General features: G+C 38.9%; 2 protein-coding genes across 9 annotated transcripts in view; one reads left to right on the top strand and one right to left on the bottom strand.

Moving 5' to 3' along the window:
- Window positions 1-45,376: 45,376 nt before the first annotated feature.
- Window positions 45,377-121,548, top strand: ABCD3 (ATP binding cassette subfamily D member 3). 8 transcript variants are annotated; one of them, XM_070592595.1, is made up of 25 exons: window positions 45,546-45,934; window positions 64,541-64,744; window positions 72,051-72,087; window positions 78,507-78,709; window positions 79,111-79,209; window positions 81,652-81,740; window positions 86,496-86,565; window positions 87,934-88,031; window positions 88,392-88,515; window positions 90,737-90,793; window positions 93,328-93,470; window positions 96,140-96,209; window positions 98,534-98,603; window positions 98,692-98,789; window positions 98,899-98,990; window positions 100,808-100,899; window positions 100,984-101,056; window positions 101,183-101,246; window positions 106,882-106,959; window positions 107,065-107,130; window positions 107,228-107,317; window positions 107,775-107,894; window positions 113,761-113,865; window positions 117,220-117,276; window positions 119,510-121,548. In XM_070592595.1, exons 4-25 carry the CDS (start codon window positions 78,671-78,673, stop codon window positions 119,585-119,587), a joined length of 1,872 nt encoding a protein of 623 aa, XP_070448696.1. In that variant the 5' UTR covers window positions 45,546-45,934; window positions 64,541-64,744; window positions 72,051-72,087; window positions 78,507-78,670; the 3' UTR covers window positions 119,588-121,548. The 8 variants fall into 8 exon arrangements, 7 of the variants coding, with proteins under 7 accessions (XP_008522833.1, XP_070448699.1, XP_070448694.1 ...); XM_070592597.1 differs by lacking the exon at window positions 86,496-86,565 and adding an exon at window positions 84,823-84,892 and having other exon boundaries at window positions 45,826-45,934; XM_070592598.1 differs by lacking the exon at window positions 78,507-78,709 and having other exon boundaries at window positions 45,477-45,934.
- A 12,949-nt stretch (window positions 121,549-134,497) lies between these two features.
- Window positions 134,498-144,179, bottom strand: part of F3 (coagulation factor III, tissue factor) — an 11,369-nt gene continuing 1,687 nt past the window's right edge. The window contains exons 2-6 of the mRNA XM_008524614.2: window positions 143,802-143,913; window positions 139,577-139,767; window positions 137,561-137,739; window positions 136,858-137,017; window positions 134,498-135,490 (exon numbers count right to left, since the gene is read on the bottom strand). Coding sequence (XP_008522836.1) covers window positions 135,354-135,490; window positions 136,858-137,017; window positions 137,561-137,739; window positions 139,577-139,767; window positions 143,802-143,913 — 779 coding nt within the window. The 3' untranslated portion in view covers window positions 134,498-135,353. The remainder of the gene's footprint in view (window positions 135,491-136,857; window positions 137,018-137,560; window positions 137,740-139,576; window positions 139,768-143,801; window positions 143,914-144,179) is intronic.

Here is a 144,179-nt window from a genome sequence, read left to right as displayed (position 1 = left end):
AAACGGCACTGTTACCCTCACGTTACATGACACGAGAGCAGGAGAAGACAGTCATGATTAACAGATCAGGATTTACCTTTGCTTCCCTACCCTTTGTCCTGGGAAGTCCTTTCCCCTCTCCTCATTGAGAGTTCTTGCCTGCTGACCACACCTTCCCAGCTCATGATCAGGAGAGAACTCTGGACTTTGCACTGAGATGCTTCTGCACTTCATCTTCCCCGCCAACCCCACTGCCTCCCATCACCGCCGTCAATAATCTACCAGATACATTTCCAGAATTCTTTTAAAAAAATCATGAAAGGAACTAGGCAAGAGGTGAAAAGCATTCTAAGTCTGCAGGCAGAGGTTATCAGTGGGTGGCTCTGTTTGATTAAGTCAGGAGTGTACTATTGCTTAATTGTGGGGTGGCACGCCTTCAATGCTAAGCTGGTTGAAGATACAATAGGAATGCTGAGTCACTCATTTCCAGATTTTTCTGAACCAGAAGGTGTGTTATTGTGAATGAAATGGAGAGAAAAACTTCACATTTGAGAGATTCTAGAATGTTAAAGGGTCTCCTTTGATCCAAACATAGAGGAGTGGGGTTTTTTCCCCCTAAAATCTTTTATTATAAACATCTAAAGTTTCCTTTTAAAAAGTTCCTAAATGAAGAAGATGGTCCAAACTGATCTGAATTTAGAGCTCATAAATGATAGTCTCCTTCGTAACTCATCTGGGGCTTTGAAGATACAGGTCGGAGCCTTGAAAGGTCTCATTTTCAAATGGATAGCTAAAGAAGAGGATTTTCAGAGAGGGTTGAGATTTTTCTACGTGCGCACTAGGGAAGAAATTATCTATTTATTTTACATTTTAAAAATTCAAGCATTCTTTTCTCTAGAAAAAAATAAGAGAAAAATGATGCTGGAATAGGAAAAAAAGATGGAGGAACTACAATTATGAAAGGCTCATGTGTTCTGTTAAAATGCTTTGCTCTCTGAGAGTCCTCCTGGTTTCTTAACAGCATAGTTCAATGCCAAGGAGATGGTCAGGGCAATGTGCTTATCTTTTGGAATAAAGTACCAATCCCCATTTTCGATGACACGTATTTACTTAGTTATTCTTATAATAACATTATTTTTTGTATGGTGTACTATAGTATGGTATACTAGTATTCTTTTTTTCTGATTTTAAAAGCAACATACGTTTAATGTAGAAAATTAAAAAACATTTCTTCATTCAAACAATAAGTATTTTTGAGATCCTACATGTATGCATTAGGAATGCAATACCAAACAAAACAGACATAGTCTCTGTTCTCATGGAGTTTAGAACTGGATGGAAAGCACACAGAAGGAAAGTCATTCGTTTACTCATTCAACAAATATGTATTGAGCATCTCTTTTTATAGCCAAGTGAAAACTGCCTGTATTACCAGTCTTTAACTTCGCTGCTACATTTTGATAAGTAAGTAGGCAGACAGCAGGTAGGAAGATAGATAGACAATCTGATGGATAGATAGATAGACAGATAGAAAGATAAATAGATAGATAGATAGACAGACAGACAGACATAAAACTTCATCTTGAACACTTCCTGAATGAATGAATTGTTGAGTTACTATAAACTTCTCCATAAACTCAAAATGAAAATACATACCTACCACTTTTATTTTTCCCAAGTAATAGCTTAAGAACACATCTGTTGCGTAAGCAGGAAGCAGAGTAGCTTCCTCTGGAGGATGTTCTCTTGTTGAACAGTCCAAGAAGCCTGGTGCTTTCAAGGTTTAAAAAGGGCAGTCAGTGTCCCCTTCCTATGCTCTGAGTATTGCGGGATTTAGGGCACAGCATTTTTTTTTTTTTTTTTTGAGGAAGATTAGCCCTGAGCTAACTACTGCCAATCTCCCTCTTTTTGCTGAGGAAGACTGGCCCTGAGCTAACATCCATGCCCATCTTCCTCTATTTTATACGTGGGATGCCTACCACAGCGTGGCGTGCCAAGCGGTGCCATGTCCGCACCAGGGATCCGAACCTGAGAACCTCGGCCACCGAGAATTGGAATGTGTGAACTTAATTGCTGGGCCACCAGGCCGGCCTCAGGGCGCAGCATTTTAAGATTACACGGAGAGCCCCTTTTCTGGGGCATCAGCCAGCCCTAGAAGAGCTGGGTCAGACCTGAGCCCTCTTGCCTTCCTCTGGGTCCACCTAAAATGTTTTTCTCAACCCACAGTGAGAAATACATTTACTCAACTGAATAAACACACACACTTACGTACGTGAATTTGAAACAAAAGTTTGGCAAAAATTATCCTTACTACATGTGATCCATATTGATATAGTCTTTCTCTATTCTATTCTGTCATTTTATTTAAAAACATTCGTTGTGATCCATTAAGGGTTCAAGACCCACAGTTTGAGGAACACTGATCTAAACTTTGGTCAGCTTTTCTATTTAAACCTCAGAGTCAAGGAGGGTCTGGTTATGCCCCATTTCCTTGGATACTGGAGATGAAAGTGAACCCTTTTAAGGCAGCTACCTTCAGAGCCTCAGGGTCTGAGGAAGTCACTCTCAGTGACTTAAAGTGGCGCCTCCTTCAGCAGGGCCCTAGCCCTGCCCTTGCACGAGCAACTTGATGGCACTAACCCCTTCTCTTCCGGAAAGTGAGTCTACTTTCATTGAAAACAAATGATTTCCTGACATAACTCTTGCTGAAGAAGAGAAAAAATAACTTGAGATTTCTTCTGACCTCAACAAGGACAACAATTAAAAATCAGGTACTATTTTAAAAAATTATATAATATGTGAAATCAAAATAGCAGTTACTCTTGGGGCACAGTGACTGGACGGGAACAGGAAGACGGCTTCTTTTTCTTGACCTAGGTGCTGGTTTATGTGCATGTGTTCAGGCTATGAAAGTTCAGTGTATCCCGCTCAATCCCCAAAATAACTCTGTGAACCTGAAAGCCCGTCAAGAACTGAATGATAATTACATTGTGGAATATTCATACAATGGAATACCATACAGAAATATGAGAGAGCAATTTACAACTTACAATCACATAATAATGGATTTAAGGGAAATGTTGCTTCATGATCAAGGTGCTAGTTATACGGGTGTGTTCAGTTTGTGAAAATTCGTTACAGCTTAAAAAGTCGCCATAGCTCTATGAGAAAATAGTTATTACTATTTCCATTTGCAGATGGAAGGTCCAAGGTTCTGAGAGGCTGTTGACTTGGCCAAGGTTGCACATTCCTTAAGTGCTGGGATTGGATCCAGGCTGCCTGGCTCCAGGGCTCAGGTCGATAACCTTCTTTTTTGTTTTTTTTTTTTCTGAGGAAGATTAGCCCTGAGCTACCTCATCTTTTTGCTGAGGAAGACTGGCCCTGAGCTAACATCTGTGCCCATCTTTCTCTACTTTGTATGTGGGACGCCCGCCACAGCATGGCTTGATGAGCAGTGCGTAGGTCCACACCTGGGATCCGAATAGGCAAACCCTGGGCCTCCAAAGTAGAGCGTGTGAACTTAGCTGCTGCACCACCAGGCCAGCCCGATAACATTCTGATGAGTGGTATCTGCCTGGAAATCACGACTCTGCAGGCCTTGATAAAAGAGCTTGATACTAGGCCTTTCAAATAACCTATAACATTGTAACAGGTTTCCCTGCAGCTTTTGTGTGTGTGTGTGCATGAGTGTGTGTGTGCGCGTGTGTGTGTGTGTGTAGTGAGGAAGATTGGCCCTGAGCTAACATCTGTTGCCAATCTTCCTCTTTTTGCTTGAGGAAGATTGTCACTGAGCTAACACCTGTGCTAGTCTTCCTCTATTTTATGTGGGACACCACCACAGTGTGTCTTGACATGCGGTGCTAGGTCTGCGCCCGGGATCCAAACCCGCAAACCCTGTGACTGGGCCACCTCTCCTTGTGGCTTTTCTACTCACTCTTTAATGGCAATGTCTTACTTCTAATCATGGAGTCTAATGTGTAATAGTGAGATAGCAACCACACAGAAAGACTGTATTCTAAGTAGCCAACGTTTCATACAACATAAGAAAAAGAATTTATATTCATAAACCAGGATAATATGACACAAATCTAAAATACATAAAAATATAATGTGGGGTGCAAACTGATTTTTTTATTAATAGCCTTTATTTTTTACAGCAATTTTAGGTTATAGAAAATTGAAAATACAGAATTGGTATACCCCTTAGTACCCACCCCTGCCAGTTTCTTCTATTATTAATATCTTGCATTAGTGTGGTGCATTTATTACAACCGACGCACCAATATTGTTACATTATTATCACCTAGAGTCCGTGGTTTCTATTAGGGTTCACTCTTGGTGTTGTATATTCTATTCTATTGTCTATTTCTCCTTGCAGTTCTATCAGTTTTTGCTTCACATATTTTGTCGCTCTGACGTTTGTGCATGTGTTTATTTTAATTGACAGCTGTGAAGAGAGACTTAGTAAAAACAAGAACACAAACTTTGTCCCAGGGACACAGTCCCAGAACGGAGACTGTGCCAGGCACGTGGGAAGAACAAACAGTGAGAGTACAGAGGGCAAGTGCCTACTTCACTGGACAAACCATCACTCGTCCGACACCTCTCAACACTGCTGTTTTCTGAATGAAATCCCTGGAAGGAACCTCTCAGGAGCGAGTCTCCCAGTTCTCCAGTCTCATTTATCATAACAACTACCTTGCAATGGAGTCAGCCCCAAGGTTCTTAATAAGGGCTCTTTAAAAATTTATTTTTAAATGTGAACTGATTTACTTAACTCATTCGTAATTTAAAAAACAAACGAAAACTAATAAAGAAGTATCATTGTCATACGTTATGGAAAACTTTGCCCAGACCCCCACCCTCTACTTCCACATAAAGACATTATCACTTGCACTGAAAAAAGCGTAATCCTAAAGATGTGAACACCTTTCAAAAGGGCGGATTTCCTTCCTTTTCATGACAATGACACAATAAATGTCCTTAATACAAATGTGTATGTACAATGTGCCATCCTTGTGACTTTTTTGCTTTCTCATTTATTATGATATTCTTTAGGAAATGGGTTTAAACTGTGGATGGAGTATTTGTATTGAAGGAAGAAGAAAGTTCTGGAGAGTAGGAGTTGAAGGCCTTAGGTGTCTACCTTAGAACTTAGCTTTCTGGGTTTACTGTGGTTAGGGGGCCTGACTGGAACAAGAGGAACAGATCGCACGATACCGGACACCTCCTGTAAACAGCCCAGGTCCTCCTGACCCCTATTCCGGCTGTGCTGCCATGATCAACGTCTCTCAAGATTCAACCAGCTTTGCCAGGGCTTCTCTAATGCTGACATAGGGATACCCCTGGGGACCTGCTCCCCAAAGGGTAGTTAACTCTCCAAGTGGCAAAAAGAGGAGAGGAACCTATGGACAAAAGCTTCCCTTTTCCTTCCCTTGAGTGGATAGTTTTGAGGCATCTTTTGTGATTCTCAAAAGATTCTCAAAAGTAACTGTTTGCCCTTAGGGGTAACCAACTGTTGAGAAGGAAAATAACTTTCCTTCTACACTTCTGGTGTTCTTGGCTGAGACACCCACTGGAATAAAGAATAGATTAATGGGAGAAAAATAAAAGTTTAATAACATGTAAACTTGAGAGAAACCCAGGAAAGCAGAGTAACTCTCCAAAATGGAGGAGGCCCTCACCTTAAATACCAGCCTCAGCTGAAGACAAAAGAGGGTGTTGGAGGTGGGGAGAGTCAGGGCCTTTAAAGAGAAGGAAGGCAATTCTCAGGTACATGAAAAAGAGCAAATGTTTGGTAAATAAATGTTTGGTGTCACATAGAAACAGCGGGGCACAGAGGGGAGTGTAACAAACAGGCTTTGCTGGGTTCCTCCCTATCTACCACCTAGTTCATATTATGCTATGGTAAGAGCTTGCTTCCTGGAGCAGATTTTTTTAATTTACCCGAATTCCTTTAGGCAGTTAAGGGGTAGGTGACAAGAAAAACTTTCTGAGCCTTTTGTTTCTTAAAAATAATCAGCCTAAAATAACCCTTATGTTAGAAAGACACATTTTGGGGTGGCAAATTTTGTTCCTCTTCACAACCCATAGGGGTAATGCATTTTTGCACTGGTTTTCTCTCCATTCCTTTTTATTCTGATCCCTCATTCCATGCTCCCAGTTATCACGTTCAACTAACTGCACACAAGCTCTTGTCTCAGGCTCTACTACTGACTAAGATGACTATCTTTCACCTTCCAGCACTCCTCTTTAGACCCGCTATTGAGTGACTATTAGTTTGGTAGTGGTAATGATTGTTATGGGTCTTCTTTTATCAGTCTCGGCTATTTTTTCAAATTAAATCATCCTATTCTTAGCAAAGTTTCCAATAGATTACCATCCACAATCATCGTTCATTTTTATTGCATTTCTCTATATCGTGTTTCCTTTCTATACCTCTCAAACTGAAGCACCCCCTACTCAAATAGCATGTTTTATAAAAGAGTTCTGAGTAAGGGCTGATATGATGGGTTTATTCCTGCAAGGATAGTGAGGCATGGAAACCCATGAATATCTGAACTCTCTGGGCCCAGGAAATCAGAGTCCATGGGTTGTCTGAGGCCCACAGTGAGAGCAGAGGCCTTCAGGACCCACTATAGGGCTTCTCTGCCAGCCGCACTCAGCTATTCCCCACTAGTCTGCGCCTAATGGGATCCAGCTGTTTCTGAAACTAGCCTATTTCTCTGTTTCACCTATTTGCTCCTCTACTTAAAGTGTCTGCTTGCTGCTAGTTTCCATTTTATGATAATAACAAGGGCTTGTTCTGACTCCTCAAGGCCTGTACTCTTGTCTTTTCCCTTGTTGCCCTACATCATGGCAGCTCTGTGGGCTTCCTGTCATGTCCACTTCTGCTATGCTAAAAATCTTCTCTTCCTGTTTCCTAATCAGAAGGGAGGTGGGGGAGAGAGAGATTGAGAGAGACAGAGTACCATTCCATCTTTTTGTGCTGAGTCATGTCAGAAGCTGCTGGTCAGCCCATAAAGTCGCCCTCCTTAAGAAAGCTTAGAAAACCCAAAATGTTATATTTGTAATCCTCATTATGACCCCAAAGGATTCAGAAAATATACAATTATTATGGGCATCCTAAAGCATTTTTTATTGTGCTAAAACAGACTTAAAATTTACCATTTCAAATCCTTTTAAGCGGACAGTTCAGTGGCATTAAGTACATTCACATTATTGTGCAACGACCTATCCATCTTCAAAACTCTTTCATCACCCCAAACTGACACTCTGTACCCATGAAACAGTAAATCTCCATTGCCCCATCCCATAGCATTTTGCCTGCCTTTGCTGAGTTTATGTATTCTGACTTGCGTTAGCATTAGTCAGTCATTAACCTTCTTTTCACCTAACTGCTTGAGCGTTCTGCCCGACGGGACTAGAAGGTTAGCTAGCGAGTTCAGTTAAGCGACGCCAGCTGTGTAGGATTGGGGCCTGGGTTTCTCAGTAGGAGGGAAGACATCTAAGCTGAGTCATCATGCTCTGAAAAAGAAAAGGGAAATAAACAGGGATCTTTATTGTCAATAATAGGCATTATGATATCCATTTTTCAAATAGGGATACTGATGCCCAGAACATATAAATAATTGTTGGTGATCACGCCACCAGAGTGACTGAGTCCAAAACGGAGACTCGTTTCCCCTCTCCTCCAGGCAGGTTCTGCTTTTTGGTTCCATGCCATTTAGGAGACTGTACTTTCAAAGTTACGGTGACTACTTTGTGTTGGGCTCCAAGGGAGAGAGAAAAAGAAGACTGAGGTTTTGCTTTCAGGGAGCTCACAGATCTTAAAGCCTCAAAGTGCTGCTCACTAGTGGCTCTAGGCAAGTTCTTACCTCCAGGCTATCACCACCTACTCAGACCTAAGCAGGGTCATACGAGGAGGTAAAGGGTGAAAAGCTGGATTGTCTTTAGTCGGCGCTGATGAACGACTCAGTGAACTATACAGCGAGGAATCCACACTACGTTAAAAAGAAATAGCCCGTTTCTTCAAATAGCCAACTCCTCTAGGGCACTTAAAATGTCATTTGATTTAAAAACTTAAAGGTGCTACAGTTTTTTTGGAAAATGTATAATCAGTTTTCAAAACCCTTTTCATCCGCTGTACCAACGGTTGAGCGCAAGGAAGCAAGGTCCTGATGAAGCTGTGTCCTATCCAGCAGGCGGGCCACTGCTTCCCTTACTTTTCCAGCAGGTGTGTTTGCTTGGCACATGGTCTCCAGTGTGGAGGATGGCTGGCCCTGCATGCCCTTACATAATCCTTCCCTTCAAAGAAAATCCTGTTTCCACATTTTGGCTCTCGCAGCCCACGGTTTATATAAGTCATTCACTTCAGGCTGGCAAGACCCAGAGCCAGAACCAGAGCCGCCAGAAGAGCTCCTATCCCACTCTCACCTGTGGGGATCCTCTCCCCCTTACACACACAGAATTTAGTTACCTGTCTTCTCACTTACAAACATAAGGAGAGCAGAGCATGATGATTAAGACTTCAGGCTCTTTACTCAGGTGTCTAGATTCAAATTCGCCGCTTACTGGGCAAGTTCTTTGATCTATCTCAGTCTCAGTTTCTTCATCTGAAAATGGGGATAATAATAACCTCATAGGTTAAGTTAATTTTTATACAAGTGCTTGGAACAACCCAAATGTCCATCAACAGATGAATGGATAGGCAAAATGTCACAGAACAAACAATGAACATACTATTCAGCCTTAAAAAGGAATGAAGTTCTAATACATGCTCAGCGTGGATGAACCTTGAGACATTATGCTAAGTGAAATAAGCCAAACACAAAAGGCCAAATACTGTATGATTCCACTTGTACGGGGTACCTAGAATAGTCAAATACATAGAGACAGAAAGTAGAACAGAGGTTACCATGGGCTGGAGGAGGGAGAGAATGGGCAGTTAATGTTTATTGGATATAGAGTGTCAGTCTGGGATGACGAAAAGTTTCTGGAAATGGATGGATGGTTGCACACAATGTGAATGTGCTTAATGCCACTGAACTGTACACTTAAAAACAGTTAAAATGGTAAGTTGTATGACGTATATTATGCCATAAAAAAAGTAAAAAGTATATTACGCCACAATAAAAAAAATGTTTTTAAGTGAAGTGGGTCCTGCCACATAGCAAATTCTGTGTGCTGTGTGGTATCTCTTGCACTATTGCCAATGTTTTTCTTTAACTCTTGCATTTTTATTCAGCATTCAGTTTGATGTCCTCTCTCCTACTTCAGGGCAAGGGCTGTGTCATGCTTTGGCTCGTCCTTCACTGTATCTGCCTATGAACCATGCATCTTGTTAGACCCTGTAAATCATTGACTGATAGTACAGATTCCAATAACCTGTGTAAAATAATGCGGCCCATGCTTTTACTCCAGTAGAGTGGATCTCAACGTTTTTTCTGTGGGAGGCTGTTAGTATGGTGACTAACAGCTAAGATTTGGAGTCAGTCAGACCCTGATTTACGTTCCAGTTTTGCCATTTACTAGCCGTGTATTACTAGCCGTTTACCTTTGGGAAAGGTACTCTTTCTTCTCAGCTTCTGCTCACCTGTTATTAGGATTACTAATATGTTACTTTCTCATATTTTTGTGCTGGTAAAAATGAAATAACATGTTAAGAACATGGCCCTGGGGATGCAATAAATGATAGTTAATATACACATTTTTTATCCTAGCAATACTGCACCTTAACTTCATCACCCTGAGAGTTTCTGAAACTGGCCTTTTCCCTTAAAGCTGATGAAATCCCTGCTCTACTGTGGGTGTTTCTGCAATGAAAGACAATGTCTTGAGACCATAAGTGCTCAGGACGATTGTGGGCCTTACTCTGCTCCCCAGGTCCAGCAGTCTCAGATGCACCAGGACGATTCTAAAAGTGCAACAGAGTGAAAGTAGAGGCTTTCTCAACTCAGAGGTAGTTCGCACTCAATGCAGATGGCTGTTCTTGGATATGAATAGCTGCTCAGAGCCCTTAAGGGAAACGATACCGAGCAAAGTTAGAGCCAAAAGCCTGGTCTCTCTCCAAAACCCACAGTACAGTCATGCATAGCTTAAGGATGGGAATATTTTCTGAGAAATGCATCATTAGGTCATTTTGTCATTGTGTGGACATCACAGATTGTACTTACACAAACCTAGATGGTATAGCCTACTATACACCTAGGCTATACGGTACTAGTCTGATGGAACCATTGTTGTATGTGTGGTCTGTCACTGAATGAAATGTTGTTATTTGGCACATGACTGTAGCTAGAGAGATGGGAGCAGAGGGGCTATTGGTCTATCCAGCCTTAAAAGGCAGTAAATACGTGAAGACCAGGTACATTGCTCAGAGGCTGAACTTGGCTTAAAAAAAAAATGGTGGCCACCATGGTTGACTTTGAAGTCAGCCAGGAACAGGAAGCAGAGGGATAGCCACAGAGATGAACCACTGAGAGCCGAGTTTTTTCTGTAGCAGGAATCAGATCTCAGATCTGGGCAGATTAAATCTTTCTCTCCCTGAAATATCTCAAGGGGCTTATTCCGGAGTGGAGTTTTGGGACATTCTCCTAGCCCAGGGGAAGGCAAGTGGTCATACTTCGAGGGGAGTGTTGGAGAACAAAGGAGATTCTCTTGGAACTGGCATTCCAGGAAGTCTGGAAGTGATCTTGAGCAAATGAAATACAATTGTGAACTGGAATAAGACATTTGATTTAACAACACTTGAGCTGACTCCAGAATACAGAGCAGAGAGAGAAAAAGAAAGCTGAGAAGGGAAGGGAGCACACAAGTCAAGAAACCACACTTTAAGTGAAGTAACTAAGAAGAAGGAAGGCCAGAGAACTGTGAACATGCTCTTACACAGAGCTCTTCCACCTCTGCCACCTGTCAACATTCCTTTGAGGTCATGCACCTGATGGCACAAAGTTTTGTATCTCTGTTTGTATCAGGCACTGCCTCAAACATGGACAGATTCCATTTTCCTGCCCATGAAAAACATTTGTGACTAATCTTCCAAAGAATGTTACATTTTATAGCCCCTATGTCTAAGCTATGAATCTTCGATCAATCATAACCCACAACTTGAAAAATATCACCCTAATTCAACTTTAGGAAATGTTTATGTCACTAAGGACTTGTCTTGAAATTTTCATAAACAGTGGGGAAATATACAACACACGCACACACATGCACAGGGATACCAGTAGAATGTATAGTGTATAATCATAACTATGAAAAAAATATAGGAAAAAAACACTGGAAAGACATTCACTAAAATGTTTAGAGGTTATATTAATTTTCTTCTTCATATTTAATATATATTGTAGTTTTCAAACTTTTAGGTGTGAATAGGTTCCTTTCATAAACTCTTCTCTCTCTCACTGTAGGCGCCCCTTCTCCCTCCTAAGCAAAATGCCTCACTCTGGACCAGGGGGTGGGCCGAAGTCTTGTGAGACTGGCATTGGGTTCTATTACTTAAATGGTGGTCTCGAAGGCCATGGTAAACAATGAGCTCCTTAGAAGAAAGGTGTGATATCAATTCAGATGATCCTAAATTATATTTTAACTTCATAGTAGAAACAATAAAAGTCTAAGTTTCAAAAACACATTCTTACCCTTTCCAAGGCAAACACTAAATTATTGAAATAACTTAGGTTTTATTCTCTCTTCTATGTGATTAGCACTGGCAAGACTGTCAATTCAATTCAGCACATATTCATCACTTGCTATGTACAAGGCGGTTTGAAGGAACACAAAGCTAAGCTTTAATCTAGGGGAAGAGAAAGTACAAGTCCATAAACAACAATATCACAGGTCAGAATATGGTCAGTTCAGCAAAGACTGTCACAGTGCTCTAGGGTGCCTATAACACCTTGTTTACACTTTCTGAATCCTTTGGGGTCATTATGCAGATTACGGATGTAACTATTTGGGCTTTCTAAGCAGTCAATTGAATATTTGATCATTAGAGAAATTCATGGGAACAATTAAGATTTTCAATAAGCAACATTTCTTAAAGATTTTTGTATTTTTAATTTTTTTTTAATTTTTCTTTTTTCTCCCAAAGACCCCTGGTACATAATTGTGTATTTTTAGTTGTGGGTCCTTCTAGCTGTGGCATGTGGGATGCTGCCTCAGCATGGCTTGATGAACAGTGCCATGTCTGTGCCCAGGATTCAAACTGGTGAAATCTTGAGCCGCCAAAGCAGAGTGCACAAACTTAACCACTCAGCCACGGGGCTGGCCCCAGTAATGTTTCTTTTATTAGACTTAGTTTTCAGAGTTAAGCCTCTCAGAGAATCTGTAATGATTATTTTGAGCTGCTAAAAGAAGTGTAACTAATTCTTTGATTTCCTAACATTTTCTTTTCAGGAGATGTGCTCACATAACTTACTTGCCTTTGGTTCTATATTTGCAAACATTTTTTCTGTGTGAAACATCCTACTGAGTTATGCATGAACCTCCATTTCACAATTTAAGGAAAGTCTGATGACCTCTTCAATGTTTCTGTCAAGTCCCAGCTCAAAACAGCCTGCGCATGTCCCTGACACCACTGCTTACCTGTCATCTTGGGTGGGTCATTTCACTTTTCTGGGCATCTATGTAATAACAGGCCTTGAGTGGTTTAAGATAGTCCATGTCATCTATTACTTACTGCTGGTTTGGTGGAGGCTAGCAGTGATGGTGGGTGGCTTCACTGGGGGAATCAAATTTTTTAAAAAGACACTGAGAGTTAGCAATTTATGTTCCTACAAGTTCTTGGAGCCCATGCTCCACCCTACATGGCACCAGGCTATTCAATATCTTGCTGCTTCTCTCTCTACTCCTCCCATTCTCCTCCTTACCTCCATCCCTTTCCTTCTGGGTTCCCTGAAGAACTCCAAACTCTTCTATTATGAAGAACAATTCCATTTCTTGAGCCTTTTCAAACTCAGTTTTTGGTTTACCTTTGCGAAACCAAACCGATTAAGATACTTAACTCACAGGGAAAAAAATTCAAATATAGGACCAGTCATTCATAAAACATCGTTATAGGAGAAAAATAGCAACTTTTACTCTGCATGGATGAAAGCGTCACGCGGACATTGTCAAGGGTATGCAATATTCACTTTTTGTAAGTAATTCATGTTCTTATAAGGTATCTGCAAAATAATTTGTAACCAACTTATTCTGGATATATTCCAAATTTTCCTAAAGATGTTTTCTTTTTAAAAATAATTTTAATGGAAGAATTTATCACTAAAATTTCTCTTATTTGTGAAGTGTATGTGGGTGCATATATTTTTTACGAAATCTGCCCCAGATTGTCATGAGAAAAGAGTGTATGGAATGACTTTAACTAACTTTCCCTCTTACAGTTTATGATGTTCTTTTCAAAGTCGTGTCTATGTACACAACCAGAATTTGATTTCAGGTATTACTCAATCTACTTTTCCTTATTTGATGATCTGGGTTTCTCATTGAGTATTTATTCTCTTCCCACAGTTTCAATTGTATCCTCCACCTGAATCATGCATAAATATATACTTCCGTCTTGTCCCCTAAGGGTAGCATCTGCTGGCTGCCAGCTGAATATCTTCCCGAGATGTTCTACATGCGTCTCAAAAACAGACCATCCAGAGCAGGAGTCATCATTTGACCCCAGACATTCCCCACCTAGTGTTTCTGTTTTATTCTTTTCCTCTGTTCATTATCTTGAGTCATCACCATCCTCCTAGGGATTTGGGCTTGAAAGCTGTGTAATCTCCAAGTTCCTCCTTCTTTTAGTTCCACACTCAAAAATCTCTTCTCAAATCCTGTTGATTCCGTCTCCAAAATACCTTTTGAATTTACCATCACAGTGACTACCCTCATTCAGGCCTCATCCATAGGTCTCCGTCCACCTTGGTCTTCTGTCCCAGAGCCTCCTACACATGGCTGCTTAGGAAAATATTTCTATAGATTCAGTGATAAGGCTGTTCTCTTTGCAATCCTCAGATGGCTTCATGTCACACATGGAATAAAGTTCAAACTCAACCTCATATTCAAAGCTCTTTGAACCTTGACCTCAGTCTCGTTTCCAGACTTATCTTCAATCTATCAACAAATATTCGTTAAGTCTACTATGTGCCAGGTGCTATGCTGGGCCCTGAGGATACAAGGGTGAGCAACACCAGACCCAGTCCCTGGCCTCACTGCATTTCATCTGGGACATGCTTTCTCGCCCCCTTGAATTTCCAAACCACTCATCACTATCCAGATATGCTTTACGCTTTGCTCTCTCTAAGCTTGTCCTCTATCTGGAGTGCCTTTTCCTTCCCCATAGTCACCTGTCGAATTCTTCAAAAGGTCAGACCTAAATTTTGCTTCCTCCAAAATTTTTCCCAGGTTCCCCCAACCAGGATTAATTCATTTATACTCCACAGGCCCTTTCTACTTCTATTATAATTCATTATGGTACAGAGGAACGACCATGAACCTTGAAGCTAAAAAACACTGGGGTCAAGGCCTGTTTCTGCCACTTACTGACGTTGCAAACTGGAACAAATCACACAGTTCTTCAAAGGCTATTTCTCCACCTGTAAAATGGAGACAATAATATCTAGCTCACGTGGTTGCTATAGGTTAAGCAATACAGATAAAAATAATATGATGGCACACAACATGGTCTATCTTTTATATTATATGTTTGTAGAAATGGCTGATTATTCTATCTCTGTAGGAGTGTTAAAGGGAAATAGTCCATAATAAATTGAAACTTTTACCATGGTGATATCACTTTACCCATTTTTTGAGTTGAATATTGTTGTCATGTATTTAATCCTTTCTCTAAACTGGCTGTTGTATGTAATCTCAATCATCTCCATTCCCAGGTAATATGTATTATCCCTGTGTTTAATATTGTTTATTAGCAATCAGCATTTATTTCCATCCTCTTCTATGCTTTCCCCTGTATCAAAAGGACTGGAAGCTTAAGAAGTACATTTCTGGATGCAATTTAAATTACAACAATAAGATAAACTCAAGATATGTGGAAAAGGGAGGGAAAGTTGAAGGCCTTCTTCCAAAAGAAGTGGAGGTAGACATGGTGGCTTTGGCAGATGTGAGTTTTTGCAGGTATGTCCAGACTCCATGTTCTACCAGTAGTGCCTAGCCTTGAGGCTCTTCTTTCCACTAGCTCCAAATAGAGAAAATTTGGAGAAGCGCTCTCCTTGGCCAATGTCCCATGTTCATCCCTTAACCAACTACTGTGCCAGGGAAACAAAGCTCCCTAAGAATATGGCAACTCTCATTTGGATCATGTAGCCACAGATGATAGCGGTATACTTCCCCAAAGTAAGTGGAGTAACACAGACAAGGCCACTGAGAAGTTATCTTAGCCTAAGCTTCCCAAAAAGCAGTTTTGTGTGAAGGTAGCTTATTTAGAAGTTATCCTAAGGCACAGGAGTGAGGGTCTGGAGGAGTAAAACAGGAAAGGGGGAAAAAAAAATCCCATGATGCATTATTGACTTGGTAACCACTATGGGTAGCTGGTGCTCAATCCTGCCAGCATGTATTATTTACTTTGACATGTTAACTTGGCTGAGGGAAGCAACAGTTTCAAGTTTCTTACCGTATGGCTCTGACTGCACAGGTTTGGGAACAAATGGGAGAGTTCTGCCAGCTACTAACTATACATATCCCAACTGCACGCCCAAAAACCAGGGAAATCACCACAGGGTAGACCCCACAGATCCACTGAACCCACTGTGAGACATACTTGAGCTCGAACTCCATTTATCACCTGGCTTCCCAATGGCCCCGTTTTAACTGAAGGATAATGAAGGTACTTTAGGTCCCCTGAGTCAGTATCAACACAGAGCCATGGGCTCCTATATCAAGAGTTGTCAGAAAGTCTGAGGATTCCCTTTGTGCCAGTCCATATTCATCCTGATAAAACAGTCTTAGATGCCTTTAGAGAAGGATCATGGGAACATCTATCATATCTACTTGCAGTTGCATTGCTTTGTCTTTCCTCAAGGGGATCCACCTCTCCTTCAATGAGTGGGCTTTGGGTCTGGGAAATGACGCATTCGGAAACTGGGTGAGGGACTGTTTTTCTCTGAAGTAAAAATTGATGAAGGTTTCTGTTCACCAGCTCTTGATTTTCTGGTTATTGTATAAGTCAAATAACATTCTTGTTGGCTTTCCATCTATCTCACCCCTAGGAACACATGATTTATTAGTTATTACTACAGATTCCTGAGGGTCAAGGCATACTGAATACTACTGTAGCCTCACTGCCCATTATCCTAACAGATAAGTGCTGCCATTGGCCACTGTCGTTTCAGAATCCTATCACTCCCTTGACATTAGGAATCTCAATTTCCTGACAACATTCAGTCAACCCCAGACTATACAAGACAGGTATCACAGAGCTTCTCAAATTGACTGGTGCCCATTAGCAATACTTGCCTCATTGTTTTGGTGAAAGAAGTGTCCTCTGAGTTCTGCTGGGGAACATTGTCAAGTGCCAGCTTCTCTGATCACAAATAATAAATTTATTCTAACATTTTCACCTCTTTGAATCTTCAGACCCTTTCCTCTGTACTATGCCAAGGCAGTTCCAGCATCTCCACCTCATTTATAGTGGGCTATCATAGTGCTCAAGCTTCAAAAAGCCATCTCAGCAGCATGTCAGATAGGCTTTGGTGCTAGGCTCCTGGTGTCTTTGCCAGAACATTGAGCCCCAAGTCGTGGGGGAGTGCTCCCATGTCAATAAACTATACCCCACCCAGCTTTATAATCCCACTCCCACCACCATCCCTGACGAAGTATCCTCAAGATCCTCAGGCATTTGTGTTCCCTAGATTCCCGAAATATTCATATTAACGAGGTCCTGCTATTTCTTTGGCATGTAAGCTACTTTCCTGCAGAATGAACTGTATTTCTGCTCTGGGGCTATGCTGATATCTTACCATAGTTATGGGTCTGAAGGCAATGAGGGAAGTCATGTCAGATCTTGAAGAAGAAAACCATAACCTTGAGAGGAACCTGCTCAGGTGTGATCTTTCAAATGTCTCCAGACAAGAGGAGGTTGCTCTCTTCTACAAAGGTCAAGAGCTGGTGAACAAAAGGCTGATGTCAGTTACCACGATGGAAAAAAGGAGTCCACCTCATTTACTGTAGATCTGTGAGATGCTAGTTCTGCTCTAATGGATGACATTGGCATGGACATCCTCTACACCTGGTAAGGCTTATGCCTTGTGGGAAACTAATAAAAGAATATGAAATCTCAGCATAAGAACAAAGTAAATATATATAATCAGGCTTATTAAATACTCCACAAAAAAGAAGCTACCAAACTGATAGGGGTAAAACATACCTTGGAGCCAAGTTGACGCTGGTCATATTTTATTCAGACCTGGTGTAGCCTGCAGTCAGGACACAACACAGGGAGTCAAGGAGAAGGCCCTGAGCAAGCAGAGGAGCTTGGATGAACTTTTTAGACTTTGGTTAAAGAAAAAAAAGACCCTTTAGGGGCCAGCCCAGTGGCGCAGCGGTTAAGTGCACACATTCTGCTTCGGCGACCCAGGGTTCGCGGGTTCGGAACCCGGGTGAGGACATGGCACCACTTGGCAAGCCATGCTGCGGCAGGAGTCCTACATATAAAGTAGAGGAAGATGGGCACTGATGTTAGCTCAGGGCCAGTCTTCCTCAGCAAAAAGAGGAGGATTGGCAGCAGATGTTAGCTCAGGGCTAATCTTCCTCAAAAAAATAAAAAAAGACTCTTGGCAGATGACCTTCCGTTCTTTTCTTGAAATTATAGTCAAAGTTGTCTTGTCTTCACTTCAGCACCTCTAGAAGTGATCCCCCCGAATAAGCCCTCCAATCTATGGAAACTCCAAACCGTGTGGAGGAGGCAGTGTGATTGTGGCTGTCTACGTATGTAAACAGGTGAGCAGCTATGAATAAAATTAGTGAATTCAGAATTCTGTGTCTATGGTGATTTGTTTGAAGTCTTCTTACTCAAAATCTAGCTTAAGGAAGAAAAATACCATTTGTATTTTAATTGAAAGCATTCAGTAGTGAGGAATTTGCTGAATTTTCCCCAAGACATTCTTTTCAATAATTTAGTTGTACTGTAAGCAGTTTAAGAAAAGCTATTTGGACATGCTGTTTTAGGAACATTTATACCCTCTACAGAAAAGAATCCAGTATTGTGACACCATCGTAAGCATTTCTCTGATAAGAGGGAATCGATTCCTTACTGTACGACACTGGAGTAGGGCTTACCCAGGGAGTTAAATTCTTTGTTTGGAGTAGGAATGAGGTGAAATAAGCTTTAAGTTAAGAAATTTGGAACAAAGAGGGGAGTCAAGGCAGTATCTGGGACAAAGATGGATCTAGGAAACAAAATAAAGATCTAAATGTTAACACATACTAAGGGAGCGATCTTGCCTATAGGAAAGAGAGATCTTCAAGGGCAGCAGTCTGACTGGGCCAGAACTGCCAGAAATGCTTAACCTGGTTTTTAATACAAAGTAAATATTGTCTTCTCCCTTAGTGAAAGCAAATTAATAAGAGATCAATTACGGTGTCTAATCACTGACATCTGCAAGGGGCGAAGGGTTTAGGGATAACAATCAGCCTGATAATCTTGCATGTTTTGTAATGTGTTTTATATCCATTTCTCATTGTTCACATATGTACAACTCATTTCCAAACTGATCTGTAAGTCTCTCAAAGGCGAGGGCCAAAGTACTAATTTTTCAGCAAACAACACAAGGCCTATCATAGTGTCTTACAAAAAAGTCAATGAGCAAATATATTCCATAATTCAGAACACTGTAACACTGTTCTAGTTTTGCTTTTAGATTAAAATTGATCTTGTTGCTAAGAAATTTAACAGATACTCTGCATTGAAATAAATTTGCTTATGTAGTGCCTTGACCTGGGAGCAGACAAACCATGGTATTCTCTTACTTATTAGGTAGGGTAAATTCAACCTCTACAAGACCATCTTAAGTGAAAGAAGAGAAGAATACTATTCACCCTGGAGGATTATTATAACCATTCAGTCAGGTGAATTCTGATTTAAAAACATTTATTAAATACCTGTTATGTACTAGGATTATCATGCTGAGCTCTGGGGATAGAATGAAGGGAATATTTTGTAAGACAGTTCACATTCCATAGCACAGGGATTTCAGAACCTTATACCTCACACGGCCTAAAGAATTTTAGAACTCAGAGGGAATGAAGATATCATCTTGATCAATATCTTCACTTCTCAGATGAGTAAACAAGGCCGAGAGAGTTTAAATGAATTCGCCAAAATCACCAACAGGTTAGCTGTAGAGTCAGATTTACAGTCTAGGTCTTCTTGTTCCTGGTACTCTGTTCCCCTGCATCCTGACACAGTATGTCCTCTCCTTGTGGGTAATGCACGGATGCTTTGCTGGAAATAAAGACAGAACTTGAGAACAGCATTTCCTCCACAGTCCTGCCTATTCTCAAATGGAACAGCATTTTATTACTGCCCACAACTTATCTAGTTCACATTTAAAAATAAAAATGTTGTGGAATTTTTTTTTTTCACTGAGGAAAATTTGCCCTGAGCTAACATCCGCTGCCAATCTTCCTCTTTTTTGCATGTGAGCCACCACCACAGCATGGCCACTGACAGATGTGTGGTGAAGGTCTGTGCCCAAGAACTGAACTGGGCCAACAAAATGGAGCATGCAGAACTTAACCGCGAGGCCACCGGGGCTGGCTCTTCAAAAAAGTTGTGGAATTTTAGGGGCCAGCCTGGTGGTGCAGAGATTAAGTGCACGTGTTCCACTTTGGCAGCCCGGCCTTCGCCAGTTCGGATCCCAGGTGTGGACATGGCACCGCTTAGCACACCATGCTGTGGTAGGCGTCCTACATATAAAAAAGTAGAGGAAGATGGGCATGGATGTTAGCTCAGGACCAGTCTTCCTCAGCAAAAAGAGGAGGATGGCAGCAGTTGGCTCAGGGCTGATCTTCCTCAAGAAAAAAAAAAACAAAAAAAAAGTTGTGGAATTTTAGAATTCATCAATATACAGCCACTCTAACATTTTGTCTATTTCTTTAGCCCCTGATCACAAATGCACCCATCAACATAGATGCAATTTTATGAATTGATCTTTTCATTAATAAATCGTAAACATCTTCTCTATGTTGCTACAGTCTCATAAATATACTTTAAACAATTAAGTTTATTGGTAGTTTCCATTATAAAAGACGACAGTTACTCTGGAAAATTTATAATTCAGAAAAGGCTAAAATTAGAGGAAAATACAGCACCTATTATTTCATCACATATAAATTTAACCACTACCTGTTTTTTGGAGTTTTTATTATAATATTTAATGACAGTAATTTTTTATCTTGACAGAAATATATTCTTTATTATAACATATTTAGGTAACCGTGTTGGCATTTCTGGAGGAGGGAGGGGCTTGAATGGGTTGGTAGAATTAGTTTCAGGTTGTTTAGTGCTGTTCAACAATATTTCTGTTTCTCCTTTGAAGCATATGGCAGAATTGTATTTCTCTACCCTCTTGAAGTCAACCAAGGCTTTTATCAATAGGATATGAGTGGAAATGGCATGTGTTAGTTGAAGGTGGGAGCTTCTAAAAGCCAGTGCACAATTTGCTAAGTTTTCTTCCTCCTGCCATGGTGACCTGCAAAGTACCAGATGGTGGAAGTTCTATCAGCTCGAGTCCTTGTGCAAGGATGATGCAGAAACACGCCCACAGCAGGGCAACAAGAAACATACAACAGGAGCAAGAAATTGTATTTGCTGTTTTAAGACAGTGAGATTTTATTACTGCAGCGTAACCCTAGTCTATACATTCTGACATTTGCTTTAATTTTTGAAGCATTCTATCTGTCTCACATTGAAATGACTGCTGGTGATAGGGTGATCTGACTTTGACATCCGCCACTCCACTGGTCACCAGAGGTCATGTGATTGTACTTTCGGTCTGTTCCTGTTCCATATATCTCCTTCCCAAAGACAAGAGTTCAGTGGGAGAGGATAATCTTCTCAGATAGAAGAGGACCACTTTTTATTTATTTATTTATTTATTTATTTATTTATTTACTTTTGAGGAAGATTGGCCCTGAGCTAACATCCGTGCCCATCTTCCTCTGTGTTATCTGTGGGATGCCTGCCACAGCACGGCTTGATTAGCAGTGAATAGGTCTGCTCCTGGGATTCAAACTGGCAAACCCTGGGCCGCCAGAGCAGAGCTGTGAACCTAACCATTGTGCCACCAGGTGGGCACCGAAAAGGATTACTTTTTAATCAAAGTGATAAAAATAACTGCACTCTCTCCTAAAATCTGAAAACAAAGCAAATTGGGTTTTTATAAAGAGATTTGTGTCCTTAACAAGAAAACAGTGTGTTTGGAAAAGTCCTATTATAGATGGTTATAATTCCTTGATTAAAGAACTCAAAGAATAGGCTGCGTAGCACAATCTCTGGCATGTAACAGATATTCAATATACACAAATTCAGAAAGAGAAAAGAGTAAAGTGGAAGAGGAAGAAAAGATAGGGAGAGGGAGAAGGAGGAAGATGAGAAGGAGGCTGAAGACAGACATATACATATATATATATATATATTCAACCTGAATAAGATAATTTTCAAAAAGAAGGGTATGCCCATGTTGGCATTATCTTAATCAATCAAGAGGTTCTTTATAGCAGCTATGTCTCACAGAGAGACTTCCAATACCACTGGGTCTAAAAAGTCACAAGGCCCAAGTGGCAAAGCAACTTGCCTTGCAGCCCAAACCTAATACAGAGCCTTTTCTTGCTCTGGACGCCACTCAAAACCGGATGCCTTATGTGCTACTTGCTCAAAGAGTCAGAGAATTGTGCTCAAATATGGTATAGGTTGCCTCCAAAATCCAGAGAGGTCTTTTCTTTGTGATGGGAGATGCCAGGTATAGCAATGTGTTTGTAACTTTTAGAGGGGATATTTTAACATGCCTCAGACCACTGTACCCATCGAAACTCACTGGTGTGCCAGACCCCTGAAGTCTCTCAGAATTTGTCTTCCATCATTTAGTGTACATATTAAGGCATTTAGGGTTCTTGCTTCTTCCTGCTCACCAGGTACAATTAGCATAATGTAACCAATGTAATGGACCATTGTGATAATCTGTGAGATATTAAGATCAAAATTTTCCCTCTGGGTTCTGTTATGACAGCAACAGGAGAGCTCCTATAGCCCTGAAATAAGACAATGATAGTGTTCTATGCTCCCTGCCACATAAAGGTAAACTGCTTCTGCTGACCTTTGCTAATAGGAACTGAATAAAGCATCTTCTAGGTCAGTATCTGCAAACTAGAGGCCAGACTACAAATGACATCATCACCTAATTAGGCTTGCAAAAATCTACATTCATCTTCCAAGACCTATTTGGCTTTTGCCACCAGCCAATGGACAAGTTAAACGGGAAAGTGAAGCAAATTAGCAGGTTTTTATGCAGGGGGAGTCTGGTTCTCTGGGAGCAGGGGGAAGGTAACGCTTCTGCTGGCAAGGACGGTTTAGGGGATACGAGGATTCAAAGTTCTCAGCCCCATCTCCTCTGCTCAAATGTCCTGACCATGTCTTAGTTTCCTACTCCTTTCCTATCGATGCCTTAACTTAGCACAAGAGACTTAATGGTGTTGTGCATTTAACTGATGCTGCAACTCTGCAACCTTTACAGTCAGGCTCTGTGTTTAATTCTCAGTCACACCTGCCCTGAGCATCTTAGACCTAAGGGAGTCCTTTAAAAATGTGGTAGATACTTTCCAATTATCCATCCATGCCCTGAGTTGGGCATTCAGTGCTCTAAATTTGCCCTTTTTTCTAGATATGCTCTTCCGGGTTATCAGACATGGCCATCCCAAGCCACACAATCTTTGTACCTACCATTGTTGCCATAGCCACTAAGTGTCAAGGCCACTTGACCTTCTAGTGCCCTGCTTTTAACCTTCTTTCCATTCCACGCCATTAGTAATCGTGTCCCAATATTCCCCCTTGCAAGATGGTTATCCATGTGGTCTGTTTCCTGGAGCTATCCCATTCTCCTTTAATAGTTCTATCAGTCAGGAACCTGCCAGGAAAGAGATGGAACCCTCAAAAGGGGTGATTAAAGAAATTTTAATGAACTCAGTATTTACAAAGGTGACAAGATATAGGGAAATCCATAAGAGATGGTGGAGTACCATAGGGCTAGCAATAGCAGGCACCATCGCCACCTCTAAACTAGAAAGGGCAAGTAGAGAGAGGGATTATGAAACCAGTGAGAGCTGTAGTCACAGGAGAGGGCTTCCCAGCAGGAACGTGGCCTTTGGTACAGGAATACATAATGTGCCACCCAGCAAAGAAGCAATCTAGGGAATAAATCCATCAGCCTTTCTTTGTCTTCCCATTTCCAGTCTCATGCCAGTGCTCCCCACTGGCTAAACCCAACTGGAAACCTGGTGAACGCTATTGATGAAGGTTAGGATCTTGGGGCACAGAGCAGAGTGTGAAAAGAAGGCAAATGGATCTGAAAGAACAAGTAAAGACTCTGCCCCCTAATCAACCCTCTTTCTTCCGCATTAGTATCCACGATTATTCTTTTGTTTCCAGATGAAAAACTCATTTCCCCAAAATAGGGTACACATGCAAAGTCCGATCAGCTAGTATAGCATCCTTGGGTGTTATCAATTCAGTCATATTCTCACCTGAAATCTAAGATGTTAGCCACCACCAATGCTCTTCATACAAGACTGCAGATCTTTTAAAAAGAAGAAAGAGAAACAATTAACCTAAAACATTGCTGGTATTGTCTAAAATGGACAGTATCTAGCACAGCACAGTCCTCTGACACGTTAGTATCTATGTGACTCATAACTGGAGGGCTCTGAGGCAACTGGAGTTCTCTGGAGGAAAATGGTTATCAGATGGAGATGGGGCCAAGACAGAATTAAGTACCAGGATAGCAGGGGCAGAGGGACAAACCAGGAGTTTCTGAGCTGGGTTGTCTTCAATATCAGAGCCCAATTCCAGAGATGTCAGTCCTGACAAGCATGCTCTAGCCCATCTTTAGAGGAAAGAAGGATCCGGACCCAGGGAAAGGACCTAGTAAAAAGTAGGTGATGGGGTGGTTAGAACTCCAACCTGTTAGAGTTAGGCAGGCTTTCAAGACTAGGTACTAATTCTGTCCAGTAACAGGACAGAAGGTTGAGTAGATTAGCCTCTTCCAGCAGAGATTAGATAGACAGGGAGCAGCCCGATGCTCATGTGGCACCCTGTTAATCAACAAATATTGAGCTTTATTATGTGCCAGGCATTGTCCTGAAAACTGGAGATATGGTGTTCAAAGAAGAAAAAAATTCTTGTCTTTATGGAGCTTATGTAGAAGTGAGGAAGGCAGAGTTCAGATAAATTCATTCAAATGGTTAATTAACTATTATAGTAAAACGTGCTGTGGAGGAGAACCGTAGCGTGATATCAGGGCACACCATGGGGACCCAACCTAATCTAGGGTCAGGAAGACTTCTCACGGTCATTAGCCTGTAAGGGTGAGAGGAGCAAACCACTTCCAGACACCTCTCCTCTATGGGGAAAGAGCTCCCAGCCTTGCCTCTGCCAAGCTCCAGGCCTGCACAGAACAGAGCCTGACGGAAGGCTGGCCCTGGAAGAGTCTAGAGGAGACAGAAGCTGCTTCTGGAGGTGTGTGTGCTAATGTGGGGGCTCCAATTCCATTTCCTCTGTAAGTCTAAGATTTCTCTGTGTGTGTGAGAGAGAGAGAGAACACTTTTATGTCTCTGTCTCCATCGCTATTTCCTTTTTGCTCCAATGTTGGGTCTTCAAACTTGGAAACCAAGCCCAGCAAACACTCAAACTGATTCTCAGGTAGCTGAGGCAAATGCTGAATTCTCTCGTTATTCCTGCCTATCCCTTCTTTCTCTTCTTGGCACCTGTGTCTGCACAGCTTTTGATTCTTTCTGCGTTGTGATTAAGAGCTCCAACTCTGAGGTCATATAAACCTAGGTTCTAATTCTGGCCTCCCCAGTTACTAACTGTGTGACCTTGGGCAGGTTCCTTAATGTCCCTTAGCTTCAAGTTCTCCAATTACGAAGGGAGGGTATTAATAGTAGCTACCTCACAGGGCTAGTGTGATAATAAAATGAGATATGCCACGAGAAGGAAGCTCTAGTAATTATTCAGTTTTTCCCTTTTCATCCCTCGGACCTGACAACACAAATCTCACCCCTGAACTTTAACCCCCATCCTCCACCAGGACACTGACTGCAGCTACTCCTAGGTGCTTCTCACTCAGGGCTGCCTCACAGAAACACCTCATCCAGCCTCGTTCTCTAGGGCGCCATGAGAGGGTTGGCCATGAAGTCGGTGCCCACCCCAGGGTATCGGGCAGCTCCTCCTCATCTCCTAACCTCTCGCCTTTCCCTCTCATTCCATACACTGTTCCTAATGTGGATAGAAGGTTTTTTTTTTCATATTTATGGAACAATTTTATGTAAACTCTTCTTAATTTTAAAGTCACCTGAATATAATGTTACACATTTCAGTCTGCAAAAAACTCTGACAACCACAATGGTTTGTACTAATGCTAACGTTTTTCTCTGGTTCTATGGGCCTGGATAGGAACGAAACAGTTCCCCAGCCTGGGACGAGATGATCTCTTGCAGTTCTTTTAGAGATATGAAAACCAAGCTAACGACAAAATAATGAGTTCTGGTCTTACACAATGTGCAAGGCGTGTGTCCAGGCTCTGTTGATAAGTCTGAGGGGTTTGGGGCTGGCATTTCAAGAAAAAAAGAGTACAGTGGTCTATATTTCTTTCTATTTAATCTTTTGTAGGATTTATTTATTTACGCTAGTTTCTTGATTTCTGGATTCGCCAATAAGGCTCCTGATTAGACACACATATTCTTCATTTCGACACTGAATGTATTTTATCATAACGTTTTTCCAACCTTTTTATTTTGGAACAATTTAGATCTACAGATAAGTTACGAAGATAGTACAATGATAAGTTACAAAGATAATACAGAGAATTCTTTTATACGTTTTGCCCAGCTTCCCCTAACGTTGTTATACTCTTCATGACATTTATCAAACCTAAGAAATCAACACTGGTACCGCGTTGTTAACTAGATTACAAAGTTTATCTGAATTTCTGGATTTCACCATTATTCCCACGTATCCTCTTGTTCTGCTCCAGGATTCAGTGGGTACCCCATTGCATTTAGTCATCACATCTCTCTAGTCTCTTCCAATCTGTGATGGTTTCTCAGTCTTTCCTTATGTTTTGTGAACTTGACGCTTGAAGAGCACTGACCAGATATTTTGTAGAATATCCCTCAATTTGGGTTTGTCTGATGTTTTCTCATGGTTAGACTGGAAGTATGGGCTTTTTAGAATACCACCGAGATGAAGTGCCCTTCTCATTGCAACATATCAGGGATACAGGATATCAACATGTACTAATCAACTTACTACCAGTGATGTTAACCTTGATCACTTGGTTAAGGTGGTGTCTGCCAGGTTTTTTCACCGTAAAATTACTATTTTTTCCCTTTTCATGTTCTATTCATTAGAAGTGAGTTACTAAATCCAGTTAACACTCAAGGACTGGGGAAAATGCCTGACGCCTCCTGGAGGGAGCAGTACTGAAGAATTTGTGGACATATCTTAAAACCACCAAAGCTTTAATAAATATTTGGGGGAGCTACTTTGAGGTTATGCAACTATTCTGTTTCTTTTTAAAGTTTCACCCACTAATTTTAGCATTCATCCCTGAATCTTGCCCACAATTATCACTGTGGTGTTAGAATAGGGATTTTCTATTGCCCTCATTTCTTTTACATTTATAATTTGGAATTAAGGAATTTTTCTTTAAGGAAGAGTTTTTCCTTCTTCCCCATTTATTTATTCGTTGTCATTTGTTTATATTGGTATGGACTAATAGACATTTATTTTATTCTTTGAGTTATAATCCAATACTATTGTTATTAATTTTCTTGATCAAATTTTTCCAGGGTTGGCTCAATAAAAGCTCTTTCTATTTCTCTATCTATCTATCAATCAACATCGGTTTATACTGATACCTTTGACTCATCCAACACCACCCAGTTCATTCTAGCCTTCCCTCCTTTGCTTATTTGTAACTTACTGTCTCTGACATAAAGAAACATGACTTCCATTATCCACAATTTATTTACTTATTTATTCAACCTTAGTGTACCTGTCAAGCAGCATCAGAATTGCTAACCTGTACTCTTGTGTGGAACACAGTTACCAACTAGAATACTTGTGTTTTTCTATAGTTCTTATGTCTTTAATCTTATAGTTTTCAGCAAAAACACTGTTTTCCAAAATTACTTAGGTCAGCTCCTTCCCCACACCTCCCATGTAGTTATGTCATACATTTTTCATACAGTTAGATTCATTTGTCATAGTCTTTCCGCATTTGGTCTTGGGATCCCCCAACATTCTGATTTATTTTTTAAAATTCACACACTGTAAAGTTTACTCTTTGTGGTACACAGTTTAGTGGGTTTTACCGATTGCATGAGTCATGAATTCACAAATTCATCCCCATAATACCATACAGAACAGCTCCATCACCATAAAATTGTGCAGCTCCTTTGTAGAGAATTCCTTCCCCTCACCTAACACCTTATCATAATGTTTTTAGTAATAAACATTTTCAAGCAATAAAGGATATTAGCAATCAATTTGTCCAAAATTTTTCCATTTTATAATTTTTGATATTTTTTAAATTTATAGAAGTAATACATACACAGTTTTGTTAAATGGTAGAAAAATGTATAATATGAAAAGCAATTCTCCCTCAGTTGTTTGCATGCATGAAGATGTAAGGTCTTATCTACCTCTATGGGTCTTTTTCTCTCCACTGGTATGCTCTTGTCTGGCCCAGTCTTGGGCCTTTATATCTAGAAGTCTCTCCCAGTAGTTAATGGTTCCAAGCCCCATTCTCAGAAGTAACCAGCACTGATTTTTTTATTTCACATATGAGAAAGTCGAGAATCAGAGATTACTCACACAATTATTTATGGTAAAACTTGAGATGAAACTCAGACTCAAGACTCCCAGCCCATTAGTCTTCCTGCCTCCTGGTGTTTTTGTCCAAAGGCATGTACTCAGATCAATCTGCAACCCAAATATGGATGACTTTGAAATGAATAACTTGTCAAACACCCATGAGGTGGTAAGTAGACATTCTGACCTCAGCTGCTGCAGCTGTAAATAAAGGGCCATTCATGTGTTGGGGCAGGGTCTCAATCCCGATGATTTTTCTTTTCCATGTTATGCCCTGGAAGCCTATAGAAAACCTTTCCACTCTGGCTGCAGCAGGGGTTTAGTAGGGATTTGTAGAGAAGCTTTCACACAGAAGGCCTCAGCAAAGATTTTCTTATGGAAGTCCCTGTTTTGAAACATTTGAGCAGTAGCGATTAGAAGCACAGCATTCCAGAACAATAAAAGCATCATTAAGAAAATCTGTGCCCTTAAAACTGAACTTTGAGGAACTGAAGAGAATGAGAAACTCCAGATTTCAGATACTAGCTGTGACAAAAAGAAGCAACCCCCCAACTGGATCAGTGTGACACTCTGAAGCAAAAGAGATCAAAGAGAGAATGTACGGAGCCAGCCTGACTCGAGAGGAAGAGCTGCCACAGGAACCGAATAGGACATCCTCCTATCGCCTCCTGGCTGAAGGGCTCACCAGCATCGAGACGAGAGGAGCTGCTCCAACTCTAAAACTATACCATGAGCATAGCTGTGAGTACTAGAGATACAGCACAGATAGTTACAGTCATTATTTCCATTGCACGATTTAGTTTTTCTGAACGAATTTTCTTATCACTTGAATAAAATGAACTCCTTCATGTACTGTTAAAGATAGATGCCCAGGGGCCAGCTTGTGGCCAAGTGATTAAAGTTCCATGCATTCCATTTCAGCAGCCTGGGGTTCATGGGTTTGCAGCCGGGGTGCAGACCTGCTCCACTCATCAGCCATGCTGTGGTGGCATCCCACATACAAAATAGAGGAAGATTGGCACAGATGTTAGCTCAGGGCTAACCTTCTTGACACACACACACACACACACACGAAAGATAGATGCCTTAACTGGTTGGAACATGCTAACATGTATAGTTGCAGCCCTGGGTGGAGCCCGGCACGGGCAGACGGGGACGACACACCCACTACAGAATGGTGCCCAAACAGGCCCGACTCCTTGCATGTATAAAACAAAAATCCCAAGCAGCAAAATGTAGAAATCTTTCCAAGTGTAGCAAAATATGCATCTTTCTGGGTCACAAACTGGTTAGATATGTTTTGAAATTAACTGGATGTCCCATTGGACATTCTCAAATACTCTAAAGCTTCTTTAGGGAAGGTTAAGATAAATTATTTCCCTTCCATGTTTTCAGATACCCTAGGTCTTCTTAAGACAAATTATTTCCCTTTCACATGTTTAGATACCCCAGGTCTTTCTCAGGACATAATAGTCTTAACACTGGAACAAATTCCAGGGCTGTTTAAGTGAATGCAACTTCTCTTTCAACCTGAATTTACCTTAAAAGATCTCCCTTAAAAAGTAATTAGCTTGTTTGTTTGTTTATTCTTTCATTCATTTAGTTGGAGTTATAACTTATATACTATAAAAGGCACAGATCTTAAGTGTTCAATTTGATGAGCTGTGATGTTGGTAAATACCCATGAAACCACCACCCCAAACAAAATATAGAACATTTTCACCACTCCAGAAAATTCCCTCATGCTATCTTCCAGTTGATTTTACCCCACTTCCAAATGCAACCACTTTCTGACTTCTATCATAAATTTATTTTCCCTATTCTTGTACTTCATATTCATTGAATCAAGTAGTATGTTTGTGTTTGTATCTTTTTTCATTCAATGTTCCTGAGATTCATTCATGTTGCTATACCTATCAGTAGTTCTTCCTTTTTCTTGCTGAGTAATGTTCCATCATATGAATGTACCACAATCTGTTTACTCATTCTCTTCTTGATGGAAGCTGAGGATTTCCAGCTTTAGGCTGTTAGGGATAAGGCTGCTATGGACATTCTTGAATTAGTCTATAATTTTTCCCTTTTTAAAAAACTTCTTATTTTGAAATAATTTCAAACTTATGGAAAGTCTCAAAAATTAAAATGGCACAAAAACACTAATATACCCTTTATCTAGATTTAGCTATTATAAACATTTAACCTTTGCTTTATCATTTGTACGTGTGCTCTTTCTTTTTGTATATGTGTGTGTGTGTTTTCCCTGAACCATATGAAGACCCTTTACTCCAAAATTATGTCCCTTTACTCCTAAAGAGTTCAGGATATATTTCCTTAGAATATAGATATTCTTTAATATAATCACAGTATAGTTATCTATCCCAGTGAATTTAACATTGATATAATACTCTAATCTACCAATCATATTCCAATTTTGTCATTGACTCAATTCTTGACCCAATAATGTCCTTAATGAAATCTCCTACTCCCCCCCAACAGAAAATTCAGTTTAGGTTCATCCTTTATCTTTTAATTGCCACCTGTCTTTAGCCTCCCTATTTGGTCTGAAGTCTTCCTTTGTCTATACGACATTGGCACTTTTGACAAATACAGTACACCTCTCTTTTAAAAAAAAATGCTCCTTGTATTAGATTGTCCTGATATTTCCTCATGATTAGAGTCACATTATGTATTCTAGACCAAAGTACTGCATAGAAGATGTTGTGTCCTTCTCAGGGTAGCACATTTAGAGGTCTGAGATGTACATCTCTCTCACACTGGTGATGTTAGTTTGGATTGCCCAGTAAAGATGTTGTCAACTTATTCACTGTAAAATTACTGTTTTTCCTCTGTTGTAACTAATAGGTAGTCCATGGGGAAATAATTTAGGATTGTGAAAATATCTTGCTCCTTATCAAAATTTCCTCCTATATTTGGCATCCATTGATGATTCTTGCCTGATTGAATCTTTACTATGATTGTTGCAAAATGATAATTTCCCAACTTGTGAATTCCTCCCATTTACCAGTTGGCTCCCAGCATTCAACTGTAATCAAGAGCCCTTTCCTCTGCACTATTATTTATTTGTTATAGGTATGGACTCATTAATTTCTATTTCTTCAATAGCTTATAATTCATTACTGTCCTTATTTTGATGCATCAATTATTCAAGATTTGGCCAAGAGGAGTCTCTTCAAGATGGTTCTGTGTTCTTGTGACATGTCCACATCATTTTTTTAAATTGCTTCTTTATTTTCTGGCATAACTAGATATTCCAGGCTCATGTTATACCTACCCTGCTCCATCCCTGGAATTAGCCATTTCTTTGAGGAGCCCTTGTTCATCTTAGTGAAGAATACTAAAGAACTTAGTACTATACCTTAAAGAACTTAAAGAATATTAAAGGTATTAAAGAGCAAGATTAGGTACTAGGTGTGATCGTTGTTATCAGAATATGTTTGCTTCTTGGCTCTTTCAGTGGACAGAATTAAGAAATATAAGAGCCAGTCCTGATGGCCTAGTAGTTAAAGTTCGGTGTGCTCCACTTTGGCTGCCTGGGTTCAGTTCCTGGATGCAGAACCATACCACCCATCTGTCAGTAGCCATGAAGTGGTCACAGCTCATGTAGAAGAACTAGAAAGACTTACAACTAGAATCTACAACTCTGTACTGGGGCTTTAGAGGGACAAAAAAAAAAAAAGAAAAGAAAAGAAAGGAAGATTGAAAACAGCTCTTAGTTCAGAGAGAAACTTTCCCAGTGGAAAAAAAAAGATAAAGAAGCATAGAACATCCCAACTTATTTCCTCCCACCCCTTGTATACCACCAATTTCATTGTTATCTTGTTTTTCCTTTAGTGTCTCTCTCTCCTTTTACTTTTTGCTGAGGAAGATTTTCCCTGAGCTAACATCTGTGCTGATCTTCTCCTATTTTGTATGTGTGTGGCCATCACATGGCTGCTGATGAGTGGTGTAGGTCCCCACCTGGGAACGGAACCTGGGCCACCGAAGCAGAGCACATGAACTTAACCACTAGGTTAGGGGGCTGACCCCTCTCCTTTAGTATTTCTTTTGGTAAGATAAGCAAATATATGTCTATATCCTTATTTTCCCTTCTTTTGTACACAACAGGCAGCATCCTATGTAAGTTTTTCTGCTTTTTTTAACTTAACGGTACCTCCTGAAATTACTCTGTCAGTTCATAGAGATCTTCTCTATTATTTTTTACAGCGCTTAGAATTGTGTGCCTGGGCCAAAGATTTTTCAATCAATGTCCTATGCTTGAATATTTTATTAGTTTCTACTATTTTGCAATTTCAAATAATACTGTATCACGTAATCTTGTGCATATGCGTTTTTATGTTTCTGGAACTGTATCTATTTCTTTGTGCATCTAAATTTCTAGAAGTCAAATTGCTGGGTTGAGGGGTAAATGCATACATAATTTTGTATTTGTATTGCCAAATTCCCCTCAATTTTTTCCATTCCCACAGTGATGTATGAGGGTGTCTGTTTTCCCCCACGGCCTTGCCACAGAGTAACATTGCCAGGCTTTTGAATTTTTGCCAATGTTATGGGTAAGAAATGGACTTTAGTATAGTTCATTTTGCATTTCTCTTATTATGAGTGAAGTTCAACTTCCTTCAATATGTTTAAAGGCCATTTTTATGTCTCTTTTTGTAAATTGTCTGTTTTTGTCATTTGCCCATTTTTCTACAGGATTTATTGTCTTTTTCCTCAAGTTTTATAAGTTCTTTATAAATTAAAGATATTAGCCCATTATCTGTGATGTAGGTTGTGAAGACTTTCTTCTAGTTTGTCATTTGTCTTTTGACTTTGCTTTTGTTGTTTTTTGACATGACAAAGTTTTAAATTTTTTATTACTTATTATTATGAATTTTTTCTTTTATTGCACTTGGGTTTTTAGTCATAGTTAGAAATCCTTCCTGATATCTAGGTTATAAAGGAATTTGCCCATGTTTTCTTGTAGCATGTGTATGGTATTATTTTTAACATTTAGTTCTAATCTGTTGGTAGTTTATCCTGGTGTATGGAGTGAGCAATGGGTTTAAATTTATCTTTTTTCAAATGGTTGTCCAGTTGTCCAAACGCCATTTATTAAAAATATATATATTTGCCCAGTGATGAAAAATACTATCTTTATCACATACCAGATTTTTATATGCAGTTGGCTCCATTTCTGGATTTTCTGTTCTATTCCACTGGTCTGTCTATTCATGTGCCAATACCATACTTCTAATTCCAGAGGCTTTATAGTATGTTTTAGTATCTGATAAGGCTAGACCTTTCTTTTCAGCTATTCTTGCATGTTTATTTTCCCCTATGAACTTTAGGATTAACTTATCTGCTTCTACAAAAAAATCTCATCAGAATTTTTCTTGAAATTGCATTAAGGTTATTAATTAACTTAGGGAGAACTCATATACTGATGATGTTGAAACATCCTAACCAAGACAGGGATGTCTTTCCATTTGTTCCAAAAATACTCTTGTGTTTTTCAAGAATGCTTTGTAATTTTCTTCATTATAGGTTTTGGATCTTTCTTGTTAAGTTTATTCTTAAATATTTAAACTTTTTTTATTGCTACTGTAAATGGGATTTTCCCATCCATTATATCTTCTAACTGGTTGTTATTTGTGTTTCTGAACGTTACTGATTCTTGCATGCTAATTTTATATCTTGCTACCTTTGATAACTGTTTTATTGTTTGAGATAATTTTATCGTTGATTCTGTAGGGCAGAGGTTGGCAAACACTTTGTGTAAAGGACCAGAGAGTACATATGCTAGACCTGAGGGTCTAATGGTTACTGATGCAACTCTGCTGTTGTACAAAAGTAGCCATAGACAAGTCACAGGTGAATAGACGTGGATGTGTTCCAATAAAACTTTATTTAAATAACAAGGGAAGGGCTGAATCTCACCCATGGGCCACAGTTTGTCTGCCCCTACTCTAGGGTTTTCCAGGTGTACCATCATGTCATCTGCAAATAGATAGATTTACTTTTTATTTTCCAATTCCTCTCTCTCTGAATATTTTCTGTAGTCTAATTACATTGCATAGTGTCTTCAGACAATGTTAAATAGTGTCAGAGATAGAGGCATCATTATTGTTCCTGACTTTAGCGAGCATGCTGCTATGCTTCCTCATTAAGTAAGAGGCTAACTTTAGGAGTGAGGTTCATGTATTTTAACATGTTGAAAAATTATCCATCCATTCCTGTAGCACAAATAAAACTGTGAAGAAAGCTGGTCCAAGATGCTCTCAGGGACATTAGGGAACAAGTAGTTAAGACCAAGAGAACAGAATAAATAGACCAAAAGATGAACCTAACTCTCCAAGCAAAAGATAAACAAGCCCAAAAAATTCAAACAAAACAATCAAATCAAAACCATCCTAATGATTGGGAATTGGTAGCCAAGTCCACTTTCCTACACATAGCTTTCTTAAGGAAGAGATCTTTAATTAGTTATATCCTTATATGAAATTGTTTAATAAGTCTCCTTATTATTTATCTGTGGTGTCTTTTTAATTTATTTCCAGATAATCCTGTTTTGATTATTAAAGCCTCATGTTAATAGTTTTAAACAGAAATATCTGAATCCAAGTGTGTGGCAACGATGATTACATTACTACTCTGGATGGGTCTGTTTTCCTGTAACTATATTATAGAGGAAGGATGTGGAAAAAGTATAGAAACAAAGGATGGATGGGGGAAGATTATACTGATTTTGGCACTAATTCGTCACAAAACATTGGCCAAGCAACTTCACCTCTCCATAACTCAGTTTCTTCATCTGTAAATAAGACCATTAGTCTAGATGTACAGGCCCATTGTAGCTTTAAGATATTCTGTCTGTGCTTGTCTTTTTATAGTTTCTCCCTCATAGTCATCATTATGATCTAAATAATCATCTTCTTGCACCTGTTTCACAAAATAGGAACCAAGTAAACCAACACTAAATCATAAGTCACCTGATACTTTTAACTGTTTTATGTTTCAGTGTTTTCTCCCTAAAAATTAATCACTGATAGGTCTTTGATACACTTGTAACACAAGCAATTGAGACAATATAACATGAGTTAATTTAGATCCATATTTTATTATAAGCCAATTTATATTTTTCTTATCTCAAAATTTAGCACTACAATACACAGGCGTATTGGTGAAGTTGTACTCATTGCAGTTTTTAAAACATTATATAAAGGAAAATAATTGTCTCCATTGGCCTTTTTATAGCTTTTTTATTTCAAAACTTTCTGGCATTATTCTAGTTTTTCTGACACACCAAATTTTAGTAGGCTTTTAAGTTTCCACTCTTGTGGGTAGCACAGTGATAGAGAAGCTAGGAGCCAGACAATGGCTGATTGTGATACAAGGGACTGGGGAGAAGGATCCCAGGCTGGCCAAGTTATTGGGCAAAGTTCTGTGTCTGAGAAGGAGGCCTGACAAGGTTCAGCAAAGTGTCCAACCCCAGCTGGCTTCAGGGCAGCACTTTAGTCCTAAGAGGGGGATGGTGTAATGGGGCTGAATCATGAGTCAAACTTAGCTTTATAGAGGTCCCGGACCTGCGTTTGATTGATTGGATTCCATATGCAAGCAGATGACTGAGCATTAAGCCAGCTGGATAGGGCATCAGGCGGTACTCAGGGTTTCAATCATTCACTCAATCAATAAACATGATTGGAACTGAGCATGAAGTGTGGGGCACAGTAGACCAGACAGACAATAGAAATAAATGTAAACGTAAAAGGTAGGTACATGTGTAGCAGGATAATTTCTTGAGATCTCAGTTTATGTTTTCTCCCTATAGTTTCCCCTTTCCCTTTTTCCATTCAGAGAGCAAGCCCTATGCTTCATTGCCTCAGTTGGGCTTGCCTAGGTGGGCTTCCTGGCTTTTGATTGTCAAAGCTTAAACTGAGACTGGGGTTTGAGGAGAATAAAAAGATCCTTCCAGATACCATAGGACAGAAGTGTTCTTCAGCTGTATAGTACACCAGGTCATAGGGATGCTAATTCGGAACATCTCAACCTCAGCCAGGATCTCTTGGCATGGAAGGAACTGTGCAAGCTGGGACAATGACACTTCAGTCATGGCTGGTGCAGATGACCAATAAATGGAGGGGCCTCTCAATGCTTTGGTGATGTATCAGACACCAGAACTTTGACACACTCCAAAAGGAGGAAAGCCTGAGAAGACTAGGTTTTCGTTTTTTTTTTAAAGATTTTAGTTTTTCCTTTTTCTCCCCAAAGCCCCCCAGTACATAGTTGTATATTCTTCGTTGTGGGTCCTTCTAGTTGTGGCATGTGGGACGCTGCCTCAGTGTGGTTTGATGAGCAGTGCCATGTCCGCGCCCAGGATCCGAACCAACTAAACACTGGGCCGCCTGCAGCAGAGCGCACGAACTTAACCACTTGTCCACGGGGCCAGCCCCAGACTAGGTTTATCTATTTGTTTTATACTTAAATTTCATTAAGAAAATATAACATGTTCAAAAATAGTTCTGTAACAACTGGATATCCACATGCAAAAAACTGAAATTAGACAACTACTCCATGCCATATGAAAAAGTTAACTCAAAATGGATCAAAGATCTAAATGTAGGAGCTAAAGCTATAAAACGATTAGAAGAAAATATAGGGGGTAAATCTTCATGACCTTGGAGTTGGCAATGTATTCTTAAATACGTCAACAAAAGCACAAACAACAAAAGGAAAAATAGATAAATTGGACTTGATCAAAATTAAAAATTTTTATGCCTTGAAGGACATTATCCAGAAAGTGAAATGACAACCTAAAGAATGTGAGAAACTATTTGAAAATCATATATCTGATAAGAAACTAGTATCTAGAATATAGAAAGAACTCTTACAACTCAACAACAAAAAGATAAACAACCTAATTTTAAAAAGGCAAAGGTTTTGAACAGATATTTCTCCAAAGAACATACACAAACGGCCAACAAGCACAGGAAAAGAGACTCAACATCATTAATTATTAGGAAAATGCAAATCATTATCACAATGAGATACTAATTAACATTCACTAGGATGGTTATGATAAAATGGAGGTGTTGGTAAGAATGCGGAGAAATTGGGACCCTCATTCACTGCTGGTGGGAATATAAAATGGTTCAGCTGCTGTGGAAAACAGTTTCATGCCTCCTCAAAAAATTTAAACATAGAATTACCATAAGGCCCAGCAATTCTACTCCTATGTATATAACCAAAAGAATTGAAAACAGGGTCTCAAACAAATACTTGTACACACGTGTTCATAGCAGCACTTTTTACAGTAGCCAAAAGGCGGAAACAACCTAAATGTCCATTAGCTGATGAGTGGATAAATAAAATGTAGTCTATGCAAAAAAATCACCCAGCCATAAAATATTATTCCTCCATAAATAGGAATGGAGTATCGATCAATGCTACAATGTGGATGAACCTTGAAAACATTACACTATGTGAAAGAAGCCAGACACAAAGCATCACATATTGTGTGATTCCATTTATATGAATTATCTGGAATAGATAAATCCATGGAGACAGAAAGCAAATTTGTGGTTGCCAGGTGCTGGGGGAAGGGGACAGTGGCAGGTCACTCCTTAATGGTTTGGGTTTTCTTTTGAGGTGATGAAAATGTTTTAGATCTAGGTACAGGTGGTGGTTGCACAACATTGTGAAGGTACTAAATGCTGCTGAATTGTTGACTTTAAAATAGTTAATTTTATGTTATGTGAATTTCACCTTGCCAAAGAATGTTCTTAAATGTAACAGATGATATATTCACATGGTTAAAAAGTTAAAAGGTACACATTTATTCAGTGCAAAGTTTTCTTCCTGCCTCTCTCCCTACTCACTTAGTTACTCTTCCCGAAGTCAGTCAATATTATCAACTTCCTGAATATCTTCCAGAGATATTATATTCATCTATAAGCAAATAAGTATATATTACTCCTCCTTCTACTCCTTTTATGAATAATAGTACACTGTACATACTATTCTGCTCCTGGTCTTTTTTCTGCTTAACATTATATTTGGAGATCATTCCATCTTGGTACATACAGAATTGCTTCATTCTTTTAATGGATGTATAATATTCCATCATATTTATTTAATCAGTCCTTCACTGATGGGAATTAAAGAATTTTCCCAATTCTTTGCTTTTACAAGCAAAGATGCATTATATCTATGACATTTCCCTTATGTGAGAATACATCTACAGAATCAATTCCCTGAAGTGAATTACTGGGTCAGAGGGTGTGTGCATTTGTAACGATTTCTCAGCTATTGACCAATTGTTCTACAAATTGTACTAATTTATCTACCTCTCAGAAATAGTGATGAAATATTACATAATGCATTATCAAACTTTTGGATCTTTGACAATCTGGTAGGTGAAAATTGTTTTGTAGTGTAGTTTAATTTTGTATGTCTTGTTATGTGTGATAAGCATCTATTCATATGTTTGAGTCATTTAAATTTTTATTTTATGAACTATATTTCATATGCTTTGCCAATTTTTCTATTCAGTTCATGGCCTTTTTCTTACTGATCTGAAGGTACTTTTAGGAAAATGAACCACTTGTCTGTGAAATGACATGCAATTTTTTCCTACAGTTTTCATTCTGCTCTGTTTACAGCGGGAGTTTTTTTGTCATGAAGAAATTATTTTTAAGTAGCAAAACTTATCAAATTTTTTCTTCTATGGCTTCTGGATTTTAATACTTGTAAAGGTCTTTTCCCTGCCAAGATTATAACATAATTATTTCATGAGGAATTCTTTCATGTTTTCTTCTAACAGTTTTATGGTTTCCTTAAATTTCTTTTTTCTTTTATTCATTCTTTGAGCAATTTGGAAATTATTCTCTTTATTTTGTTTGAGTATGACACATGGATCCAATTCTCTTTTTTCAGATGATGCAGGATTAAATAAGAAAATAAGAAAAATAAGACTTGGCTCCTTCCCTTGTGATGGTTACGGTCATTGGAATAAATAGGCATTATAGGAGCTGCGACAGACATCTGAACAGGGTACACTGGGGACACCAACAAGAGGAAAAGGGAGTCCAGAAAAGGCTTCACCAAGGAATATATCTCCAACACTTACTGATAATCTGAATTAACCCTCCTATACCCTTCTGGAAACTCTCTTATGTCTTCACTTTTGTGATCCTCACGCCTCTAGGTTTCCATATTACCTTTTTAATTTTTTTCAAGGAAGATTAGCCCTGAGCTAACATCCACTGCCAATCCTCTTTTTTGCTGAGGAAGATCAGCCCTGAGCTAACATCCGTGCCCATCTTCCTCTACTTTATATGTGGGACGCCTGCCACAGCGTGGCTTGATAAGTGGTGCATAGGTCCACGCCTGGGATCTGGGTTGCTGAAGCGAAATGCTCAAACTTAACTGCTAGGCCACAGGGCAGCCCCAGCCCATTTTACCTTTTTAACTATTCTTATTGTCCTGACCCCTTCTCCTTCCCCCACCTCTCAAAGGTAGGTGTTTCATAGGATTATATTCCTCTTGTCAACTTCACAGTCTTCTTTTTAATTCTTACTAAGTTCCACAGATTCCTCTATTGTGTATATGGAAAACCTCTAAATCCATATATATTTTTTCGAAATGTATATTTGAAACTCATTATATTTGGAATTCTATATCTGTTCCCCTTCCAGACTGTTCTGAGTGAGAACCGTTATGTTTTTCTCATCACTGGCCCCAGCTCCTGGTACATAGTAAGTTATTAATAAATTTCATATGAATAAATGTTTAGTATTGATCCTTTTCCTAAGAACTAGAACTTAATTTTCTGATTACCTACTGGGAATTTCCACCAGGCATTTCTTTTAGTACCTCAAAATCAATTTTTTTTCAGTTTAACAAACATTTGCTGAGTGCCAACAGTGTACAGGGCCTGAGGCTCTATCTCCTCTAAACAAACAAAAGCACAGCTGTGTGTGAGTATGTTGTCAATCAGTATGACCTGCTTCCTCAATCTGGGGTGAAAAGCACATATTTCATATCAGTTATTTTCCAAATAATTGCCCAATTCAGGCCCTTATTAGGAAATCCAGTATATTACTTGAGGCTGCTTCTCTCACCTAATTCACTTAGGAGCTAATTCAGCCCAAAGAGGTTAGACTTGTTTCCAGATAAGAGAGGGAACTGAAGCTTCCAAATAATTGCTGACCGGATATTTGGCTACCAAAAATCTTTGCCTGCTAGCTGGTGTTGCCATTGTGAGTTGGTTCTCCTCAGTCCCAAGTGTCCTTGCTCCCCTGCCATGATGTCCTGGATGCACAGGTTGTCAAGTGGCCGAAGCACAGACTCCCAAGCTTTCTCTATGCTTGGACATTGCTCCCAAAGAACACAGGTAGTTCCTAGGTGACCAAACTGGGATGACCTCATGGCTTACCCATGTACTGCGCTGGAACCAGCTCTCCCTGTGGCCCCCAGGCTCTGTTGTTGAACTAGTTCACCAGCTCAGACTTCTTATTCCTTGACCTTGAGCTAGTGAGACAGGACTATCCCAGTCTATTAGAAAGGTTCTAATATTGTTGAACCTAAAACAGAAAGAGGTTAAGATCTCAGTCTCTTTCCTCCTTGGAGGCTCTCCTGGGCAAACTTTCCCAATATTGGTTTGGGCACACTAGGGCTAGTTCAAGGAGTGGTCTTGTCAGGATGGCCTGTTACATACTCTCCCTGGTGCAATGGGTACCTAATTCTCCCATTTGTATCAGAAAGAAAGTGACTCTTTTCTAAGCAAAGACAATCTGGTCTTGATGACTAGAGGTGTTTACCTTGTCAGAGAAATCAGTGGCAGTTTCTCTTAAAAAAAATTTTAAGATCTGTCTCCCCAGACACCCTACCATCCATTAATAGAATCATATATGAAACAAAAGTAGTACAAAGGAGGGAGTGATTAACTTAGCAGGGTAAGGGAGTTGGGGGAAGTGGTCGGAAAAGAGTTTGGACTAGGGGACCATCAAAGCTTTGTTTTAGAGGATGAACTGAGGTGTGAGGATGTTAGGGCAGGAAAGGATTGGTACTGCAGGTAGAAAGAATAGCATGTTCAAGGGAAGAATACAGAGGGGAATAGCAGTGCACATTTATCTCCTGGGGCAGAGATAGAATATCTCTATTGGAGGTGAGGATGCCAAGACAGGAATTCAGAGAGGTAGTCAGAGCTTACAATACAGCTGCCTTTGTGTAAGATGTTAAGGATCTTGGAGTTTATCTTGGTGATGAGGATGCATGTGCCACTTCTAGGCCCTTGATCTCTGGTAAATATTATCATCCTCTCAGGCACTCAACCAGGAAATCTCAGAGTCAATTTAAAATTTTTCTTCCCATTAAATAACAATTTCATTCATCTCATCCAATTTGAATCCCCAAGTCCTTTACTTCCTGTTTGCTCTGTGACGCCCTGAGAGTACATGACTTTTTACCTAGATTACTTCAAGTGTTCAAACTGGTCTCTCTGCTTGATGTTTTCTTCGTCAACTGATCCTGCCTACTGCCACTAACGTAGTCTTTCTTAAATAAGATCTGAGGTCACTATCCTTCTCCAAAACCTGCAATACTCCCTCTTACATGCAAATAAAACCTCACCTGGTTAACTCTAACACCTGGTGTGTTAGATATTCCACAAGTTGACTTCCATTAAACATTTCAACCTTTTCTCTCATTTCACACCCCTTCTTGAACCTCCATCCACACCAGACTTAATCATCTTCCTGAATCAGCTTTGTATCTTCTTGTCTCTGTACCTTTGTTCCTGTTATATCTTCTCTTAAAGCCTCTTTCCTCCATCTATTTTTCAAGGCTTGCTCCAAACCACACCAGCTCCATAACAAATCACTCCAAAATTTAGTGGCTGAAAACAACGATAAACACTTACTATTGCCCACAGTTTTTGCGAGCCAGGAGTTTAGGAGCATCTTGGCTGAGCGATCCTGCTGGGGACTACTCATGAGGGGAGAGCCGCTGGAGGCTTGACTGCGGGCAGAAGATCCCTTCGCTTGGTGGGAGTCCTCCGTTCTTCCGCAGGGTTGTTTGAACGTTCTCTGTGGCAGCTGGATTCCCCAAGAACAAGCAACCCAAGAGACCAAGGTGGAAGCCACAATACTTTTTTACGATCTGGCCTCAGAGGTCACTTACCATCACCTCTGTTAAAAGTAATAAACAGAAACCTCATTTAGAACAGAGTTCGGAGCTCTCAAGCTCTACCACAGGGCAGAGCCCCACAGGAAGAAGAAAGACTTCCTCTTCTGGCTGGCAAGAGCTTAGCCAATGAGATGCTGTCACAATTTAGCCAATGAAAAGTCACTACACTTCAAACTCTCAATTCCTCCAATGGACTCTTTCTTTACAGTAGCCCCGCCGACTTCCTCTTCCCCTCTATAAAAGAGTTTCTCCTCTTGCTGCTAGGAACTTGCACGTGACTTGCCAAGGTTGCGGATACTGAATCGCGATTCTTTGTTGATCTTGAATAAACCGATTTTTGATGGAGAAATAACTGGCTGTCTCTTTAAGGTCAACACTTTCACCATACTCTTGGTCACTGTAGGGCCTGGGCCTTGCTTGCTCAGCAGAAACTCCCAGGCCCATTGCAACCAGTTGTCCTTCCGGCTCCCTTCTGAGCAGGCGGCCCAGCTACTGGGATTTGTAACAATCTGGGCCTGGCCAGCCTGGATTCTCCCTTATCCCACGAGAAGAACATTGGTCTTACAGGGAGACACAGAGCCCCTCCGTGTGAGCTACTTTTCTGGGAACGCTGGTCATACCAAGGACAGCCCTTTGGCAAACATGCAGCCTTTGTTCCTCTGCCTACTTAAGCAAGCTTCTCTTAGGGAGCGGTTGTGGGAGGGCGCATACTTCTGTCCAGCCTGCCGCCTCCTCATAAGTAGGGCCCAATAAACCTGTGTGCCTTGTTCGCAGTCTCTGGGTCGTTTCTTCGGTCTCTCGGCATGATATCCCATTGTCGGAGCCCAGCTGGGCTTGTGGCGGAGCAGTCACACAGACCAGCTCTGATGTGAGGGAGATTACACAGTCATGACTACCAGGAAGCAAGGATCAGTGGGGACAATGTTGCAGGCTGGTGAACACAATATCGCTTTAAGAGGCTTTCTAGATTCCCTAACTCCACATGCCCCTCTCCTCCCTGTTCCCAATAACTCAAATTCTTTGAAAATCAGAGCTCATGGAGCTCTGCCAATAAAATCACATTTTCCTTAATTATTTAGTATTTTAAAGTGTGAACCTGAAAAACTGCTTTGGTTAATTATCAAAAGATGTAGTGCTGAGGAACGCTGTTCTCTAAAATCCTAGATTCCCAGGAACTTCGTTGTTTGGAACTCATATAAGAACAGAAGATCCCTTTCATGCATGGAGGATGTACACCATCCGAGTCACTTTGACTTAGAGAAGAAGCCTCAATGTACAATGAAGAGGTTCAGATAAGGGGTTTTTGGACACAATATTCTACATTAATCTTAAATTTATGTTTCTAAGGAAATAGAATCCAGAGTCTGCTTCTCAAGCCGGGTCTGATACTAACCCCTTTACATATAGATCTGATTTGCTCTGAGCCTATTAAGTACTATTTCATTTAGATTCTATCTAAACTCCTCCCTTCCCGATACTATAATGACCCCCATTTCTTCCCTTTTTTGGAGACATGCCCACAATTCCTCTGCTGTGTGATGTCCTTTGCTGCAGCAAGCTAATAAACCTCTTTGTTGAGTTACAAGTTTGTCCCTGGTGGTCTTTATCTGATGGGCTTTATGAATAGCTAATCTTATTTGAGCTCGTATTAATTAATTTCATTTTTTTAGAATCACTCATGCTTCTTGAACAAGGGTACCTTTTAGAACATCTTTCCCAATGAGTTATTCTTATCTTTCCTCTGAACTATAGTCTACTTCCTAAATATATCTTTCCTCTGAAATATAATTTCCTAAATAGACTATATTTTAGACTAACCTTGAATGCCCTTCCTTCACTGCTACAAACTCCAGGATGATACAGTCACTTTCTCCCAAGATTCCTAACACTTTTACATTACTATGCAATTTATTAGTGAATTAGTAATTTTTCCTCTTGTCCTCCTGAGTGATTCCTTCTCTGGTTCTTTAGGATTCAGCTACAAAATCATCTTCTGGGTAAAGCCTTAATTGGAAGCTCTAGACAAAACTAAGCATTTTCTCTTTTATGCTGTCACAGTGCCTTGTTCATATCTCCAATGTGGCACTTACCACATTTATAGTTTTTTTTTTTCATGCTTTTCTTCTCTACCATCCTCTGGAAAATGGAGATTATGATCTGTCATCCTTGCATCTTCTGTGCGAAGCGTGCCTACTTACGTAATTGTTAAATAATTACAATGAAAATATCTATGAAGCAAACAGAGAATCTAGTAGAAGTTCCACTTTAGCAAAATTTAGACAGTTGAACATCCCTACACACACACACACACACACACACACACACATACTCCCCACATCATTACTGTATCTGGTCCTGGTGATTCTTGTACTCTGTAGGCAACTACCAATTTATATTGAGAAAACACCTAGGAAAACACTGTTTTGTGGGCTATGTTAACACGTGGGCTGCTTTATTATGTGTGTGTATTATGCAAGGTTTTAACGACTGATACACTTGGCTTTCTCCAGTTTTCTCAATTGAAGACAGGCACTCACTAAGTTACTGTACATAAGCCAGCCTAAAAGCCAGGAATAACGATTTCTGTGTCATAAGGCCAGAGAGGAGTGGAATGCTGTAATCCGTAAAGCCCTTCTGATTCTGGGAGGAAGGCCAGCAATAATACAATGCACGGTTGTTATTTCTCTGCAAATAACAGTGTTTCTCAAACTTTTTGTTTGATCACATCCACATAAAAAATACATTGTATATCACTACTCCGGACGCATAGGTACAAAAGACTGGAATAAAATTTTCTCAAAACAACTCCTTTACATGTGATTCATTCTGAGATTTTTCTATTGTGTTCTTTTTTCCCTCGATTTCATTAAAAAAAAAAAAAGTGGTGGTCTCGATCTCCCAAACTGATTTCACCATCCCTATAGTTTGGAAAACACTGGCTTGGAAAAGGTTTTCAATTGGTAGTCATTCTTCCCACATTTCCCTACACCTCTTCGGAGTTCCCAACTGTTGTTTTCGTCTACATAACCACAGCGCCCTCGGTTTTGTGTACCCGCTCCGCGATGGGGCCGTTCCTCTTCTTCCTGGGCTCCTTTAAAAGGGTGGTAACGGCGCACTACTGGGGATGGAGAGGCAGGTCTCATCAAATTCCTGGCGTAAGCCAGGCCCGCAGTTCCAGTTTCTGTAAAACTGGGCGTGATGGAGCGGAGGCGCGCGAGGGGGAGGTAAAGGAGGGGAAGGTAAGGGAGGGGAAAGCAGCGGCAGCAAAGTAGCGACGAGCCACCCGCCAAAGGTCAGGGGAGTCGCCGCGGCGGCGCGTTCCCGGCCACCCTGGGGGCCGCGCGTGCGCAGGGCGCATCCCGGGACTCTTCCGGTCGCCGCAGCACCACCGTGCGCGCTTCCGCGGAGCCAAAGGCCGAGGTGGGCTCCGGCGCGCTCAGGCAGGGGGCGGTCCTGCGCAGCCAGCACCGCCCTCGCCCCGCGCGCTCGTCTCCTCCCAGTCTGCCCCGCGCTTCCTGTACTAAGGCAGTCTCCGCTGCGTCCCCGTCCCCGGCTCGTTCGCGCAGGCAGTGCTATGGCGGCCTTCAGCAAGTACCTGACGGTGCGAAACTCCTCGCTGGCGGGGGCCGCGCTCCTGCTGCTCTGCCTGCTCCACAGGCGGCGCCGCGCCCTCGGCCTGCACGGGTAAGAAGGCCCAGGGCCGCGCCGCTCTCCCGGGCCCGAGCCGCGCTCGCCGCTCGCTCTCCCTCCCCGCCTGGCGCCCGGCGGACGGCTCCCTTTGCTCGGCGGGGTCAAGCGGGGAGAGGGCCGGCGGCGGCTGCTGCTGCCAGGCTCCAGTGTCTGGTGTCCCCGCGGCGCCGCCGTCCCGCGTGCTTCCTGTGCCCCCCGCCGCCCTCCTTCTGACCCCAGGGTGTGAGTCTTTCTCCTGCGCCGCTGGCAAATCTGTGCCTCTACCCCGCGGCGGGCGCCCCCCACCCCCTCCCCAAACCGTCTCCGTTCTGTATCAACTTTCCGAGTGTGTTCTAGTTTTGCTGTCTCACCTCCTGATAGACCGTGAAGGATTTGCTTTGTGGACGTGTATGTGTGATATGAGGATGGAGAAGGACTCGCTAGGCGAGATTGGCGAAGTCACTTGAACGAACTTTGCCCCGATTCCCTAGTAGTTCATGTTGAAAGTCGCGAGCGAGGATGGTTCGTGTGAGCTATCCTGGGTCCACTTGGCAACATTGCCTTCTAAAGTGGTGTCCCCTTGTAGTTGGTCACTGAACGCCCTGGCATTTCATCCGGAAAGGCTTGAGGGGTTTTCGTGGTATTATTTGGAGCGCAAGGTTCTCTTGCCCGGGTCTGCAGGTGGAAGGTGAAAGTGTGCTTTAGGTGAGGATTAAGATCCTTTGTGATTATGTTCCTCTGCTTCCCCTCGAGAGAATTTTAAGGTTTAGATTTAACTTTGGGAGATTAGAAGGTTAGAGGAAGGGAGAGAATTGAGTTACTGTTGTGGGATTACAGATGTAAGTTTTTATTTGCCGGAGACGCTGCCTTCACCAAACGAAAGAGGAAAGGTTACTTCTGAAGCGTTCCCGCCAGTCATTGAGTATTTCATATTACATCTTGGGATACTGCTTTCATGCGTTTTATTTCGTTCATCTCTCTGGGCAGAGACTGTTTCCTCCTGTTTTTGATTGCCTAAAATATCCGATTAGTAGTAGACTTTACACTGAAACACTGACAAGTTGCCTTTCCGTAAAGTTCTTACTAACCTTCTCCTATCTTCCTTATCTTCCTAGAGTCTGAAGCAGTGGTCTTTCTTTCGTTTCCCAAATCCGCTTAACAAGGTTGAAAATGATTTACCTCTGTGTCTAGACAATACACTACCTATTCACTGTGCTTTTAAAATGATTTAGTCTGGAAAATATAAACAGATTTTTCTGTTGGATTGTATACTTTCTGAGCTCCCAGTTGCAAATGAAAGTCATTTGTCATCTGGGACTATTCCAATAGAGAATGTCAAGTGCTATAAAATATCTTTGAATTACATTTGCAGTGAGGCATTTCAGTGCCTAGAACAGGTGTTTTAGTATAGGAGAGGGGATTTGAGGACTGCTCTGATACCTCTAGCTTACTTTTATCATGCTGCTTTTAGAAATATTGCTTTATTGGAGTATTACATATAGAAAAGCACACATAAGTGTAGCGCTTGAAGAATTTTCACAAATAGAACTCACCTGAGTAATTAGCTCTCCGATCTGCACCCAGGTGAGAACATTATCAGCATCCCAGAAACTCTCCTCATGCCCCTTCCAGTCACAGCTAAGGTAGCTACTGATGTAGGGCATAGGATCATAGATTATTGAGTAAGGAAAGTTTTAACATAATCTAATGGGAACTACTGGCAAAACGGTGTAATAGAATCTGTCTTATTAAATAATTTTAGGTGTTTATTCGTTATTGTAAAATACTTTAAAAATCTTTTTGAGAAACTGAACTTTTTGGGAGGTTAAATTATGCAACAATTTATTGAGCAGAAGATTGTTGTTCATCTTTTGCATTGGCATGAGTAAGGAAAGTCTTTATTTTATGCATTAAATATTTTGTGGATGGAGAATACAGGTTATGAACAAATAAGTGTGAAGTTTAAATTACTGAGAGAAAGTGATTGAATTATTTTGAAACCATTAAGAATGGTGTTGAGTCTATCTCTGTTGATGTTATACTTCCAGAAATTTTTGGCTATCTTTCGGTCAATCTCTTTGGCATCACAGTTTGAAGATTCAAGAGTTCTAACTTTATATTTTACTGGCTTTTTGGGTGTCTTTGGTAACAGGCTAATTAGTTTTACTATCTGGTGCTTAATTGAGGAACCTCTGGCTGCTTGGTCTTTTTGTGTCCATGCTATTAACAGTAGATTTTCTTAGAAAAGATTCCTTAGAATGGGATAGGTAATAGAGCTAGTAAAACCACGTTAAAAGTTACAATGTCACATTATTCCAAAGATTAGGAGAATGAGTAATTTAATGTTCTGAGTTATCTTTTAGTTTTGTTAAAGCAGTTTTTTCACCCAGCTAAATCATACACACACACACACACACACACACATCCATCCATCTATCTTTGTATTACATAGATATATATGACTTTATATATATGTTACTTTTTATTATGGAAAGTTTCACATATATTCAAAGTAAGCAAAATAATATACAAAACCCCCAGTACACTTTTATCTAAGAAGTACCATCAACATTCTGCCATTCTTGTTTCATCTATGGCTCTGTGCTCCCCACCCCTTAATTTTACCGGTTTTAGGTAGAAATCTGTATATATTGAACTGTACAAATCTTAGTTATATATTTTTTTAATACATGGATACAACAGTATAACACACCCCTGTCATAAGTTAGAGCATTTTCATCCCACCAGAAAGTTCCCTTGTATTCATTGCCCATCACCACCACTGTACTGTTTTTTTTTTTTTAAAAAACGATTTTATTTTTCCTTTTTCTCTCCAAAGCCCCCTGGTACATAGTTGTGTATTTTTAGCTGTGGGTCCTTCTAGTTATGGCATGTGGGATGCCGCCTCAACGTGGCCTGACGAGCGGTGCCATGTCTGTGCCCAGGATCCGAACCCGCGAGACCCTGGGCTGCCGAAGCGGAGCATGCGAACTTAACTGCTCAGCAACGGGTCTGGCCTCTGTGCTGGTGTTTTTCATCTAAGTTTTGCCTAATCACACATCTTATTTTGTTTATTATTTCTGGAGAACAGTGGAATCTTTTTGCTCATGAATAAAGAAGGCAATATTGAGTTCAAAGGAAGTGTTCCATTTCACAATGTTGTATTACTGTGCTAAGTGCTGTGGGATCGGGAAGGGTAATGGGGTGTGTGTGTGTATTGCACATACATTCAAAAAATATGTGACATCTTATCTCAGGGAGCTTATGTTCTTGTTAGAAGAAATTTAAATGCAAATAAGTTAAAAAATGTAATGTGATGACACTACTGTGTACAGACAGAGCATAGAAGTTCTGAGAAAGGAGAGGTTAACGTGTTTGGGAAGAGTTAGGGAAGGCTTTGTGAAGAATGTGAGCTAAGCCTGGCAAGGGGGTAGGAATGGATAACTGGAGATAAAGTGAATGTTAATAGCAGCATCTATCAGATTTTTGTTGCATTTTATGATAGAAAGAAGCTTTGTGGTGCCCACAATCCATCTTCCCCTGCCACCAGAGCTTTTTTTAAGAAACGCTAATAAGATCATGTTATTTCTTCACTAAAATCTTTCTGCTGTGCTAAAATACAGAATTTCTTAGCATGAGAGAATGAGTTCATGAGCTAGTCTACTGCTTCTGCACATCCCGCCATATGGAATTAGCAGTGTCTGAGTAGGGCGGGCTCTGCCCAGCCTTGGCAGGCTCACGGTAATCACTGTCATCCCCACCATTGATGTTTATTTTCCTTCAAGACTCAGTTCAGTCAGCACTTTCTCTTAGGTGATTTCTGTCGTTTCCTGATCTCCAAACTGAGGTTGTTCTCTGCTCTTGTGATACTCTGAGCATTCCTCTACTCCAGTAGTTCGACCCTGTGTTGTGCGATTTTGTTGCCTTGGCTCCTGCCCACTTTAGACTCTGAATTTCTTGAGGGCATGGACTGAGTCATCTTTAAATTCCTAGTTTTACGTTTCCCAGGTTGGACACTCAGTAAGTGGGTGGATAGATGGTATAGGATAGTCGAAGAACTTTTAAGGGTACTTCTCTGACAGGCAGTTGGAGATGTGGGACCAGTATAAACATGAGTAGAGGGATTATCTTCAGAGAAGTAATAGTTGTGTGCCTGAGGGTGTGTATCATGAGATGGGTGGTAGGAAATCAGTGGGCCAGTTGTAGAAGGCAGGGAAAGAGGGCAGTCTACATTGCCAAACTATTTATGATCTTAGAAGTAAACAAGGAACAGGGGCTGTCACAATGGCATAGTGGTTAAGTTTGGCACACTCTGCTTCCACGGCTGGGTTTGGTTCTTGGGCACGGACCTACACCACTCATCAGCCATGCTGTGTCAGTGACCTCCATACAAAATAGAGGAAGATTGGTGACAGATGTTAGCTCAGGGACAATCTTCCTCAAGCAAAAAGAGGAAGATTGGGGACAGATGTTCAGGGCCAGTCTTCCTCAGCAAAAATAAATGAACAAAGAGCAGAAACCGGACAAAGCATTTTCTTTGCCTTCCCATGAATGCTTGTCGAAGTTCAGATTTCTCATCCTGGGTTTCAGAGCCTTCCTCCATTGGGTCTCACCGTACCTGGCTAATCTTGTATGCCATTGCCTGCCAATGAGTACTCTCTGTTCCAAATAGGCCAGTTTCTGCACTGGTCTCCGAACAGGCCACATTTATTCCTGCCTTTGGGCTTTTTTTATGATATTAACCATACGTGAAATCTCTCTCTGTAGCCTCTGTTCTTCAACTCTTATCCTTCAGAAGTTAGGTCAGGGTTATCCCTTCCATGAAATATTACTTAACAGCTCTGAATCTAAATGATGACCACCCCCTTTTAACTTTCTGAAGCGTGAATTTAGGTACCTTTTTGTGCCATCTGTTAGTTCCTTAACTGGGTGTGATCTAGCTGTCAGCCATCAGGGTCTGGCCAAGTCCACCAGCTTCTGAGGTGAGCCTTCATCCTTTTCTAAACCCCTATCTATAGATGGTGGGAGCACAGTTTCCTCCCCTAAATATTTCTGAGGACTTTCAGGGAGTTTTTGTTTTTCTTAGTCACACCTTACTTCATTTCTTTGCTTCTGCTCTGTTTTAGATCCCTCATACATCTTTTTTCTTGAGCCTAGCTTTTTGGTATCTGCCTTGATTCCTCTAAAGCATCAGTCACAGAGCAGGTTTTTGTAATAGACTCTGATTGAAGGTTTAGGCGTAGTGGCAGGGATTCTATCTCAGCACAGGGAACAGCTTAAAATGGAAACATTGTTTTATTTACAAGTTTCTTGGACAGTCCCACTGTTGGAAATTTGTTGACTGTTTTTCTCTGAGCCTCAGGCCTGTGGCCTGTTGGCTGGGTCTTTTCTGTACCCTTTGGATGTTCTCACATCTTTAGCTTCTACTTCTTGCACTCTCTGGCCACTAACCTTTCTGCAACTTTCCTGCATACTTCAAATTCAGCTTTCCTTCCTGAGATCTCCTTTCAAATCAAGCTCTAGAAGTGGCTGGCTTCACTTTTCTCAATTTCACAGGCCCACTAAATGTTTTGCAGTGTGCAGACGTGAGTCAGGTGGCGGGCTGGAGCTGCAGAGACCCTTAGGATGAACCATGAGGGGATGTTAAAAGAGCTGGCCCCATTTGGATTCTCAGAATAAAAAGGAGATGCTTAAGCAACCATAGTTGAAGAAGGCCTTAAAGGATGTGCCGGGAAAAGCAGCCATGTGCTAAAACCAAGTGAGGCAGTCAGGTCCAGGAGCAGTGTTCTCAGACCTGTAGCTGTCTGTGGTCTGTTGAGGGGAACAGGAACAGACTGTTTTATTAATTACACTTCTCACTTTGGGGCACATTAGCATCGTTGGCCAGGCATTCTGTTTCAGGGCTTTTGCATTTGCTGTCCCTCTGCCTGGAATGCTCTTTCCCTAGATATCCATGCTGCTTACTTCCTCTTTTCAGTCTTTTTTTCAGATGTCTTTTCAGTGACACCTTCCATTACTACTCAATTTCAAATCGCATACTCTGCCCACTTTCCTGGCTTTACTTTTCTCCTTAGCACTTTTCACCATCAAGTGCGCTATTTATTTTAATATTTATCTTGTTTATTGTATGTCTCTGCAGCTAGGATGTAAGCTCCAGGAGGACAGGAAGATTGCCCATTTTGTTCATTGTTATAGCCCCAGTGGCTTGAATTGTGGCTGGCATATAGTAGGCACCCAAAAAATGTTTTTTGAATGGCTAACTCTGAGATCCTCATTTCTTAGAGTTGTGGTTACTCTTGTTTTAAATAACAAACCTTTCTTGCTACAAATGTAAATATTGTCTCCTTAAGTATATTATGAGCTCTTTAGGAGCTGGGCCTCTTTTATATGCGTGGGTAAAGCAAATCTTAGAAATTTATAAAAATTGTATTATTAGTATTTTATAACCTGCTTTTGACAGTTAACAATAGAGTGGAAACATTAAAGACAATTTAAAAAAATTAAAAATCATCCATAATGTCATCACCATAACACACATGTTATTTTATTTTTATTACCTTTTATTCCTTATTTGTATACATTTTTACATAGTTATAATGGGCATTTTGCTGTTTTCATTTAAAGCACAGACATCTTTCCTATGTACATGAACTTCATAACTATACTTTTAAAGAAATACAGAAATACTGTTTTGTGTGACTATATCATAATTTATGTTATCCTTAAACGTTGGGCATCTAGATGGCTTCTGTAATTTTTACAGGTAATACTATAGATTCTGGTGAGTGAACATTTCCATCTCTGTTGAATTATTTCGTTGGAATAAATTGCTAGATATAGGATTAATGAATGGAAGGTTATGAGCTTTCCTTAGTGTTTGTGGATGTGAACATACTGGAGCTACACAAATTACACATATTCTATGGCACCCTTGAAAAGTAATACCATGAATGAGGGCTAATTTAATTCTCTCATCATCATTAAGGGATGTTTGATCTTTTTCTTTTTTGACTACTTCAGAGGTGTAAACTAATGATGCAAGATTATTTTAATCTGCAAGAATGCACATTTTTGTGTGCAGCACCTTGATCTTTATTATGGAGGCAGCCAGGCATAGTATAGCATAATGGTCTTTGAGTTGGATATGGGTTCAAGTTTTTATTCAGCTGTTTGCTAGATCTGTGACCGTGGTCAGTTTACTCAATCTCTGTGAGCCTCATTTTTCTCATCTGTAGAACAGGGATAATAGTATTTACTTAACTCAGGAGTTGTTAAGATTAAATGAGAAAATGTCTTAACTTAGTAGCTGGAACAAAGCTAAATAAATAAAAGCTTTACTCTCCTTATGCTTGCTGAGGGAAAACTAAAAGCAAAAACATTCCATTGTTAGGTTCTCAGAAACTATTGAGCCTTCCTAAAAATTTCATCAAACGTGTCCATGAAAATTTCCCTGAAGAAGGCTTTTGAATTGATGGAATCATTTACTTTCAGAGTTGGAAAATATTTAAATTACTTTTATGTGACATGGTTTCAGGCCTCAGTATTTTTTGCTTACTGCTTCCTGAATATGATACTCTGTATTTCTCCACTCCTTAAAGAGGAGGTCTGAAACGGAATTCATTATACTTTAGTGCGGTCTGACTGACACAGAGTGGAAGGGACTGTTGCCTACTTTGTAGATCCTAAGCTTTTATTAAAATAGGTGAGGTTACTTTCATTTTTATGACAGTCAATATTCTTTACTCATGTTTAGCTTACATGATTGTTTTCCCTTCCTTTCCCCTCCTCAACTTGTTGTGTTTGATTTTTAAACCTGGGTGCAGGTAGTTATACTTATCTTTGTTTGGGTACATCACTTCCTCCCTCTAAATATTTTTTGATCCTGCACATTTAATTAGTATTCCTCCTGTATATTTTCCAAATAAATTAAGTTATTGGACAAGATTAAGTATAGAACAGTGTATTTACACCACTGTAGCCTTTCTATTCATTGATACTCTTTGGGTGTCGTCTTGGTTCCCATCTTTAACTTACCCAGCACCTTTTCATACCTTTCCTTCTGGTAGTGACCTGGCATTCTGACAAAAGGACCAGGCATCTGATCCTTACTGGGCCAGAGTCCTTCTTTGGGATGTTTCTTCTGGAGCCAGTGGGGAAGGGTCTTTCTTTTCTGGTCATGGAGCTGTGAGGAGGAGACCCTAGAGCTGTATGAGGCATTGGTCTCTTTTACATGGAGAAGGTAGAGAACCCCTGATTTGGTCCATCATCAAATGTTTTGTAGCATAATAAACTAAGTTTGTAGAACTGTCATGATCCCTTCAGAGAAGAGAATGAATTTGGTCTGACGTGACTTTTTGGTGAACTCGTACTTGCTCCTAGAATTTACCACTTTCTTCTAAGTCCCTCTGCCATAGTATCCATTTAGATAAATAAGTTGTAATTTTTTCTCAGGATCAACATCAAACTCATTCTTGACCTGATGAATACCATTACCGTCTAATCTGTTGCAATGAAATACAAGCTGGAATTATGAAGAAGAAGGATAGACTCTTTGTAATTTTCTTTAGAATTGTATATTTCAAATTATATTTTATGCAAAGTGGATACTATATTTCTTCATTGTTTTTTCTTTTGGAATGATTTTTATGGAATGTTAGAGTGGTTTAAAAATGGCATTTGTAGTCATTTCTACAAAAAATTAGGCATCATGCCCTTGCTTAAGAACATGGCTTTTATCATCACATTCTTTTTATGAGGAAATCACCTTTTTAAGGCATCTGTCAAGAATATAGTCTTCCATAATCGTAAGGATAAAATGCTGTGTGTAACTCATGGTTGTACTCTTTGGTGGGAAGTATTATAGATTTTAAGATGGTTTGAAGCCTTGTTAGGTGTGCTAAAAATGTTTTCTTAAAAACATGCATTTGTTATCCTTTTGCTAGATTAGCAGTCCTGAATGAATGCAATTAATAAAGTATAAAATTGAAGATAAAGCTTATCAAAGCATAATCAGCTAATTTGATATCTGTGAATAGAGTAGCAATCTCACATGCCACAGTAATGGTGCCATAATACTAGACATAAGCATAGATTGTATGATTTACTCTGTGCTTAAGAAGTTATCTGTTGATGTTAAAAATAAATACACTATATGGAGTGAGGCAACTTCTCTAGGTAAATAATACTTTAGTCATTTAATCATCATGTTGTGTCTATACATCATGCATGTTACTATTTAAAATATATTTGTACACTTTCGTAAACTTATGAAGTAAGCAACATGAGGTGTGATGTCTCCTCAGAAGGAAAAACAATAGTCCTGTCAGTTTATCTTATTTTACTGAGTAGGACTATACCTAAAAAGTTGTTTTAAAATTAAATACTATTTTCATGCTTCATAGTTTTAAAAATTAAATATTTTTGCATTATCAGAATAAACACATACTATGGAAAATTTGAATACTAGAAAAAAGGGACAAAACACCTATCTATCATGATTATTGTCATAGTGATTCTAAGACACATTTTTCCCACAGATATTCCTTTTCACATTTCAACTTCTCTCAAATTAGGGTGCAATTTGCAACTGATGCATTTTAGCTTTGATTAATATGATTTTGGCATATTGTTGAATTTCATTTTTAATATGCATGTTTTTAACTTGTAAAAAGACTTCATGTCAACTTGCATCAAACTCAGTCTTCTGACTTCAAATTCCGTGTTATTGTCATTTTTTTTCTTCACTATATATCTTGGAGGTATATATACTTTCTCCAAGTATATATCTTGGAGATTAACTTAAGTTGCAGGAAAAGAAGAAATTGAAGTAGAATCAAATTTTTTTCCACATTTCGGGAACAAGGACTGGAGAGAGTAGGGTGGCCTGGGAATCAGTGAACCACTCAAAGGCACCCAAAGATTATGTGCTGACTGCCCACTGATGTGTCAGATGCTGGTTTTTCGGATATTTGGTATAGAGATGAATTAGAGGTCCTATTCTCAAGAGTTGGGGGTTATGATACAAGTCAATACCTTAATTCACTATTTAGTGCTAGGTGCTAAGGACACAATGGTAAGTAAGATAGACAGGTCTCTTTCCTAGGTGGATCTTGTAGTGGGAGGACACAGAACCTATTTCATGCTAGTTTTGTGTTGGGCACTTGGGAAGATTAAAAATTAAATTAAGTAAGATTTTTGCTGTTAAGAAACTTACAGACTATTGAAAGAGAGATTCCTGGATCTTAACATTTCACACCAAATTTCTAGTTAAAAAAAAAAAAGTCTGGTTATATTTTACTTAAAATATTGTTCTCCAGTTACCTATGAATACAGTTTTGTTGCATTAGGAAATCAGATTTAAGATGTTTTCGATTATAGTATTCATGTACTCTCTTCCCCCTCCCCCCATAATGCTGAAGATGTGTTGTTTAGTAGAGGAGTTGGGGCGGGGAGCAAGTGTAGGACAGAATAAATGGGATCCCTTTTTTTGTATAAGTATCATAATTTCCAGTTTAACTATTGACAGGTGAATACATTTCTCTATATATTTTCTCACAAGTTCAACAAAACAGCTGCTTCCCTCCATTGGAGAAAATATCAATGTGGGAGGAAATACAGCATTTATCCAGTACATTCTATTGAATGTTTGTTGTATGGCAGTAGACTAGGCATTGAGATACGAAATTGAATGAACATTATTTCTAACTCCAGTCTTGTGGGGAAATAGAGATACATAGAGAGTTTGTGCAACTCAGTATGACTAGACATGTGGCAGGAACAAAATTCTGTGGGAGGGAGGGCTGAGTTGGGAATGTTTAATTCTTCTGGTTGTTACGCCGGAAGTTTCACATTTGCACCTGACCTGAAGAGCTATGTAGTGTTGTGCTAAGTGGTAGAAGGCTTTCTAGGTAGGGAAAACAGCATGAGCCAAGGCATGGAGTTAGAATTTGAGAAAAAGGGACATGAGTTGGAGATATTACTATTAACTATTTATTGAGCACTTACCATATTTTAGGCATCCTTCTAAATATTTCACATTTATTTCTCACAACAGTCTTTTGAGATAGTTGTTTTATTATCTTCATTTTACTGGTGAGGAATCAGAAAGGTAAAAGTGGTTGTAAGTGTTTTTAAGTTTGAATTAGCCATGTGGAAGGTAAAAGACAGGATAAAGCATTTATATCAAATCCTTCAGATGGGCTTAGATTCAAAAGAACAGTCAAGAATCATTCAGGGGTTATTAAAAAAAGTCATGTTAAATTCAAAGTGAAGTTAATTGTTAAAATTTTATTATAGTATATTAATATTAAAAAATTATATTCATGGTGAAATACTATGATTTTTTAAACCTTTTTATTGTTTATTATATACCTCAAATACAGAAAACTGCATAAAACACATATATAACTTAATGAATTTTTTTTTAACAAAACAAACACCCTTGTAACTACCACCCAGGCCAAGAAATAAATTTTTGCCATCCCCCCCAGAAGCCTTCTTCATGCCCCTACGCAGTGACAGCCTCTTTCCTCTCTGCTACTAAAAACTGCTCTCCTGACTTCTATAGTGATTGCATTTTTGCATTTCTTTATAGTTTTATCACCCAAATATGCATTCTTAAGCACTATAATTTAGTTGTGTCTGAGCTTGTTCGTTTTAAGTCTCTCTGAATCTTCACGTCCCCATGCCATCTCTTTTTCCTTCTTACAGTTTATTTGTTGAAGCAACCAGGTATTTTGATGTATATGGATTCTGTAATCTGGATTATGCCAGTTGCATACTTTTTCTTCGTTCTCTGTATTTCCTATAAATTGGTAGTTCGATGTGTTTAGATTTATTTCTGTCTTTTGGACAAGAATGCTTCCTTGGTATTGATGTAGTATACTCTCCATCAAGAGGTATATAGTGTGTCTGGTTGTTTCTCTTTTTGTGATTTTAACAGCCACTGATGCTTGATGCCTAGATCAGTGAATTTATGAGGGTTTGCAGAAGGGTGATATTTGAATTCTTTCATTTCTTCATTTATTAGGTGGAATGCTTCCATGAAAAGAAACTTTCTTCATCTACTATTTGGTTACCCAGTGGTACAGTTCATTTAGGACAGGCAGGATAGATATTTGCTTGTTTACCAGTTTTTAAAATAATGCATTAGTTCCCTGTTATTCTCTGAAGGTGACCAATGAGTTCTTCTTAAGTGTCATTATGAAACTATTGCTTTACTACAAGTAAATAAATATTTAAGGCTCACTATTTTATAGATGCTTTGGAGGACCCTGTTTTCTGAATGCAGTGAATTTTATAAACAGAATATGAAATGTGCCTCAGTTATCAATTCTTCATTGGTATGACTTCTGTATAAATTTTAGAATTACCGTGTTAGGATTTTGATGAAAATTGCTTCTAATCTGTAGATCCATTTCTAATATTGGTTATATTGCCCTCTTTTTTGTTTTCCTCAGTCTTGCCATGAGTTTGTAAAATGTGTTAATTTTTTCAAAATCCAACTTTTAGTTTTGCTTTACTTTTATTGTGTATTTTTATTTCATTATTTTTTGCTTTGATCTGTATTCTTTTGTTCTTTATACTTCAGTTAATTTTGTTATTTTTCTAATGTTCTGAGATACGTAACAAATTTTCAGCCTTTCTTCTTTTCTGACGTATGCATTTAAGGTTATACAGTTCCCTCTAAGCACTGCTTTAGTTGCATCTCACAGGTTTTTTTAATACGTAAACTTATCATTTGGTATGTATATCAGTCATTTAAAAATTTTTTTTATTTTTTTGACCGGTGACTTTTCACAAGTGTATCTCTTTATTTGTGTCATTTATCTATTGTTACATGACAAACCAACCCAAGACTTAGTGGCTTAAAACAGTTATTTTTTCCCCTCTCGGTTCTGGGGGTGGCTGGGCAGTTTCTCTGCTGGTTTTGTCTCGGTTTGCTTGTGAGGGTACGTTCAGCTAGAGGCTTGGCTGCAGTGGGCGGTTCCTATCTGGCGGTTGGTGCTGGCTGCTGGCTAGGTGCCCTGGTTCTCATCTAAGGGACTTTTTATCGCCCAGTAGGCTAGACCAGTTCCTCAGATGGTAGTCTCAGGGCAGCATTCCTAGGGCAAAGGTGAAAGCAGAAGGGCTCCCACCACATTCTGTTGGTTAGAGCTGGCCCAGATTCAAGGATGGGAAAATAGATTCCTCCTTTTTAGGAGGAACACAGGGAATTTGTCTTCATATTTAATCTACCACAGTTTCCAAACATTGGGGAATTTTTCTTGTGTTTTTGCTTTTTGTTGTTGATTACCAGCATAATTGCTTTGTGGTTAGAATATTGATTTCTTTTTTTCTTATTTTATATTACCCCTTCTAGTAGTTTGGAAGTTATTCTCTATTTTATTTTAATTATTTTACTGGTTACTCTAGAAATTTTAACATGTACTTAACTTTTCAAGTCTAAATGTTAATCAGTAATACTTCATTGTCCTCCTGGGCAGTAAAAAGGCTTTAGTGCAGTGACTCCGCTTACTTAATTGTTGATTTATATGCATTTGTTACAGTTTTTTAAAGTACAATAAGACATTATTATTACTGTTTTATATAATATTCATTTAGAGTTAATTACATATTTACCACTTCCTTTGCTTTTCATTTCTTCTTGCAACCTACACCTTCCGACTGGGGTCATCCCGCCAGCCCCAAGTAGTAAGTCCTTTAGAAATTCCTTCAGTGCAAGACTGCTGCCAATGAGCTCTCTCCGTTTTGTCAGTTAATGTCTTTACTTGCCTTCATTCATGAAAGTGTTTTTTCCTGAATATTTAATTTTAGATTGGCGGTAATTTTCTTTCTGTACATTGAAGATTTGATTCTACCATTTTCTGGTTTCCATTATGAATATTGAGAATTCAGCTGTCAGTTTGTAACTGTTGCTTCTTTGAAGGTAATAGGTCTTTTTTTTTTTCCTCCAGCTGCTTTTGATGATTTATATCTCTGTCTTTGGTCTTCTGAAGCTCATTATGATTTGGTTAGGTGTGGATTTATTTATCTGTCCTGCCTGGGATTCACTGGGCCTTTGATTTTGTGGATTGATGTCTGTCTTCCATTTGGGAATATTTTCAGCCATTATACCTTATTTCTTAGTCTTCTTGGACACCAGCTAAGATGGTCTCATTGTAACCACTGTCTCTTACTTTTATTTCTTCATTTTCCTTCTTTTTGTTTTCTCCTTGCTATACTCTGGATAGTCAATTCTGATTTAGCCCCCAATTTAGTAATTTTCTCTTCAGCTGTGTGAAATCTGTTAAGCTTATTGATTAAATATTTAATTTTAATGGTTGTATTTTTTTTTCCTGCTGAGGAAAATTTGCCCTGAGCTAACATCCATTGCCAATCTTCCTCTTTTTTTGCTTAAGGAAGGTTAGCTCTGAGCTAACCTGTGTGCCGATCTTCCTATTTTGTATGTGGGTTGCCACCACAGCATGGGTGACAAGTGGTGTAGGTCTGTGTCCAGGATCCAAACCTGTGAACCTGGGCCGCCAAAGCAGAGTGCACAAACTTAACCACTACACCATGGGGCCAGCTCCCAATTGTTGTAATTTTATTTTTTTGAAATTCCATTTGGTTCTCTTTGGTCTGTATAGCTTTTTATAATTTCCTCATCTTGGTAGATATCTTAGTTTTATGTATTTATTTCTTTAAATATGGTCTGTGTTTTTTTATAGGATGTGTTTGGAAATTCTAACATCTGAAATCTTTTTGGGTATGCTCTGCTTCTGTTTTCTGTAATTTCTGCTGGTTCTTGGCTAGGGAGTCTAGTTTCCTGTATGCTTGATTGTTTTTGATTATGGTCTGGACATTTAAAATTACTTGTAGGAATAATTTTGAGGTGTATAGTAAACATACGTTCCTTTAAGAGGACAGTTTGCTTCCTGAGGTACCTGGGAGTGGTATCAGTCGCAGAACAACTTAAAGCAAGTTTCTTAAGAGCACATTCTAAAATTTTTAGAATAGCATCTTAAAAAAGAGATGCAAGTCTCATATTTCTGATTTCTTATTTTTATTTGCCAGAGGAGTTAGGTCATTGTATGTCTACAAATTGTCACGTTAATTCCTTTCAAATGAACATCTCTATTCTTGAACTTCAGATCTAAACTTTAAAAAAATTGTCTTCTAGACAATTTCATATAATTGCCTTAATGAGACTTGAAATTTAACACATTTACAGTGAGTCCAGTCATTATTTCCCTGAATGTTTCTATTCCTCTTCTTTATTGTGGTTAATGGAATCACTGTCCTCCAGTCCCTCAGGGTGCAAACTGTGAGACTTGAGGAAATATTATCTTAGCCTTTCAGGGCATCAGTTGGAGCTGAAGGTTTCTAATACGTCCTCTATCTTTACGTAGTTCTTTAAGTCTCTGCTCTTCTTCTCTCATTTCCATATTCATTTAGTTCCTAGCTCTTATCTATTCCCTCATCCTGTCATTTTTAGCAGTTTTCCTGCATCTTTTTTTCCATTTCCATAGTTACTGCCTTTGTTCAAGTCTTCATCATGTCTGGGCCCTGATTGACTTCCGTTCTGCTTACGTGCACCTGTGTGCATGCACACACACACACACACACACACACACACACACACACTGTGTTTGATATGTCTATGGAAATGAATTAGAAGAGGATAGAGATGATAAGGAAACTACTTAGAAAGCAGGTGAGAAATTATATTCGTTTACATGAGAAGTTTTGATGGCCTGAATTTAAGTTGTGTCAATAGAGGAAAAGAAGAGCGTAGAGAGAGGTTATATAGGAACGGTATCAGGAAGGGAGAACATTTAAGAATAATTCCCATGTTTGTGGTTTGAGAGGTTGGCTAGAGGAACGTACATTCACTGAGTTAGGGCCCATGTTCAGTAAGAGAAGATGGAAGGAGAGATTTGGGGTGGAAAGGTAGTTCAGACATAGGCATGTTGAGTTTAAAATGGTGTCAGTAGATCCAGGTACAGATACCTTATAAAAAACCAGATATTCAAGTCAGGAGCTCAAGGAAGAAGAGGGAGCTAGAGATTTGGGGGGTCATTAGAGAATGGATGATAGTTAGTATCATGGTTCTGACTAAGGTAGCCTAGAGCAGTATCTCTAGGGCCTAGAGATAATGGATCTAAAGATGTATTCTTCAGGATCCTAAAATTCTATGAGAATTTTCTAATTTTTCATTTTGTTTTTTTTTTTTTTTTTTTAAAGATTTTTTTATTTTTTCCTTTTTCTCCCCAAAGCCCCCGGTACATAGTTGTGTATTCTTCGTTGTGGGTTCTTCTAGTTGTGGCATGTGGGACGCTGCCTCAGCGTGGTCTGACGAGCAGTGCCATGTCCGCGCCCAGGATTCGAACTAACGAAACACTGGGCCGCCTGCAGCGGAGCGCGCGAACTTAACCACTCGGCCACGGGGCCAGCCCCGTCTAATTTTTCATTTTGGTCATAAATTATAAATAAGTTAGTATAAGCACTTCTGGGTCATCTAAATAACTACCATATTGGTATTGCAGATTTTTGTGCCCATCTTTGTGTTTGAATTGTTGCTAAGTGATTGTCTAGAGAGACCACATGTGTGGTAAACAAATCTGCCTTAGAACCTGCATTAGGTTGAGGTGTAATAGTGTAAAACTAAGAAAATCATCTTCAACTTTTGTACTCATATTGAGTTATTTTGCTATTAAAATTTTCTTTTGTAGTGATAATTACAAGTGAAAGATGTTTTCATAGAATTTCTAAGAAACTGAAATCTTATAATGAAGCTTTGGTTTAGAGCAATAGAATAATGTAGTATTTTAATTGTCGCAGACTAATACATGTAGATGATGTGTTCAGGCCAAGTGAAGGCCTTATAAGATGTCATGGTGTTCTCTGAACAAAGTATTTAATGGAAGCTTGAAGAAAGAAAAGTGATGGGATAGCTGACTGATCATGTGGCCCATGGGGGGGTGTGTGTGTATATGTATATTTGTGTGTATGGGTGGGTGTGTATGTATGTGCGTGTATATATGTATGTAATATATATGTATATATGTGCCAAGCATAAAAGTAAATACTTATTTTTGTGAGCAGTTCATTGCATGGATCCCTATTTGTCTCTATAAATATCAACTTGTGGGCCGGCTCCATGGCCAAGTGGTTAAGTTCGTGCGCTCCGCTGCAGTGGCCCAGGGTTCGGATCCTGGGCGCAGACATGGCACCGCTCGTCAGGCCACGTTGAGGCGGCATCCCACATCCCACAACTAGAAGGACTTGCAACTCAGATATACAACCGTGTACATGGGGGGTTTGGGGAGATAAAGCAGGGAAAAAAAAAAAAAAAGATTGGCAACAGTTGTTAGCCCAGGTGCCAATCTTTGGGGGGGGATAAAAAAGAAGAAGATTGGCAATAGTTGTTAGCCCAGGTGCCAATCTTTAAAAAAAAAAGAAAAAAAAATCAACTTGTAACATTTATTGGCACTAAGTAAATTAAATATTCATTGAATATTTTAATTTTTAGAATTTTATTTTGGGATATACTCATAAAGTGATTATCCCATCAACTTTAACAAAACAGTGATTTAAAACCAGTTCATTGTTTACAAAAGAAAAGACAATGAATATTATTAAAAAAGTCTTAGACATCACCTGGAACATACAACACATAATTCTGTACTCTTTTTACCCCAGCACTGATGATTAGTTGTTGCAATGTTATATCACCTGTCATTTTAAATTAATGTTGATTGCTTTTTTACTGCTTTAAAATTTTACCTGTTTTTAAAAGATAAATTTTATTTTGTGATTGTAGAAGAGCTGTAAACAAAAGTAATGTGCACAGAGCATACCTCCTTTTATTGCCCTTCGTGGATGTTGCATTTTTTACAAGACTCTCCACCAGCAAAAAGATTATGACTTGCTGGCTCAGATATGGTTAGTAATTTTTAGTGAAGTATTTTTAATTAAGGTCTGCACATTTTTTTTTTAGATATAATGCTATTGCATGCTTAGTAGACTACAGAATAGTGTAAACATAACTTTTATATGCACGGGGAAACCAAAAAATCTGTGTGACTTGCTTTATTGTGATAGTCGCTTTATTGCAGTGGTCTGGAATTGAACCCTCAAAGTCTCCGAGGTATGCTTATACTTAATTTCATGCTTGTGCATATTTAAGGAGGCACCAGTTTAAGGCAACACTGGGGTCTGTAAGAATTTTTTTTCCTTCAGAAGTAGTTCATACATTACCCTGGGTCTAGGAAATGCTGGCCTAGAAAAATGAACTGAGTGAGAAAAGCTTTAGGGTCAAAATTACTGTTCTGGTTAACTAAATTCTGATTAAAGTTTTGTGTGTTTTTTTTTTAATTAGTCTGAAAGATCTTATCTAAAAACTTCTATATTTTAATCCTTGGCAATTTCTTTTTGCTAGTCTTACAATTTGTCTCCTCTCATCTTTAGCGGAAGTTCCTGCTTGTTAATTTTACGTATTTTGTTGCCATTTTTAAGGAGCAGTTGACTTTGTCTCCCTCTCCCTCACCCCTGCAACAATGGAGAGCAAACGAAATGCGCTGTTCTGTTATTTTCTTGGGAAACAGTCTGTCTGAGGTTGTGGTCAAAATTTTTTTTCAGCTTTATCGAAGCATTATTGATGTATGATAAACTGCTTATATTTAACTTACACAATTTGCTGAGTGTAAACACCTGTGAAACCATCACTGCAATCAAGATGAGGAACATTTCCATCACTCTAAAGATCCCTCATGCCTCTTTGTAGTCAGTTTCCTCCCTGCCACCAGCCTGAAGCAACCACTGATCTGCTTTCTGTAACTACAGGTTAGTTTTGACTCTAGAATTTCATATAAGTGGAATCATACACTATATGCTTTTTTGTCTAGCTGCTTTCTGTCAGCGTAATGATTTTGAGATTCATCCGTGTCATGTGTATCAATTGTTTGTTCTTTTAATTGTTGAATACATTTTATGGATATACCACAATTTTTTAATCCATTTGCTTGTTGATGGACATTTGGATTGTTTCCAGGTTTTGACTATTAAAAATAAAGCTGCTATGAACATTTGTGTAAAGACTGTGTGTGGGCATATGCTTTCATTTCCCTTGAGCAAATACTTAGTAGTGGAATGGCTGGATTGTCTGGTAGATATATGATTAACTTTTTAAGAAACTGCCAAACTGTTTTCAAAGTGATCGTACCATTGTTTTACTCCCATCAGCTGTATAAGAAAATTCCAGTTGCTGCACATCCTTGATAACACTTGGTATGGTCAGTCTTTTTAACCTTAGCCATTCTAGTGGATGTGTGTAGTGGTTTCTCATTGTGGTGTTAATTTGCATTTCCCTAGGAACTAATGACTTTGAGCACTTTCATGTGTTCATTTTCCATCCATCCATTTTCTTTGGCAAAGTGTTTAAATCTTTAAATGAGTTGTCTTCTTATTTGATTGTAAGAGTTTGTTGTGTATTCTGGATACAAGTTTTTTCTTGGATATATCTTTTGCAAATATTTTGTCCTAGTTGGTGGCTTGTCTTTTAATTTTTTTTCTTTAAAGATTGGCACTCGAGCTAACATCTCTTGCCAGTCTTCTTTTGTTCCTTCTTCTTCTTCTCCCCAAAGCCCCCCAGTATATAGTTGTATATTCTAGTTGTAGGTCCTTCTGGCTCTGCTATATGGGACACCGCCTCAGCATGGTTTGATGAGAGGTGCTAGGTCCACACCTAGGATCTGAACCGACAAAACCCTGGGCTGCCGAAGTGGAGTGTGAACTTAACCACTTAGCCATGGGGCCACCCCCTTAATTTTCTTTTTTTAAAAAATTTGAGTTAATAATAGTTTACATCATTGTACCATTTCAGTTGTATGTTATTTCTTATCTGTCACCATCTAAGTGCTCCCCTTCACCCCCTGTGCTCACCTGTCACCCCCCTTCCCCTGGTAACCACTGAGCTGTTTTCTTTGATCATGTGTTTGTTTATATTCCATGTATGAGTGAAATTATATGGTGTTTGTCTTTCTCTGTCTGGCTTATTTTACTTAGCATAATTCATTCCAGGTCCGTCCATGTTGTTGCAAATGGGATGATTTTGTCTCTTTTTTATGGCTGAGTAGTATTCCATTGTATATACATCCACATCTTCCTTATCCAATCATCAGTGGATGGGCACTTGGATTGTTTTCCATGTCTCGGCTATTGTGAATAGTGCTGCGATGAACATAAGGGTACATATGTTACTTTGGATTGTTGATTTCAAGTTGTCTGGGTAGATACCCAGTAGTGAGATAGCTGGGTCATAAGGTAGTTCTATTTTTAGTCTTTTGAGGAATCTCCGTACTGTTTTCCATAGTGGCTGCATCAGTTTGCATTCCCACCAGTAGTGCTAAAGCAATACTGAGAAAAAAGAACAAAGCTGGAGGCATCACAATCCCTGACTTCAAAATGTACCACAAAGCCATAGAGATCAAAACATGGTACTGGTACAAAAGAAGACACACGGATCAATGGAACAGAACTGAAAGCCAAGAAATAAAACCACACATATACACTGCTGCTTCATTTCTTTTTTGTCTCAGTTCTCTCTCCTCCTCTATCTGGAGCAGTTCAAGGTGTCTGTCTTTGATTGTGCTGATATGCTCCTCTATGATGTCTGCTGGAGTGTTCAGGGAATCCATATTGTGTTTTATTTCTTCTATTGTGTCTTTCATCTCTAATATTTCTGATTGATTCTTCTTTATAGTTTCAATCTCTTTTGTGAAGTAGCTCCTGAACTTGTTGAATTGTTTCTTTACATTCTTTTTTAACTCACTGAGTTTTTTGATGATAGCTATTTTGAATTCTTTGTCATTTAGATTACATATTTCTTTGTTCTCAGGACTGATTTCTGGGTACTTACCATTTTCTCTCTGGTCTGGAGATCTGATATAATGTTTGATATTGCTAGAAAGAGTGGCTCTGTTTTTTAGCATCCTGGTGTTATTTGGTTGCAGTTACTGCCTATTGCCACTGGGTGGGGGTCAAGGCCTGGATATTCTGAGCCCTCTGCCTTCAGCCAAGATCCCAGGCACTGCAGCCTGGGCGGGTAGGGGAGGGGTGCTTTCTCCTGTGTGCTCTTGGGGTTTTCTCGCTCTGCTCTTGCTGTCTGCTCTCCTGGGGTGTTGGCTTGATAAGGTCACCCCCTGTGAAAGCTTTCGCCTCGATAGAGGGCTTCTCTCTAGGCTGCAAGGGCCCACCAGGGATCCTTGATGCTCCTGTGCACTAACACCCTCTCCCCTGTTCCTTCCCTCTCAGAGGCCTCCTGCAGTCCTGGATCACAGTCTTTGGGGGAGGGAGTGAAGTTTTCTCTTACCCTGTTCCACCTCCTCCAAGAGGGGCTCCAGCCTCTCCACCCTCCATTGTATGGCTGCGTGGGTCTCTCCTACATTTTTTGTGCTGTGTTTAGATGTCCTCTGTTAGAATATGAATGTCCTTTTTGTTGTATATTGGAGGGGAGAGATCACTGGGGAAGCTCACTCCACCATGATACTGACGTCACTCCCCTTTAATTTTCTTAATAATGTCTTTTGAGAAGCAAACATTTAAAGTTTTGATAAAGTCCAATTTATTGATTTTTTTTTCCTTGTATAGTTTGTACTTTGTGTGTCTTATTTAATGTCTTTAACTCAAGATTACTAAAATTTTCTCCTGTTTTTTTCTAGAAATTTCATAGTGTTAGCTCTTACATTTAGGTCTATGTTCCACTTCAGATTAATTTTTGTATGTGGTGTGCAATGAGAGTTGAGGTTCGTTTTTTTTGCATATGGCTATCCACTTGATCCAGTACCATTTGTTTAAAAGATTATCCTTTCCCTGTTGGAATTGCATTGGCACCTTTGTCTTAAATCAGTTGACCGTATATGTGTGAGTCTACTTCTGGACTTTTCTGTTTCTTTGATCTATATTTATACTCCAATGTCAGACTCTCTTGATTACTATAGCTTTATGATAAGCCTTGAAATCAGGTACAGTTTCTCCAACTTTGCTCTTTTAAAAAATTTATTGGTTATTCTAGCCTTTGTATTTGCATATGGATTTTAGAATCAACTTGTCACTCTACAAAAAAGCCTGATAGGATTTTGATTGGAATTGCATTGAATTTCTAAATCAATTTGGGGAGAATTGACATCTTAACAATATTTAAATTTCAATTTCCAGTTCTTTGCTCATATGTAGAAATACAGTTAGTATTTATGTATAGATGTTGTATCCTGGACCTTGGTTGAACTCAGTTAGCTTTTTTGTAGACTCCTTAGGATTTTCTATGTAGATGTGTATGGAGTCTGCAGTCGTTTCTTTCCTTTCTGTGTGCCTTTTATTTCTTTTTCTTACCTTATTGTCTGTGACCTCCAGTAACAATATTGGATAGATGTGGTAAGAGTTGTCATCTTTGCCGTGTTCCAGAACTTAGCAGAGACTCAGTCTTTCATTATGATAGTATGATGATAGTTGTAGGGTTTTGTTGATGTCCTTTGTTAGATTGAGGAAGTTCCTTTTTATTCCTCCTTTGATGAGAGTTTTTACGAGGAATAGGTGTTGGATTTCGTCAAAGACCTTTTCTGTATCTGTTGATATGACATGTGGGTTTTTTTAGACTGTTAATATAGTGAGTTACATTGATTTTTCAGATGTTAACCTGACCTTCCATTTCTTGGGTAAAATCCTCCTATAGTTTTTATAAATAGTTATCAGTCTTTTCTTGCCAAAGAAAAACGAGAAGTTTGCACCAAGCACTTCTTGCAGTATTCTAAAGTACAAAGGTTGTCTTGAGGGAAAGCACTGGTGCAATTTACTTGTGAACTGAACTTTTTTGTGAGCATCATTTTTACTTGAAAGAATGACTGAATAACTCTGGTTATTTAGCCTTGAGTATTGCAGGCATTTTTGGGTAATGCCATCAAGGAAAAAGAACTGGCAGTGTTTGTTACTAATGTTACAATTTAGGCTTTCAAGTGAAAATTAGAATTTGGAAAACTTGTCTTTGTTACCATGAGCTTGATAGCTTCCCAATGCTTAAGACTTTTCTAATGAGACTGTTACAGTATTAACAAATGTAATTTTTAAAAATATTATATAATGAAATATATTACCTTCATTGATATGGTTTCAGACTACACTGCAACATTATAGTATCACAGAAGAATATCCACAGTTATTAAAATACTCCTGTTTTACAACTGCCTGTATGTATTGCTGTAGATATTCTAGAGAGAATGCAGGCTCAGATGTGAGAATCCAGTTGTCTTCTATTAAGCCACATGTTAATGAGATTTGCCAAAATATAAACCAGTGCCACTTTTCTTACTAAATTGTTTTGTTTGGGAAAATACAGCTATTTTTATAAAAATTTTATTTAATGTTCATTGTGTTTATTATCTTCAAATAAGTAAATACTTTAAAAATTTCTGAGGTCAAATTTCCATATGATAAATATCCGCAGATATAACACAAATAAATAAAAGCTTTTTGGGATCCTGAGACCACAAGGTATGAAAAGTGCTGATCCAGAATGGTGCCTAGTATATAGTAAGCAATTAGTAAACATTTGAATGATTCTTGACCATGTCACTTTTATAATTTACCTGTCTTTTCAGTAGTACATGTATTTGATAGTGTATCTTTTTTATGTCTTTCTTTCATACTCTAGCAGCCAAGTTGTTTTCCATATCTTGTCCTGGTAATGTGATTCTCTTTTCCTTGCCTCTGCTCAGGCAGAGCTATTGGGCAGGCAATGAAAAGAATTGATACAGCACCTGACGTATTTTGGAAAGCTTGCTGACTTATTGAGCAAGAAAAAAATAGATGAGCAGCTCCTGTCAAAATGAGATCACTATTAGTATAATAGACTGGTTATACAAGTGGTCATGATTCACAAGATTTAAAAATACTTTCAGTTGGTTATACCCTGAAATGTAACAAGACAACTGATAGTACTGATTGTTATAAATGTTACAGATAGCTTGCCATTAGTGGCAAATATTAATATATTTTGAATATATTGAATACTTTTATTTTAATTTATTTAGCTGATAAATTGATCATTTCAGTAGCCAAAAGGAATATACAAGAGTAAAAGACATGTTTGTTGGAAAGCCTTTTTAGTTTCATAGGATAAAAATCAAGAAAAGGGAAATAATGAATTTTTGTTAGATTTGAATCTACCTTCTAGTAGATCATGTTTTTGGAAGTAAATTAACTTCTCTCCAGTCTTTAGCATGACATTTCAAGTGAAAAAAATGTAACCCATGAAATAGGATTCTAGTATACTGCTCTCATTTATCCTAAGTGATCGATATATAGTTGTATAGCTAGTATCTTCAAAATTGAGAACATCTGTGGAAAACATCAAAGAATTCTTTAAAAGAAGGAATTTAGAAAGCCTTAGAAAAGAGGGCTCATAATTAACTGTGCATGCCTGAACGTATATATAAAAAGCATTTTCTGAACTAGTTTTTGCAATCTCAAAAATTTAAAAACAGATAAAACAATCCTGTGATATATTTGAAGTTAGAAACGATAGTAAACCTGGGCACTGTTAAAATAAGACCATCTACTGAATTGTAGTTAAGTTTCGGTTTCTAGCCTTGTTTAGTTACCTGGTATCTTAGTACTTAAAATGTTCATTCTACAGATTGTTGGAGCTCAGCTAGGTGTTGAACATAGGGGATTGAGTAACATATGACCCCTGTAGTAGATACGGAGATGTGCTGCCCAGATTCCCCTTCAAAGAAGGGCTTACTGTCCAGCTGTGAGGAGTGCGGATCACCAGGTAACCCCTACTGCCCCCACCTTAGGATCTGCCTTAGCCGCAGAGCCACCTCCCCTGAGGTCTTACCTCTTTGGAGTGGCATGCATTTGCACTGAGCAAGGAAGAGGTATAAAGACCTGACCATTTCAGCCCATCACAGAGCACCCTGATGGACCGTGCTTGCTTCAGGGCTTCCCACTTGGATAGCTGAAATTTTCTTGGGCCTGCATCACAGTTTTTCTGCCCAGTCTTGCTTTGCTCACCTTCCTTTCTCAGTGTGATCAGTAATTAACATTTTCTACCTCAAACACCACCTCACCTTTACTTTGGAGAAGCCAACCTATAATAGCTCCTGATCTTATGGAGCTAATTTCCTGGGGGGGAATATGCATTAAACAAGAGATTTAAAATGTGATCAATGTTATATAGAAACATAGGATGCTATAGTAATGTGCTATAAAAAGAACCTAAGCCTGGTTATTATTTTGTTTAGGGAAGTAGCCTGGATTAATAATAGTCAGACCTGGGTTCAAGTGCCAAATTAACTGCTTTGAGTGCCATGAACCTTGGCATGCTCTTGACTCTTTTCCCAGCCAGTTTTTCATTTGTAACATGGGAGTGACACGTGGTTTTCTCGTCCTTTAGGTAACTAACCTGGGATTATTCACAAGGCTAGGAAAAGATTCCCAGCAGCAGGAGAGAGGGCCCAATGCACAAACATTTTTCAAGCCCTTGCTTGTGTCAGTTTGCTAATGTCCCATTGGCCAAAGCAGTTCACATGGCCCAGCCTTGATCCAAGGATGGAGAAATAGACTTCTCCTCTCTATAGGAGAATTTGTAAATAAGTGTGTGTGTGTGTGTGTGTCAATTGTCAACATGATGCCTGATACGCCATAGTAGTAGTTAACATTTACTGAGCACTTTCTATAAATTATACTTAGTAAGAGGCAGCTGGGCTATTTAATATATTCTATTTCCGTATGATATGTAAAAGAAGAAACTCATTTGGAGAATTTGGTATATTCTTTTGATATCTTAAAATAATTTTTTGGGGCTGGCCCCATGGCCGAGTGGTTAAGTTCACGTGCTCCCATGCGGGCGGCCCAGTGTTTCGTTGGTTCGAATCCTGGGCGCGGACATGGCACTGCTCATCAAACCATTCTGAGGCAGTGTCCCACATGCCACAACTAGAAGGACCCACAACGAAGATTGTACAACTATGTACCGGGGGGCTTTGGGGAGAAAAAGGAAAAAAACTAAAAGCTTTAAAAAAAATAATAATAATTTTTATGGTGGGAACAGTTTGCAAGTAAAGCTTTTTCTCTTTTTTCTTTTTCTCTACAGTAAGAAAAATGGAAAACCACCATTACAGAACAATGAGGTAAAATTTTAAATCATCTCTTTGGGATTTCGTGCATATGTTTCATTTATTTTGTAGTATAATTTTTGAATTAGGATAAAATCATAGAATTGAAGAATTAGAAGGAAACTTAAATATCATCTCCAATGTACTACCTATTATAGGACTTCTTCCTGAAATAGGAATCCTTGATAGGTGACTTGAATCTGTTCATTTGATGGAGAGTACTACATAGGAGACAGCCATAACTGTTTTAGTTCTAGCCTGTGATGAGATTAATCTTTTCCCTCTAGCCTCTTAATGATTGACTCTATTTTGTCTTTTGTAGCAACACAGGCCAAGTTTACTCTTATTTTCTCTAATGGACTTTCATACTGTTTAAACATAGTCGTTATCTTCGGAGTCTTTTTTTCCATGCTAAGCAACCTGCATTCCTTCATCTGTTTCTCACGTGACGTGGTTTCTGATCCTTTTTCAATTCTGTATGCATTCCTGTGGACCTGGACTAGTGTGTTTGTCTACACATTATGCTTAGAGTAGAATGTGGTTGTCCAGATGTGGTCTGGCTAGCATGGAATACAACAGCGCTATTACATCTCTTGGTGTGAACACTATATTGCTAGAATTCAGCCTAAAGTTGCTTTTACTTTTCTAGCCATAACTGCCGTTTACATTTGGAGTTTATGGTGAATGGTCATCTTCAGATGTCTTTCTGATGAATGACTCTGTTGACAGGTCTTCTACATTTGTATTCATTAGTTGATGTCTTTCTTTTCTTTAATAACAGTTTTATTGAGATATAATTTACATACCATAAAATCCATCCATTTAAATGTACAATTCAGTGGTTTTAGTATTTTCACAGAATTGTACGGCCATCGCCACTATCTAATAGAAAATTTTCATCTCCCCAAAAAGAAATTCCTTACCCTTTAGTAGTCGTTTCTCATTACCCTTCCCTCCAAGCCCCTGGCAACCACTAATCTACATTCTGTTTTTATTGATTTGCGTATTTTGGACATTTCATATAAGTAGAATTATGTAATATGTGGCTTTTTATGACTGGCTTCTTCCACTTAGCACAATGTTTTCAAGGTTCATCTGTGTTGTTGCATGTGTCAGTATTTCATTCCTTTTTATTGCTGAATAGTATTGCATTGTATGGATATGCCACATTTTATTTATCCGTTCATCAGTTGAGGGAAATTTAGCTTGTTTCCCCTTTTTGGCTATTATGAATGATGCTGCTATGAACATTGATGTGCATGTTTTTGTGTGGACATATGTTTTCTTTTCTCTTAGATATATACCTAGGAGTAGAATTGCTGGGTCATATGTTAACTCACTTGCTTTCTTTTAAATAAACGTTAATTTATCCCTGTAGATGTCAGCTTATTGCGTCTATTAGTCTGTTCTATAGTATATCGACACTATTAGTGTAATTTTGAATGTAATTCTAACATCTAGTATGTTAGGTAGAAGTATTACCAACAGAGTTAATTCACTTTCTCTTTCTGCCTCAAAATAGCAGATAGTATTGATGAGGTAAGGACCAAGGAAATCCCTCTGTGGCATGTCTTAATCTTTGTTTTTGTTTTTTTTTTTTTTGGTTATGGTTTATTCAGCTTTGACTATATCCAACTGTAGCAAAATCTGGTTTTTATTTTCTCCTTTAAGACCACAATAATTTTATAAGAAACATCAAATTCCTTGATTAATTTATTAATTCATTTATTGGGTCGATCTGTCAACAAATATTGATTGAGCCCCTCATATATGCCTGGCATTGTTCTTGGCTCTGGGTGCATAGCAGTTATAAAAATGAGTCCCTGCCCTCATGGAGCTTCCATTGTACAAGTCAGCTAATATACTGGTGTAGTATCCTTAACAGAGAAGGAAATTAGAAGAGTTTGGCATGACTTATTTCTAGTAAACTCATGCTGGCTCTTAGTTATCAGTGTCTCTTAAGTCTTCCTAAACTCTCCATATTAATGTCTAACTAATCTCTGAATATCATGGAAATTGACATTAAAATTGCTATTCTTTATTTTCCATACTGTTTTTCCCAGGCTTTGAAAAATGAGAGAAGATATGCTTATCTCCAGTCTTTTGGCATATCTCCATCTTCATAATCTCTCGTATCTAAATTATATTTGAGTAATCAAACCTCAGTTATCCTAGCTGTATCTGCTGTCTGCGTATCTGTGAGTTCTAGGACATCATTGAAACTAGTCAGTACAGCTAAATTCATTCGCTCATTTTTTGATTCTTCCTACTTTTTGTACTTTTTTTTTTAGCATATTCTTATTTGCAAATCATATAATGTGGCCAAAATAAATTTAGGGTAGATTAAATGGTTGACCAAAAAAAAGATCTAAGACAGTATGCACACTGATAGCACATTTGTAAAATTTATAGGAAGTTCACACACATATATATATGCTAAAATGAAATCTGGTGAGATATGTGTCAAATATTAATAGTTGATATCTCTAAATGGTAGGTATAGGCTCCTTATTTTTGCTCATCAGGATTTTCTAGTTTTTCTACAGTGAATGTTACTTATGAGGGAAAGCAATTATAAAAAGGGAATCTTTTCACTGAAATATTTTATAATCTTTGGTTGGATGAGTGGAGTGAGAATTTTCATAAGACATGAGATTTAAGAAGGAGAAAAAGATTGAATGGAGTTAGAAAATAGTATAAAGAGATAATTGATTTGCCTTTAAAATACTGCTCATTTGGGGCCGGCCTGGTGGTGCACCGGTTAAGTGCGCATGTTGCGCTTTGATGGCCCAGGATTTGCTGGTTTGGATCCCGGGTGCAGACATGGCACTGCTTGGCAAGCCATGCTGTGGTAGGCGTCCCACATATAAAGTAGAGGAAGATGGGCATGGATGTTAGCTCAGGGCCAGTCTTCCTCAGCAAAAAATGAGGAGGATTGGCAGCAGATGTTAGCTCAAGGCTAACCTTCCTCAAAAAAAAAAAAATACTGCTCATTTAATTTTGACATAATATGCATGGTATAAAGTTCAAAATATATAAAGGTAAACACTGTGCTGGGTTTGGTATTTAACATTCCCATGCATATTCTTATACTTTTGGTGGGTGTGTATGTATGTATATCTTCGTAAACAATATAGATAGAATTATTTTGCGTATTGAAAATTTCTATAAATCTAATCATTTTATGTATCATTTCACTTTTTTTCCCAGCATGTTATTTTAGATCGTTTATGTTGATAAGCGTAGATCTAGTTAATTTAACTATTCTATAGTATTCTACTGTATGAATATGAGCTGCTTCCTTTTTTACAATTATGTAGAATTTTCATTGCATACATTTATCATAATTTATGTAATTATCTCATTATTGATGAACATTTAAGTTTTTAATTTTATAGTATTATAAACAGTGTGCAAGTTTTTTTTATTTCTGTCTTTAAGCATATGTGCAGGAATAGCTGTAGGATACGTTCTTAAAAGTAAAGTTGCAGCGTTATTTTACATTTTATAGTCAGTGTACGTTTTATATTTTGATAGATGGTACATAATAGTTGTACTAATTTACACTTTCTCCAACAATATGTAGTAATGCTTACACTCTTGATGGCACCATATGGCCTTTTATTTTGTTTGCTATTTCAAACATTGATCTTTTTCGGTCAGTTCTAGTTCATCTCACCTTTCTAAGTTGATTGACACATCACTAGGAACTTCTCATTGCCCTTGACCTTGTCGCCTCCTGAATATTAGATACATTTCTTCTTCTGGTTGCGTTATTACTTTAACTTCTTAAATGGTCTGTAACTAATGGTTTTCTTTTTCTATTATTTACATGTTAGATTTATATCATTAAAGTGTTTTTTTATGTTTAAAAAATTACTGAGAAGTTTAGAGGCGGGGAAAGTCAATTGTGAATTTAAAATGAATTCTTAGGAGAAACTAGTAGTGTTTATGAAATGTACTGTCTCTGTAGTTATTCTCATTTAGTTTGGTTTCAGGTATGAATTTTATTATGTATTGAAAATGTTAGAGCATCTTAATATTTCTTCAGCCTTTTGGAGCCAACCCTCCAGTCCAGGTGTTTCTTTGCAGAAAACGGTGTGATGACTTTAGGAAGTATATATTTCCCTTCATAGACTGAAATGTACTGAAAATTGAGTCAGTTTTCAGACAGCTTAAGAAATAGGAGCGGTGACACAGGAACAGAAGAGGAGGAGGAATTATATACTAGGTAGCTGCTATTATTTAAAGCTTCACGGTTACTTTCTTATAACTTTTTTGTTAAACATTGTTTGCTCTAGATTATTGAGAGCGGCTTGAAGTAGGTAGTCCTCTCTTTAAGTCAGAAGATGGCTGTTTCACCTCGGAATTATTCTGTCTAAGGCTCAAGCTAGGAATGGAGAAGGATGTTGACTACAGGTGGGATGAGGTGAGGCAGGAAGACCGTGACAGGAGGAAAAACTTGAGAGTAGAAGTTTAACTTTTTTTGAAAAAGGTAGTTGATATGTATTGCCTTCTCTTCATTCTTTTCTTCCTATGTTTTCTTAGTTTGGGGAAGTAAAAGGGGAGATTTAGGTTGAAGTTGTAAGGTTCGACTTGAGAAAAGGCAGGCTAAAGTGAATAGACTGTGAGTAGGGCTGTTCGTCTGTCTTGGTTGCTGGTGTGTCCCCCTCATTTAGAACAGTGCCATGGACCAAGTGCAGTCATCCCTTGGTATTGGCAGGGGATCGGTTCCAGGACCCCTCAGGATACCAAAATTTGCAGATGCTCAAGTACCTTGTGCTATAAAACGGCATAGTATTTTCATATAACCGATGCATATCCTCCCCTCTACTTTAAATCATCTCTAGATTACTTATAATACCTAATAAAATGTAAATGTGATGTAAATAGTTGTTATACTGTATTGTTTATGGAATAATAACAAGAAAAAGTATCTGTACGTGTTTAGTACAGATGTAACCATCGTAGCTCTTTTGATCCACAATTGGTTGGATCTGGGGATGCAGAACCTGAGGATAAAGAGCGATGGCTGTAAATAGTATTTATTGAATGAATAAGTGCATACATGTGTGAATGAAATAAACTGGGCTTGTTACTCAGTAGGAAGAGGTTTGCAGCCTACATAAGGTTTGAAAGACCTGAACTCTGTTCCAGCAGATACAGGGTAGGCTGATTCTTACTCACTTGTTTCTATCTTAGTCTTCCTGATGTAACTCCGCAAACATAGCGCCTTCAGACTTCCCTTCTTGGTCTGCAGTTCTCTACTACGGTCAGTGCCTATTTATTAGAATTATATATAAATCACTTAGCACAGTGTCTGACATATAGATGGTAGCTTATTATTATTATTATTATTCTAATTCAGTACAGAAACTATTCATTTTAGGGCTCATCGAAGGGCTGGCCCTGTGGCCAAGTGGTTAAGTTTGTGCACTCTGCTTTGGTGGCCTGGGGTTTGCCGGATTGGATCCTGGGCCTGGACCTACACACTGCTCATCAAGCCATGCTGTGGCAGCATCCCACATAGCAGAACTAGACTGACTTACAACTAGGATGTACAACTGTGTACTGTGGCTTTGGAGAGAAAAACAATAAAAAAAGGGAAAGATTGGCAGTAGATTTTAGCTCAGGACCAATCTTCCTCACCAAAAGAGTTTGGAAAAAAAAGGCTCATCGAGTTAGGTATTAATTTAATTAAAACATATTTACACCAAAGTTTGTCTAAATAATAGGATTTACTATGCCATGGGTATTTGTTTTTCAAGAGCGTAGTAGTTAACAAATAAGTGAGCTGTGATTATGGGAGTTGGGGAAGGGGCTTTGTGTGGGATGAGGTCTTTCTGGAGTGTCTTACCTATTCCAAGAAGTTTCTCCTGCCTGTTCTTCCAAACAGTCCAAGGGACATAAAGTAAATAGCCTCCACCATACCCAATTCATGTCACATGCATCCTTGCAAATGGTTTTATACCTTCATTTTCATGAATCAATGAAAATGGAGAAGTCTCTGAAGATAACAAGATTAATTACTACTCTTAAATATCTTCAGGAGTTTCCCTCTATGTGGACAATGTACTCTCTATCTTTACTGTGGCTTCAAGGCTCTGTCCTTTGTAGGCCCTGCCCACTCTTTAGCTTCTCTCATTCTTGTTCCCTTTGCCTTAGCAATGCTATCATCTTGCTCTTCAGTGTGCACACCAATTTTATTCCTCTCACTGGGTTTTTGTGCCTGGAGTTCCCTGTGCCTCACTGTACTCCTCCCTCCAAGATAGTCACATGGTTTCACTTTATTTATGTCTCAGCTTAAATGTCACCTCCCCAAAGAGACCTTTCTTGTCATCCTTTCTGAATCATTCTTTTTTTCATTACCCTGCCTAGACTGTCTGTAACTATTTATTTATCGGTTTATTTTTTATCTATGTTTCCCCTGCTAGAATGGGAACTGTATGAGTGAAGGAACCTTGTTTATCTTTGAATTTATGAGGAAGAGAGAGTGAATTGGCAGATTGCCTCTTGGAAATGATAAATGATAAATCTAGGAATCCAAAAGTTTCCTGTAATTGATATCAGGAAAATTCCTGTGCAAGATTTTTAAAAAATGTCTGCTGTTGATCAGGAAGTGGATAATAAACCATCAGTAAGTACTTGACCATTGCTTAGCTGTCTCTCTGACCTCATCTGCTGCTGCTGTCCCTTGCTCACCGCTCTGGCCAGACTGGCCATTTTGTTGTTGCTCAAGCATGTTAAACAGGCCTTCACCTTGGTATCTTGCACTTGCTGTTTCTTCTGCTTGCAGTGTTCTTCTCCCAGGTATTCACATGGCTCCAGAACTTCCCACTTCCTTATTCAGTATTTGGTAACATCTTATTTTCTTGAAAGCGTGTTTGAATATGCAGAGCAGTACAAGTCTGTGTTCTCTAAATGCAATATCCATCTCAAGAGTTGTTTATATTGATGCAGATGAAACATGGTTCTTTAATCTTATTTGTTGTAGATTTGTTATAGCAATCGTAAAAGCTTTTTTTTTTTTTAATGTAGAAAGAGGGAAAAAAAGAGCGAGCTGTGGTGGACAAGGTGTTTTTTTCAAGGCTCACACGGATTCTGAAAATCATGGTCCCTAGAACATTTTGTAAAGAGGTAAGTCTTATAAAATTATAGTATTAAGTGTTCAACTCTGAAGGTTACATAAGATCAGAACAATAGAATTATAAAGCTTTCTTTATACTACAGGTCAAATGTTTACTATGTAGGTAATGACAACGACTACTAAATTTTTATCTTTAAATCATTTCTTGTCATGCAAGTACTCTTATTCATTGCCAATTTTTAAATAGTTTTTGCTTGTGTATGAAATATTTCATTATATTTTATGTGAAATACTAGAGTTCTTCAGTGCAGCTACCCTAAATGGTGTTGCTTATTATAATGAAACAACATTAAATTTAGAAAGACAGACCTTTTCATTACATTCAGATGTTAATAAATCACATTGATATAAAATATGTTTGAGGATTTATTCATTATAGTTGAATATATTCTTAAGATACAAGAATGATGTCTGAATTCTTCAAGTATTTTCAGGAAATGAGCTGGTTATAGGAACAGTTTTATTATCCCTTCCTTTGCTCTTTAATCAAGATTATCATTATTTGATAAGTATTTTTAATGATTAAAAAATAAAATAATTGTTTTCTCCATCTGTAATTACCTCAGTATTCTCCTTTTATACAACTAGAAATATCACCTTTGACTCTTTCTCCTCCCCATACCTCCCCATGCTTTCAGTGACTGGGATCTGATCGTTTTTCCTTCTAACTGTTCTTACCTGGATATTATAGTGTTCTTTGATTAGTCCCACTTCAAAGAATCTTCCCTTTTTAATCTTTTCTGCCACATTTGTCTTCTTAAAACATAATATTTCCTGTTGTTCAAATTTTAAAAAGCATTAGCCTTATAATCTATTAGTAGCGTGAAAAGGATAAGATACTTCAAAAGCGCCATAATTCCCAAAGAGAACGCACATTCCTCCATCACACTGGACTTGCTCTCCTTCCTCCTCATTTCAGCATTATGTCTTGAGAAACTCGTAAAAAACAACTTAATAATATTTGGTTTTTCCTAATTAGATGAAGAGAATACATGTTACTTGAAGAAAAATAGGAAAATGTAGAGAGATTTTTTTCTTCTTGTCTGTCAGCCACCCACTCAGAGAGAACTTCTGCATTATTTTGAAGTATGATCTTCTTGTGTGTGAGCATGTATTTTAATAAAAATGAAATCACATCGACACTTTTTAAATCTGTCTCTCTATTTTAAGTGTTTTTCCAGGTATCCTTGAGTTTATCTTAAATTAGTCTCTCCCTTTCCATTTCTACTGTTCTCACTATATCTTGTCAGGATTATTATAATCTCTTAATTGGTCTTTTTACTTCTCCTTTTCCAACTAGTCTTCAGTTCCATAACTTTGAAATTAAACACATTACCCAACAAATAGCGCCCTGCCACACACCCTCTTCCCTGACTTTAGCTTCTAAGTTACTGCCGTATCCTTCCACTTTAGAAAGTTTAAGGTCAGCTTTGAATGCGTGTATGGGAAGTGGAGGGTGGATTCTCACCTCACGCAGAGAGACAATTGACTCCTTGCTGGTCACTCAGCCTCTCATCTCTCCCCTCCATATTCCATCTTGCACAGCATTGCTTAAGTCATGTTCCCTAAGCACTTTTTAACATTTGGTTCTACCTAGAAGCTTGTGGTAGTTTTATATTGCCTAAACTCTGCTGGATATGTGATGCCATAATTCATATGATTGTAATCTATTTCTTATTTTCCATTAAATCCTTCATCTTTTATTTTTTTTTCTCATAATCCTCCTTCTCTCACTTGTTTTCCTTGGTCTATTTAATATATTTCTAATGTTATAACCCTCTTTTGCTAGCCGAGATCTTCCCATCCTGCCATTTATCACATGAAATAATGCAAATATCCCTACCTACATTGGTCTGTTTTCTTACTTTTTATGTGTAAACCTTACCTTAATCATTAAGTTGAAAGCCCTGTGAGGGCAAGGGCACTATTAGAGATTTTTCTAACAAATTGAACCAAATTTATTCTACTTAGTAGGTAGAATTTTAGGCTTCATATTTATTATTTAACTGTATATTGACAGTTGTCATTTTTCTTTATTAAAGTTGTATGTTAAAAATATAAGACAATCACAAAAAAATATATATATAGGACAATCACAATATACTGTGATTCAGGTAATCTAAGTTATACTGCTAGTTTCTGTCACAGACTAATTGTATAAAGGCAAGGCATTTGACCTGCCTGGGATGCACTTTTGAATTCTGGATGAAAAAGTTAGATGAAATCATCTGTAAGGCCCTTTCCATTTATACTATATTTTAAAATTCTTTTAAAGTTGTATTTAAAAATTGCCTATAGGAAAAATGTCAGCCAACTGTATTAAAGCTAGAATAAAGCTTTGAACTTAGAAACCAAAAGTCTTTACCAACATAATGTTTCTTTTAACTTTCTAAGATACGTTTATTTAATTTGCTTTATCTGGTTTATTTTAGACAGGTTACTTGATACTTATTGCTGTTATGCTGGTGTCTCGGACGTATTGTGATGTTTGGATGATTCAAAATGGGACCCTCATTGAAAGGTACTCTTCTGTTCACCTTTCTCCCATATGTATGAAATACTAATTTGTCTCTTATTAAGCATTGTCTTAATAAGCAAGAAATAGATTCTGAAATAGGGATAAATACTTAGGTCAAATTATGTCTTTGTTCATTTACTTAAGAGGTATTTACTGAATGTCTCCCATGTGCCAGGCACTCTGCTCCTCTATGATGGGGATGTGCTGGGGAACAGGAGAACCCCTGTACCAAGGCCTGCAGAGCTGACAGTTTAGAGAGGGTTAGAGACGAGTACACAGAAAATTAACATGCAGTATATAGTAAATGCTATGGTGGGGTTTAAAAAAGTCACCAAGTTGAATGTCTAAAATTAATGAGATAATTTGAAGGAAAATATCAAAGCCCTTCAGGGAGTTACATTGAGAGTGTTTACTAAAAAGAAAAAAAAAATTTTAGCCATTTCCTATAGTATTTCTACATATTATTAATCACTGCAGTTGATAATTTTGAGTTTAAAAGCAAAAATAACAGTTGGGATATTAACATGTATCTGTTAATAAAGAATTTATTTCTCATGATACCAATTTGAATGTTAAAGTAAAAAATTTTTCTTGGAATTTTATTTCCTGGTATGCAATATTTTATCAGAAAATTTCTTAAAATATTTAATGTAACTTTTTGAATGACAGTACTTAAAATTTTTAAATGCTCCCACATTTTGAAATACAGGTTTTTTTCTCGTATCCTTGATTTGCTTCTTAGAGGATATGTAGGAAGAGGAAGAATGCTTTGTACATATGTTATCTGACTCATCTCGAGGGGAATAACGAGGGTTGTCTTCATAGGAGTAAAGCCCTGACCTGTGCCTCTGCTCGTGTGTAAACTGAGTAGGCTCCTCTACTCCAGCACGCGGGTCTCCCTGAAGTCTGTGGTTGGTCCCGTGCCTCTTTATTTTAATCAGGGTAATGCAGGAATAGCTTAAAAAGTGATACCTGAACATAGCTTAATGTCAAGTAGTCTCTCAGGACTACTCACAAACACACCAGTGCCCTGCCCTATTCCTCCCGCTCAGAACTGACGTTCCCAGAGCCAGTCCTTTTCTATTCTTGTTACTGTTCCTTTCGTTTTCTATTCTTTTTACTGTTTCTTCTCTTACTTTATCTCTGCATTTCAGTGTAGCGTACCTGCATTACTGTTTCTAGATTTTTCAGTTTTAGAGAGTATGTATTTATTTCCTACTTTGGAAGATGAGCTCTTTCACATGCCTGGCCACACCCATGCTCACCCTCTCAATGTGATGTCACAGTTTTTTGTTAAATCAGAATTTACTCTTTACATGATTTTGACTGTTGTATACAGCTGAGCCATAAGGTAGTATACTTGTTAGTATGCCAAAGTATACTACCAAAGTGTAAGTTTTATACACAACTTTTTGTTTTTCCTAGTATTTAGAAATTGCATGTTTTTATTTGTGTGCTTTAGTTTTTTACCTCCTTCTTACTAATTCAGCTCAAGCTTACTGACAACACTGTAAAATCTTTTTCAGTATTGTAATATGGTTAAACACATCAGGTCATCTGTCCATTTTTACCTGTTACCGGCCCCCCCATACCTCTTGTCAGTTTCCTGTCTTCCTGCTGGAATCAGGATTGATTGCTCTTTAGGCCTACCAGAGGTCAGGTTTGAATTTGTTTTTATCGTGATCTTGGGAATTTCTTTCATCTTTCTCTCCTGCATTAAATAACTTGTTTTCTGGACCTTTTATTTTTCTCTTCCTCAGTTTACCTTTTCATTTTGGCAGAAGCAGTCTTTTTCTGAGAAAGGGTACGAGGAAGTACATTTTTGAGACCATGTAGATCTGATAGTCTTCTGCTCTCACACTCGAGTTGGGTGTATTTATACATTCTCACTTCTGGTCAGTTTTGGAAAGCCTCACCCTGTTGTCTTCTGTAGTGCTCAGTGGTTCTCAATTTTGCCTACTGGTTGATTCGAATCGTCTGGAGAATTTTGAGACCTATTAATGCGTGGGCCCACCCCCTAGAGATTCTGATTCAATTAGTCATTACTTTTGAAACATCCCAGGTGATCCTAACATGCAGCCAAGATTAAAAACTGCTGATCTAGCTTCCACATTGGGAGTTGAGGCCCATTCCCGTGCTGATTGCCCTTTGTTGGCAGCGGATCTATTTTTTCCCCTCTCCGGAAGCTTTTCTGATCATCATCTACCATCAGCCGATGGTGCATTAATTTAATTAGTGATAATGGATAAGAGGAAAGTTATTATGTAGCATGAACCAGCTTATAACTCTACTAGGTGGAGTAATCAACTTGTTGGGTGTACTCAGTTTTAAGCTTGAGTTGCGAGATGTAGAAAAAAATGAAAAACAAAAAAAACTTTTAAGAGTTTCTAAAAAACATGTTATTTTGATACAATTTAAACTTATGGAAAAGTTCCAAGAATAGTATAAGGAACTTCCTTATACTCTTAGCCCGAATTCACCAATTGTAAAACAGTTGTTTTAAAAGTTAACTGTTAATTTTCTCCTTAGTAAATATTTTTGAACTTCTCCTATGTATGAGATCTTTGATATTTGGTCAAATTAAAAGTTTTAAAATATTGTGAATTCTTAAGATGGAACAATTTTATTTGAAAAATTAACAAATTTCTCTAATTTGATACTAAAGCTACACTGTAAATTGATTTATTTGTCTTTTCCTTTTTGCCCCTTCCAGAATAGGTTTAGATTCATGTATTTCTGCTAAAAAAGAGTCTCAGAGAGACGTGTTATGGTCCTTAATGTATTTGATTTTAATGTCCTTTACATCTTTTGGGGTTATTTGTTAGCAGCGTGGTCAGATTTTAATAGGACAGACCCTTCATTAGGATAGAAACTGTGGTAATTCCACTATACGGAGAAGAATCTTTCATACCTTAGTACTGCTATATGTAATCAGAAAGACATATTTTATTTTCACCCATTTGACTACAAACAGCATTTTAAAATTATCGAACTATCTTGTAAAGATCCTTATGTGTTTTGGAAGAAATAATGATTGGGGCCACAGTAAAATTCCTCTTTATTAACTGTTATTTCTCTTTTGCAGCGGAATAATAAGCAGAAATAAGGCTTTATTCAAGAAGCCATTTTTTAAATTTATAGCTGCTACTCCACTGGTAAACCATTGCTGAATGATGGCATGTGCTTTACCAAAGTTTTATAATCTTGTGTGTTTCACAGCTTGGACAGCACTAAAGCACTTTGGTCTTATGTAGTTTGGTTCAGACAATTTGAATCTAAACCTCTAAACTTTTTGTGCTCTCTTAATTGCTGCTTGTCTCTAATATTATTGCTATAAACTTTTTTGTGTGGTTCTATTTTAACTTTTTTCTAGTTCAGCTTTTTTTTAAAATTTTTTACTGTTTAGGAGTTATATCAAAATTGGACTGTTAATTTTTCTGTCAGTCCAAGTACCATTTCCCAAAGTATGTTCTGTGGAATCCCAACTATGACAGAGGAAATGCTGCATGCTACAGAGCTCTCAAAGGGTTACAATGCACACACTATACATTAAGAGCTTTGAGAGGTCTTTGGTAGAGACATATGTTAGCTTTGTTTATCAGGTTTTCCCAAAGTTATTTGACCATGGAACTTTTTTACTGTAAAAGACCAGTTATCATTACTTGGCATTATTCCCCTACTCCCTCATAAAAGGCAAATTATTTCTCTATCATATACAGTCATTTTTTTGTGTGTATTGAGCTAGGTTTAAAGCATTTAGTGCAGTGTTTCTCAAAATATATTTTATTTACATTTGGGAATATTAATAAATGTTATTTGAAAAAAGCGCATGTGATCAAATAAACTTTATCTCTTTCTTAGATCATAAACATATGGCACTCAAAGATCCTTTACTTATACAGTGTAATAATTTTCAAACTTTTTAAAAAAGTAGTGGAACCCTCGTTTTAAATAAGTTCTTAATGGATATTAAAAAAAACATAAATATGTAAAATAGATTAAAAACATACAAAAGAGGAGCTGGTTTAATTGAAGTGTGTTAACAAAGCTGAGGGCTCTATGGAACCGTTCTGAGGCTCTGAGGAACCCCACGCATCTACTTTCTGATTTATCATGTAGTCCCGGAGTCAGCAAAGCAGGACCTGCAGGTCACATCCCACTGCCATCTGTTATGGTAAACATTTTTTAGGGCACAGCCAGTCTCATTCTTGGCTGTTTCTGCTCTACAATCGCAGAATTGAGTAGTTGCAACAGAGACCTGATGGCTCACAAAGCTTAAAATACTGCTCTTGGTCCTCTGTTGTCAGAGGCTGCTGATCTCTCCTTACTCTGTCTCCCTGCCATCAGTTCATACACATGAGCGTCAGGATGTTCAAATGTTTAAAAAGAAACAAACAAATACTAGTTTGTTTTATCTATAGTAACCCACTCCTCTATCTATAAAGTTAATTGTTTCAACATCTAGCCCCTTTTGTGGCAGCTTAAGCCTTTTAATTACCATTTTTACTTAAGAAAGAACTAGTTATCATTCTTATGATTTTGCAGTTTATAGAGTGATTTTCAAGCAAGCTGTTTAAAATGATAAAATTTCAAAAGCTGGAAACATGTTTTTGTAAGAAAATGTTTTTTACCAACATTTTTCTTATTCTTTTGAGTCAATAAAAATTTTCAGGAGTAATTTTAGAGCTTTACAGAAGTTTTCTTAGTGTTAAATGTTGCTGCTTTTGCAACTAATGCATTGCATGTGGTGGTTTGCAGTGGTATCATTGGTCGTAGCAGAAAAGATTTCAGGAGATACTTATTCAACTTCATCGCTGCCATGCCTCTCGTAAGTGTAATTCTTTAAAAATCTTCACAGAGGGAAAAAATTGCATCGTACTAAAATCTTTAAGGATTTTTACATATTAAATTCTTTAAAGATTTGTGATACAAAAGTTCCTGTTTTGAGTTTAGTTTTGTAACTTACAGCAGAATTTTTCAATGTCAATCTTTAAATAGAAAAATTAAAAGGAATTCTGTTTGTGATTCAATTTCATTGTGTATGGATATGGATGTATACATATGTGGATGATTTTTTTTTTTAACCTTTAGGCCAGGGTCTCTCGAATGTTTAGTAGCATACCACTGGATGGCAGAAGTACCCCTCCCCCCAGTTGTGACTACCAAAAATGTCTCCAGACGTTGCCAAATGTCCCGTGGGGGCTGAGGCAGGGAGGGGGGAAGGGGTGTCCACAAAATCACCGGGGTGGAGAATCCTTGCTTTAGACCATAAACCGTTAGAGTAATTTGAACCACTAATACAGTTGAAGTTAAATTGGAATTTAATAAAAATAAAATAAAAAATAAAAGTAAGTGTTTGGTCTAAATTATAAGTGATTTTCTTGCTTGGTTCTTTATTCTATTTTATTGACCCTTTAAGAATTTTAGTATTATAAATGCGGGAGTAAAAAGGAAGAGCTTGGTTGTAAAATACAATTAATTAGAAAACATATCAGAGATTTACTAGAACTTCAGGATGGACATACATGGTTTTTAGATCTTTTAAAATAAAAAATTGAGGTAAGCAGCATAGCGTTCATTAAAAAATTGAGATTCAGCAAAAGACCAGGGTTTTCTTGAGAAAATTTTTATGTAAATATGACTTCAGAACTATAGAAGAATTAATTTTAATATAATGATGGAAAAGAATAGTAAAGATGACTCTAGAAATAATCTGAAAAATGGCATTTTTATTTAACAAATGCAAACACCATGTGGATAGTATTCCATTGTCTAAGGTTATAGTGCTGGTAGTAGGGCACAGAAGATAGAATCATAAAGGTCAGAACTCCTAAAAGCAAGTCCTTTACATTGGGTAGAAAGGGGACAGATTTGGCTTTTAGTTTTTTTACAAAAGAAAAGGTAGCAAGGTGCTTCTCATAATTAATGATATTAACAGATTCTAAAATTAAGTTTGAAGTAAAGTTTAACAAAGCAGGTTATATAGGTTATAATATATAAACCAGTTGCATTTGGTTTGGCATGTTCTCTTTGTATCTTTGTAATTTTTAAGTAAGCTAGAACTGAATTATACCAATTTGGGCTATCAATTATAAAAATCATAGGATTTGGGGACATAGGCAATGATACAGAAATAAATTATAATTTAGTAAGTAGAAATGAAGCAAAACCAATAAAATGTGTTTGTCTGTTTTAGATCTCTCTGGTTAATAACTTCTTGAAGTTTGGGTTAAATGAGCTCAAGCTGTGCTTCCGAGTAAGACTAACTAAATACCTCTATGAGGAGTATCTCCAGTAAGTCATAACCTATTTTTTATTAAAAATATTTAAATTGAATAGTAATACTTACTATATTGAGATGTTAGAAGTTTTTCATTTTTATTGGATATGTTTTTCAAGAAAATTGCTCTTAGACCCAGAAACATAGGAAAAGATCTCAGCTATTTGGAATCTAATCCTGGCTCTTCTGTTAATTGGCAAGTCATCCTTCTCTGGACTTGCTTCCTCGTCTCTAAAATCAGTTAGGACAGTCTTTAGGGCCTCTTTCAGCTCTAAACCTCTGTGTTTACGTGAATTTATACTGTGTAGTATAATGTGAATTTTTTTGTTTTTAAAATCGTTTGTTTTAAAATCATTTTTTTATTGCTATTTTAGAGCTTTCACATATTATAAAATGGGAAATCTGGACAACAGAATAGCTAATCCGGACCAGCTGCTTACCCAAGATGTAGAAAAGTTTTGTAACAGTGTAGTTGATCTGTATTCAAATCTTAGTAAGGTGAGTGTCTCTCTTTCTTTTTATTATTTGTTAATTTGTTGAAGTTTGAATCTGAGCAAACTTATATAGCATTGATTTGTTGGACGTAACAGCAGCATATAAATATTTCATGCTTTTTTTAAGAAAATTAGAATTGTTATAATAGTTTCAACTATAATTTTTTAATTTTTTATATTATTTCTGTGAGATACTTTGGCCAAGAACTGACAATTTAGTGTCTTAAACAGATTGTATATGAATTTTTCAGGCTGATTTCAGAAAAGAGCAAATTTAAATTTTTATCTCTTGACCTGTGTACTTTTGGTAATCGTTAGAGATTGACGCTCATTTGTGTTTTCAATTCCACACCTGTAACACTGGGCTAGGACTTCTTCCTGCTCATTTCTCTGCTTCAATCTTTCTAATTCTAATAGATCATTTAAGTAATAGTCAAAAAATTTTTACAGGGTATTAGTTTATTTCTGTTTTCTAATTACTGTTTTCTCCCTTCCAGAATATTGCCAAAGCTCTTGACTCTGATGATAGGCCTTATCCAGTTCTCTTCCTGCTAATTTCCTCAGTTCTTACTTATCTTACTCGTCTTATCTCACCACCTGTACACCTTTTGCTGTGGTCTTCTCATTAATCCATCTTCTTTGCCCTTGCCTCCTGCATTGACTAGGACATGTAGTGGGCACCTACAAGGTCTTCTACCCAGCATCTCCTCCCCTCTCCATCTTACATCCCCCATTTCCCACTCCAGTCCACATGACTTCTCTTGGTCTGGGATGGGAACTTATCGTATCTTTGCCTCTGGCCACAGTTAATCCAGATATCTAGTCTGGAGACAGAAAGCTATATACAATGGGCCAGGTCACATTGTGAGAACAGGAATGGTCCTGGTTCAACCACGTGGATGGAGGGAGGATAGGAAATTCTTGGAAAAGTGATATGTATCTATAGGAGTTTCCCCCTCGTGATAGGCCCACTACTAAGATACCTTTTCACTTCATACCAAACTGTTCTTTACTCAGCTCTTCAGAAGCCTTTGCTAACTGATCTCAAACTCTAGCAACTCTGACAACTACAAATATTTCAGTAATCCAGCTTTTTTTTTTTCTGCTCCCATTATCACATTTTAAAGTTTGTTCTGTGTGTGTGTGGGATGGGGTGGGTATATAGGAAAATGTTCATGTAATTCTGTAGACGTTGTTACGTATTCTTTACATCTTGGCACTTGATCAAGTCTACAGCTCAGGTCTTGTCACATCTGCAATAGAGAAAAATATTATCAAATTAATTAATTTGTGATGGTGCTATATAACTACAGTATATTTACTTTTTAAAATATCTAATTGAACTCTGACTTGAATTATGAGTCATTATTTTTGTCAACAACTTTTAAATATACTGGAATTTTACAAGTATGTCTATCTTCTTGATAATTTATAAGGCAAAAAAGAAAAGATTCATCTTAGTACAAGCCAATTAATAAACCAAGCTGCCTATCCTAGTAATAACGCAGACGTTAGAAGGGGGTGGCTAAGACTCAAAGTGAGTGAACACAGTTTGGGTTTCTTGAAAAACACTTCAAAATATGTACAACTTTTAGTACGTCAGTTATCTCTGTGTGTGAGGAGCAGTACATTAATGTATTATTTGACTTCTAGAAGCTTGAGTTTTATATCAGAAAATTAGATTCATAGGCTTACTCAATTAGTTCAACATACAGATGTTGTGATAAAGTAATAGAATGAAAGAATATTAAGACCAGGAAGAGCTGCTCATTTTACAGGTGAAGGTAACATAGCAACCAGAAAAGCAGCTGGCAGATTTGGGGTTACAACTCAGATCATTTTATTCAGTGTCTTTACACTACACTGAGAAATTACTGAGTTACTAATAGTTACTTATCACAGTAGAACTACCTTAGTTGATGAAAAGTGATAAATGTTTTTCCCTCTGGATGGTTAGTAGACGTTGGTCTCTATTTGTCAGTTTCTTTAGAATAAAAGCTGTCTTATGTATTCATTAGTCTGCCACTGTGATAGCACGTTATTCATAGTGGGAACTCTGCCTGTTGACAATTATGTGTTAAATGTTGAATAGCATTTTCTACTTAATATGGTGTGTTAGCTACCAATCTAGGCAGTGAGTACTAGATTACCTAGTAGATTATAGATCTGCTAATCTGTAGATTAACTACACATTAATTCTGTGCTTTCTAATATTTATTTTACAGCCATTTTTAGACATAGTTTTGTATATCTTCAAGTTAACAAGTGCAATAGGAGTCCAGGTGAGTTTACTTTTATTTTATCTTTTAAATCGCTGTAATACAGTATTGTGAATATCTAAATGATTTGTAAGTGTAGGGGAGGAAGACATTTCCTCTACCCACTCTAGGTCCTTCTGGCTGGACAACGAATTCAAAAAAACTCACAAGACAGAATAACAGGAGAAAATTAAACAAAGCTTTATAATGTGTATAATGGGAGAGACCCAGAAAAACTGAGTAACTCACCAAAACAGCAGAGATTCTCATCTTAAATACCCTCCTGAGATGAAGGCAAAGGAGGATACTGGGGTGGGGGGAGTCGGTTATGGGAGATTACCAGAAAAGCACAGTAAACAAGAATAAGGTTACTATGCAAATTTAAGTCCTTGCCTTCTGAATTGATAAGAGTTTCTAGAGATAAGGTAATCCTCCCTTCTTCCTGGTAAAGAGAGGGAGACACCTTTACAGATGGAGATTTCCTCTACAAATGTAAATGTCTCTTAACAACGGGTAACTTCTACTTTTCAGAGTTTCTCTCGTGTCTGCATTTTTTAAAAGTAACCAGCCCAAAATAATCCTCATGCCAAAGAGACATATCTTTGGATGGCCAATTCCAATACCCCACATAAGAATATTTATGTATCTCGAAGAATGTGTTTTTACTATATGTAGCTAATAGAGTATGGTTATAAAATAATTCTGTACTAGAGATTTAAAAAGTATTCTAATTTGGCTTTTTAATCTTCCTTAAGTTAGATACTTGGAAAAATTTTGTGGCATTAATAACCAGAAGTGCTTAAACATTGAACACACATGTATTTATTGTTGCAAAGTAATATCTAAGAAGAGATTTGCAGATAGCCATTTTAATATAAAATTTGAAGGTTAAAATATCAGAAATTCTTTTAGAATGGCTATAACAGTTTCAAGAATATAATAATGTAAATGGTTGACTATTGTCATGAACCTTATTACCCTGCCTCTCTGATATTTGTGTTGGTAAGAATGACCTTTAAATTCTCTTTGCGTATTCTCGTTGAAGTCTACCTTTAGTCATTCAGTATGTAATGTTATTATATAACACTCATATAATAGTGTGGTTGTCTTATCTATATATGTACATGTGTATGTATGTACATTTTATAGTTGGTTAATAAACAGTTTATATAGTGGTTTTTGTTCCTTTCTAAAAAACTGGGGGAAGCAGTTTTTTATTTGTCGTCTTGTCTATCTTCTTAGCCCTTTGCTATCCCATGATCCAGGTTTAATCATTCTTATAGCTTGTTTTTACTATAAGAAAGTGAATATACCTAATCCCTCTTGTCTCTATGCTGTAATATTTTTATGATACTTAAATTACATTTTTATAATACTTAAATATATCTTCATGTATTCCTATTATCTGATTCTGTATTTCTTGAAAATAGAAACTATTTTTTAGTTATCTCTTTTGCCCATATTTGCAGTAATTGTTGAAATGCATTGACTCAATCATACATAATTTTTAAAATGTGGAACACACACTGTGTTCCACACATCCTGTGCCAAGTAGTAGGAATAAAAAGATGAGTAAGCCACTGTTCCTCCTGAAGAAGCATTATGATCTGGTGAAAGGGTAGATATTCAAGCAATTATAATGCAGTGATAAATCCATTAATAGACGTTTGAAAAAAGTATTTACTGTCCAGAAGAATTGGAGGTGATATTTGAGCTGCTTTGAGGAGGATGAGTTCGGTGTCCATTAGATATGTCAGGCCTGCCAGACATAAGAACAGCTTGACTGCATGGCATGTTCAGGAAAACAGTTATTTCAGGGTGGCAGAACATAGTATATATATGGGAATGAGGGAAGTGCCTGCGATGAGCTTAGAAAGGTAAGCTTGAAGCTTCTTTCTTGGAAGTGTCAATGGGTGATGAGGTCACTTACAGAGTTAGAAAGTATGGCAGCTGGAAGTAAGATGTAGGAGAAGGGAAAGGCAGATCAGCTCCTTCGGAGGAATTGAGCTTGAGGCTCTGCAGAGTACTTATTTGGAAATAATATCTTAGATTCTTTTTTTTTTTGAGGAAGATTAGCCCTGAGCTAACATCTGTGCCCATCTTCCTCTACTGATATCTTAGATTCTTAAGAGTGATGGGATTAGAGATATAAATTTAGAAGGAGAAGAGAGCTAAGGAAGAAACCTCAAGAAATATTAACATTCAAAGAGAAGATGAAAAAGAGGTCCGAGAGTTATTGTGGAATCTTAAGAGAATATCCAGAAGAATTCCATCAGAAGAATTGTAGATGCCATAGAGAGTGAAGACCGCAGTTTGGAGGGTTTAGGTGAGCAAATTTAGGACAGCTAGGACATGAGCTGCACTGGTGGGAGGAGTAGATGAATAGCAAAAGCGTAAAGCCCTGGAGTGTATTTTCTCAGAAAATAAGGGGAAAAAATTAGTCAAAAGAGTAACTTCTCTCAAAGACACTGGAGTTACAGAAATTGTGCATGTTGCATCCAATGAATTTATTGTATCATCTTTGAACTTTGTATATCTTTCTTTCCTAATGATAATAGGGCCCAGCAAGCATGATGGCCTACTTGGTTGTTTCTGGGCTATTCCTAACTCGACTTAGAAGACCCATTGGTAAGATGACAATAACTGAGCAAAAGTATGAAGGAGAGTATAGATATGTTAATTCCCGGCTCATCACAAACAGGTATGGAGAAAAATATTAAATGCATTTAGCTGTCCTAAAACTTCATTTTTATGGATATTAATGTCATATAGGTTGTCTCCAAAAAGAGCAGTAACACTGTTACTGAAACTATGTTTGTGTGTGTGTATTTACCTCTTTTGAAAGTATACGTTGTGAAGGATGTCAGTTTTATAAAGTAGTAATCCTTCATGGTTCTAACCCTTTTTCTTGTTAACTGTGTAGTATCCCTGATTCACCTCTTCTTGTCTTCTATTGACTAATTTTCTGTTAATTTCTCTTTAAACATAGTCAAATACAATTCAGATTTACTTACAATTACTTCTTCAAAGGAAATTTTGTCTCAGATAATCCACAGCTATTTTTGTTTTGAGATTATGTTTGGAATACTCAGTAATTCATTCTCACTATGTGTGTCTTTACCCATTTTCCAGATAGTTTAAAATCTGAACTAGGAAGAAAAAGTATTGGGGCTTTGGAGCCAGCCTGACTAGTTTCAAAATCTACCTCCCCCACTTAGCAACTGTATATTATATGACTTTTGGCAAGTTATTTATAGCCTCACTTTTCTTATTTATAATAGGTAGATAATGCAGGGTTATTGTTAGGATTAAATATGAAATAAATATAAAGCTTCCAGCACAGTTTTTAATATGTAGCAGGTGCTCAATAAATTTTCTCATGTATTGGCTGTCAATCTTAAGTCATTTTCGAGAACCCAAATATTTATTTACTACCCTATAGTCATTTACACCATTACTTAGGAAATTATTCTTTTAACAGTTCCCTCTTCCTTTATTTCCTTGGATTGCTAAAACAGTACCAGTTTTAGTTTTGTGCTGTAGGGAGGCAGAAGACTAGATCGTTGAGTAGAGGGGTGATGTGCCAAGTGAATGAAAGATGACATCAGCTAGAATGCTTTCTGTTGCAAGAAACAGAAAATTCTGACTCAGATGGGTCCAACAATAAGGACAATTTACTACTCCACACAAGAACACTTAAGAACAGAGCAATTCCAGGCACAGCATGATCAGGGCTCTGGCTCTTCTTTGATGCTCTCTTGGCTCTACCTTCCTTTGTATGCTGCCCCTTTCCTCAGGCTCCTTCCTGTTGTGATAACAAGATGACAAGCGCAGTTTCAGATCTCACCAGCTCTCCTCCCCTGTTAAAAGTGCCAAAACAAAAACAGACCATCTCTTCTGCTGCCTCTTTAAGAGAGCAGGGAAACTTTCCCAGAAGCCCCACAGCAGACTGTTTCACATCTCATTGGCCAGAATTACCACTTTAGGCAAGCAGGTACGGCAAAGTGATTGCCTTAGACCAGTTGGACTCATCCACTGTGGATGGGGTTGAGACCATTCCTGAACCATTTGGCTGCGCAGGAAGAGATAGATAACTTTAAGAAAATTGGAATTCTCTGAGGAAGAAGAAAGTGGAAGAGAATAGATGTTGGATAGGCAGCCATCAATATTCTGGGATATTCTGTCCTTTCCAGTTTTAGATTGGGGCTAAAATGACTTAGTTCAGGAGTAGAATTCTCACTTCATATTCCACCATAGGCTTAAATGTGAAGGAAGTAAGAGAAGTAATTATAGGTGTAGAATTGTGTTTCTTAAACTGGGATTCTGATTCCCCAGGGTATCATTGTGTAAAGGAAACCATGAAGCACAGGTCGAACATGATGCGTCTTTATAGAAAGTTAGTTCCATTTGAAGGGGTTGAGGTAGGAGCTACCTTATTTTTATGATGGAAAAAAACACAGGTACATTTTGGAGTGGAATATGAAATTCACATAAATTTTTAAGGAAAAAGACTTTTTAAAGAAATATTGGGTGTTTATTGAAGGCTGTTTTAACTGTGCCTTCTAGATGCCTATGTAAATCTTTACTTTCCTCTGCTGTAAGAGGTACTTTGCTGGGAAAGTTTACCTCGTACTGGATAGAGTGGAAACACTAGACTTTAGGGTCAGATATGAGTTATAATCTCAGCTGCTTGACTTGCCAGCTCTGTGACTTTTGCATATTTACTTAACTACACTGAACATTTCTTCGTCTATAAAAATGCCTTTTTTTTTCCTAGTGAAGATCCTTGTGGCCCTTGTGGCCCCATTGAAGCCAGCTCAAGAAGAGGGAGTTGTGAGGATATGGTGGGGTTCCAAGAATAGGAATAACTGTGCAGCTGGGCCTCCTGGGAGCTGGTGCTGTGGAGCCCTCAGGACGTCGTTCGCTTTTCTGTCTTTGAAAGGCTGTATGTCGTGACATTGCTGCCTATGGTTTAAGCTGCTGTTTTCCCTTCTCCCTCTTGTCTGGGTCTGTTCTCAATTTGTAGTCTGTAATGACTGTCCCAGCCCTGCCTTCCTATATGTCATGGCAACTTCCTTCTTATTTCTTACTTCTTTATTCAAATTTCTGAGAATTAGCCCAGCACATCTTTTCTACTTGTGGCACATGCAACATATGGTTGCAGTCCAGTCTGTCATCCAGTCAGGTGTGTGTTCCTGTGCTCCACTCAGCTGAGCTAGGTACAGACCACGGCTTGACACGCCCCCAATAAGCTCTTAGTCATAAAATGTCCATTTAAATACAAATACTCAGTCATCAAATACTGTATTTCAGTTATTTTTCAGGCTTAGATAACATTAAAATTAATTGCTAAATTATTTTCTTTAATAGTGAAGAGATTGCCTTTTACAATGGGAATAAAAGAGAAAAGCAGACAGTCCACTCAGTCTTCCGAAAACTGGTAAGATAACGTGCTTGAGGCTCACGTATTTATGGAAAGATTTTTTTTTTGGTCTATGCCAAGATATGTGTATATATCTTTACTCTTCAAGATATTTGTTTTTAGATAACTATAAAGGATTTTTATACTACATTTTCGTAAAAAATATGAGAATAGAAACTATCGTTTCTTTATATTAAGTTGCCCAGTTATAAAAATGGGTGGATTTATTAAAATAATTGCTAGTGTGTTATTACATAGGATGCTCAATAATCTTATTTAGTGATAAATTTAGTGATTCCCACAGAAAGAGTTTATTCCTACAGAAAGAATTTATAGCATTCATGAAAATACTGTGAAGATTATTGTTTAGAGCAGGGGTCAGCAAACATTTTCTGTAAAGGGCTGGATAGTACATGTGTACTTTAGGGTTTTCAGGCCATGTGCTCTCTTTGCAGCTGTTCAACTCAGCCACTCAAAAGTAGCCTTATACTATATGTAAAGGAATGAGTGGGACTATGTTCTAATAAAACTTGATTTACAAAAATAAGTAGCCGACTGGATTTAGACTAAGGGCCATAGGTTACTGACCCTTGAATTAGAATATAAACATTGTTTCTTGTGAAAACTATACTTCAGTTTTTATTTACTTGCCACTTAGAAAATCTGAATTCGAGTAATTTTGTTTATTACTCATTCAAAAGATATTGAGTGCCATCCAGGTGCCTGTGCTTGTTCCAGGTGGTAACAGGGGTGAACGTGACCAACAAAATCTTGCCTTTAAGGAGCTTACATTTTAGTGGAAGTTTGTGGAATTAAACATATATTTTAGGTGATTTAAAAAGGTTAAAGAAGTCATTTTGAATTATTTTAGAAATTGTATTTTTGCGTTATTTATGTTTAACATGACTGAACTTTAATCGTGCTTACTGATAAAATATATTTAAGGTAATTTTCCAGGGTACTGATGTTCACCGGCTCACTCTGCACGTAGCTTGCTTATTTTGTTCCCATCCTTTAGATTTCAGCCCCAAAGTTAACACCTTAATGAGGCCTTGCCTTCTTGATTAGTCTATCTGAAATGGCCTCCACCACTTCCTTCTTGTTTTAATGATCTGTTTCCTTAAAAGCATATATTGCAATTTATAATTATCTTGTTTGTTTACTAGTTTGTCTCTTTCATTAAAATACAAACTCCATGAGCTCAGGGATCTTGTCTGTTATTTATTCTTGTTTCTCCAGCATTGAGCATAGTGTGTAACACATGGCATTTGTTGGATAAATGTTCCAGCCATTGTTCTTTTGCATAAGATAGTAAGAGCAAGCTACCCTGTACTCAAGAAACCCACAGCTTAGTGGAGGAGGCAATAAACATTTAAACAGCTGGATATTTTTTATGGGTTCAGGTAGTAATGAATTCTATGACCAAAAGTAAAATGGGATGGAGTGGTGCAGTCTGATGGAGGCTGTTGCCTAGCTATTTTAGCTAGGATGGGAAGAGGGTCTTTCTTGAGGAGGTGGCGTTTATCAGAATCCCACATGAAGTGAGGGAGTGAGATTTTTACATTTTACGAAGTCTGAATATCTAGGAAGACGGTGTTCCTGCTAGAGAGAACAGCAAGAGCAAAGCCTTAAGGCAGGAGCATGTTTGAGGAACCAGTACTTCTGGAGCTCAGTGAGGACAAGCAAAGTAGAAGCAGAGGAGGTTTAAGATGGAGCCCAGTGCCAGATCATGCAGGGCCTTGAATTATCTGATAGATGGAAAATTTGAGAGCACTAAAATGCAGAATAAAAAACATTTTTAGACTTGTAATTTTGAGATTATACGTGCTCAGATTAAAGCTACAGACTCAAGCTGTGCAGCATAGGTTTATATCAGCACTTCGTTAAGAGAGGAATATAAATCTTGGAGAAAGCTCAGACCAGATGTTTCCAACTACAGCCCAGCACTGAGTGCCAATCCAGACAGCTAGTGTTGCACCTAAATTTGCTCATTGTTCTGTTCTCTTTGTTTTGATTATTGATCCGTTTTAGCATATGTGTATCTGATAGTATTGTGAATACAACATCATTGTACCATTACATGCAAAGGACACCACATTAACGTTCTTCATGTAATTCCCATTCTGTTTGCATAAAAATGGTTTCATCAAGTGTTTGGCACTTGCTCAGCCTTGTGCTCCAGAAAATATGGTGTATAATATAGTCAAAAATCATAGGCATTCAGTAAATATTTGTTGAATAAATTATATTCTTTTATATTTATATTTCTTTTATCTTCATGGTAGATTCAATTTTTTTTAATGCATAGAAAATACCTATTTTTTGTTTTTGCTTTCTGCCAGGTGGAGCACCTACATAATTTCATTTTGTTTCGGTTTTCTATGGGCTTCATTGATAACATAATTGCCAAATGTAAGTATGCTGTAAAAGAGCTGGAGGGGTGGGATCTGTGGAAACGTAGAGAACTTGTACTATTTTAAGTCTTAACTGTTTGTTTCAGATCTTGCCACTGTAGTTGGTTACTTAGTCGTCAGTCGTCCTTTCCTAGATTTGGCTCACCCTCGACATGTCAGGAGTACACATTCAGAACTTCTGGAGGTAAAGCAGTAGTAATAATAACAAATTGAAAATTTAAATATAAAAGTAAAGAAAACCTAGTTTTTACTCTTAGGAATGTAAATGAAAACCGATATTTATTTCTATTTAGGATTACTACCAAAGTGGAAGAATGCTTTTGAGAATGTCTCAAGCTTTGGGTCGAATAGTTTTGGCTGGTCGTGAAATGACTAGACTGGCTGGGTAGGTAAGATTGGTAATAATGAGCAATTACAGAGATTGATTTTATTTTTTTGAGGAAGATTAGCCCTGAGCTAACATCCAACACCAATCCTTCTCTCTCTCTCTCTCTCTCTCTTTTTTTTTTTGCCTAGGGAAGATTGGCCCTGAGCTAACATCCATGCCCATGCCTGTCTTCCTCTATTTTATATGTGGGATGCCTGCCACAGCGTGGCTTGATAAGTGGTGCTTAGGTCTGTGCCTGGGATCTGAACTGCCAAAGTGGAACGTGTGAACTTAACCACTCTGCCACCCATCCAGCCCCATACAGAGGATAATTTTTAAATTGGGTTATCCTTAATGATTGTGCCCAGTTGAGGTTAAGATAAGGGGCAACTGAAGCCCTATTTCCTACTCTTAGAAGCTGGTTTTGATAGAAAATGAAGGAAAGTTTTTCTCTGATAGTGAACTTTTCATGCTTCCTTAAGATAGCTGTTTTGAGCCTTAAACTAAGTTAGTGGTTCTCAAGCTGTCTGCTCCACAGACGCTGGTATTAGATATGTTGGGAAATGTTAAATCATGGCAGTCTTTTCTTAATTCACAGAAAATTAAGTTAGTGAATGGAATTTTCTCATTTGAACTTGTTTGTCCCCCACCATATATTTTTTTCTTAGATCTTTGATACTAGAAACCTAGCAAAAGATAAAGATGAAGTTGATTTTAACGGAGAAAGTGAAAAGTTACCTTGTGGTGTCTGTAGGTACAGGTGTAAGTGTGGTCATATTATCTAGTAAAATTGTTCTTAGACCATAAAATGGGATTAAATATTTCAGTATTTCAAGCTGTAATATAAAGGTCTTATAACTTGAAAAAGCACTGTAAGTTTCAGGTCATCCAAAGAAATTGGATGACGAGATCTTTCCCAGGCCTGTGATGCATTGCACATTTCCTCTTCTTTATTCCTCCTCCTCTTCTCCTGTGGTTAAGGTCTCATGGAAGATAGAAGTAGTGGTAGCTACCGTGAGGAGTCTCTTCCTCTTGAGAATGCTGATGCTCGTCCTGCTTTTCAGTAACCTTTCTCATGCCTTTACAGCTTTGCTCCTTTAGGAGGTTTCTGCTTGTTATTCACAGAAAAATCCTGTTTGCTTCTCTGACGCAGAGTGCTTTCTCTTTGACCATCATGCCATTCTTCTACTCCTCAACCTCTTGTCATGAATTTTCATTTCTCTCTACTGCCACAGTGATTTCCAACTAGTATGAAGAACACTTCATCTTTTCCCCTCTTCAGAGTAGGAAGGAGGAATCTTTCCCGTTCCTCCATGTTTGCAGGGAGGTAGCATGCATTTGGCAAGCATGTAATAAACGCCTTCCTCAGGTAGAAAGGCCGGCTTTACATGTGGGTTTGTAGGCCACTCCAGCAGGAGCTCAGGGGCCATACTTCCTGGGGTGAAGGAGTGCTCCAGCACTAGTCCTTTTGTAGTATCCACTAGAAACTTCCTTAAAATTATAGCAGCAAACAGGCTGGTTGACTTAGCTGTTAATGACGTAAGTATCTGTGGAGGTGGGGATCCTCTGAAGCCTCTTCTCTTTTATCCCTATGTCCCTGTCCTCCTACTGAAACAGTCATGGAACATGCATGCCATCACTCATACTTTAGGTTGATGAGACTTCTTTTAGGTTATTTCATTTAAGCTAAATTATAATTTTAGAAACTTCAGTTAAGTTCATATAAAATAAAAGATATGAACTTACGCAATGTGTCAGTTATCTCAAATAACGAAAATAAAATATGATAGCCTTTTGAGTTTTGATTGTGGCTTTTTTTTCTTTTTAAATTTCAGTTTTACTGCTCGGATTGCAGAATTAATGCAAGTACTAAAGGATTTAAATCATGGCAAATATGAACGCACAATGGTTTCACAACAGGAAAAGGGTAAATATGAGTGTACTAGGTCACATAACATAAGTGTTTGTTGGCATAATATGATGCTTTAATACTTATTTCATACCATTTAAGGTGCTGACGGAGCACAAGCCATTCCTTTGATACCCGGTGTTGGAAAAATCATTATTGCTGATAATATTATAAAGTACGTACAGGAAAAGGTTCTTTAGCACCATAAACATTTGTTAAACTACATAGTAGCCTTTCTCTTTCAGCTCCATTTACTTAGTGTTTAATGTAAAATTATTCTTTTTATTACTTTCCTCTGTAGATTTGATCATGTTCCTTTAGCAACGCCAAATGGAGATATCTTGATCCGAGACCTTAACTTTGAAGTAAGTTCTTAAATGATTGTATAAAAGCTAAATCATCTTCAAAATGTGAAATGAAAAATAATGTCTGAATATTTTAAATAATTTTAAGGTTTCGCTTAGTCTCTGAATCCACAGAATTGCTTTAAAAAGAGTTTTTGAAACACTGAGAAATCTGTTTTTCTTAGCTGACAGGACTTTAAAGTTTCAAATATTACTATCAAAAAGTCTTTTGCAAATAAAGTCCATCTCATGAAAGCCACAGAAGACACAATTAATTGGAATCTCTAATGTAGAGTGAATGTTTAAACATACAAATATAATTTTAGTCTGTTTAAATTTTTAAAAATTATGGTTTGGTATTGTTTTGACTGTGCAAGAGGATCTACACCTATAAAAACAAAATATAGAGTTTCTTATTACAAATGAAAACAGTGAGACAGCAGCACAGGATCAGTGCAGATAGCCACTTATCCAAAACAGGTATCATCTCATGCCAGGTGAAGAGTGGCGCTGACTCAGTATAGTCTGTCACGCAGATGGGAATATGGCAGGCCAAATTAAAAAGAGAAAGCACAGGTTGAGTATTTTTGCATGAGTTTTAAGAATCTCACAAACCTGAGGGTTACTATTTAGGTTATACATCTGTTGTGACTTTATGAATAGTTCGGATCTGAAATTCTTAAAGATTAGTAAGAAATTCATGTCATGCAGGCTATCTCCCAGTTCCGGATATCATTTCTCCAGAACAACACTGTCCCATAGAACTTTGTCTGATAATGGACATGCTCTGTATCTGTGCTGTCTGATATAAGGGCCACATGTGAATATTGAACACTTGAAATGTGGCTAGTGCAACTGAGGAACTGAATTTAAATTTTATTTAATTTTAATAAATTTGATCTTAAATAGCCACATATGACTAGCAGCTGCTGTATTGGATAGCACAGCCCCAGAGTTCTTCTCCCTGTGCTTATGTCTGTGAACTTCTGTAATTTGCGTTGGATGCTGGGATTCTTTTCAACTGCTTTTGTTGAAGGAATGTTGTGTGATAGTTTATAAAATAGAGACTGTAATTTTTGTATTTGTTTTTAAATTGTTCTCATCTTAGGTCAGTTTTCAATTTTTCTACTCTTAGTAATGTATATTAAGTACATCTCCACTTTTTCTTAGGAACTATAAAAATTAAAAATGTTAGTTATGCAGAGTACTTTGAACTTATTCAACAGTGAATATTGTATATTATCATATTTATTAAAGCCAGGAAACAAGAGGAAGTAGAGAAAATGTAAATATAGTTGGTAAATATTGAACGACTGCAAGTATTACAGAAATGTTTTCTCATTTGGCTCTGGGTTCTCCAGTCAGGTTGGTGTGTTCTCTTGACACAGTCACTAGCCACCCATCAGGTTTAATTTCAGGGATAAACCAGAGCTCAGAACCTCATCTTTGTTAGATTTCTAGTAGCCCCTTTATTGCCACAACCCAAGGGTAAAAGGGCCATGAGATTTCTCCATTGAAGAATCCTCTTGGCCCTTTCTCCCACCTTCTCTCACTGTCTTTATGCAGAAATAGATTCACCAACAATACAGATGTTCACATGGCTTAAGCCTAATGAGAAGGGATTTGGGATCTGTGTACAGATATGTGGAGTGGATGAGATCATGCTGATGGTCTGTGATATTACTCTCTCTGTACCACACTAAGCTGTTGCTTTCCTTTTAGTCCAAAAGTCCTTCCCTTTAAAGCCTTTATGTTTGGATTTAGTATATTCTGGCCAGTCTCTGTAACTTGACTTTCACAATTTCAGAAAGGCCTTTACTGTTTTGCTTTTTATTTTGGTGAGGAAGATTGGCTGTCCTAGTCTTCCTCTATTTTGTATGTGGGAAGCCACCACAGCATGGCCCAATGAGTGGTGAATAGGTACATGCCCGGGATCCGAACCCGTGAACCGAACCCATGAACCCTAGGCTGCCAAAGCAGAGCGTGTGAACTTAACCACTGTGCCACCGGGCTGGCCCCTTTTTTGCTCTTTTTTTTCTCATTTGGAAAGTCATACTTGAGTCCCCAGTGACACACCTACTTGTTTAAGTTTTTTACTTTGTGACCATGTTCTGTCCCACCTCTTGTCTGTCGTATGGTTCTTGTTTTGTTTTCCCCTCCACTGGGAGCTGTGTCTTTGATTTCTGTCCTCCTGATCTACTGTAATGAATTTCTCTTCTGTCTCTTTCTGACTTAAGGTATTTTAAATTAGACTTGGCTCTTTCTCCTTTATTTTATTTCTTACGTTTTTCTTAACATAGCCTTCCTTTATTCAGTAAACATCCCTTGGTTCTTTGTAACCTCTGATTAATTTCTACCCATCTGGCTCACTTGAAAATAAGGATTCCTTTCTCTTGGAAAGAGGCATAATAAAATAGACTTGGCCACTAAAAATAAATGTATCCTACTTAATGACTGCTTTATCTTTTCAGTTACATAATAGCCAAGTAATGTGAGCTTCTTTGGAAAACGAGATTTTATACCTTATTCTTTTATGAACACCCCAGCACAGGCGTATTTATCTATCTATAGACTGAACACCGGAAGAGATAACAACTTGTAGGTTGTCATGTGGGCATTAAAATAGTACTTTATAGCTTATTCAGATTTTTACCTTTTTAGTAAGACATGTTTATAGTGTTGAAAGAAGCCTACAAATCTTCATAAACAGCATACTTTTATATAATCTCTTAAGGCATATTTATCTGTAGGATTTTTGATGATTTATTATGGTAAATTCATATGAAGTAGGATTTATCAATAAATGTTGTTTCTGGGGGAATATTTTAATTGGTAAAAATATGGCGGTTCAAGGCATTCATTGCACCATTAAACCAATCCAGGAGCCTCAGTAGTACAGTGTTATTAAGAACTTAATTTTCAGTGGAAGTTACCCTTGTCTTTTAGGCTTAATTCAACACGGGGAAAAAACATTTTTATAAGTCTTAAATATAGAAAAATTATCACTGGCTCACCATGCCTAATGTCATAATTGCGAGTTTTGTCCAACATTACCAAAAGCCATGGAGTAAATAAAAGTTAATGCTGAATCTAAGATATTTGAGCGTAAGAGAGTACCTAGGAATGTCCGTAAGTCTAGTTGTTATTTTTACACATTATTATAAACTTGGTTTTTGGGTTTCCTGGCTTATTGCAACAAATAATGTGCAGAAATATTGGATACCAGTGAAAACTGCCATAATCAGTTAAGGACAGAAAAAAATGTATGTGGCTGTCATTACTCCAAGCATAGTAGTAGGGAACCATTTAATTAACAGCTTTCTGAACTTTAGGAGCCCTTAAGGACATCACTATTATAGTAGAGTAAAACTATTATATGTAATAACCTTGCATTATCAGGAATACTCATTATATTCAATTTTACAGGAAAAGGAAATAGGTGATTGCTTTGAAAGAAGTCCATCAAAATGATTCTTTAAAATAACTTTTCAGAAAAAGAGACAGTTCATTCATCTGGCAAAGTCATTCAGAATAGCTCATTCTCTAACACTGATATGCATAAGGTGTATTTTATTGTAGATAACTATGTGGAAGGCTAGAAATTCTCAACATTTTTTTCAAAGCTCATTCCTCTTTTTATTGTAAAACATAACCTAAAATTTACCCTTTCAACCATTAAATTTTTTTTATTGTGGTGAAATATACATAACAAAAATTTATCCTTTTGACTATTTTTAGTGTACAATTCAGTGACGTTAAGTACATTTACAGTGTTGTACAACTGTCACCACTAACCGTCTCCAGAACTTTTTCATTTCAACAAACAGAAACTCTGTATCCATTAAGCTATAACTTCTCATTCCCCCCTCCCCCAGCCCCTGCTAACCTCTGTTCTCCTTTCTGTCTCTATGACTGTGAGTATTCTAGTTACCTCATATAAGTGGAATCATACAATATTCATCCTTTTGTGTCTGGCTTATTTCACTTAACATAATCTTTTCAGGATTCATCCATGTGATAGCGATTATCATAATCTCATTCCTTTTTAAAGCTGAATAATATTCCATTGTATGTGTATGCCACATTTTGTGTATTCATTCATCCTCTTGTTTCGCTTCCACCTGTTGGCTGTTGTGAGTAATGCTGATGGCTTTCCATTTCATCAGAACAAAAGCCAGAGTCCTTTCAGGAGCTTACAGTGCCCTTGGGGTTTGCCTGCCACTACCCTATCCCCATCTCTTAGCCCTCTGAGCTCATTTCCTACTACTCTTCCTTCCTACTCATTTTTCTCCAGCCAAATCAGCCTCTTTTTTGTTTTTTGAATAGGATGGGTACATTCTTGCTTCAGTGCCTTTGCCCCAGCTTTTTGTGGGTAAGAGTTGGGGCTGGAACAATGCTCCTCCAGATAAACTTCTAATTCACACCATCTTTCAAAGTTTTGTCCAGTTGTCATTTTCAATGAGGCCTGGCCTGACCACCTTAGAAATGCAGCCTCCTCCACCCACTCCCCAGTTTCCTTGTCCTGATCTAGTTTTTCTCCATACACTTATTTCCTAACGTGCTATTTAATTTACTCATTTATTGTGCATATTTTTTATTGTATGTCTCTCTCACCAGAGTGTAAACAGGTAAGGGCAGGGTTTGGATTTTTTTGTTTTGGGGTTTTTTTTTGTCTCTTTTGTTCATTAATGTAGTCCATTGCCTAGAACAGAGCCTGACTTTGAGCGTTCAGTAAATATTCATTGAATTAAATAATAGGAACCTAAGGCTCAGCAGTTTAAAAGCTTTGTGAAAGGCCGGTTCTACAGCTGGGGTAACACATCTCTGTCGTCTTCCTTCCTACTTGGATTCATTGCTGTGTAATGTTGTGAGCTATAATTGTAACCCGGGTTTTCTGATTCTTCACGAGGTTAACACTTATTTAAGACCATAAGCTTAGAACTTATTCACTCTACGTTTTCTCATTTAACTTTACGTTGTTGCAGAGCAGTTGTGTGGCACTTGTAAATATTTCTAATGCATATATACCTTGATCCAACACTTCTAATTCCTTCACTCCAGTTTCTTCTATAAAGACATTTCTCTCTAGTGTATAAATTTGCTCACTGACTCAGAGGTTCATTGTAATATTATCTAAAGGAGCAAAACAAAATGCCAGTGACCCCAATATTCAACAAAAAGGGAGTATTTAAATAAGTTATGGTGTATCCTTACTATGGAATACACTGCAGGCATTAAAAAAAAGGAATCTGAATATACTGACCAGGAAGAATATTTCTGATAGATTGTTAAATAATAACAAATGTAGAACATATATAGTACAGTTCCATTTTTTGACAAAAAAGACTGTACACATATTTATTGTTTTCAGGAATTCTCCACTTTTATGCTTTAGCTGTTTGTATTCTGATTGAGATTAAGTTGATGATATCAATCAATAATGATTTTTAAATTAAAAAAAAAGGTAACTGAGTAGAATTTGAAAGTAAACAAAAGTAAAAGCTCCCTTCAATCATACCCTCCACTGCTTCTACCTAATATCACATTTATAGACAAAATAGAAAGTTTATCATTAGCAAAGATCTGACTTCAAGAAAGTGTTTATTGAGTATATGTTCACTCTATGTGATTAATTCAGAGACTGGTTTTCTTTCAGGTTCAGTCTGGGGCCAACGTTCTAATTTGTGGTCCAAATGGCTGTGGGAAGAGTTCACTTTTCCGTGTTCTTGGTGAAGTAAGTGCGAATCGGCCTTAAAATTTTGCCCTCTTATTTTGCTGTGTAATCTACCACATTGTGAAATTTACAACTGCTCCTCCCCTTCCCCACTGCCTTTTACAGTTATGGCCTCTTTTTGGAGGATGTCTAACTAAGCCTGAGAGAGGAAAGTTATTTTATGTTCCTCAGGTAAGACTTTGAGTTATTTTGTAATCTTTGATTTAAAGATCTTTCTATTTATTTTCTAAGAATTCACTTCTAGTAATTTTTGCTGTGCCATTACTAGAGACCTTATATGACCCTTGGAACACTTCGAGACCAGGTGATATATCCAGATGGAAGAGAAGATCAGAAAAGGAAGGGGATATCCGACCTTGTAAGGACCTACTGAAATACTCTGTTTCAGATTCTTTATCTTAATCAGATAAGTGCTTTAAGTGTCAGGTAGTTTACCCTAACCTGTAAAGCCGTCCAAAGCCTTGTCCTTAATTATAGCTTTCCAAGCTGAAGTAGTATGTTAACCACTTTGCTTAACTGTGACTTGTTGAGTGTTTGACCTTGTCTTCTATTGTTTGTTTTCTCATTGCCCTCATCCTTTAATTATGTACAATAGTTTTATTCTCTTTAAGCTACTGGATATATTTTGTCAAAGTTAGTATAGATAGAACGTAAAGGGTTCAGGGCTACCTTTGTGCCACATTCTTTTGTGAAATGAGCCTTTTTAAGTGATGTTGGCAATAGAATTATAGTGATTCTAGTTTAAAATATAAAGCAAGAGAGAGAATGTTGGTTTATAGTAAGCTTGATTTCATCTGTAATCGTTTTGTTGAAAGGTACTGAAGGAATACCTAGATAATGTCCAGTTGGGTCACATCCTGGAACGTGAAGGAGGCTGGGACAGTGTTCAGGACTGGATGGATGTTCTCAGTGGGGGAGAAAAACAAAGAATGGCGGTAAGTATACTCTGAAGACGTTGCACAGCAATGAGACCGGTTGTATAAAGCTGCTCTTAGAGTCCAACATTTTTGACTCAACTTGATTAATCAAGGCACACAGGTGTATTTCAGTCTTTTTATTCAGCAGTTGTTGTAGTATGGATTATTTTAAATGATAATAAAAGTGCTTAAAAATGTATAACTTGCATGTAAGTTTGGAATTTGAAAAATTCGCAAATTTTCCTGTGAATGGAAAAGCTGTAGATCCAATTATGTACCGTTAATACTTTTTTCTAAAACTTAGGGAAACTTTGTAGCATGGTGATCCTGGGATATGTGGTATTCCTGGCTGGGTTACAAGATCTCTCCAGTATCTTTTCCCTATAGACATTTCTTTCTCTTACTCAGATTGTTCTCTCTGAAGTAGCTAAAGGTATTAGAGATGATCAACTCTAATGTTATTATCATTTTATTCTTTACTCTGTTCTTGCTCTTTCCTTCTGCCATTATATGTATCCTTCAGGGCTCAGTGTCTACTACCTGAAGTTATTTAGAATTTTAAAATTTTCCTAGTGTAAAGAAGCATTTGAAAGGAACTATTTTAATTTTATGATTGACTAAAGTTATCCCTAATCAAACATGACTACTAAATACTACATATTAAGAGTGATACTCTGTTAAGAGGGATAATTTTCAAAGAGTCATTTTTTAGCTATGCATACCATAGTTTGAGCAGATACAGAGGAATTTTTTTTTCCAGAGTCTTAACCTGGTGGAAATTAGAGAAAACTGTAGCCGAGGAAAGACAGCAAAGGAAATGACTGTTTGCAACATTGCTTAGTCATTATGTTCAAGTTATATTCTGCCTTTTTATTGCCTCCTTTTCCCTGATTTTGCATGTTGGTTTTTCCCCCAAATCATACCCGTTCTATATGAACTTAATAGCAACCTAATATTGTGATTTGTCTGGCTAGTGCTGTGAAATGAGATTAATCTGGTGTTAATGCATAATAAACAAAAGAGAGATGTCAGCCATACTCAAAATAGAATTTGGGCTGAGCAAGTGACAATTTGAAGTGATTGGGCATTTCTGGAGTCAATTTAGGGGATGACTATAGAAATAACTGCAAGTCAGGAGAACAGATTTAAATTCCTATACTATGACTCAAAGAAAATGGAAGGAAAAGTCAAGATTCACAAATGGGCACAAAGGAAACTCAGAAAGAAAAATAAATGTGCTTGTCTAAGGAATCCTTTGTGTGTGGTATAAAGGTACAGAGGGCACAGTTTTATTTAAGGTAAGAAGTTCAAGGATGTGCCTAGAGAACTGAGAGGGTATCTTGGAAGGGTGAGGGGGCAGGGAGGGTCCTGTAAACCAGATGAGCTGTGCTAGAGTCGTTTGGGAACTGGAGGAAGCTCACCCAGGACGCTGCTGCGCACCGAGCCACTGACAGGCCGGTGTTTGGGGAATTGAGTGTGAAGGTTAAAAGAGAGCATGCTGTTTTGCTGCTTTCAGAGGATTCAAGGGGAGAGAGAGAAGCCTCATGCAACAAAAATAACAACATCAGTGAAGTTGAGTGAAGAGTATGTGTGTGTTCATTTACTGTTCTTTCAGTTTTTTCTAAGATTGAAAATTTTCAAAGTAAAAAGAGGGAAGAGAAGACATTTTCATAAATTATGAAAGTTTATAAATTATAAAGGACAGACTTGAAAGGTTTATCCACCTAAAACAGTGAATCCGTAAGAGTGAAGATCAGTGTAAAACACATGAACCAAAGGAACTTGTGGGTAAGGAGAGTCAGGATTTGAATTGAGGGAATGGAATAATACTACTGAGTAAAGGGAGGTCTGGTGAACACATTTCTAAAAGCATAAGTGCTGGGAGATAAGATGATTATTCCGTTGTTTTAACAGTGAAAAACTTAATTATGATTTCCACAGAGTTCAGTATCAGGTCAGAATCTACTCTGTGTGAGGTGCTGAGCTAGGTGCCTGCCCTTACGATCCACTTAGGAGATCCAGACGTTCTCAGCTAACTGTAGACAAGGCAGCCTTCAGGGACAGCTACTAAGAAGGTGCGCTGGGGTAATGATGAGGGAAAGATTGGTTCGAATGGCAGATCCCATTTAATTAAACTCGGAACAGCCCTCTGAGGTAAGGTACAGACGAGGAAAAGATGTGGAGAGCCTGAGCAGCTTACTAATGCCACAGCTGCTGAGATTCAAGGGCAGGTGGACTGACAGCAGAACTCCTGCTCTTGACCAGTGCATTGAACAGCCTTCAGTGTGCAGGTGTGCTGTCTATCCAGTTCTCCTCTCATTGTGCCTGGAAGTCTCAAGGGATGTTTCCCTCCATTGCACCCATTTGGGCCCAGGCATCATCACTCAGGGTTGCCCCACCTATTGTCATCAGTTGGGATGTCTTCTTTCTCTGACCGACAGTTATCTTTCCCACTCCACTATTCTTGTTTAGTAATAGGTTTTCTTATTTTGAATTATGAGAAAGAATGTATCCTAGAAAAGTTGGAATATTTATAAAAGTATAAAGAAGGACCAAAACCCCCTTACCAGAGATAGCGTTGTCATAAAATTTTGAGGTTTTTAAAATTCATTTTTGTAATTCTTTTTCTTTTACCTAATTGGTGGCTATCCCCCTTCTTCAAACTCACTGAGATCTCTTGAATGTTCACCCCTCCCTTCCTGACAGTTGATCAGTCCCCTTCTGGCTCTGCCTTCTTTCCTGTGCAGTACAGACTTAATCTTCGAGGGCCTGCTTGGGGCCTAGTACGCAGGAGGTCTTTCTTAAAGGAATGAGCGATGGTCCCTTCCCTTTAACTTTCTTTTCCGCTGTTTGTTTCCTCATGTAACCTATACCCCAAGCCAAGAGCAGTTTTTCACCTTGGCATTTCTGTACATAGGCTTCTGAGCACAGCTGGAAAAATCAGAATGCTGTGGGTTGATGCCACCCTACTTTCTTGGTTTCCAATCTTCAGGGGCTCACAGCATGGCTTGGCAATCATTTTACTTATTTTTGCCCCTCTCTCTCATTTTTCATGATAATCATTTAAAAACTACCAAACTCAGGCTTTCCATCCCATCACCTACTCCACACTCTCAGCAGAATAACTCACCTCCTACTTCTTAAAGAAAAAAACAGAAGCTGTTATTTCAGTTACATGACAGCTAATTTTTATTGCGTGTTTAATAGATGATAGGCAATATGCTGAGCGCTTTACAGGGGTTATCTCTTTAATTCTGACAACAGTCCTGTGAGATAAGAAGTGTGAATGCCCTGTTTTACAGAGGAAATTGAACCGTAGTGCAGTTAAGTAGCTTGCCAACCGAAGACAGCTAGTAATATTTAAAGCTGGTGGTGCGGGATAGGGGGTGGCTTTCCAACTCAGGCAGCAGTATAACTGCAGTGTTCACATACCTCCTCACTGTGCAGTCTTCTCGTAGTGTGGTATCAAGTAGCAGCATAGTGGGAGAGAGAGCCATGACGAGAAAATTCCCATATAATGTGGTAAGTGTGGTGGTGAAGGTAGGCAAAAGGTTCTATGGGAGACGCGGAGGAATGCCTTCAGGTATCCACACCTCTGACTGACTTTGCGCTGGGCTGTCCTTACCTCCCTATGTCCACTATCTGTGGAGGATATGGCATCCTTCCTCTTGAGAGAGGCTAAATGTCTCCATCTGTGGTTTTGGACCATCTCTCCTCTGACTTTATCACATCCCCTTCCTTCAGTTACACACACACCTCTGTTTAATCTCTTCTAGTCCTTCTCTTTCAGAAAGACATTTTCAGGTCTCTCTGATCTAAAAGCAAACTCTGCCTTAACCAAAGGTCCCCTATAGTGTGTACCTTTCATTCTCCATACAGCTAGCTTCGTGATAGTCTATACTTGCTGCTTCTCCTTCCTCACCTTATACAAAGTTATAAACCTCAAGAAAGCTGTTTATATGTTTGTCATTCATTTATCAAATATTTGAATGTTTCCTATATTCAAGTGTTGGGTGCACAGTAGTGATTAAAATGGAGTCTGCTTATTGTGAATGTTACAGCCTAGGGAGGTAAACAAAGGAACAGACAACAAACAGTTCACGATATATGCAGTGCTGCAGGGGTGTTACAGAGGGACCCACCTGGATTGAGGGGGAGGTCAGGGTAGGTTTGTGTGAGGAGCTTATGTTAAGAGAAATTTGAAAGATGCAGGAAGTAGAGTAAGGCGTTTATGCTAAGCCTCGAAGACCTGACACACCTTGTGTCCCGGTAATTGAGAGGAGGCAATGTTGGCTAGAGTGCTGAGGTTAGAGAGTGAGTAGGAACGAATAAGATTGTACAGGTGAGAAGTCTGATGTTTATTCTAAGTGAAATGGGAAGTTATTGAAGGGTTGTAAGCTGAAGAGTGAAGTTCTCTGCTTTATATTTCTGAAAGATCCTCTCCAGTTACATGGAGAATGGGTTGGAGAGGAGCAAAAGAGGAAGTAGGAAGCTGCTTGTCATCATCCAGGCAGGAAATGATTGTGTTCTGGGCTCAGGGCATGATTGTGGAGGTGGGGAAAGGGAGTGGACTGTAAAGTCCACAGGACTCATTTGAATGGACTAAAAATGAGGGGATAGGGGTGAAAGGGAGGAGAAGGGAAAGATCGTGAAGACTCATGGCTTTCTAGCTTGAGCAGCTGTTTGATAGCGTCATTTTCTGAAATATTTAAGATTGGGGAGAAATGGATGAATGGATTTTAAGGGGAAAAATCTAGAAAATCTGTTTGAGTTTTAGAGTTTCAAAGTCTGAAAGTCCCGTGAGTTACACAGGTAGAAAGATCAAATAGGAATTTTTATATATCGTTGTGGAAATTAGAAGAGAAGTATAGGCAAGAGATATATATTGGGAGTTTACAAATGTAAATATTTGAAATGGTGAGATTTGATGAGGTCACTCAGAGAGATACAATATAGGAAAAAGAGAAGAGGACCTAGAAATTAGCCCTGAGGAACCCCAACATTTGGTGGTCAACTGGAAGAGAAAATGCTGGAAAAGGAACTGAGAAAGCAGCCTAAGAAGTGGGAGGAAACTTAAGATCATGGTTTCACTGCCACTTTCTCAAGAAGGAGGGAGTGGTCATCTGAGTTCAGTGTTGCAGAGAAGATGAATTGGGTAAGGCTGGAAGAGTGTCCATGTTGGTCTTGTGACATGGAAATCATTGTTAGGGAGAGATGACAAATTGGAATATCTGTTAGACAAAGGATCAAAATAAAGAATTCCCAGAAAATGTAAGGCGTATGGAAAATAAACATGAGAAAATGTGTAGCAGTCCTGCTAAGCAAAGAAATGTAAGTTATAACAATCTTGATGTTAATTTTTACTTGTCAAATTAGCAAAGGCTTTAAAAAATGAGCACACTTGGCATTGACCACAGGGATATAAAACAGGTGCACCCAGAAATTATTGGTGGGAGTATTAATTGGCAACTGAATATTAATTGTCATTACTTAAGTAATAGAATGTTTAAAAATAGACACATTTTTGCCCCTGAGCTATCTATAGTCTGAATGCTAAGATTTGATTAAAATATGTGCCCTTTAATCTTGTTTAAGGACTTTCTTTAGTGTTAGTTTAAAACTCAACTTCATCTCATATCAGTCTTAAAACTTTGTTTTACTCTTAACAGTATTTCTCATGCTACATTTTACCCTTTGTTCAGGAAGACAGTAAAAACAATTAGGTTTATTTATATTGTTTCTATTTCTGGGAAGTAGATTTTTTGAGTTAGAATAGTTTTCATACTTGCTTTATAAGGCTAAATGCATATTTAATTTAAAGTAAATCTATTTTAGCTTATTAATTTCTTCATGTGGTCACACAGTATTTCTTTTTATGGTTCAGATGGCAAGATTGTTTTATCATAAACCCCAGTTTGCCATTTTGGATGAGTGCACAAGTGCAGTTAGTGTGGACGTGGAAGGCTACATTTACAGCCATTGCCGGAAGGTAAGTGGGACAGGGTCTCAGTTGAGGGTCCATGTCCCCCTTCCTCATTTGCTTTGTGTCCAACCGAAGAGAATATTCTAAGATATTAAGTAACAAAATTACTATCAAAGGATGATATCTCACTTTAATAAAAATTTTAAACTGATAATTAATAGATAGGAGTAAAAGAAAGAGTTGTAAATGAATTCTGTATATAATTCTCTTTGGCCATGTCTTAGATATGAAACAAATAATATATTTAAATTTATTTCCGTTTTACCTCATTGCCTATACTCAGAGTTAATAAATTGATATTTTCTTAATTTATACCATTAACTTTACCTAATAAGGAAGATTAGCCCTGAGCGAATATCTGTTGCCACCTTCCTCTTTTTTTTGCTTGAAGAAGATTAGTCCTGAGCTAACATCCATGTCAGTCTTCCTCCACTTTATCTGTGGGTGGCCGCCACAGCATGGCTGATGAGTAGTGTAGTTATGCACCTGGGATCCAAACCCCAGAACCCTGGCCACTGAAGCAGAGTGTGCCAAACTTAACCACTATGCCATGGGGCCAGCCCCTCATTTGTTTTTCTAATCAAGAAAACTCAACAATAATCATTTGGCAATTTTAATTTATCCATTTTTTTCTCTGACCCGGGCAATATTTTACCAAAGCTGCTTTTAGTAGTCTTTTTCTGAGGCTGTCTTCCTTGGTTCCATTCTTTAAGTAATTATTCAGTAGTCTCAGTTATTTTTTTTTCTGTGAGGAATTATCACCACCATCTCTACTCTTGTTGAATTTTGAGAACAAGATAAGTATATCCTAACTGTTTTACAGTTTTAAGTAAGTAAATGAAGTACAGGAATCTTCAGCGTTTTGTGAGTGTCCTTTGGGAGTTTACAGTAAATAGAAAAGGTCATGTTGCCTATATACAGTATGGATTCCTGCTCCTCACAGTGTGGTCACGGATCAGCAGCATCAGCATCACCTGGGAGTGTGTTAGGAATGCAGGATTTCAGGCCCTACTAAATCAGAGTCTGCATTTTAACAGAATTCCCAGGGGATTCAGATGATGTTCAAGTTTGAGAAGCATTGGCATAATGATGAAAGAATAAATTTGCTACGTTCATTTTTGTAGGAAGATTTGAACTACTGGAGTTATTTCTTTGGTAGTTTGCTTTCTATCCTTGAATCAGTTTTGATCATTTGTAATTCTTAGTGCATTTGTCCATAGAGATTCTCAGAGTTCTGGCTATCAGAGGTGTTTGTGAAGTTCTCTCACATACACTGTGGGGTCCCTGTTTGATCAGGCGTTTGGAGGCTCCTCCCTGGTAATTTGACCATGCAGTCTCCTCTTGGATCTCGCTACAGCCTGTAAATCTCCTGTAAAGCATAGAGTCCATTTGAAAGAAGAAAATTCTTATGGGGCCCCCCAGTTGATAATTTAAATTATATTACTATAATAGCACTGGAATATGTATAAACTGTAATGAGGAATGAATTCCTTAAACTTAGATCTCATTTACAACTCTAAAACCAATATAAATTTATAAATTAAGTACAGACAAAACACTATTTCAAAGTTGCATCATCAAAGAGACCTATGACACTCTTTTGCTGAAAGTAAACCACTGGCTTGGGATTTTAATTATGGAAAAATATAATCCAAGGTCCAAATCTTACATTTTGTATTTTGCTTATGTATTTTGACGTAAGTAATTCTATTATAAAGAATGCCTGCATTAGGTCGAGATCTCCTCCAATTATTGTAGAATCATTAAAAGAGAAATAATATATGAAGTAAGCTTTCAAAAATCAGATAAGGGCTGTACCATTGAAATATATGTTTTATTAACAACTAATAATATACTTATTTTGTCATGCAATTGCTAACCAATTTGAGAACATTTCCACATGGCAGCCAAACTTACGACACGTTAGAAGTGTTAAGTGATATCATAAGTTATCACTTGGTACCAGCAGAAGTATAAACACAAACTTGGGCGCTGAAATCTCATGGTAGGAAGGATTCAGACTGTACTTAGGCTAATTTTTTTTAAATTATCAAAATGAAAATAAAATTTAGAACTCATGATGGAAATTTCCTGGATACCCTAGCATGTACCTGTCAGCCTCGAGAGATTCATTTTGAGAAACAGTGATCTAGAGCAGGGTTTCTCAGTCTCGTCACTGTTGACGTCTTGGGCTGGACACTTCTTAGTTGCAGAGGGCTGTCCTCTGCATTGTGGGATGTTTGGCAGCATCTCTGACCTCTGCCCATTCAGTGCCAGTAGCACTCTGAGTTGTGACCATCAAAAATGTCTCCAGGGGCTGGCCCAGTGGCGTAGTGGTTAAGTTCACATGCTCTGCTTAGTCAGCCTGGGATTCACAGGTTTGGATCCTGGGTGCAGACCTACACACTGCTTATCAAGCCATGCTGTGGCAGGTGTCCCACATATAAAATAGAGGAAGATGGACACAGATGTCAGCTCAGGGCCAGTCTTCCTCAGTAGAAAAAAAAAAGAAGTGTCTTCCAGATGTTGCCAAATGTCCAAGGGATGAAATCACCACCCCCCACCCCCAGTTGAGAACCCCTGATCCAGAGCAACTAGAGTTATTATCAATTAGTATTTTTTTTTAATCTGAAGTACCCATCTATAAACACTTATTCACAATCTAAAACCAGTAAGCTTTTAAAATAGAAAGATTTTTCGTTCATTTGTTAGCAGGCTCGCTGGGTAGCTGTACCTGGCCTGAACTAACAAAGGATCTTTAAAGTCATTGATTTGTCTCACTTAGTGTCAATGTCCATACGTGTTGCTGCAGAAACATTCATGTGTTTAATTACAGAATTTTACCCCAGCACCCCTGGGAGTGGTAAACACTACTTTTCCAAAATCTGAATTCCAAAGCACATTCCAAAGCCAGGTTTCCAGTAAAGGATTATAACCCTGTGTTTGAAAAACAGATTGACTGTAGACAGTGCAATGTTGACTTTATTTTCCTGATTTTTGACCTTTTGCTATTTCTACCATCCTTATACTCTTTTCATATAATTTTCACAGTGAAATAGAAGATGTGCTAGGCTATGTATTTTCTGCCCCAAACAAAATAATACACTTTATGCTAGTACCTGTTAGTTTTGCTTTGTTTTTTTCTTATAGACTTATTGATACCTTTTAGTCTTTATTATGTGGTTGATGGCCTGTCCTTTTCATTACCTTGAACACGGCATCAGGTATAATATTTTCTCTTTGACATTGATTTTTAACAATAGCTACAAAGACAGTCATCTTAACAGCTTAAAATAGATAGACTGGTTTAATTTGCGGCTCTGCGTTAATTCACATAAACCGTACTCATTTCTCTGTTAGGTCGGCATCACCCTCTTCACTGTGTCCCACAGAAAGTCTCTTTGGAAGCACCATGAGGTTTGTATTTCTTACATTAAATGGTACAGTGAAAGTTTATTTTATTTAAATATGTGAATTGAGGTGATTATGGTTCTTCGTGTATATTCCCCTATAAATATATGCTTTAAGGCAAAAAGGTGATTCTATTTCAGTTTTATAAAAATAAAGTAGGATTTTCTTAAATATTATTGTAGTTGTTTTGAAAGCTATAGTATATATAAACAATCCCTAGTTATATATGAGAGATATTAGAGAACCAATTAGTGATTCTCTAGTTTTATAAATGACAATTGAATAATAATTAACTAAAATTTGCATAGTCTTATCAGAACCGTGGCTAGGTAAACTTTTTCTTATCATCCAATATTGACAGATAGGGGAAAGAGGCTTAAAAAGGATTAGGTGGGGGGCTGGCCCCGTGGCCGAGTGGTTAAGTTCGCGCGCTCCGCTGCAGGCGGCCCAGTGTTTTGTCGGTTCGAATCCTGGGCGCGGACATGGCACTGCTCGTCAGACCACGCTGAGGCAGCGTCCCGCATGCCACAACTAGAGGAACCCACAACGAAGAATACACAACTATGTACCGGGGGGCTTTGGGGAGAAAAAGGAAAAAATTAAAAAAAAAAAAAAAAAAAAAAAAAAAAAAAAAAAGGATTAGGTGGCAAAAAGTTTAGGGACCTTTTCAGTGGAGGTCAGGACTGCGAGGGGAAACTGAACAGTGTCAGCTGCGTTTCTCCTTGCGCGGTAACAGCGTGGCATTCACTCACTGGGCCCTGCGGTTTGCAGAGACGCGGCTGTGAGGCTTGACCCGGCCCGGGTGTTGTCTTCACTCCGGCGTTCCTGCAGTGTCATGCTCGGCTAGTCTTTTCAACTCTTAACGTTAAATGAGCAAACCCGAAAAGTAAGCCCAGCGTAATTCCTTTTTGTTTTCTTTCCCCTTCCCTCTTTCCTTCCTTCCGTTTTTTTCCCCTAAGTGGTAGAGAAATTTTGGATAAAAGAAAGGATTTGAGAAAAATTGGAACAATGGTGAGGGTATTGTGTCCCATAAAGTACACACCTGACTGAACCTGATTGTGCATCTTTTTTGCCAAGTCCTGGGCTAAGTGTCACAGGGGATCCAGGATACTGTCTTTACCCTCAAGAAACTTACAGTTTAAATGATAGTGTACAAGTGATAATATGAAGAACGTGGGATTTGAAGTCAGTAAACCTGGGTTCCAGCACCACTGTTCCCAGCCTCAGTTCCTTCCTCTGTATAATAACAATTATTGATCCTTGCCCACCTGTCTCAGATTACCGTGAGGATCAAAGATGGCCTGATGAGAGTGCATAGTAAAGTGTAAGGATGTTCTGTATAGCTGTGTGACTTTTAGAGTTTTTATTGTCTTATGACATATTATAATTTGTCTGTTTCTCATGAATTGGATGAGAAATTGCGTAACTAGAAATCAAAGCAGTTTAAAATACATCCAAGCCTTAGTGTTTGTCAGTTTACGAGCATTCCAGCCACGGGACAGCGAGAGGACTCGCTTCTTACCTCTCTCCCCTTCGGGCAGTGTAGGCAGAGCAAGATAAGCATCAGGCCAGTGAGGTGAGGGGGTCACAGGAGGGACTGCAGGGACAGAGGCCAGAGTAGCTGAGAAGTAACAGTGTGGAAGGCGGAGGACCAAAGCCTCTAAGTAAATCACCGCTGACTGACACAGAGGCTTCGTAACTACTGTCCCAGCGCCGTCACGGGACGGGGTAGATCCGCACGCTACATAGCTCTTGTCCTCCAGTGCTAAGTCAAAATCCAGACAGACAAAAAGCCTTAAGTTAGAGGTTCCGAGCTGATCTGGGAAACCAGCTAAAGGAAATATGTTCAAGGCCGCCCTGTTGACAGGCTTCCGCTTGGCGCAGTTCTACCTGCTGGTACGTCAGCCTTGGTGGCGGAGTCCTAGAAGCTTTCTCATTTGTAGAATGCACAGAGATTTGGTTTCTTTAAAATGATGAGGAAGGCTCATATGTTAGTTCTCATAAAGGGAAGTACTCTGTCCACTCTGAGCAGTTATATTGTGACTGTTTTCAAAAAGAGCAGACTTCTTCATTTAGTTTTACCTTGGAGAACTGTATGCATTTCTGAGTATAAACTTTTGAAGGTTTTGGTGACTTAAAATAATTATTTCTGATCATTTTCTTGTATAAAAACTTCTACATAAATTCCTTACAAAAAGGAAATTCTCTTATTTGTTTTTTCCCCACTTCTTTCCCATAGTACTACCTGCATATGGACGGCAGAGGGAATTATGAATTCAAACAGATAACAGAAGATACGGTTGAGTTTGGCTCTTAGGATCGGAGAACTGGACCCTCTTCAATGAAATAATGACGGAGTACACTTAGGAATACAAAGTACATTGTAAAATAAAGTTAGCTTGTTTTTTTTAAACAAAGCAACAAATGAACTAGATATAAAATAATTGAGAACAAGTTGTTAAAACATTTAATATTACATAGAATATTGCTAATTGTGTATATGTTGTTTAATTATTAATATGTACTAAGAATGTCCTTATTCTTGTGGTTAAAAACCTGCCTAAATTAACTTGGGCTTAAATCAGTGTAACCTGATTCATCCTGGGATGTTAACCATTTGAAGTCAGCTAATTTGACTTTTATGGCTCTATCTTTTCCTTCAGTGAAGAACCCTATTTAAAACTAGGGTCATCACTTGTCCTGTTCTAACGACATAGTCTTGAATTTCATTTTCTTTCATCCCATGATAGTGGGAAACAAACGAATCATAGTGTATTATCAAGATGTACAGCATAATTGCATAATAGCATTTATTACACAGTGACAGATTTCTTTAGCTGCCACAGTTATACTCATTCCTTGTATATGTCTTGGGGTACGTTTGACTCCAGTAAAGCCATTTGAATTTTCTTTGGCTAACTAATAAATGTGCCCCACTCAATCTGCAGTATTGATTTGTTCCGAGGGTTCTTTGTGGTGATGTCACAAAAGTATATGTGCTGTCTTGCTTATAAGGGGTGCTTACTACGTTTCACACCTGATCTCTCCAGTGATTGGGGTGTTAAAACAGAGTCCTCACATGTCAAGTCAAGGTCTTACAAGATTGTTAGATTTTTGAAGAATTGGTTGGATTTCTGTATGTCAGAAGCCCATTCATTGGAAGTGTGGTGGTTACATGGTGTTGAACTCCTGATGAGCCATAGAATGCACTACATGAGTAATGCACTGAGTATGCAATGTTAGCACTATCTTTGACCATGATCTCATGTTTAAAAAATATGTTCTAAAGTTATTATGCACATAATAATTATGTTTCCTAGGCACTGGTTTGTCTCTGTGAATCTTTTTTATATTTGGGTTATTATGTTGAACTATCCTAAGAGAAATCGATTTCATCTCACCAAACCACCATTAATGACTATTATTTGCACAGGGAGAACTGAAACTGAATTATCAATGTTAGATATGAAATCAGTTTTGTCAAACTGGGGTTCAGAAAGGGGCATTTTATATTGTAGTTTCTGCATAAGCGGTTTTGTTTTTTTGCAGAATTAACTCTAAGAATCACTGGCTGCCAAAGTAAAACTTGGTGTACTGATTCCACAATACGTAACATTCAATTTTTACCACTTCCTTTTAGCAAACTTGTATACTTACTTATTTTCTGTTCAGATTAAAAAAAAAATCAGATATCCTATACAATCTTTGCTTGTTCCTTTTATTTTGGTATCTAAATACTGGGTAGTTCATACCTAGTTCGTACAGACCTGACTTGAAAAACAGAAAACTAAACATTCAGAAAGCCCTTTGAGCACCCAGACTCTCTTTTTTAAAAATTTTTGTCAAATGTAGCTTTAACAGAATGAATTTCTCTTTTAGAAAAGCCGGACAAAACCTTCAGTGTACCTCGCAAATGCTACCAAATAGCCAGGAGACTTTAAAAGATATCATCAGTCCTGGGAAAGATTTAATGGCGGGAAAGTTGGAGATTGTCATATTCTCAGATTTCTGAAAGTGTCCTAACCTGAGTTACCCTCACCCTGCTAATAGAAGTCTGCTGGCTGCCTCCCGACTGTTTCTATAATGGATTCTTGCCATCAAAAAAACAATTTTGGTTTCTATTCTTTACTTTTTCTTCCTTTTTTAATTTAACAAATATTAAAGTGCCTCAGCATTTGAAGAGTGGAGGAAGATCTCTCTCCTGGAGATTCACAGTGTATATTAACAAAATGATTGTTGTGAGAAGGCCTACAATAAAGAAATCCAGTGTTTCCAAAACTTCATTGACCATGGAACGTCTTTTTCCACATAGTTACTATTCGTATCCTCCATAGACTGCACTAGGAAACGGCAGTTTAATCTGAAGAAAAAGCTAAAGGATAAGAACTTTTCATCCATGAGCAGCAGACTCCAAACCAAGTTTATCACTCTGTGTTGTAATACCAAACTTTACACTCTATATAAAGAGAAAACAGGGATTTAAGCAACCAGGGTTGTTTGCAATGCATTAATAGGATACAACCTATCTAGGCTTTGCTTCTGTCGTGGAGGCAAAATTTTACCTCTGCCCTCTTAGGGTTTTTGGCTGGGTCTGAGAATTAAGTGGACGTAAGACAGATTAATAGGAGAAAAGCGTACAAGTTTAAGTTTTATGTGACACGGAAGCACTCATGAGGAATGAAGACCCAAAAAAGTGGCAGAACCTAAAGGCTTTTATACTAGGTTGAACAAAGAGAGGCAGTTGTAGAAAAGTGAACTACGTGGAAAGGCTAAAGGAAGCTAAGAATTATTTTTAATAAGGTTTGTTTGTATAGAATTCTCTGAGTTGCAACATCCTGTCCTTGATGATAAGAATGTTACTTCTAGGCTAGGGAGGATGTCTCCCATATGAGACTTTCATCTCTTGTTTCCAGGAAGAAAAATTGGGAGACTCAGGACCCTTCTTGCACTTGCTGTTTAAGTCCCGTTAGCTCAAAATAATCCCTGTGCCAAAGCAGTGTATTTTGGAATGGCATATCCTGCCACCCTTCAGCTCCTTCCTCCTCTCCTAATGATTAGGATTTGCTTTAAAACTGGTGATATAGTATCTATCATTTCCTTCTATGATTTTTTAACTTTTAAACTTGCTGTCTAAAACTATGGTTTGCCTAAAAGAGTGAATTTACTTCTATCAGGTGGACTTTAGTGTTGGTTGTAGGAAACTTTACATTTTACCTACAACAGTAACTTCCCCTTTGTGAAGAATTGGCATGTTCTGACCTGTAAGCATATCATATGCATGTCACTTAAAAAAAACTAGTACCAAAAATTACTGAAAAATAGTCCTTTCCCCACCCTCTAGGGGTAACCATTTTTAACTTCTAATTGTTTTGTGGCAGTTACTTTTTATTTTTTAAACAATCTGCTATATACCTATTTCTTGATTTATCAATTTTAGACATTCTGTACTGCCCATATTGCTACCACATCCTCCACATATAATGAAGTCATTTAAAAAATTTGTAAACGCTATTTCAGTATAAGACAATGCAGAAAAGCCCATAAATCTTAAGCTCAATGAGATTTTAGAAAGTGTGCATGCTCATTACCACCCTCCAAATCAAGAAATAGAACATTGTCACACCTCAAAGGCCTCCTTCATATCGTCTTCCAGTTATTAGCCCCTATAAGCCACTCTTCTGACTTTTATCACGAGTTAGCTTGCCTGTTTTTGAACTTTATGTATATTAGATACTTTCTTGTGCACGACTTCTTTCCCTCACCCTTTGAGACTGACACGTCCATGGTAGATGAGGCAATAGTTCCTTACTTTTCTTGCTGTATAGTGTTTGTTGTGTGAATAGACCATATTTTATTCATCTTACCGTTGGTGGGCATTGGGTTTTCTGTTTGGAGCTGTTAAGGAATAGTCCTTACAAAGATTCTTATACGTATCTTCTGGTGCATATGTGTGCGCGGTTTTGGAATGGAATGTGTCCAGCTTGGTCGTGTACTGCCATACTGTTCTCCAAAGTATTGTACCATCTTTACACTGCCACCATGAGTGTATGAGAATTCCATTTTCCCAGTTGTTGCCAATGTTTGGTGTTGTCTGTGTTATCTTTTTAATTTTAACTTTATGTATTTTTAGCCGTCAGCAGTAAATCATTGTGGTTTCATTTTGCGTTTCCCTGGTCAGTAATGAGATTGAGCTTGTTTCATGTTTATTGGTCGTTTGGATATCCTCTTTTTTGAGGTGGTCATTTAAATCTTTAGGCCCCCTTTTATAAATTGTCCTATTGATATTAAAGATTTTTATGTATTCTGGATATGAGTCCTTATTAGATAAATGTTCTGGTATCAGACAAAGTAGACTTTAAGACAATGAGCATTTTTAAAAATTGAGGAACATTTCATAATGATAAAAGGATTGATCCAACAATAATTAAAAAAAAACCCACATAAATACTTGAATACAATTAACCAACTTGACCTAATTCACATATGCATCTAGCAACCGCAGAATTCTTCCAATCACTGAACATGACAGATCCCTCCATTTATTTAAGACTTTTTACATTTCAGTCACTAGTGTTTTGTAGTTTTCTGTGTAGAGGTCTTACGCATTTTTCATTAGCTTTATTGCTAGGCATTTGATGTTTCTTGATTCTAGTATATATTTTATCTAACATTTCATTTTCTGATTGTTGCTACTGAATAGAAATTCAGTTAGTTTTTGTATATTGATCTTTGTGACAGATTGTATTTTCCAAGGATGGTCCCTTGAATATGTATTCCAGCCCCGCATGCTCTTTACAGTATGTATAACCATCCTCCATGGAGAGGTGAGGTCTCTTCCCTCCCCTTGAACCTGAAACCTTTGTAACTTCTGGTGGGACTTCTGGTGGTGGGTGTAACTTCTGAACTTCAAGTTCAGGGCCTTGGGGTTGATGAAGGAGGAGATAGGATGATGAGAGGCTAAGTAACACTTTATTGGGGTGGCACTTGGAGAGAATTGCATGACAGGGAAAGTCTTTCCCAGTGACATAGGCTCAACACTCACGAAAACTGACATTACTAAGGAAAAATTGGTTTCAGAGATGGCTGTGTGGGACCACCGCCCATTAGGGGACTAGGACAAGGGGACTTCTAGGATGAAAGGGGAAATCAGAGGGGCTCATGTGTCCAAGAAATGTCTCTCAGCAGTAATTGCCCTGAAAGGCAGCGGTGGTTTGGGGTCTTTTATGGCTATAAGGCTGTCTTATCTATGGTTAGCAGATGTTTGATGCAGTTTTGTGGGGTTTGTTAAGTTGGTAGGCTCTAATTGACTAAAAATACTGTCTGGGGACTACATTTAAAGCAATTGGATGTGTGAGGATTTGGCATCAGTGGGCTTTGGGCTAATGGTCCTAGCCTGCTGTGAAGAGGTAAACAACATGGGGGCCATTCTAGGTGAATACAGAGGGGCCATCTCTGACCCATTTACAGAATCTTGCAACCAATAGAATGCAGTGGAAGTTCCAGTTAAATCATTTTAAGGTAACAATCAGTGTTTGCTTTCTAATGAGTGTACAATATTGTTCACTGCAGAACCAAGGAGAGAACTGTGTTCCTTCCTTTCTGTCTTTACCCTCTAGTATCTGATGGCCTTCCCTTTTTTTTTTCACCCTGCTCCATATGCCATAATTATCATAATAGTAATCCTTAATTATTTCCACTTGTGCCACCATATCAGTGTTCTGTTACTTTCCAGAGATGTCCTTCAGGGGTCTTCTGTCCTCCTCCACCTGCTTCTGTAGGCTGGCTGAACCATCAGCCTGACCCTGAGCCCTCCTGCCTTGGAGCCCATGTCTTCCTCTGAGGTTTACTCCCTTATGTAGTGGAACATGTCCTACAGTAGCTTCCTGGGAGAGAGTGCATGGGAAGAAAATCCTCTGAAGTCTTAATATGTCTGAAGATATCCTTATTCTGTTATACCTGGTTGGAATACTGAGTTTAAGCTAAAGATTATTTTCCCTTAAAATTTTTTATAGTCCTTGTCCTCATATTTTTCTTATATCAGGTTTGCTGTTGAAAAGTTCAGTATTCTGATTCTTGTTCCTTTGCATCTGACGACTACTACTTTTTCTCCTCTTCCTCTCTCTCTGTCTCTCTTCCTCTCTCTCTCTTTCTCTCTGTCTTCCTCTCTCTCAAGAATATCCTCTGCCGTATCTGGCAAGTCCTAGTGTGCGAGCCTCTCAAGAGCTCTCTGAAGGCAAATTAATTTTCTTCTCCCCTTTTTCTCCTCTGCACACATAGGGCATGGCTCCCTTTTCTGTGTACAAACATTTTCTATTCCCTTGTCCCTTATTAACTGAAAAATCTAGTCCATTAATTTCCTCTCTTTTTCTCTTTGTCCCTGTGGATTTAACCTCTTAAGTTTACTTGGTATCATTAGTAGGATCTTGGGAAGGTGAGGAGAAACACATGTGTTTCATCTTTGACTGGAAGTCCATAAAGACTTTTTGAAGTCCCTATGTTCATATTTTTTTCACAAAAGATTGTTTATTTTAGCAGTAAAGAGGATAGTATGTTTAAGAAATCTCAAAATGAATAATTGAGCCATGATTCTGGGATGTTCTTTAGAGCATCATATTTCCAATGATTATGTAGAGCAAATTCATGATGTTTAATTTCTTAGACCTTTCTCTTGATTCGAGTAAAACCCCTTTTGCTGGTTCTTAGAATGGAAGAGCAAGCTCTGTGATCTGGTCATTCTGGGTCTCTGAAAACGCTTTTTAAAACATTGACAATCATCCTAAACATAAAATAGCTAGAGCCAATACTTTAAAAGCTATCTTTTTATTTATTTATTTTAAATATTGGCACCTGAGCTAACAACTGTTGCCAACCTTCTTTTTTTATTTTTTTTTTTTCTTTATCTCCTCAGGCCCCCCCCGTACACAGTTGTACATCTTAGTTGCAGGTCCTTCTAGTTGTGGGATGTGGGACGCCACTTCAACATGGCCTGACGAGCGGTGCCATGTCCACGCCAAGGATCCGAACCCTGGGCCACCGCAGTGAAGCACGTGAACTTAACCACTCAGCCACGGAGCCGGCCCAAAAAGCTATCTTTTTAAAGAAAGATAAATGTTAAAGATAAATTAATTGGCCCAACTCTTTAGTCAAAGCCATTTGGTAAATGGCAAAAACTTTGGGATGATTGGGCAACGCAAACTCTGAACTTTGTCAAACACACATTTGTTTCTGACATTATCCTGTGCCCAATGATGTGAGCATCCCCTCTTCCTGGAACACGCTTGCATGTCCTCCTCTCCCTGCCCCCTTTTGCCTGGTTAACTCTGTGTCCTACAGCTGAGATTTTAGATTCACCCTTCTAAGTCCAAGTTACATGGCCGCATGAGTTCCCCAAACACCCTATACTTTCCCTATCATAGTATTTATGTCCTATTATCATTACTTGTTTGATGTTTTCCCCTGCAAATATGTGAGCACAAGAGCTGAGATCAAACCTGTTGTATTTTAATCAAATGTGTGCGTGGCACATAGTTGGTGCTTAGTATTAGAATAAATTAATGAATAAATGAGCGAATTCGAATGCATAAGCATGGTTCTTGCCAAGGAAATTATGATCTAGAGAAGGGGCTATGACAGGTAAAGACCGCTTCTGTACAATATTAAGGGTCGTAAGAAAGAGTTGTGAGGAGGTAGGAGGAGTGTGCTGGGAATCTGGGAGAGGAAAGCTCCTGGGTGAGACCCAGGAAGTACTGTGGACACTTTGAAGGATGAGTAGGAAGAAGCAAGGCTCCTGACTTGGTGAAATTGAGGCAGGAGAACTTTTGGTCTTTGGAAAGCTGTGGATTAAGGCAGAGGCCCTCAAAGTATTGTCTTTGGGAAATGCGTAATATTTGCAATATGATTGTGGCTCTGCTTTTACTTTTGGCATGGATTAATAACTTAATGATTTTTAAGTTTCGTAAATGGCATCTTCTCATCAAGTCTGCATAGTTCTATCCGTTGGTGAGGTGTCTGTTTCCCTTCTCCACCCCGCCTCCCCTCCCCTGCCTTTGTGAAATCGGGAATAGCAGCTACATGGTTGGGGAAAGCACAGAGAGCAGAGCTTCTCAGCCTTCAGTGTGCGTACAAATCACCTGGAAAACACATATTTCAGTTCAGTAAGTCTGGGGTGGGGTCCAAGGATTTCCATCTCTAACTAGCTCTCAAATGACGCTAAAGCTGCTGTCCCCAGACCACGCTATAAGTATCAGGGCCTGGGGTGGGAGCTCTAGCTGTGGACTAAAGAGACAATTACAGGCGGAGCCATAGCAACTTGGAGAAGGTTCCCTGGTTCAGTGACTCCAGCTATCCCTCCTCCAATGTTCCTTTATTCTTAATCATTTACAGGTGTTTGTGTTTTTGTTTGATTGCTTTTCTCCTCTTATAATCCAGTCTATGAACATTCTAGTCAAGTTGTCAATTCTGCTCAGGAACTGAAGATGGCACCACAATCTTAGTCATAAAGGACACTTCCAGTCCCAAATGCTGTTATGCAAGGGAAAGGCATTTTCCTGCCCCTCTTGAGTGTTACAGTTCTTATTCTCTGGCCTGATTTTTGCTCAGAGAAGACAAGTTACTTTGCAAATGGAGCATAGTTTTGGGGGGTTTTTTTGAAAATCAGGCTGGACAAAGATTATGGCCAGACCTTTTTCTTAAAGGTTTTTTAGAATCCTATTTTAAAAGGTTATTTTATATGTTCAAGATGAATTGCAATTTCTGTTTCAAAATACCTGGATTTTTTTCCCCAGTATTTTCATTTCCTTCAGAGAAAGAGTGTTATTTTTGACTGATGCTCTATCTAATAACCCATAATAATGGAATTTAGGTGAAAAAGGGTTGAAGAGTTTTAGACCAATTAGCTCACTTGACAAAAGAGAAAACAGGCTTCCCAGTTTTGCTTAAGTTCTCTTGAAAGAGTTTCTGTTCCTTGCAACAGGAAAAATCCTAACAGACCCGTATGTAAGGAACCCTCGCCCAGGGAGTGTGCAGCCTCCAGGTGGAGGATCCTGTCTATGCTTTATGTCTTCTTAATTTGATTTTGGCTTCACCGCAGGCTGCATTCTGACCTCTCCAAGGGCTAGGAATGCCCCATTTGGGTCAATAGCTACTCCCAGCCTCTCACTGCAGTAAATAATAGATGAAGCCAGTGGTTCTCAAACATTGTTGGGCATTAGAGTCACTTGAAGGGCTTCTTGTTAAAGCACAGATTGCTAATTCAGTAAGTCTGAGGTCAGGGTTATGAATTTGCTTTTCTAACAACCTCTCAAGTGATGCTAATGCTGCTGGTCTGGGACCACACTTTGAGAACTATTGGATTAAGGTAACTTTGGAACAAGGCCATGGTTTAGAAGTAGCCAGGAAAATGAGCAAAATTTCTTCAGGGAATCAGATATGCACACAAGATTTAATCTTTTCCACCATGCAGACAGCTTCCCTTTAAAAGGAAATAGCATAGCATAGCTGTTCACGGAGGGAGAAAAAGAGGATATTAAAAATGTGGACAAGTGGGAAGCTAGGTATGGAGCAAAGTAGAAGCAGGATGAGCAGGGAACGTCAGAAGGGCTCGGGTCTGTCCTGCAGAGTGGCTGACCCAAATGTGCTTGCATTTAGGAAAGAGGGGTTCCTCTTCCGCCTTCCCACCAAACCCCTCACAGCTGCTGATGAGGGAAAGTCCGTCCACTACTCTCTCATTCTTTCTAAAAGTATGACTCCTGGTAAGATATTATTACGCTTCATTTACACTTGAATGTGAGTGATTTTTGAGTCGTTTCTTTAGTTGAAATGGTGGAGTGGTGTCCTTTGAAATATCAGTCTATGCTTTTTTCCCTGGTATGTCCTCTGACCCTTGACCCCTCTCCCCATTCAATCAGTCCGCAGTTCTGTGATCATTGCCTCGAGAAGAGATACGGCAGCTGAAAGCAGAGAAAAGTGGTCTCCTCTGGTTGAGGACAGTTTGAACAGACAGGACTGGGGCACAGTCAACGGATCTAAAAGAGAACATGGCAACAAGTAAGAGCAGGGCTTCCCCACTCCAGCCCACTGCCCTCCGACTAGAAAAGGATTTCCCACGGTGGAGGGAGAGGCTAGTCAGAGGGGAAGTGGAGGGACCTGGGGGGCAGGAACAGTGGTTGGTGGCGGTGGTGAGTTGGACACAACTCCTGGGAAAAAGCACATATTTTCAGGGGAATCACCAAATTGCTTGGGTTGGTTTCTGCCAGCTAGTGGAAAGGAAGCCTAAATTAAATCAAGTCCCTAGAAAATGAAGAAAGTTACAATTACTGTGTACATGGGCTATGTACTGCTATTTCTACCACTCTAGGGGCCTTGTTCGGGGGAGGGCAAGAAGACGCATGGCTCAGGGGTAGGGAGTGGGGGCTAAATGGTGAGGGACTGGGCAGGGCAGGGCTGAGCAAGGGGTCCAGTGTATGAACTGGCCTGTGCACAGCAGCCTTCTGGTCCCCATGCTCCCAGGGCGGTCACCAAGGGATCGAGTGCTCAGCTCTGAGAGCTGGGGAGACTGTGGAAGGAAGGACCAGTGTCAGCTCACACCCACCTCTTCCTTGAAGGCTTGGTGGCTCCCCAGAGAAGAATGTCGTCATTCCCTCTTTGGACTCCCAGAGAGAGACCTGGCGGAAAAGCCTGTGGAGAATTGTTTCCTCTGCATCTGGTGCCGGGCCTGGGGTCTCTGTTGGTCAACAGGGTTAGAAGTCAGGAAGAAATGCTGGTCACAGAGCAGGGGAGAACAAGGACACGCTGGAATTTGTTGGCACCTCTGTGCCTGTCTCTCACCCCCTCTGACCGTGCCAACCTTCTCCTGGCTGCTGCTTCACTTCTGTCCAAATCTTCTGCACGTTTCTCTTTTGGTCACCTCTAATCTAGAATCACAGAGGGAAAACAAACGCTGGGAATACGTGGTTCCAGATTAGCCAAATTGACACACTACACAACCCCCTGCAGAACTGTCTTGAAGGGTTGAGAACAGTACCCATAAAAACATAATTTACCTTTTGAAAAGGATTACTCTGATTGCCATGAGGAAAATAGACTCTAGAGAACTAATTGTGGACAGAGAGAGACCAGCTAAAGACTATGGCAGTAATGTAGTCGGAGATGGAAGTGGCTTGAATTAGAGGGGTGACAGAGGAGGAGGTGACTTTTGGAATTGGGATAGATATATATATATATACTTTTTTTTTTTTACTTTTTGTTGAGATTACGATAGTTTGCAACCTTGTGAAATTTCAGTTGTACATTATTATTGCTCAGTCGTGTTGTAGGTGCACCATTTCACTGCTTGTGCCCACCCTCCACCCCCTCTTTCCCCTGGTAACCACTAATCTGTTCTTTTTGTCCACCTGTTTAACTTCCACATATGAGTGGAGTCATACAGAGATTATCTTTCTCTATCTGGCTTATTTCACTTAACATAATACCCTCAAAGTCCATCCATGTTGTTGTGAATGGGACGATTTTATCCTTTTTTATGGCTGAGTAGTATTCCATTGTGTATATATATCATATCTTCTTTATTGGAATTGGGATGTATTTTAAAGGTAGCGCTGATAGGCTTTGCTGATGAATTGAATGTAGCATGGGAGAAGAAAAGAGAAGTCAGTGATGACATCAAGGGTTTCAGCCTGACCAAATGGTGGTGCCATTCCTTGAAATGGAAAAGATTGAGGGGGAAATGAGTTTTGGGGTTGGGGAAATTACATATTCTCTTTGACTGTATTAAGATTGACATGCCTGTTCGATATCCAGGTGGAGATGTGGAAGTAGCTGTATCTACAGTGCAACTCTGGGGTGCAGGAAAGAGGTTGGGGCTGAGATGCACATGTGGGAGTCAGCATCTGGATGATATGGGCATATAGCGAGATTGAGCTAATGACAGGGCCATGGGCTTAGATGTATTACCCAAAGAGGGTTTATTGATGGAGAGTAGTTTGGAGCCCTAAGGTAAAACCAACATTTAGAAGTCAGAAAGAATAGGATAGTGTCCAAGAAGAAGTAGAAAGTAAGGAGGACATCCAGATGAGGGCTTCTGCGAGGTCAGAGGAAGATGATTTTTTTAAGATAGAAAATATTAGTATGTTTGTATTCTGATAGAAATGGAAGGGCTAGCCCCGTGGCCAAGTGGTTAAGTTCACACACTCCACTGCGGTTCACTAGTTTGGATCCTGCGGATGGACCTACACACCACTCATCAAGCCATGCTGTGGTGGCGTCCCTCATAGAAGAACTAGAGTGACTTACAGCCACGATAGAAAACTATGTCCTGGGGCTTTGGGGAAGGAAAAAAAAAGAGAGAGAACTTGATAGTGCTGGAAAGAAGGGATAATGTCAGGGCAAAGTCACTTAATAGCTGAGAGGTCATGAAAATAGAGTGTTATTTTACGTTATAAGCTTTTTATATTATAAGCTTATGTTATAGGCAGCTTTTGTCCTCTGTGTTTCTACTCTCTGGTCAATTAGGGTGCTTTTGACTGCAAGTCAAAAAAGTCAAGGAAACCCGAGTGAAACTTGCTTAAACAATTAATAGACTTATGTCCTGTGAAAAGTCCACGAGTGGGGCAAAGCTTGATCCAGCAGCTTGGCGATGTCGCCAAAGACTTAGTTTCTTTCCATCACCCTGCACCGATTCGTCCACTCTGCAATATGTCAGCTCCGATTAAGGCTGGCTCCCTTTGTGGTCTCAAGATGACTGCCAGCAGCTCTTGTGGCTACGTGTTTCTTCATTTTGTTCACTAAGAGAGTAGCCCAGTATTCCCAGAGAAAACCCTGAGATTCACCCTTTCTGGACTAGGTCAGGTCGCATGCCTGCCCCCAAACCAATTTCTGCAGCCGTGCTGAAGGAATGCGCTGATTGGCAAATCCAGATGAGCAGGGGCGACGGGAAAAGAGTAGTGTCCGCTGTAAGCATGTGGACAAAGTCACATTGTAACAGGACTAAACGTCCTCAGGCCACCACTGGACAAAGATAACACATGCTAAGTACACATGTCCTAGAACAGGTACAAATTGCATCTGGGAATGAGTTTACTTGCTATTTGATGGATAGAGATAATAATTGTTCCTTTGTTTCTTTAACAGACAGGTACTTAGATTATAGGCCATTGGCTAAGGTAAAATGTCATTGGATTTCACAAGTATTAGTTTCTTGTGAAACTTGGTCAATAATTTAAGATGGTAAAAGTAATTTAAGATGGTAAAAATCTCTCTTCAAAGCACAAAAGTTTAGTTTACTAACAATTAGCTTTGTGGCTACATGAAGGGCCGGGATAAGTGAGGCAGTATAATGTGGGCCATTGCAGGGCAGCAGTTTCTGGATAGAGCCAACAATTTATGGTCTGGTTTTCCGCTCCAGGGCTAATTACGGTGTGGATTTTCACAGCAGCTGTTTAGTGTCAGCTATAAAGAGAGGTGTGGAAACCTGAGGCATGGTTAAAATTTCAGTCCTGAAGCTTCCTGATCATTGCAGTGCAGCCTCATTCGAATCTGTAATGAATTCCTTCCCTGTGAACAGCCAGACACCTCATTACTACCCGAGACCTGCTTCTACTCTGCCAGTACTTTCTTTAGTGGGACCATTCAAATTCCTTAGATTATGAGGCCACAGAATTCCATAATGCTGTAATTATTCCTGGCAGAGAAAGAGCAGCCTGATGGAAACGCCCCGTCAGCTGGTCAGACGCCCTCTCTGGGGAGCTGTTCCAGCCCGCATGCAGCACACTGAGCCCTTTTCCCCTGGCAGCCCCGTGAGAGCAGGAATGCAAGATAATGGCCAAAACAAGCTTCTTTCAGGACATGCCCCCACGCCAGCCTCTCTTTTGTTGACTCTGCTGCACCGCCCCCCCCTTCTCTGGCACGACAAAACGCCGCAACAGTGTACGATGCAGCCTCTCCAGGATCGACACAGATTGATTATAGCAAGAAATCAACAAAACCAACCCAATAACCCAACCAGTGGTCTGTTTCCCTTCATGTCTCCAAAGTTTCTACCATTTTTTTCTTCTCTCAGGCTACCATTTTTACTGGGACATCAAAGTTTTGTCTCGTCCATTCTTCTTTAGAATGTGATGTTATACCAGACAATTCTTGCTTAGGGCTTTATTGACAATGCTTAGAGTTCTTTGGAGCAAGGAGACAAAGTGGATTTAAAATTTATGAACAGCTGGACGGTGAACCAAGCCCTTGCTTCTTCTACCACTCGCTCAGTGTCTGCTTGGTGGGGTCGCTTCCAGATGGGTGTGCCATCAAGATGCTTTTTCTGGATTGCGCTGGCCCAGCCTTCCACCATGGGAAGCAAATGCAGTTGTGGCCCAACTAGGTGCCAGGAATCTCATTTTCATCTCTCGTTAGAAACCTCTTCCAATACAGCTGTGAGATCAAGACTGTTCTGCTATATTTTATTTGCATTTGAATGGAGGACTCACTGTTTCCACATTCTGGAGGGAGGTAATGAAGTCAACTCAACTCAGCCACGACTAAGAACCCACGGGCAGGGCCACCCTAAAGAGGCAGTGAACATGAGACAGACCCAGTGCAGCCCACAAAGAGCGCTCAATCTAGTTTGCTCTTAATTAACTCTAGAGACCCTGCTCATCTATCTTAGATTGTCCTTTTATCCGACTTTCTTTCAAAACAATATCAGAATAATTTTTCTTCCTTTCTCCTCTCCAACTCTCACCCACAACTCAAGCTAATGCCCATGAAAACTAATGCTAAGTGTGCAGGAGACTGGATCATTTTCTCCCTTCCCTGTAACGCTATACATCTCTGCCCGCTGCCGTGTGACTTGTGGTAACCTCCCATAGGCAGAGTATTGTCAGGCTTGTTTGTATCTTTCTTGGGCCAGAGGCACGCAAGCAGAAGCGACAGTGGGCCAGAATGGAAAAGAAGTTTTAAGAGGCGGCTTACAGCTGGAAGATGTGGCTGCCTATTTCTACTAGTTCTTTGCTTTTCCCTCTCTCCTCATCCAAATAGGGACTTCACTTTTGGTTTGGGTCCTAGAATGAGAACATTAAGAAAAGCTGCAGTCGACTTACAACCACCAAACTGTCATGTGAGTGAAAAATAAAGATAATTTTGTGATAAGTCACTGAGAATTTTAAGGTCATTTGTTACTGCAGCAGAGCCAACTAATAAAGACCAAATCATAAATAATAAATAGAAGACATAACAAATACAATAGTCATAATTCCCAGTCACCTTTATTTATATAAAAGTATATTAAATAAATTATCTCAATATATACAAACAGAACAATATTACCTCTATAAATAGTAAATCCCCATATATAAAACCTTTTTAAAAATTATATAAATATATACAATGCTGACCATGGAAACTTAAAAGTACCTTAAATTATAAACTCTACGTAGTTTGTTTGTATAGTAGTCCTATAAAAACATCGTCAGCTGTCAAATGTTTCATCAACAGCATGTAAGTCAGGTAAAGTGCTAAACTGCAATGCATGTTGGGATGTGCCCATAACAGAAGTCTTCTGCATTTAACACATTCATAGAAAAGTTTGCCAATTATTTTGAACCTCCAAAAGAACTCAGAAGAAAGAAGAACCTAAACACCATATTACAAAAGTACAGATGTATGTTGAAAAAGTTCACCCAAATTTCCATTTTACTCTCCCACATGGCTTGAATTCAGCCTCTCGAGAGTTCTCCAAAAGCCCACCCAGGATTTTTTAAGGCATTTGTCCATTTGTTTTTGCTTAGATGACCTGGTTTCATCTTGAGTGTAAAATATACAGTCTAAAGCATGATATGTGCAAAAGGTGCCATAGTGTTAAAACAGAAATTTTAAAAAACTCGGAATTGGTTGTACCGTTCATTACATTCCAAAGTGTCTAATGCTCACGTGGAAACCAGAATGCTAATTGTGAGAACTGGTCGGATAAAGAGCTTTCTTTGAGCCCAAGGGTGTTCTGTTCCCAAATACTCATTTGTGTTTCCATATATTCTATTCTCTTAAGTTCTTGGTCACAGTGCAGTATCAGCTCTGCGGGGGCTGGCAGCACCCATGAGCGTTCTTTAAACAGTACGGAGGGGGGCATGCTCCTTCCCCAGGCGCCCTGATCGCACCTTCCTGCACTTGTACAGAGACACAGCCAGGATGATGATGGAGATGATGACCACAATCACCACCACGCCAATGACGACTAACGTTTCTGAAAAATAAAAGGTACCAAGTCAATTTAGAGAGAGAGCTCGAAGTCAACTTAATCAGTCGGCAGAACTGAGGGCATAACCCCAAGTTACACCATCCTGCTTTTTCATAATTTGAAATTTTTCCTCCACTCTTTCCACCACAACACATTTTGATTAGGAAAGAATTTGTCAAACCCTAGATGTTTTAGGGCAATTGACAATGGCAAAAAGCATTTAACGGGCCATTTAATAAATTGGATAATGCTGACAGTCTAGAAAAGATACACGCACATGGAAGCGAGAACAGCTGTTAGAAACAAGTGGCTAAAAATAATGCTGAGTTTGGTGGCAATGACTACAGTAGAAGATGAACTGTCAGGGCAAAGAGAGAGAGACAGAATGCCAGCAGGATTCAGGTGAAGAAGAGATGATAACTGGTTGCGGCAAAAGAAGGCTTCTGTGTGGAGGTGGCATTTGAAACGGTTCTCAAAGGACCCATTTCAGCAGATAGAGAAGAGGCGGGGAAGAGCCATCTGGGGATGCACAAAGACAGAGAGGCCGCGAGACCCAAGCTGGCTTTAGGAAGATGGATGTGAGGGCTGTGGGTACAACGGCCCAGAGGGGTGCAGGGCCGGAGGGAAGGAGAGCCCTTCCCTTCTGTCAGCGTCAATCAACAGGAGAGAATTTATTTTAAAGTGTTTTTAAATTTTTAAATCTTGTCTTAGCAAGGAGCTTAGGTCATCATTACTAAGCTCCGACTCTTTTGTTCCCTGGAAGGACTCAGAGCACTTCCTCTATAAAGCTGGAGGGACACCCATAGGCTTTCAGCCTCGTGTATGTGTCAGAACACCGACAGCCCTTCCAGTTAGGAACCACTCCTCACGTGGTGTCTGGGCCCCAGCGTGTACATACACGGACACACACATGTTGGCCATGGGCACACACATGCACATGGGTATATCTGATAGGCTCAATCCCTTCCCTTCATGGGTTGGACTTTGTATCCTCGGTGGCAACAGCCCATGATGGGTGCTCACAGTGTCTAGTGGGTGCTGCTGCAGCAGGTCCAGAAGTTGGCCCCAAGGTCAGAATTCAAATATGAAAAAATGCCCAGAGAAATCTGTGACTTTATGCTAAATCCTAAACACGTGTGTGTACTCAGCAGAGAGCTTAGCACACGGTAGGTGCTCAAGAAAACACTTCCTAATACAAGGGAACATAGAAACATTTCTAAATGCCTAAAATTGTAAGAGTATCCCCAAAAAGACAAAAACAAAAAAACCAAGGAAGTTTCTCCCTGAACAGAAGTACGTCCTGGTTCTGAGGGTGAGGTGGTCCTCTGAAGGCATCCAAGCCTTCCAGATGAATGACAGACAGAGCCACTCACCTCTGGACACGGCTTTGTGTTGGCTAGTGCACTCAATGGGACTTTCTGGACTCTTCTGGTTAGTTTTCCGTGATGGAATCACTGCTTGAACATTGAAGCAGTAGTCTTCTCCTTTATCCACATCAATCAAAAACTCATTAGTGTTTGTCTTCGCTGTTTTCTGTTAAAAGATAGAGTTCTTAATTCCTCTGGGCTCAGAGTGAATTCTCTCCCCTTTACTAAGTCACTGTGGAAGTAAAAGCCTGCGTGGACACATTTGACATATACAGGATTGGAAGTGACTTGGCTAATCGGCTCCCGCTGTAACTGCTAAGGATGCTTTTTCTAAGACTGAAGATATCCAATTTAGGCCCATCCAAGCCAATTTAGCCCCTTTAAAAGATATTTGCACTAGAGGAAAAAAGGAAGAATGAAGGATTGTTAGACGGAAAACAAATTCTGCCTCTGGAATCCTCAGTAACTAAGTAAAACTTAGAGATGCCTGGTCCAGCCCTTGGCAGAAGCACTTGGGTTATCCAAGGAGGCCTGTCCAGTCACAGGGCAGCTCAAAATCACAGGTGGACCTAGGACAGCTGGTGCTCTCCCCTCCACCCCACCGCCCTCGCAACCACCTTGTTCTGATCTGGTTCAACTGGGAAGGAGGTGGGCTGTAAAATCAAGGATCCGCGATTTAAAACAAGTCATAAAAACGAAGAAGTCTCACCTTTCCTGTACTTGAAGCTTTCCAATAATAAAGCATGTAACTTAAGTTCTTGCCAAAAACATCCCGGAGGCTCAGGTATGTGCCGTTCACTCTGACTAACGTACGCGCATCTTGGACAGTCACATTTAGTTTTGTCCCAACTTGTTCAAAACTCTGAATGGTTGGCTGACTGAGGTTTGCTAAAACACAGAAAATGAGCTTCACTGGAACCAAAGAATTCTATACAAAGGAGAATCCCACTTAGTTATCACACTTAATAACGAGCTAGTCATCCTTCATAAAACACCTGCACAGACTCAACTCCCTGACAGCAGAAAGCTCAGCGCCACCGGAGCTGAGCCCTGAGACATCCTATCGCAGCGCTGTCCGGTGGGAACACAATGGGAGCCACAGAGGGAATTTTAAATTTCCTTGTAGTCACATTAGAAAGTGTAAAAAGGAACAGGTGAAATTAATTTTAATAGCATACTTTATTTAATGCAATATAGCTAAAGTATCATTTCAACATGTAATCAATATAAAAACTTTGAGATCTTTTTCGAAATCCAATGCGTATTTTACACTTACAGCATTAGCCGTCTTTCAAGCGCTCAATAGCCACATGTGGTTAGTGGCTACTGTATTAAAGACCACAGTTGCATAAGATTCCATATTTGAGACACAATAAATCAGGGGCTGTGGGAAAGCCCAGGAAATGTTTTTTGGTACCTCAAGGAACTAGTTTTAACCACTGGGTCTCTGCAACTGCTTAATTACCTCATGTGATTTGGTTAAACAACAGTAAAACAAATCCTAATATCTTAACACGAATTATATGCAAGTATGTGTGGGTATGTGTGAGCACAAGCAAAATAAATACATGAAATATTTTCTACCTCGCATCACAAAGGATTTGAAGTGGTCTACAAAAACCTCACTATAAAAGGAAATCGTGAGGATGCCATCAATGGAGGGAGCATGAGCATCAACGTTGCTGCCGAGTTCCTGGGGTGGCCATGGGTGTGGGGTCTGTACTCTGGCTGAGTGCCGGGAGAGGCACACAGGGGCTCAGGGAAGGCAGCCCGATTCAGCTGGGGTAAGGCTGCCTCCTTTTTCCACCCTCAAAGCAGATACTAGAGGGGGAAAGTGGTTGACTGTCCCTCCCAGTTCTCACCATCCCAGCCTGAGAAACTGTTGTCACAGGGTGGTCAGAAAAGCACCAACGACACAACACTTCCATCCTGACCTTTCATTTGAAGTCTTCCCAAAAGAGCAGCTGACTTCACACTGCCTAACGTGCTGCATGTGTTTATTTGAAACACCTAGTTTAGAACCATGGTCGTGACAAGAACATTTAAATCTCCTACTTGGCAGGAAACCTCTGCATTCCCTTATTAGATGCTAAGGTCAACTTACTGGGGCAAAGGCTGGTGAGAAAAGCATTCCATGTTTTCAAAACCAGCAGGAAGGAGCCAGGCTGGGAGCAGCCGGGAAGTGCTGGCACATCACGGGACTCAACTCACAGTCAAGTGATTAAAAAAGGTCAGCAAGCCCATCATGGGCTCAGAAGGAAACTCTCCCCATGGATCTGGGATCATTTGTGGCAAACCCTGAACTGGAATTACTGGTCTGGTGATGGGACAGAAAATTCAGGATGTGTGTGTGTGTGTGTGTATTTTAAATATAAATATATATAAAATCTCCTAAATACACGTGGGGAAATGCTGAAACCCCAGCCTTGGGGGATTTCCTACTCCCAACTCCGCCCGCATCCAGCCAGTTACTGGTAGGGGGTCTGGGGACAAGGTAGTAGTGAAAGTCACTTGATGACATTGTTATCAAGTCCAAAGTTCACGTTCTGTGAACCTCCTATCACATCCAGAATGAGCAATGAGCACTTACCCATTTCTGAGAGAGAAGATGTGTTTATGGATAAATACTTTTTATCTAGTGGCCCTTAAGGGTCACAAGCTCACGAGAATATTCAGAAGCTTATAAGAACAAGAAGGAAAGGTTACTACAAACCGAGCTACTTACTCTCCAGGAAAGGGGTGAACTCCGGGGCGTTTGTGAACGGAGGATCCCCTGCAGAACTGGTGGCGTTTGCCAGGTAGGAAGAGACCCGCGCCATGTACGTCCCTGTCACGTCTTTTACAACCTCATCGGTGAGGTCACACTCTGTGTCTGTTGTGTAGAAGCATTTGCTTTTCCAGTTTCCTAGTCTAGGGCTACAGGAGGAAGGAAGGAAGAGAAACGGAACATGGTGACCTGCATCCAACAGGACAGATGGCTCGCTGGCTGAGTGTTTTGTTACAATAGCATCCATGACCAGTCTCTGCCAGGGCCCTGGTTTGCTGAGCGCTTCAGATGCTCTGTTTTGACAGGTCAGGCAACTGAGGCAAAGTGAGATTGGGGGACCAGCCCAAAGTCACACAGCTGGTCTTGGAGCCAGACAGCAGTTTGACTGCTGGGTCTGCGCTCTTAACCATTTTGTGCAGTATCTTCCTTAAAATGTAGACGATTTGTCAAGGTTACGTGGGAAAAAGAGGAATTTTCCATCAAGACCCGATTATTCATTATAGTCTACTTATTATATTACATCATATTACTTTCTGTTTATTATATCACATTCTCTATTCCATGTGGAACATAATCAATGTAGCAATAATAGAGTCTATATATCTTATATATTACATTCTATCGTGACCATAATTAGTGTGGTTATTTAACACTTATTAAATCTATTATACACCAAGTACTGTACTGGGCCCTTCACCCATTACTTCATTTGATATAATCCTTCCAAGAAGGTACTGGATCTTTTTTAGACATGAGAATACTGAAGCTCAGAGACACTCACTAACTTGGACAAGGTCACACAGCTAACTAGGTGAGACCTGGGTCTGTTCATCTCATTATACTATATGCCTTCCTCACTTTCACAAGATGTGAACACCTCTTATGAAAGGATAATAACACAGGTAGTATCTGTCTAACAAAGTCTGAGAGACTAAAGAACAGATCCTTCTTTTGTAAGACGTCACTGAAGAGGAAATGATTTAAAGAACTTTACACTAAAGATGAAATTGTTCTAAAGGACCAAAACAATTCATAGATAAATGTCACTGCAACTTGATCCACACACTTTCATCCCACTTTAAGTGACAGCTACACTGCTCTTCCCTTCAGCATCATCGACCGCCAGAGCCCCACCCATCATTCAGGGCCACGCTCCAGTCTCATTGGCCCCAGCAATCCCCAGATCCTCTTGCTTAGAAGTGATCTTGCCGTTCGCAGTCCCCAGCACCAGTATCTCCATTAAGCACCTAACGTGAACACAGTCTGCTTGGTACCAGGGTCCACGGCCTCATGCTCCCTGCCAGGCACAAAGCTTCTAGGTGGCCAGGCCGTGCTGAGTTTAGATGGTTTGCATTTACAGGTGGAATTCAGGGGGAAACAAGCTGCCAGATGGATTCAATTGTCTAAATTCATACAGAAGGACCATCAATATGTATTTTTTAAAAATCTGAACTAAACAACTAAGCTAAGAGGGTACGGGTAAACACATTCTTTGTCCTAAAATTCACAAATTAAAATTGATACAGAAATATTTTGGTTTCTTAGATTTCCCTAATTTCATGTGAGAAAAGTAGAGAGGCTGTCTTAATGCCAGAATGATCAAAATGCATTTTAAGAAATTCTATCACTTCTATTTTAAAAAGCAAATGAGAACAGGATGATACTTCTCCATCGCTATGGTAAACAAGTTGTTCCGATAACAGGAGAGAGACTGCTGGGCTCTGTGGCCACATTCCAGCTGAGAAAGCCAGTATTCGGTTCCTCCCAGCTCACACGTGGGAACCACAGTGCTCTATGGCCAAATTCAGTACAAACGCCTGGATCACCAAAATAACAGTGAAGTCGTGTGCACAGCTAACGAGGGTGCTTCTGCAGTAAGTTCTTCTGAACGCTATACCAGCATCAACACTTTAAAAGCCTTCGGCCTTCCTGTAGATATTGCCAAACCTCCTGATTCGGAAATAATAAAAGTCTCAGCTGAATTACTAAAAAATTTCAACATAATCCAGACTCCCCAGTTAGGAATAGGTTGTTTTCTGGAAGCTTTGGAAGTTCGGTTTTAGAATTCAGAACATTCCCATGGAACCCACGTTACAGGTGATGGTTCAGTTCTAGGACCTGAGCCAACCTCCCAACCATTACTGAAACCAGTTCCCAAAGGGGCTAAATGGAGCCGGAGCTCCCAGGAGGGGCCTCAGGCCCAGAAGTGGGGCCCCGTGGCTGGGGACAGGCTGGTAGGGGGTGTGGAAGAGGAGCAGCAGCTTACGGTGCTTTCTTTAGGGAAGGGAAACCCGGAGGGAAGGAGGCCCACTGAGGAGATGCAGAGGGAATGGCTTCCCTTCCTCCTTCCAGCTTTGGGCCCTCACAATAGTCTGTGGCAGACACACCTGAGGAGGTGATGGCGTGGGGTCCTGGGGGGTCCTGGGTTCCAGAGCCGACTGGCACTCATCATGGGTGCAGTCATGAACAGACTCTCACCCTCCTCTTCTATAAAATGACTGCTGGGGTCCTTTTCACCCAGGAAGCCCATTTACCCAGGGGGAGGTCACAGAAGGGTGTGGGTCTCCGGAGCCCAGGGACTGCTCACAGGTCCTCTAGTGCAGGGGCAAGAGTATGCGGAACCGCCATGTCCACGGGCACCCCCAAGCTGCAGCTCTGCTCTAGGAATCTTTACACATCAGGGACCATGTTCACTTAAATAACAGCAGCCTTGGAAAGTCCAGGAATTTAGAGTTAACAAAGGCTTATGTTTAAAAATCAGTTAAATCATAAATATGTTTCCACATGTTCACCAAACATAAGACTGAATACAAGGAGGGGTCAGCTAGTGGCATAGTGGTTAAGTTCACATGCTCCACTTCAGTGGCCCAGGGTTCGTGGGTTTGGATCCCAGGCATGGACTGACACACTGCTCACCAAGCCATGCTGTGGCAGTGTCCCACATACAAGATAGAGGACGACTGGCACAGATGTTAGCTCAGGGACAATCTTCCTCACAAAAAAAAAAAAAAAAAAAGATTGAATACAAGGAGGTAAGCATTTCTCTTAAAATCTTATCTTCACTATCCATAAGGAAAAGTGTCTACTAAGATAAACTTCTGCTCTGTATCACAGGAATTACTTACTAATTCTCAACGAGTGAAATCTGAATTGACAAGTTCAACCATAATCATTGCCTTGGGTTGTGAAATTCCTTTCTCTCTCTCTATACATGCATGCACACACAAATTCTCTTCCCTATTGGTTTGGCATCAAGTTTACTCTGAGAAAGAAGAACATCCACCTAAAAGAGCCCCTCCGTACCTAGGAGTCGTATTCCTAATCCTATAGAAGGCTTGACACAAGCTAAAACAAAACAAAACAGCAAAACACCTTTAATTTTAACCTGGGATATTTCTGTGCCTTTATACAATTAGTGTTAAAATAATTTCCACAGCAGCTGCCCCCTATTTATTACGGTCTCTACCAAGCCTCTGGAACATTTCAGAAACCAACAACTTGCCAAGAATATGGTGAAAACTATCCAGGAAGACAGGTGGCACCGGTCCAACATTTCGATTGAATCTGCTGAGTTGCGGGCTCTTGGGGAGAGCTGTCAATCACATCTGAGGATGAAGGAAGGAGCAGAGCAGCCCTGAGGCTGAGGGTGCAAAGCAAGGAGTATTCCCTTCTGGCTTAGCGAGTAAGGACTCTGACCTCTTTTGAGATCATGTATGCAAGTGAATTTTGATTCACGAGTCCAAAGATTAATGAATCAAACACTGCTTAAGGGCCAGGTATAATGTGAACGCCACCACACCTCTTCGCTAACACGTTAGACCCAGCTCATAGTCTAGACAGCAAAGGAAAAAGACGTGCGTGCTGAGATGAGATTAGTTATCATTGACCCAGAACCACATCTATCAGTGTCCCCTGCTCAGGAAGCTTCACCTCTCCACAGCTTATACTCCACTTATGAACTTTCCCATCGTCTCCAAAAACAATTAGAACGTTCCATCAGTTTGAGGTCTGGAAATGTTGCAGGTTTGACAAAGTATGGCTCTGGCCAACAAGTTACTATGAAAGCCTTCTTCTTTGTCATCTGTTAAATAATCTCATCCATTAATCAGCTTTAAAGACATTTGAATTCAGCACAGTGGAAACATCAAAAACCTTATTTTTTCTTTTTTTGAAGGTAGCTTACCTTATCTCAACAGTGTAGACATGATTGATGGGTTTGGGTTCCCACTCCAAAATTGTCTTGAAATTAGTTGATTTCCAAGTTAAATTATATGCTGCCACTACATCTCTAGTCCCTTTGAATAACAGAGAAAGAGTTTTTATTACATGAACTTCTCAGCACCTGATTGCATGGTGATGCTAGAAAACGCGCCCCCCACATCACCATAAACCTCACTTTTTTTTCTTCCAACCACAAAAAGCTTTACTACTGAATTATCAAGAGAAAAAAAAAATCTTCAAATTTTTTCCAGACCCAGAATTTCCTAGTGGCAAGATCTACCTTATAATCCAAGAAAACAGGCAAGGATCTTGAAATCTTTGTGTGAAATTATTCCTGGAA

This window comes from Equus przewalskii, chromosome 24, assembly GCF_037783145.1.
Source record: "Equus przewalskii isolate Varuska chromosome 24, EquPr2, whole genome shotgun sequence".
In the NCBI taxonomy this organism is placed as follows: domain Eukaryota; kingdom Metazoa; phylum Chordata; class Mammalia; order Perissodactyla; family Equidae; genus Equus; species Equus przewalskii.
The sequence above is the reverse complement of the archived record's forward strand: the minus strand, read 5'-3'. Positions and strand labels throughout refer to the sequence as shown.

Excerpts from the sequence above, each read along its gene's own strand:
- ABCD3 (XM_008524611.2), top strand. The coding sequence starts at position 45,825 with ATGGCGGCCTTCAGCAAGTACCTGACGGTGCGAAACTCCTCGCTGGCG. Across the intron at positions 93,471-96,139 it reads TCCCGGCTCATCACAAACAG|TGAAGAGATTGCCTTTTACA; the intron begins GTATGGAGAAAA and ends TTTCTTTAATAG. Across the intron at positions 107,895-113,760 it reads GAGAAAAACAAAGAATGGCG|ATGGCAAGATTGTTTTATCA; the intron begins GTAAGTATACTC and ends TTTATGGTTCAG.